This window comes from Callorhinchus milii, unplaced genomic scaffold, assembly GCF_018977255.1.
Source record: "Callorhinchus milii isolate IMCB2004 unplaced genomic scaffold, IMCB_Cmil_1.0 Scaffold1, whole genome shotgun sequence".
NCBI classification, from domain to species: Eukaryota; Metazoa; Chordata; class Chondrichthyes; order Chimaeriformes; family Callorhinchidae; genus Callorhinchus; species Callorhinchus milii.
The window spans coordinates 66,391,992-66,536,170 of NW_024704742.1; the positions used below are offsets into that span (position 1 = coordinate 66,391,992).

General features: G+C 42.3%; 1 protein-coding gene and 1 non-coding gene across 7 annotated transcripts; both read left to right on the forward strand.

Annotated features, from left to right (window-relative positions):
• The first annotated feature begins 12,330 nt into the window (after positions 1 to 12,330).
• fam53a (family with sequence similarity 53 member A) lies at positions 12,331 to 97,498 on the forward strand. 6 transcript variants are annotated; one of them, XM_007897948.2, is made up of 6 exons: positions 12,331 to 12,394; positions 19,361 to 19,401; positions 37,861 to 38,109; positions 50,532 to 50,586; positions 54,621 to 55,435; positions 96,608 to 97,498. In XM_007897948.2, the coding sequence occupies exons 3-6, from the start codon at positions 37,954 to 37,956 to the stop codon at positions 96,950 to 96,952; spliced, it is 1,371 nt and encodes a 456-aa protein (XP_007896139.2). In that variant the 5' UTR covers positions 12,331 to 12,394; positions 19,361 to 19,401; positions 37,861 to 37,953; the 3' UTR covers positions 96,953 to 97,498.
• A 10,975-nt stretch (positions 97,499 to 108,473) lies between these two features.
• trnae-cuc lies at positions 108,474 to 108,545 on the forward strand. Its single transcript has one exon. It is a non-coding gene; the product is annotated as a tRNA-Glu (tRNA).
• Positions 108,546 to 144,179: the final 35,634 nt, after the last annotated feature.

Here is a 144,179-nt window from a genome sequence, read left to right on the forward strand (position 1 = left end):
CTATGCCACTTAACATGTTGGGGGAGTTCCTGTGCCTCCTCATATCTACAGCTCGCTGTACTGTTCTCTCAACACGTACCTTCAAACAATACCTTTCTGTCTGGTCCCACGCATTTGTGGGAGACAGAGAAAAGATCACTGCCCTTTCACATCAGGTCCAAGATCAGAATTTATCTGAGCCAGGGGGAAGGAAGGATTTCCCATGGGGAATGGGATGCCTTGTCCTGGGGTTGAAAAATGGATTGAATTGTGGGGGTGGGATGGGGTGGAGAAGAAAGTGAAAACATAACATTAATGGCTCAGGCGCCAGAAAGAATAATATAATCATCATTCTTGCATTTGATATATCACGGCTTTGAGACGTCTCAAAGTGCTTTGCGGAGATTTTTACTGTGATTTGTAGTGATTGTGTATCTTGTCGGTTCATAGTGCCGACATGGGGGATTGAACCCACAACGGGTCTGACTTACAGGTGAGCGTGTGATCGACTGAGCCAGGCTGAAAAAGAATGTGACGTGCGTCTTGCGTGGGTGTACGACATCGACTCGCGAGTCATTTGCAGCATCCTCATGGGTCGCGGTGATGTCATGGTGTTCCCAGCATGAGATGCACTTTACGGATGCTCTGCCATTTGTGCTGTGGATTTCCTGTCCCAGTACACTTCCAACCCCACTGTCTGGCTTCCACCTTTGGGTGCATCTCAAGCAGAGATTTTCTTCCTCTGCTGGAGAGTGAGCGCTGTGCAACGTATCAGAGAACCCTCCTTTCACCTCTGGAAACTGACAGAGACGGACAAAGGCCGAAGGGGGAAGGGAAGGAGCTGTGCGGAACTGACCTTTCACCTCCTGGAGTCTAAGTTCCAATCCAGTCTAGACAACGTACAAATCCCCTTGTGAAGTCAGGGAGGAGAATCTAAATCAAAGAGGTTTGCACTGTCTGAACCCAGTTGCCGGGGGGACACTTTAGTTAGTTTGCTGACTGCTTTCTTCCTGAGGGCAATAGCTAACCTGAATGATATCATTGTGCTGAAACCATAAATTGAAGTGCAATACAATACAAATTTACAGTTATATGGCGCCTATCACCTCAGGAGGACAAAATAAATGGTAGCAATTGCCAAATGATGTCCGTGCTGTTGTTTTCTACCCTGGTCCCTTAAGCCGTCCCTGCTGCCGCTGTCAATTCACTGCTTAGAAACTGGCAAAGTTATATCCCTCTCGCTGGCTCAGTGAGCAAATGCATGGGACATCCAGACCAGGCCATGTCTCATTGCTCAGTGTGTGGTCTGGGCTGAGTTAGCTGAGATGGTAGTTGGGATCTGCTTGGTGTTCTTTGGGCAGAGAGCAGGAACTCTTTGGCCACCCTTCCCCCCCCACCCCCGAGGCCCCAAATTCTTCCTTAACTTTAAGACTAAGTTTCTATAGCTCAGTGGTTAGAGCATTTGCCTCGCAAATAAGAGGACCTGGGTTTGACTCCGAGCAGGGTGAAACGTTAGGTAAGTTTCTTTACTCCACACGCCTCTGTTTATCTAGCAGTAAGTATGAATCCAGTTGTTAATCGATTGGTGGATTGTTTTTCTGGGGAAAATAATCCCTTAAAAAAATTATTTGGTCACTTAATACATGACTGTTTGTGGGACACTGTTTTGTGCAATTGGCTACTGCGTTTTGCCCCCAACATACCCAGTCAATTCACTTTACTGTATTTTCTGTGAAGTACTTTGAGACATGCTAAGGCGTGATATCAAATGCAAGGATTATTATTATTGTCTTCATTTTATTTCTTCTGACACCTGAAGCAACCATTACCATGCTTAAGAGTATCCAAAATGAAGCTACTGAGAGATCCATCGTTGCATGGAAATTTCCCTATGTCTGGAAAGTACTGTCCCCCTGCAGAGATGCATCTTACTTTACCTAAATCCGGATGAGATTACATACAGGCTGGAGAGAACCAAGGATTGGAGATGTGCTTTGGGTTAACTCTTGGAGTCTAACCAGCAAAAAACGCATAGCCAAAAAGCTCAAAAGCCATTGAGAACATTGCCTGGCAAGCTTCCTGCTGCTTGACCAGCTAAGACCACCCTACTACATGTGAGGGCTTTGACTCCCTGAGTTAACATGAGTGGGAAGGAATCTTAAGATTGCAGATCGCTCAGAATTGTGGAAAATTCTTACATTCAGTGTTAATTCAGAAGCGTTAATTAGTTTTCCGCAGTTTTAAAAAAGGAACTGGCTTCCAAATTAAGACAAAATTTAAGAATGACAACAGGATTTAAGATGGCAATTCTGTGCCATCTTAAATTTGAACAACTTTATAGGCTAATACGAGGTGGAATTTCAGGCCTCAGATCGTCAATGTCCTGGCCAACAATCCCTCAAATAAAGTTGGTCACATGCTCCATAGCTGTTTGTGGGGCATTGCAAATTGGCTGCCACTTCCGCCTACACAAACAGGATACATTGTAAAATGATGTGATTGCATGTATTTTATGGGTGAATGTGGCAGCGAATTTGTGCACAGCAATGTCCCACAAACAGCCATGCAGAGAGTGACCAATTTTAATAACTTATTAAGAGAGACAACTTTAAAAGTCTTTGCCTAGTGGAGCAGCCTATTTTCATTAGAGTGTTCATAGTGTGCATGCCACTCATTAACACTAACTATTACCCTGCAATAATACAGAATGTTTTTTGGGGGGCTGGGTGACGTGGATTTTAATATCCCTTGAATGAAAGGGGATATTAGAATCCACATCACAGGATTGAGCCAGGCCCCAGGGATCTGTCTATTACTCATCCAGCTTCAAAAGAACTGCACTGCTTATTGACTGCATTGATTTCAGGACTGAGCAACCGGTCTTGAAAACAAATTTGTTACAGCTTTTGTGAATCTCTCTCTCTCTCACACACTCTTTCTCTCTCCCTCTCTCTCTTTCTGTCTCTTTCCTTCAATTTTGGATTTGTAGCAACATGTTAAATGTGACCATACTTGAGTGTTTCAGGGTTTTTTGGGGGCAGGTGTCTGACACGTGGAAACCAATTACCATGCTTAAGAGTATCCAAACCAAACTGAGAATTACATGCAGGCCACCTAGTCATAGAATGGCATACGCACACTCTCACCAGAGGGCATATCCAGCCAATCTATTTCCAAAGTGTTTTAGATGCAGGTCACCCCCATTGTATTGAGTTGGGGCTGTGCTTACTAGGTACTCGCAGGAAAAGGGTGCCACACATGAATGGTAGAAATGTGTTTCTTCAAGCTTTAATTAACGAGCAGTATCAACTATGATCAATGTGCTAACTAGGCATTTCTGAAAATCTCCAACTGAACTGGCAAGAAAAAAAATTCTTCCAGTGAGGAGTTTCTGCTGCTTTAGGAAATAAAAAACAACAAACCCACTTTCACTTTGCTTAAGAATGTACAGACAGTGTGGAGACTGCAAGAAAATGCCTACACAAAATTCCTGACTGTCCTCCCGATGTGAAACGTGATATTCAAATGTAATTTGTTGATGTTGTTCACTATAAAGGGTGCAGTGATGAGTTTGCTGCTGTTACAGATCAATACGATGTAATGATCACCACATTATATAGAGTTGAATGGAATGATGCCGCATGGAAACTGTCTGTTCAACCCAACCAGTCTTTAACAAAAATATCAATAATCCTCATATTTATCATAATAACCCTTGTATTTAGTATCGTGCTTTATCACGTTATTATCAAATATATCAATTGCAAGTCTCAAAGGGCTTCCCAGAATATATTGTGAAATGGAGTGACATTATAATATTGTGTATTTTGTGGGAGAAACACAGCATCCAATTGCACACAATGGTGTCCCTCAAACAGTCATGGATTGAGTGAACAATTGTTTTTAGGGATTATTACTCCCAGCAAGCGATTTGTCAATTGACTAACAACCGGAGGTGTGTGGAGTAAGTAAACTTGCCTAAGGTTTTGCTCTGGCTTGCGAGGCGAATGCACTAACCAACAACTACAACAATTTGGATTTATATAGTGCCCTCCACTCTGGACGGCATCTCAGAGCGCATCTCAGAACCACTACTCTATGAGACTGATATAGAGCCTGTCAAGAGTACATCTCAAAGCGCTTCCCAGGGTACACTGTAAAGTGGAGTGACTGTATTTTGTGGGCAAATGTGACAGCCAGTTTGCACACCGCAATGTCCCACAACAGCAAATGCCCAATTTTACTGGGGGTTGGGGGGGGAGGGCTTATAGGCCAGGACCCTGGAATAAACCCCCTGCTCTTTTCAAATTGCACTATGAGATCTTTAACGTCCACCTGAACAGGCAGAAGGACGCTCAGTTTAATGTCTCATCTGAAGGACGGCACCTTTGACAATACAGTGCGCCATCAGCACTGCACTGGATTGTTAGCCGAGACAGTGTGATTCTAAGTCCTGACACAGGCCTTCAATTGACAACCTTTTGAATCAGTGGCAAAAGCCAGGCTGCCTCCGTACCCCGATCACACCAGTCTTTGCCAGGCTCCATTGGCTCCAAATTACCGAACGGATCGATTTCAAGATCCTCTCACTCATTTTCAAATCCATTCACGCCCTTGCACCTCCCTAACTATCTGATTTGCTTACTCCACCACCTGCTGCCTCTGCTCGGCTGGCTACTGCCTCCTGTTTGACCCTTGTCCCCTCCGCTCCACCGTCAGTGGCTGTGTCTTCAACCACTACACCCTGAAACTCTAGAACTCTCTCCATCAGTCTCTCCACCTTGTCCCTCCCCTCCCTCTCCACTTTCAAATCCCATCTAAAGACCTTCCTTTTTGATGGTGCTTATGCTTACCTCCCCACTCCCTTTCCCTCTGGCTTGGGGTCAGACTCCACCACTGTCAAGTGCTCCGAGATGCTATCCCACGTGAAGGGCGCAATATAAATGCAAGCAGATACCAGGGATTGCATTTGTGCTGATGTTTGGTGGTCTTGCACCAGTTACTGTACACAGTGTAAACGTGGCCACCACCAAAGCCTGGAACACGATAGAATCCTGTTGTGAATCATTTTGGCTGCAGCCACAGATCTGTCTATGATCAATGCAGATTTTACAGCTTGATTCCATCCCACACTAACACCCACCAGGTGCCTCAGTTTCCGTCCCTACCTCCAGGGATTTGGTAACACGGTTCTTGTCTGTAACCTTTGCAATCTCTCGCTTTAACACCATGCTTGACTGCTGCGCTCTTTAGATTAAAGAAACGACTACCTCCGCACCCCGGGGAGCAGAGACCTCCAAACATCCTCATGGTCTCAGCCTTAAATCAATTGTCTTAAAAGCTAAGGTCGTGCAGGATTGTGGAAAATTCTTCCATTTCAGCTTTAATTTGGAAGCATATTTTCTGCAGTGCTCAAAGAGTACAGATGTCCGAATTGAGGCTTAATTTAGGAAATCCTATATGATTTGAAGGCAGTGGTCTTTAAGGCTGAGAACATGAGATGATTTCATGTCTCTGTTGGGGAATGGTTGAGCTCAAGCCTCCTCTTTGAAAGGGTTTGAAATCAACTGCTCGTGAAAAAGGCTGAAGACTTACTGCAGTGGAGTGTTTGTGCTGTAAACCCCTCTCCCCCAGTGAAGAATCAGACAGTGTACAATTAATATAATGATGATCTTTGTATTTGATATAGTGCCTTATCACATCATCACAATGTCTCAAAGTGCTTCACAAGATACACTGTAAAATGTATTTTTAGGTGAACCTAGCAGCCAATTTCCACACAGCAGTGTCCCACAAAGAGCTTGAAATGAATGAGCGATTTTATTTATCATAATAATCCTTGCATTCGATATAGCGCCTTATCACGTCTTCAAGATGTCTCAAAGTGCTTCACAGGATATACTATAAAGTGAAATGACTGTATATTTTGTGGACGAAATGCGCACAGCAGTGTCCCACAAACAGTTGTGGATTGGGTGACCAATTTATTATTTTTATTTATTTTTTAATTTAGGTGATAGTTGGCCAGGACACTGGGACATACGCCCTTTTTGAAATAGCGACAAAGAATCTTTAAAGTCCATCTGAACAGGCAGACAGGACCTCAGTTTAATGTCAGTTGGACCACCCTGATTTATTCCATAAATCAGGAAATATTTAAAGAAAAAACTGGAAACCCACCATTGATTGAACACGGACTTACCTCGACTATTGCAAACGTTCGGGTGACCACATCTTAACGACCCTGGTGCCCAACAATTCCTGAAATAAAATGAGTCATTCACTCCATGACTGTTTGTAGGACATTGCGATGCACAAAATGGCTTCCACATTTGCCTATGAAACACAGTCACAGGACTTTACGGTAAATCCTGTGAAGTGCTTTGAGACAACTGCAACAACAACTTGCATTTATATAGCGAATTTCACGAGGGACAATGTCTCAGAGACATTTCAACCACACGTTAAGGCACTCATTGTGTTAAGGGTCCGGGACGGGATTATAACCCAATGAATCTAATCCTTTTTTTAAAACTTTGTAAAATTGAAAATCTTCTGTTGCTCTTTCTTCTTCCGTTCCGCTGCTCAGCGGCCATTTTTGGAGGCAAAGATTGCCATTTTGTTTGCAAATGTTTATTCAACAACAACTTGCATTTATATTATCTCTTTCAATTAGAATAGGGTCTCGGAACGCTACACAGTCGCAGGTTAGATGCCAAGTGTGGGAGAAGTGGGAGCGACATTGGTGCAGTCGATGGGGTTCACTTGGTTGAATGCAGTCTTCAGCAGGTGGTTTGGCAGCCAATGGAAACCCCTTGGCTCTCAGGGTTAACATGGATACATCGCAAGATGTCAAGCTTTGGTGTAACAATTGTGTCAAAAATTAGCTGGTGGCTGCACTGGATAACTGAGAGGACTTGGGTGAGCAAGTTCACCCTTGGTGTTCAAGGTGATGTATATCAAACGGCTATTTGACTTAGACTGTGATAGCGGAACTAGAGGGCACTGGTTTAAAATAACTCTTAAAGAAACAAGAGGGACTAGAAATTAAAGTAGAATGGTGGTTAAAGGGATACAGGTTACCCGCAGTACAGTTTGTGAAGATGGGGTGTGATTAAATGGCAGCGCACCTGAAGTTACCCAGTTATGTTGGTTGTGCCTGAGGTTATCAGGTACATGATCTTTACTCAGCCGAAGTTTGAGGAGAAGAAATCTGATCTCAGTACAAGTACAACAATAACAACAACTTGCATTTATATAACAGCCCTCACACGGGGTAGTGTCCCAGAGCGCTTCACAGTGGCAAAGCACGACGCCGAGCCGGGGGGAGGGGGAGGACTGTAGGCACAGTCGAAGAGGAAGTTCTTCAGGTGTGACCTGAAGACGGGGAAGGAAAGGGCAAAGCAGAGGGATAGAGGAAGAATGTTTCAGAGTTTCAGGGCATAGTAGCTGAAAGCGCAGCCACCAATGGTGAAACGGAGGGCAAGAGGGACATGTAGGAAGCCAGAGCCAGTCAAGCAGAGGCAGCGGATTATGGTTTGGGAGTAAGCAGGGTTAGGGTTAGGGAGAGATAGGGAGGTGCCAGGGAGTGAAGGGATTTGAAAACGAGTGTGAGGATCTTGAAATCGATCTGTTCGGCGACAGTGAGCCAGTAGAGTCTGGCTAGAACTGGTATGATGGGGGTTCGGAGTTTAGTATGGGGGAGTATGTAGGTGGCCAAGTTTTGAATTAGTTGGATCTTGTGGATCTTGTGGATGGTGGAGCTGGGAAGACCGGCGAGGAAGGCATTTGAAAAGCCGAGTCGTGAGGTAACGAATGCATAACGAACATTTCGGCTGCATTTGGGTTAAGGTACAGTCGGAGGTGGACAATGTGGTGGAAGTGGAAGAAGGCGGTCCTGGTCAGGGTCCCAGTTGTAGGGAAGGAAGAACAGCTGTGGGTCGAACCTGTCACCTAGGATGCACACCGGTTTGGTGAGATTGAGGGATAGGCCTGGGAGGTTGAGGAGGCCAGAGGATAGAAGATGTTGATGGGAGCCAATGAGTATGGCTTCCATCTTGTCAACATTTAATTGTAGGTTTCTCTCAATCAGGTCCTTATGTCCGCCAGACAACCAGAGAGAACATTGGTGGACCTGAAATCGCAGCTGGAGGAGGAGAAATAGATTTGTGTGTCATTCACATACATGTGGAAGTTTACCACATGGTAAACATGTGGTTTACATGTGGAAGTGTATGGATGACATCGCCAAGAGGGAGCATATAGATGAGGAAGAAGAGAGGGCCGAGGTGGAGCCCTGGGGCACATTCTTGAATTTGCCTATAAAATACACAGTCTGTACACTTTAGAATATATCCTGTGTAGCTCTTTGAGATGTCCTCCTGACACTCTATGCTGATGATTTATTTCATAATTTTTTTTCCAATAATTTATCACAACAAAATTACAAGTTCTCATTTAAAGTAAGGGGGTGTGATAACCAGAAGAGGAAGAACATTTGGTTACTAATTTTAGTGTTATCTTAATATTATCACATTTCCTGTTTCCAGTGGATGTCATAATAGTCCAAATGTTGAAAATAAATTGCAAGAATACAGTGTAAATGAAAGTGAAATGGCAGCAATGGCAGACGTTTAAAATTCCCAGCGAGCACGTATTCCTTTGAGGGATAAGAATGCCACGGGAAAGGTGGCCCAACCGTGGCTAACTAGAGCAGTTAGGGAAAGTATGAAGTTAAAGGAAGAAGCCTATAAAACAGCTAAGATGAGTAGTAAATCCGAGGATTGGGAGAACTTTAGGGATCAACAAAGGAGAACCAAAAAAGTAATTAAGAGGGAGAAAATGGAATATGAGGGCAAACTAGCAAGGAACATAAGGACAGACTGCAAGAGTTTTTATAAATATGTAAAGAGGAAGAGATTGTCAAAGGTAAATGTGGGTCCATTACAGGCAGAGACGGGGGGGAATTACAGTAGGGGACAAAGACATGGCAGAGTCATTAAACAAATACTTTGCTACTGTCTTCACCTTAGAAGACACTGAAAACCTACCAAGAATAGAGGGGAACCAAGAAGACAATGTTAGCGAGCAACTTGGGGAAATTAACATTAGTAAAGAAATGGTTTTAGGTAAATTGTTAAAACTGATAAATCCCCTGGACCTGATGGCCTACATCCTAGGGTTTTAAAAGAGATGGCTACTGAGATAGTGGATGGCTTGTCTTTGATCTTCCAAAATTCTCTGGATTCTGGAACGGTTCCCATTGATTGGAAGATTGCAAACGTAACACCACTATTTAAGAAGGGTGGGAGAGAAAAGATGGGGAACTATAGACCAGTTAGTCTGACATCAGTGGTAGGGAAAATTCTTGAGTCCTTAATTAAAGATGTCGTTATGGGATTCCTGGAAGACCATAACAAGATTAGGCAGAGTCAACATGGCTTTACAAAAGGGAAGTCATGCTTAACTAATCTTTTAGAGTTTTTTGAAGATGTATCTAGCAGGTTAGATAGGGGGGAACCAGTAGATGTAGTATATTTAGATTTTAAGAAGGCATTTGACAAAGTGCCACACAAAAGGCTATTGCACAAGGTTAAGGCCCACGGGATTAATGGGAACATATTAGCATGGATTGAAGAGTGGCTAACGGGTAGAAAACAGAGAGTAGGGATAAACGGGTCATTCTCGAATTGGCAGGATGTGACTAGTGGAGTGCCACAAGGATCAGTGCTTGGGCCTCAGCTATTTACAATTTACATCAATGATCTAGACGAGGACATTGAATGTAACGTATCTAAATTCGCGGATGACACTAAACTAGGTGGGAGAGTAAGCTCTGAGGATGATGCAAAAAGATTGCAACAGGATATAGATAGGCTCGGGGAGTGGGCAAGTAGGTGGCAGATGGAATTTAATGTGGGGAAGTGTGAAGTTATTCACCTAGGTAGCAAAAATTGAAAAGCAGATTATTTTCTAGAGGGGGAGAGATTAGATAGTGTTAGTGTTCAGAGGGATTTGGGTGTCCTTGTACACCAGTCTCAAAAAGTTAGTTTGCAGGTGCAGCAAGCAACTAAGAAGGCGAACGGCATGTTAGCGTTCATTGCAAAAGGTTTAGAGGACAAGAGTAGGGAAATCTTGCTGCTTCTGCATAGGGCCTTGGTGAAACCGCACCTAGAGTACTGTGTGCAGTTTTGGTCTCCTTATTTAAAAAAGGATATACTTGCCCTAGAGGGGGTGCAGCGTAGATTCACTCGGTTAGTTCCTGGAATGAGGGGACTGACCTATAAGGAGAGGCTGAATAAACTAGGGCTGTATTCTCTAGAGTACAGAAGAATTAGGGGAGATCTTATTGAAACATATATGATTCTTAAAGGGCTGATAAAGTAGACACTGAGGGTCTGTTTCCCCTGGTAGGAGAATCTATAACCAGGGGTCACAGTCTTAAAGTTAAGGGTCAGCCTTTTAGAACAGAGTTGAGGAAACAATTCTTCACTCAGAGGGTAGTGAATATATGGAATTCACTACCCCAGAAGGCTGTAGATGCTCAGTCCTTGAACATCTTCAAGGCTGAGACTGATAGATGTTTTAAAAATAGAGGGATTAGGGGATATGGGGATAGGGCAGGTATTTAGAGTTAGGTCAGAAGATCAGCCATGATCTTATTGAATGGCAGGGCAGGCTCGAGGGGCCGAATGGCCTACTCCTGCTCCTAATTCTTATGTTCTTATGAAATCTGATTTGAAACCAGTCAGCTCAGGTGCATAACCATGACTGTTCAGCACCCTGGGATGTCATCCCGACGTGATAGGCCCTATATAAATGTTGTTGAAATCTGAAGCAAAGGTAATATGTAGCTTTCACAATGCCTACAATATACACAGTCACTACATTTCACAGTAAAATTCTTTGAAGCACTTTGAGATGTCTTCCTGACATAATAGGTGCTATGTCAAATGCAAGGAATGTTATTATATTAAGTATTGTATTATTAGATCACAACCTGAGATATAACCAGAAATATCAGTTTCCAGCTCCAGCAGATGGCACCATTGGCCCGGCCCAGCGTTGTAAATGTACCAATTGTATGCTGAAAATTGCTGTATTTTCTAAGAGAAATTATACAATTACACAAAGGAGGTTTGCAATTCTTATAATAATTTTATAGGTCTCTTCACACTTTGCCAACATTTTGAATGCAATCACAAAGAAGAATCATTAAATATTTACAAGGTAATAAAGTACTTCTTACTGTATGGTGAACTCTGATACAATCCACATTAATGTTTTAAAAATAACAAACTTTTCCATTATTTTCTACCACAGAGTTGCACTGGGGTGTGTTTCTTCCTTTAAAAATCACGCATTCTTAATCCTGTAAATAGATGTTTTGAGGAAACATACAAATTAAGTCCAAATGCAAAGTTACAGAAATATCTTGAGGGTTAAACAGTTAAAGAAATATCTTGCAGGTGTTATTCATTAACCTGGCCATGATCATGTTTTTATTGTCAAATACAAATAGAAAAATAATCCTTGCATTTGATAAAGCGCCTTGTCATATCGTCAAGACACCTCAAAAGCACTTCACCAGAATTACTGCAAAGTGAAGTGACTGTGTATTTTGTAGGTGAACGCAGAAGCCAATTTGTGCACAGCAGTGTCCCACAAACAGCCAATTTGTTATTGCTGTATGACGTGAATACCCAACTTGATGGCGAAGCTCCCTGTTCAAAATTGGCTTTTGCTGAGTTCACCCCACAACAACAGTCACTGCACCAGACGATTAAATCCAGTGAAGCGCTTTGAGACATGAAAGCTGTTGTATCAAATGCAAAGGATTATTGTTGATATTAATATTCCATGTTCCACTTAATAAAAGGGGAATAGGGGGGAGGGGGGGGGGTGCAAAAGTTTAAATTTGCTGGCGTTTTTGATCCACGTTGCTCGATTGCATTGCTTTTGTTTGTTGTCTGTGTTTCAGTGGGAGCTGATGAAGAGCCCAACAGTGCGCACAGGTGGGGATCCGCACAGACTCACTTGGCGGCGGCTCCCACGAGGTTCCATTGTTTATAATGTGGGGGGAGGGGGCGGGGCTGGGGCCCGGACTGCTCCACCCGGGGGCAGAGGCAGAGGGGTGTCAGCCTGGCCGCAAGGCAAACCGGCCCCGCTCAAAAACACACTCTACCCTTTTTTTAAAGTAAAAAAAGGTAAACAAAGTGCACGAATCCGAGTGTTGTTCGGTGTTTCGTTTTTCGCTGTGGTTTCTCGGCGCGTGAACTCGCGGTCTCCTTACGCCGTTGCACCCCTCGGCTCTGGCTGAATGGTAGTGGCTGAGGTTATAAAAGCGGCTGCGCGGCGCCGCCGGACTCAGTTCTCCTGGAGGTCGGGAGACGGACGGAGGGGATTAGTGTTTGTGGTGGGTGCTGCCGCCTTGACCTGTGCGTGTGTTAATGTAGTTATCCTAAAAGAGAAGGGCTGAAAGGAAGACGAGAAAGAAAGAGAGAGAGAGAGTCAAATTAATATGGGAGAGAAGTGGGAAGAAGAGAAAAACAAAATAACATGAGAGAGAGAGAAAAAGGGGAAGAAACGAGATGGGGAGAGAAAATAACGTGTGGTGTGCGAGAGAGAAAGGTGGGAGAAGAGAAACAAAATATAACGAGATAAAAGAGAGAGGGAAACAAGTGGAACAGAGAAACAAAATAATGTGAGAGAGAGAGAGAAAAAAATGGGTGAAGAGAAAAACGAAATGATATGAGAGAGATAGAGAGAGAAGGGGACAAAAACAATAATCTGAGAAGAGGGGGAGAGAAACGAGAGGAAGAAAATAATATGAGAGGGGGAAGAGAAAGAATGATAAGAGAAAAACAAAAATAATACGAGAGAAAGAAATGTTGTTATCTTTGTCGACTGACTCACTTTGTGGAGTTTAATGGTATCGTTTTGTGTGTCTTTGGCTGTGTGTGTGTGTGTGTGGGGGGGGGGGTGTGAATGAGAGCTGGTGTGAGGCGGGCTGTGCGGTTGGCTGGTGCTGATGGTCGGGGAGATGGGGGCTGCTGGAGAGAGAGGGAGAGCGGTGTGTGCGGACGGGGCTCATCTCGTACGGCCTGTGGAGGAGCGGAGACGGGCGGAGAGCCGGAGCGCACGGCCTTGTGGGCGTTGTAGTTCCTTCGCTCCGCGCCTGCGTGGGGTAGAGGAGACGGAGACTACAACTCCCGGCCTGCCCCGCGGGGCTGGAGCCGGTGCCGGCCGGTGGCCCGGCTCGCTGCACCTGCGCACTGGCTCTTCACGTTTACCTCACTGTGTTGCCGCGACGCAGCCTAACGTGATTATTTCAGCCGGGAGGACGAGAACGGATAGGGGCGTGATTGACTGCTCCTTCGGCCAATAGGGAGCCCGGGTGCTGCCAGCTGTTGGGCGGAGTGGCCAATGAGGGGCGCGGAGTGGGGCGGGGTTAGCGGGCCAGTCAGGTTATTTGCAGTGTTGCTAGTTACAGTCTGTTAGTTGGGGACTGGAGGCATTGAGGCGCACACACGGGCCGTCTCCTTGTCAGTCCAGCGGCTCTGAGACGGATGGGAATTCAGCTGGAAAAGACGGTGGGAAGTAAGCGGTGTGAGCTGTTGTGTTTATTTTCCCCCTTTACAAAAGGATGTGGGGATGGCTGGACAGAGAGAGAAAGGAGGTTGATTGTTATTAAATGTTTCTCCCTCTTTTTCCCTTTCTACCTCTTTTTTTGTAAATAAATAGTTTCATTGCAAAAATCGATGCAGCAGGAATTGAAATGCAGTTTTAACTTTGCACTTGTCGTTAATGGGCTCATTGAATGGTAGAGTTCAGCAGTGTGCGCATGCGTGTGTGGGTCGGTGGGGGGGGGTTCAGCTATTTATAAATGACATTTGTTTACGGTGGATTGTATACCCACCGCCGCCTTTTTTTCCCTTTTAAAAAAAGTTAAATGGAAAAAATATGAATTTTTAACGATGAGTCTGTACTTTGTTATCACAAAGCCTTTTCCTCCTTCCCATAAGCATTAAAATGATATGTTTATCAATGAAAGCAGAGCTCTTTATCTCCCCCACCCCACTCCATTTTCTCTATTTGATATCCTTTGTGTATTAATGCTTTATTTCATTCTGCAGGCGAGTGGATCATCCCTTTCCTTTTTTAAAAAAATATATCAAAATTGGGATACTGCAGTATTTCTTGTGATTTCTGACAAAAACATCCAGTGCATCCATTCTCTCTGCAGGATCTTGGCTTTTTTGTAGATGATTGTGCAGGGAGAGCTGGGTTGAATTCTCGTTTGTTGAATTCTAGTATTCCCTGATCACCAAATGTTAAGATAGCAGGTAGATACCTTGCAGTTTTTTATATATGATATGTGGTGGGCAATGAAACCCATATGGGATTCATAGTGTAGAGTGAATGCATTCACATGCAGCCACGAAGAGCATGAAACTGAAACCTTAACACTGAGTGCATTTTTCCTGGGGGTTGGGATTGAAAGAGGAGTTTTACTGTAGTAATACCAACAGGTGTTCACCAGTATGTAAAGCAGCTGCCAATTCTGATAGAGAGCTATTCAATTATATCTGAACTGATTTGCATTCCAGGATATGTGATTTCTTGGGGCTGAGGAAAAATTCAAAACTATACATTGTTAAAATAAGCAAAATTCAACTCAGAAAATCTGTATAAATATATTATTTTTGGAAGTGTTGAGTATGAAGTCAAATTTGAGAAGGTGGGGGTTTCTGTAATTCATATCTTCTAAATACCTAAGGGTTTCAGTTTAGATCAGCCCACACAAAGCTGGTAACCCTTAACTGAACTTGTATTGCAAAACTGATCTGGATTGGTTACTGAGTAGGCAATACTTCTGTAGATTTTTCTTTCTAGGGAGATTCCATAGATGCACAAGGTTAGAGTATTACAGAGTGGTTTTGTGTGTGTAACAGAAATAGGTTTACAGGAAAATTAACAATTTCCTGCCTGAAATAAATAATATTTTGCAGCCAGTTGATTTCATCTTTAATATAATTTTTTAGTTATAACAACTACTGTAAGTCTGTTTTTAGTGTTAAGGTAATCTGAATGAGTAGAATCCACCTCATGTGTTCCAGGCCCTTTGCAATCTTTAATGTAAAAGTAGTACCCATGGGAAATAACACTGGTGACCGACTGGTCTCTTGACCTAAAAGAATAATAGAATCTTCAGTTGAGTTTATTTATGGTATGTCTGTGTACTAAAATATAGCAAGAGAGAGGGGAGAAGTAAAAACATCTGGCATGTTGGATTTAATAGTTGGATACATAAATTCTGTTCTTTAACCACATCCAATTATAGCTTCTTCTGTGGGTTTTACGGTGGATTTTCTGTTCGCAAGCCTTTGAATTTCTAAATGTCTTACACATTAGGGAAAGAGAAAAATCCACAGAATCTTTTCTATGTTTGATATTTAGACTTATCCAAAAAGGAACTATCTTGTTTGGGTGTTTATTATGCTGATGGGAGTAGGTTTTTTTTGCCTGTGGATCAGAGAAAGGTTTACATTTTTTGGGGACATGTGTAATGATTTTTCAGTTTGAGATCAGCTTTTCTATAATCAATAAAAAAAAGTCTGGCAGTTCTGGAATCTTCTGACTTCTTACATTGAGAACCGCACAGTGCAAGTATTATGCATTAAAAGGCTACTGTACTCTTATCATAACTTTCACATTAAGTAATTGTACAGTCTTGTTATGAATAATGCATAAAATGCCTTCAGTTGTTTTGGTATTTACTGCAACTGTACAATTAAGGTTGACTTGGGCATTGTCCAGTTTACTTACATTACACTTGGTAATCTGAGTATTTGCTCTAAATTGGGACTGCTCCATTCTTTCTTTTAGTAATAATAATAATCCAATACTTGCGGTATAGTGCCTTATCATGTCTTCTAGACGTCTCAAAGTGCTTCATTGATTATACTGTAAATTCACTATATTTGTGGGCGAAACACGGCAACTAATTGTACACAGCAGTGTCCCACAAACAGTTGTGGATTGAGTGACCAAATTATTTTTTTTGATGGATTATTATCGGAAAAGCGATCCGCCAATCGTCTAACAACCAGGTTTCTACTTACTGCTTGGTAAACAGGTGTGTGGAGTAAGAAAATTAGTAAGAGGAACCTGGCAGTACTTGATGATTTTTAATGTTTTTTGGGGGGTGTGTGTATGCACACATACTCTGCTCATTTTCACTCTTTTGCAATTAAAGTAGACTGTTCAGTCCTAGTAGCTTGAACTTACTGTTGGTCATGCTCAAAATAGCTTTAAGCTTCAGTCGTCCATTCACAAATGGAGTAATGATTATAGTAACCTCTCGGACATTGCCGAGTGCAAAGATTCCTGTAAATGATGGTTCTATTGGAATAGCAAACCTGAATGGTCACCAGTACTGTAGATTTAACTTGGTGGTGTTGATCCTTCATAGGTGAAACCACTGAACTATTAGTACTGTAGCTCAGCAAATGCTATTCAATAATGTTGGATTAGGAGAATGGATTGCTCAGTAAATTTAAATGAAATTAATGTTACACCATTAGAATTTTGCAGGTTTTTGCTGGGTTTAATCTATTGTGAACAGCGTGGTATGTTTTTCATTTGTCTATGATTACTGCTATTTACCACAGGTACTGTAGTTATAATAATAATCCTTGCATTTGATATAGTGCCTTATGTTGAGACTTCTCAAAGTGCCTCACAGAATATACTGTAAAGTGAATTGACTATTTTGTGGGTGAAAAGTTGGTGAAACTAAATGGATTAAAACTAGAAAAACAATGAATACTTTGCTGCGGGGTATTTGTAATGGTGTTGGGTGAGCTAAACTGTCAAAACAATTTTGTATGATAAGCTTGATTAGAGATATGACCTAGTTCAGTCATTTTGGGGAAATCTCCTACTCTGCTGTGTAGCAGGAAATTTGTTTTGTGGGGTAGGCAATATACTAAAATAGTTATCAGGTAATCTCCAGTCCCCTGCATCTTGTGTGCACAGGTGTTTAGGTTGACACGCCAATATGGTGCTTGGGGAGTGCTGTTGGAGGTGCTGTTCTACGGATGAAATGCTTATGTCCCTAATGTTCAGGTGGACGATAAAGATTCATGGCATGAGGGAGACTAGGGAGATTCTTCAGGTGCTATAGGCATAGGTTTCCAGATAAATTTGGTCATTCACTTCATTACAGCTTGTGCGACGTGGCTGCTGTCCTATAATAGTCATTGCACTTTACTTGGGACATCCTCCTGGCATGAAAGGCGCTATACAAATGTAATTTATTGTTTGCAGTAAGCTTTCGTGAAGTGCTTTGAGACAATTTGTTGATGTGGTAGTACACTAGATCTAGGGAGTACTGTAGCTCAGTGGTTAGAGCACTTGACTCACAAACGAGAGACCTGGGTTCGATTCCCCGCAGGGCAAACCTTGGGCAAGTTTCCTCACTCCACGCGCCTGATAATAATCCCTCAAGAAAAAAGACAATAATAATTTGGTCACTCAATCCATGACTGTTTGTGGGACACAGCTGTGTGCAATTGGCTGCTTCGTTTCACCCACAGAAATAGTCAATTCACTTTATAGTATATATTTTAAACTTCTGGTCTTCAAGAAAGATGACAGAACCAAACATGAAAATTACAGACCCATTAGCCTGATTTGAATAATTGGAAAATTATGAAATCAATCATCAGAAAGGAACTAGAAGAAAGCTTTTATAAAAATCTAATAAATAAAAGCCAACTTGGGTTCAGAAAGGGTAACTCTTGCCTGATGAAACTGACTTTTTTGAGGAAGTGACAGCTCAAATTGACTGTGGGAAGCCATATGATGTAGTATATATAGACTTCCAAAAGGCATTTATCAAAGTACCACATGAAAGACTCCATCGCAAACTGTGGTCACTGATATCAAGGGCAAGACATGGATGTGGATACAGATTTGACTGGAAGGAAGAAAGCAGTTTTTTTTAGGGGAACTAGGTCAAAATCGGTGTAGGTATTAAATGGAGTTCTAGAGGGATCTGTCGTTATTTGCATATTTTGATGATCTGGATTTACAGACCCAGTGTAAGGTAGTTACATTTTCAGGTTGTTGGGGACTAGAATTAGAGAAGGCAACAAAATACTACAAAGAGCTTGATTGGATATACACATGGTCTAATGACTGTTAAGTGACATTTAATACAGATACATGTGAGGTACCACAGGAAGTAAGAATAGGAAACGCACATTACTCACGTGGATGGGACAGAACTTACCACGGGACAAGCTGAAAGAGATCTAGGGGTGTTAGTTGACTTGTCATTCACTATGTCAAAACAGTGTGAGACAGTAATAAACCAAGCAAACTGGATGTTGGGCTATATTGTTAAATCTTTTGAGTTCATATCCCCAGACATCATGAAGCTTTATAGTGCTCTGGTCAGACTGCACCTAGAGCACTGCTTACAGGTCTAGTTACCACAACATAGAAGGTCCGCCCAAGGCCTCGAGGCAGAATAGAGAAGAGCGATGCGAATGGTCGGCAGTGTTGGAGGAATGAGCTATGAGCAACAGTTGGACGTGTTCGCCTCTTCAGTCTTGAGAAATATCTCAGAGGCAACTTTATAGGGGTGCATAACATTTTAAATGGAATTGGAAAAGTAACCCCAGAACAATACTCTGGGATGCATCAAGATAGTACAGCTACATGCTGTATTATATGGTGCTCTTTATGCAGGGTAACATCTCGGAGCGCTTAACATTGGCGGAACTTGACATAAAGCCAGGGTGGGAGGTGAGTAGGCATGCTTGGAGAGGTGTGATTTGAAGATGGGCAAGGCAGAGGGATTGAAGCAGAGAATATATATTACAAGCTCATGTGAGATTAGGGTTGCAAAGGGCAATTTTAGGACAGACACCTGGAAATTTTTCTTTACCCAGAGGATAATCAGCAATGAACAGGATGTTGGGAAGGGTGTTGAGGCTCGGACACTGGACTTGTTTTTTTTAAAAAACAGCTTGGTGCTGCGATGAGAGGAAGGAGGGGGAATGTTCTAGAAGAATGGAATCAGAGGGGTGAAAGAGGCTTCTTCATCTGAACTAATCTTGTGATTTGCACCTAGTAGTAATTAATATTAATAATCCTTGTTTTTGGTATACCGCCTTTCACATGAGGCAGATGTCTCAAAGTGCTTCACAGGGTTTACTGTAAAATGGAGTGCCTGTTTTGTGATTAAACACTAATTTGAGCATAGCAATGTCCCAGTAGAACAGCACTGATCAGATTATATGCAGTGAAGAAACACAAACTACTTTGAGAAAATCGATGTTAACATGCGTTTTATTTCCTTTTTTTGCAGTTGTGCAATTAATAAGACGTTTCGGGCTTGCTGATGCAACAGTGAGTAAAGTGTCCCTGACATACAGTTAGCGTTCCCTATAGTTTGGTTGGAAAGCCTAAGGTGTAATGTTTGCTCTATTTAAAATGCATTCTAAATGGATGTCCATGTTGCCTTTTATGCCCCCTTCTCTTCTCTCCTCACACACATGCACCCAATTTATGTTTCCTTCCGCCCACACCAGATTCCTGTATTTGTGAGGCTTCCTTTAGACTAGCTTTGAATGTTTTGCTTAAGGTGTCTGAGGACAATTCCTTCAAATCCCAGAATCCTTTGGAAATGAGTGTATGTCTTGAAAGTGAACGCTTATGTCAGATTTTAAAAATAACAATCCACAGATTACTTGACCATTTTGTGGCTCTTTGTAGGACCTTGATGCTTCAACATGGCTGTGGCAGTACACACAGGCACTACACTTGACATTAATTACTTGTGTTGCACTTTGAGATGTTTTGATGTGATCAGGCAATCGTTTGTATAAAAAAAGAACAAGTTGTCTACTTAGAATAACATGGTGTATCAAATTGGCTTTTGCATTATGTTAAACTTCTCCAGGGTCAGATGGAAAAGGTTAACTTTTAATGCCCGTGTCACAGGTTTTTAGTGTCACCTGCCTAACCTTTGTTGCTCACTGTGCATGATAGGTTGAACATAGTGACTGGCCGTTTTTTAGGCACACACCAAATAAAAAGTGGATTGATGGCCTACATCTCAGCAACTCATAGAGTGCTGAAGGCAGCAGCTTCACTCTATGTGCAGATGGCAGTGGGCCACTGATGTCACTGTGACTAGCAACCGCTTTTTGTTTACCACCAGTTTTGAGCTGGTGTCAGATTGCCAGTGGCTGTTTATTTTTGCTCATCTCTCACACAGTGCTTGCTGCAAATGGGGGCTCTTTTCTTGTATGTGAATTTTAACAAGTAGCTTTGAAATGTGTTGCTTTGCATTGCCCAATCTAGTGTGCAATTTCCGTTTCCATTTAGTTTGAGGTTTGTCTTCTCTCCAGCCATAAGTCCCCGAGCAGCATTTCTTGGTCAAGAAGGTGGCAGATGACTTGTCAAGAGGCTGGTGTTGCTCTCAATTCCCCTCCCTTCTGGGTAATGCTTGGCCTCCACTTACTGCCAAGATTGGGATTTCACCGAGTGTGGACTAACTGGTGCTTTTCTCTATTGGGGTTTGTTTGTTGTTCCTTACACTCGCCCTAAAGTTTGAATGTCGACGACTAACACCACTCATCTGTTAAATGAGAAGTGTGCTTTTTTATGTAAAAAGAACCCCTGCCATTTGGTATAAATGCAATTCTCTTATATTAGGCTTCAATTTGGCTCGGTTGATGGAGCTCTCATTGCTGGGTCAGAGGTGGTGGGTTAAACCCCCTTTTTTGAACTTGAACTTGCAAGCTAGACTGACATTCCCATGCAGGAGTGGAGGAACACTGTATTGTGGAGGTGCTGTGCTTCTAAGTGAGATGTTAAACTGAGGTCCAGTCAGGCTGTTCAGGCAGATGCTGAAGTTCCCATGCCACCATTCAAAAAGAGAAGGGAGTTTCTCCTGGTATTCTGGTCAACATCCTCAAGACAATTGACTCTTCGTGGCTGTTCATGAGACATTTGCTGTGTACAAAATGGCTGCTACAATTGTCTACAAATACACAGTCTTTAAGCTTCGCAGCAATTATCCGTGAAGGACTTTGAGATGTTGAAGGTGCTTTGTCAATTGTAAGGATTTTTTTTTACATAAAATGTTCCAACACATGAGGCTGTCTGTTGATTTTTGTTTGATCTCAGAAACTGTAGGTATTAATGGAATGATGCACATGTTATTTAAGGAAATCGATGTGAAGCCATTTTAAAAATTATTAGGATAATTAGCTGATCTTAGATTTCAGTTTTTTAAAGAAAGTTTTACTGCTTTTGATTTGTTTCTGTTGCCCCTGGCCTTTATTCCCCTGATCAAGGGGATTGTTAGCCTGGAGAAACTCGCTACTCTTCTTGCGGTGGGATCTTTAATATTCACCTGAGCAGACAGAAGTTTTAATTGTCTTATCTGAAGTTTTGCACATCTAACAATACAGCATTCTGCCAGCACTGCACTGGAGGGTCAGCCCAAACTCTGATGCCAAATGGTGTAGAGGGAAAGGATCCTTGAGTTTGGATTGATTTGTAGTGTAATTCAGCCTGTTGTATAATATTTGGGCCTTTCTGGTCTGGTTCCTGTCATAGTTTGATGCTATTTCAGCAGAAATGCTGTAAAATATTGACTAGCTTCATAACCATTTTCAGTGAGTTACTGAATCCTTCTAAGTGCGCAATTGGCTGCCGCGTTCGCCCACAAATGTACAGTCAATTCACTTTACAGTGTGTTCTGTGAAGCGCTTTGGGACGTCCTCCCGACGTGAAAAGCGCGATATCAAATGCAAGGATTATTATTATTAAGTGATGGGGAATGCTGTAAAATAAGCCTGTTATGCCAACTTCTATTTTAGTTGGTGGCCTGTAATTTGCTTCAAACCATCAGCAGTTAGTTTTCCATTAGCAAATGGGCTCTGGGCTAGCCCTTTAAGAACAAATTCTTATTTGAAGTTTCCAAAATGCTCATGTTACCTGTTAAATATGTAACTGAAACAACACTAGAGTATAAGTTTCTGCTGCGTTTTCTAATCTAGAAATTGAGATGTACGTGGAGCTGGAAAACCTTGAAGTTAGAATCGTAGAATATTACAGCACAGAAGGAGGCCATTCAGCCCATCGTACCTGTGCCGGATTTGAAAGAGCTATCCAACTAGTCCCTCTCCCCCGCTCTTATCCCATAAACCTGCAAATTTTTCCTTTTCAAGTACTTATCCAATTTCCTTTTGAAAGCTACTATCGAATCTGCTTTCACCACAGTTTCAGAAGTGCACTCCAGATCATAATAACTTGTTGGCTAAAAATTTTTTCCTCATCTCCCCTCTGGTTCTTTAGCCACTTATCTGAAATCTGTGTCCACTGGTTACCTTCCCACCTGCCAGAGGAAATCGTTTCTCCTTATTTACTTATCAAAACCCTTCGTAATTCCTGATAGTTCATGGTAATCCGTGGTCATATTAGGAATAACATAAGCGACGAATAGGATCTGCTGATATCAAAACGTCTCTGTAGATTGACATGGCTGAAAGAATGCTTAGTATATTTGAAGACAGCTGACATGAGCGTTGGGAGTTGTGATCAATCTGAAGGTTGTCAGTGGTTTAACATTAAGGGTCTTTTCCTTAAATATCCTTTGGTGGACCTTTTAAATCCAAGGCATGAAGGTATGTGTGCTGGGTGGAAAGAAAAGGGATTTGGACGTGAAGACCATGAATTTTATAGCTCCTATAACTGAAAGTTCTCAAAAGTATTTCACAATAATTTGTGATCTTCCCCCCCTTGCCTCTGTGAAGGAACTATATCAAATGCAAGTATGATTATTACTTTATCTTCAGAGTGATGCTGCTTTGTTTTGTTTTTTGAATTGGTATGCATGATTTTGAAGTTGTAAATACTGTAGAGATTCACTGACCTGAACATCTCATTCGAAGCACTGTTGGAGGCAATAGGGGACGATGATCTAAGTTTTTAATACGATGAGTTATAGACAGACTTTAGCAGGCTGTTTGACTTGGGAGCAGAGAGAGCAGAACCAGAGAGCCAGGGATTAAAATTAAATGGCCTCAACAATAGGTGCAGGCTGAGAGATTGTCATTTATCTTTGAGCCGTAGACAGTATTAGCAAATCCAGTACGAGCAAATACTGTACTCTGCTCAGCATGTTAAAAACACTGTGCAAATGAGTTCCCCACCTTAGATTCTACCCAACCTAAATAGAATTATGTTGCCATGGCTGATCAATGCAGCAAGAGTTTTGTTCAGTACAATAAGACTTGTTTTTACACTCTTTGTTCTTCCACCACCACCACCATTGACATTTTTGGTGTGGTGCCACAGGTCCCCTTGCACCTGTTACTGTGAACTCATTCTATAAAATGCTTTTGGGAATGGATTAAAGCAACTGCTTCTGGGAAGTGAATGGCTAGGCCTTTAGCTCCCTCTGTGCCATAAGACTTTACTCCAGAGTTAACATGGGAAACCTGAGCCACTGACCTAGAAAGGTAAACTGAAAGGCTGATTGTGTTTAGGAGTTTGAATTTAGTTAGGCTTTTGAGCTCATACTTACAGTGCTTTCCTATCAGAGAAAGTAAATTTGCTCCAAAGTTTATTTATGTTTCGAACTGTCTGAAATTCCATTAAGCTATTTGGGTACTCAATTAAAAGCAAAGGTCTGATAGAACTGTTTTCAGTTGGGTTTCAATAGTGTCATTTTTGGGGGGAATCGTTTATGTGAATATTTCTGCTTCAGAAAGTACCATAGGTTTTTTTTAAGATGTTGTATACCCGGATGGCTAAGTGGCTGAATTGATACTGAGCTATATGGGAAGGAAGGTTTATTGAGGCCTGATGTTTCTCACAGCTTTAGCCTTAAGACCATTACTTTAAAGCTTTGGATCATGCTTATAGAAACACATCAACACACAAAAAGGCTAGTCAACCTATTGTGGCAATGCTGGCTCTTAAAGGGCCACTGCACTTGCAATCTAAGAATAGCTATTTGTTTCATCCACCATCTGAAAAGGAGCTAGAAAAATTGCAAGGGGGAAAAAAGGGTCTGTCTTTGATAACTGGCCTCTCAATCCTTGACTGTCCAGTGCCTTGGGACATTCCCCGACGTGAAGGGCACTGTACAAATATAATTTGTTGTTTACTGTCAAGTGTAGTGACTGTATTTTGCTGGTGAACATAGAATCATAGAATTGTACAGCACAAAAAGAGGCCATTCGGCCCATCGAGTTTGTGCCCACTCTTTGAATAGAGCAATTAATGTCAATCACACTCCCCAGCCCTTTCCCCATAACCCTGCAAACCCGTCCTCCTCAAATACCCGGCTACCACGTTTTTAAAAGTAGTTATCGAATCGGCCTCGACCACACTTTCAGGCATAGTAGCCAATTTGTGCACATCAATGTCCCGCAAACAGTTATGAGGTGAATGAACGATTGTAACTGGGGATTGTTGACCAGGACACAGGGAGAAACTGCCCTTTTGGGTGCCATGAGATCTTTAATAATAATAATAATCCTTACATTTGGTATGGCACATTTTGCATCAGGAGGACATCCCAAAGCACTTCACAGGATACACTATAAAGTACAGTAACTGTGCTATGTGGGCCAATGCAGCAGCCAATTTATTATTATTATAATTAATTTCCACATAAAAGATAGTGATGGTTTGTTTTTCCAATACAAGAGTATTGTTTATTTTTGATTAGTATTGAATATTATTCTTGATAATATTGATTNAAATATGATTAAGATGCACTTTTATGAAGCTCATATTCATTAATTTTGTTTGAAAAAGACTTTACATTTTCAATTTTGTTTAGAATTAAAGGAATGTTCATTATATAATAATAATCCTTGCATTTGATATAGCGCTTTTCACATCTTCTCGACGTCTCAAAGCACTTCGCAGAATAGACTGTAAAGTGAATTGACCGTATATTTGTGGGTGAAATGCGGCAGCCAATTGCGCACAGCAATGTCCCACAAACAGTTGTGAATTGAAATGACCAATTTATTATTGTTTTTGGAGAGATTATTATTAGGCGTGTGGAGTAAGAACACTTGCCCAAGGTTTCGCCCTCTGCCTGGAATTGAATTCAGGTGTCTCGCTTGCAGGGCAAGTACTCTAACCACTGAGCTACAGGGCTCCACCAATTATTTTATATGATTATGAGTACAGCGTGTTTGAAAGACTTTGGCATCCACCAGAAGTGAATGGGTGATATTCCTGTTCACGCAGTCGTTGCATTTTTCATTTAGGAATTTGTGCTTGCCAGATGGTTTAAATTTTGCCCAACAGCCTTTGCATTGTCTCCATTGCCATGCTCCACGATGCTTTATCTATTGGTACTGTATTGCAAAGAGAGGTCAGCACACTGGGTAATGATGGCTGGCAGCCCACAGTCGGCTGCTTAGACGATGGAAATCTGTGCAGTAATCCTGCCAGATTTGCAATCCAGCTAAATCTTCCTTTTACACTTGCAAAAAGTTTGTATTTTGTTGTTGCAAATAGCCACCTACATAAAATCTATTTTGAGCAGTTTCACAGCAGAGAAGGCGATCGTGATCGGGAATACCTATTCACTACTGTTTTCCTATCAATTAGTTGACATTGCTTGTCGCTTGTTTTTCTTGGCTGCCTAAAAGTTTGATTTTAGAGTTGGAGTGTTTCCATGCATTTTTGTGCATGTATGTATTGTGGTGGGAATTTCTTACAAGAAGCATTTGTACTCTTTTGCAAAATTAATTCCTTCTGGTAGCGAGACTAAGTCTTAGTAACCTTGATATGTACCTTTATTAGAATGAATCATCTTGCTGTTTTGTATAGCTTACTCTTGTTCAATGGTCATTATTGCTTTTGTTATCCATAACCTGCAAAAAGGGGCATTTGTGCGGTTGATGTAGAATAGGAATGTCATTCTGATTTGGCAATGTTCTTTTATTATTCGGTAGAAGGTTGTGGATTTGATGCACGGACAGGAATTGAGTTGCTAATCTTGGCTGCTAATCTTACAGATATTTAACGTATGTTTTACAGTCTTACTGGCCTTTCCCAGCACAACTGGAGTAGCAGTGCAACTGTCTCCCATTAAATACGTCCACGTCGCACAATTATTTAAACTTAAACTAGTTCCTCTTCCCCATCCAAAGAAGAAGTAATGCTGGATAAATGCTAGCACTATTGCTGCTGCAGTGTCCTGAATGTCACACCATTGCCTGCCGACGTCTGCTGTATTTCAGATTTTTTGAAAATGCTTTAGTGGTGCATTGAGTAGTGTTGTGCTTCGGGATGTAATACAGCGAATCATGATTACCTGCGATAGTGGTAAAGTGGATTTTATACATTCAAGGCCTAAATATTGTAACAATTATATTGACTCACTATATAGAATGACTCACAGTGTTGCAGCATATAGACTTCAAAACCCTCATCCTGGAGTCCTGTAACTCAGTGGTTAGGGGCCTCGCAAGCGACAGGACCTGGGTTTGATTCCCGGGCAGGGTGAAACCTTAGGTAAGTTTCCTTACTCCATACGCCTCTATTTACCTAGCAGTAAGTAGGTACCTGGTTGTTAGTCGATTGGCAGATCGGTTTTCTCGGGGTAATAATCCCTCCAAAAAAAATGTAGTCTCTCAATCCACGGCCGTTCGTATGACACTGCTGTGCACAATTAGCTGCTGTGTTTCACCCACAAAATATATAGTTAATTTACTTGACAGTATATTCTGTGAAACACTTTGAAACATCTCTAAGATGTGATAAGGCGCTAGATCGAATGCAAGGATTATTTTTATTTATTATAATTTCACAGTTTTACCCCTCCATATAATTGCAAGCTATAGCTTAATTTGCATGGAATTTCGCAACGGTTCATGCTTTTGTTTATACCTGACATGAGCCCCGTCCCTTCTTCTCTCCTATACCATTCTCCCTCACGCGTGCATCAGGTTTTCTCTTTTATAAATTGATGTTTCAACTGCAGCTTCCGGCAGTGCGATCCACATTCTCATCATCCTTTGTGTGCTGCTCCTCCTAAACCTTCTGTTAGATCTACTGCTAATATCGGATATTTATACCCCCTCAATTTGGAAATTTATTGCTTCTGACTTTAATAATGTAGCACATTTGAGAGAATTTCCTTCAATTATTTTGGTCCAATAGATCAAAGCTAGAAGGTTCTCAAACCATAGTTCCACCATTCTAAGTCCAGTCCTCTGACCTGACTTGTAAAATACATGTGTGAATTGTTGTGAGCTTTGAAAGGTGTCATTAATTCATTTTGCTTTCAAAACCCTCTTAAAAATGTATCTTTGCTCAACACCTGAAAATATTACTAAGTGATCCCCTACTGTCAATGTGATGTTCAAGATGTTTATCGTACATGAAATGTGTTACTTAGCGTAAGTTATTCTTATATGCAACCATTCACAATGTTCAGGATTAGACCTTGCAATAAAACTTGTGCTTAAAAAGTCTACGTTTTTGAGGGGAACAGCGCGATTACACTTAGTAGAGGTGTTTTGAGATGAGTCCTGATAAGAATGAAATGTAAATCTTCATAGTGAAGCACTTTGGAAAGTGAGATTGCAGAATGTTAATGCACAACAACAGGTCATTCAGCCCATTGAGTCTGTTCTGGTGGTTTTGTCCACATGAACCACCTAATAGGATCCCACTTTCCTGATCGCCTCTTACCCTATTTTTCATGCATCCTATTAAGAATGGGCCATAAATGTTTCAGAATTTTTCTTCCCTGTTAGGTTGCACAAAGTTTTTTTTCCTTTTCTCTATCTCTCTCCCATTGCCATTAATTGCCCGCACAGTGCCAGCTTTATGGAGGGTTCAAAGTCTAGCAAATATTTTGTAGAATGAAACTATGAGAAGGAAATTGCCTCCCTGTTCCATCAGTTCTATGTCTAGGTCACTCAAAGCCATCTGTTGCTGATTAGAATAGAAGCTCCTGTGCTATATTAAACTTACCAGACTTGTTCGGAAAGGTGTTTTAGAGACAAAAAATGATGTCTTTAATTATCCTGGAAATGCAATTGAATTGGTGCCATGCCTAACCGAGTTTACAAATTCTTAAATTTTGTGAGCAACATCCTATCATTGTAGTATAGAGGGCAACAATCTGCCAGAGGTTAATTTCCTGCCATAGATCTGGGGAAATTCTACCCAGGGCGGTGATCAAGGAGGTGAAAGCTTGGTTAAAAAGCTACAAAAAAGTACCTTGTTGGACCGAAGATTATATTAAATGAGAAAGTGAGATGAAAATCAGCGCAATGCTTGCTATTTTGTGCAGGTCATTAAGACTTGACCTAAAACCAAGTTTTTATATAACAGTGGTAATTTGATATTGTGTGTGTGTGAGAGAGAGAGAAAACTTCTCCACTATTTTCAGTGACTAGTTTTATATTGAGGGCATGTCCACGGGGTGGCACCTTTCTTACAAGTTAGGTAAAATACCACAATTGGATGCTGTGTTCATCCTAACAGTAAAGTTTTTAAATAAAAAATACTGTTCATTGTCACTTGGCTCCTTTTTCAATGTACATTTCTTTCAAAAAAAAATGTTTGGAGAGAATTACCAAAATACATTACGAACGGAAGTTGTAATTAATCTCTATATACCACACTATATCCGGATTCAAGTATCTAGTACATGTACTAAGTTTTTCTAATTTGCACCAGAGTATGAATTCCTGTTGCTCGGTCTTCAGTTCAGATGCCCAAGCTGCTGGGGTTGCTTTAGAAATGTTTGGGATCTGCAATGGGTAGATGTTAGAGTGGGTGGGTATTTTGGAAGAATGAGGTGAAATGGGCCAAATGACCTTTATCCGAATCTCTCATGATCTTTTAATACAATCAATGAGCTGATGCATTGCTTCAAATTCAAACCTACCTCTCTCTGAGCAGCAGTCTGGAGAGATGTTATGATTAAAATACAATTGTCTTGTGCCCTGCCATCTAAGGCATGACCTTGTGTTTTTGAAGGACCATGTATTTTGCTTAGCTGCAGATCTCTTCTTGGCGCCTGGAGAGATTTCAAGTGCATGATAGTGCATTGTCCCATGGCTAAAGCAATCCACAACCTCCATTTAAATGTTTTTTTATTTCACTGTGCTTATGCTGGTGGTTGAGCTGGTGGTTGGGATCAGGAAGGCAGGGAGGGTTGGGGTAGAATGGTGACCAAAGGCACGGTCGAAGAGGAGGGTCTTGAAGGAGGCAAGGGAGGGAGTGAGGCGAAGGGACTATGGGATGGAGTTCCAAAGGGTGGGGGAAGAGACCGAAGGCCTGTCCGTCGATGGTGTGGCGGGCCAAGTGTTAAGGATTGAGTTGCTTTCAATGGACAGTGATACAATTAAATAATCCGTGTATTTTTTGAACAGTTATCCCTAGAGCATTTCGTTCAAACCTTTTCTTCCACTCTTTCCTCTCCCTTACTTTCCAGTACTTCTTGGTACAATGTCACTTATTTCACCTCTAGTTCATCCACTCTATTCAGGAATTATGAAAGAAAGGCCTTGCTGTTACAATTTTAATCTGCTGGCCAGCCACCTGACAGTAGGGCATTAATATTTCTAAGGCAAACCCTTGCTTGTGAAAGCTTTTAAACATTTTAGTGCAGCTCTTCTCTGCAGCCTTATTCACATAAAAGAAGTCTTTTATCTCTGCTGACGAGCCCTGGCATTAATTAGTAACAGTTAATTCCTGAATATGTTTTTTCATGCCAAATGCAACCTCATTCTTAACAGGAAATTGACTGTAAAATTATTTGCAGCATTTTGATGTCTGTTTTTCCTCCCCTCTTTCCCCATTCCATTCACCAGTGGCGTAAGTTACATAATAGTGTTTGTCGATTTGAAATGTTAATGCTCTTCAGGCAATTCATTCTTGCTGCCCTTTCTTCCTCGCATTGAAGAAAACTGACGAAGTGTAGAATATCTCATTATTGATGTGCCTGAGTTCTGGTTGCTGTTTGCTGAAGTGCAGCAGCAGATTATGCCAACATTTCTGTGTGTTCAAAGTGCCCACACTCCCAAGACTTACTGCTTGCCACGCACTTGTGTGCACGCTATTCACATCATATTTGGATTGTTTTCAAAACCCCTTTGCCTATAGGATTTCTCAACGACTTTGCCTTGTTGCCCATTCGCACCATGAGATACTCTGGAGTTGGGCGTGAAGCAAGACAGATGTAATGCTGGAAGACTTGACTCCCTCTTGTCAAATTCTTTCCCTGATGCCTCAGTCCTTCCTATTTCCTGACTTATGGTTATTTTCCAGTCTGTCTGCTGACGTCAGCATTAGATGAAAACCGCCAAAGCTTTCCACTTTAGAAGTTGGGCTTGAGCTCCCATATATGAAGTGTTGTAACTCACTGAGCTGTAGAGCCCATCTCAGGAAGTGTTCAAATGGTATGAGTGTAGTGTTGGTTTCATCAATCGCCTTTAAACAGTAAAGGTTGTCGTCTTGTTCCATTTCAGAAATGACTCCCTCACATCAGATATTTCTTCGGCAGCAGAAATGAGTGATTGGTTGATATTGTGCAGAGACACTTGCCCATAAACCTCAATTTGTTACCGGAGTGTTACCAGTTCCTGGGGCTCTGCCAATAGTATCCTGGCTAGTTAGACTCCAGCAGTACTCCAACACACACTCTGGCGTCCCCAAGCCTTGGCTCTTCCACCCTGTGCCGAATACTTTCCAGAATTAGGTAATCAGGATGTGTCCCTCCAGGGAGAGAGAGCAGATTCCATCCCAACAATCTGTCTCTGGGATTTCCATGTGTGGGTGGGATACATGGAATTCTTAGTTTGGTTTGGATACTCTTAAGCATATTCTTGAATATTGCTTACTTTTCTTGTTTGGCATTTGGTTTCAAGGCCTACTCCCCGGTACTTGAAGAGAGAAGGCTAGTCTGTGGCTAGCAATAGTCGAATGTTCAGGATGGCTTTTTGTTACTTATTCTAAATTTGGTAAATTGTCCAAAATGGAAGGCGGGCATTTTTAAGATTTGATGCTGTTGCAATGCGTCTTCTTACCATCACAAATGGCTAATTTTTCTGTTTGGTTGACTTCAGCGGTGACTCAGTACGTATCGTATGGGCTTGTGGTTTTGTGGCCATGACATTGCACAAGTGTATTTGCAACTTGTGCCGGACGAGCTATTTGAGTAAATTCTGATGCAGCATTGATCATGGTTCATGCTGTATTTGAATGCTAACCTTCGTTTGATTGGCATCTGATTAAAATTTGCTTTACAAAGCAGGATATTGATCCCCTATCGTGTCGCATTTGATGCACAGCATGCCATTTTCAAACAGTGCCCCTTTCATTGCCTCAACCTAGTTGCGATCAATGGTGATCTTAACCGGGGTGTATATCCTCATTTACCCAGGCTTGCACTAAAGGGTTGGACTTGCATTGTCCTATTTTGAGAGCTAAGACTTTTTCAAATTTGCAAAGGTGCCTCTGCTCTAACATAGATTGCAAGAAATGTCATTTATCTAAAGGGAAATGACGAATTCAGAATTGTTGAATTGTGCTAAAAATCTGCTTGTTATATTTGGGCACAGAAGTGCCTACAGCTAACCAAGGGTTAAATATGCTAACATTAATTTAACAATCCTTCACTCTCATATCCTCTGTACAATGTAGGAATATATCCACCTAGATCAGAACTGTTGGGAATATCATGAGGTTCTCTAATCAAAGTAAATGGATTTTATTAAAAACTTGTATGTGACTGGAATTTTAGTTGTGTATGTTTTGCTCACTGGGGGCAGGGACTCTACCCACTCTGTTCCTGTTAATCCAGGGAGATGTGCATTCCATTACACATCTGGAATTTTCACGTATAGGTGGGATGCATGAAACTCTGAAATAAAAACAGAAGTCGCTGGGAACACGCAGCAGGTCAGGCAGCATCTACGAAGAGAGGAACATGAGTTAATGTTTCAGGTCTATGACCTTTCGTTGAAAGTTCTGACGTAAGGTCATAAACCTGAAACGTTAACTCATTTTCCTCTCCACAGATGCTACCTGACCTGCTGCGTGTCCCCAGCAACTTCTGTTTTTATTTCAGAGTTCCAGCATCTGCGGTATTTTGCCTTTTGCATGGAATTCTGTTTGGTTTGGATATTCTTAAGCATGGTGTTTCCGCATGTGTCAGACACCCGGCTGACCAAAAAAAAAGCTTTTGCAATGTGAGAACCTGAGCGGTTATAGTTCACCAGTGGGCCAGTTCCATCACTTGTTGGTTCACTTCCTCTGGAGAGTTAGTGTCATCTGAAAGCCTTGTATCATTTATAATACAAGGCTCTTAGGATAATAAGCAGGTCTGTGGAGATTTCCAGCTCCACGGGATACCTGGTTCTGAACGTTTCCAGCTGCACACTATTGAAAACCATGTTAATTACAGCAATTTCCATTGATATAGCGCCTTTCATGGCGGGAGGAAAGTTTTGCAGCACAGCTGATTGGGAGGCTGGCCGGCCGGGCGGGTGGGGATCTGGACAGTATGGTTGACATTGCAGTAATAAAGCTCTCAAGCAGGATGGGTTTAATGTGATTAATTGGAGCACTAACACATGCACAAAACAGAATTCCTACTAAAAATGAAACCTTTTATAATCTTAACTCATACTCGTTCTGATGCTTTTTTCTTTGTCGCCTCCCCAGTCTGGTTATTTCTTATCTTGCATTTCCCACATTCTTCCCACCATTTCATTTTGCTTTTCTTTGTTCAATATGGGCATCACAGGCAGGTTTTGCAACTGATGAAAAGCTAACTGATGGACAAATCAAGATGAGGATAATAATTTGATATGGCAAGCCGCTTTGCATGATTTACTATAACGTGTTGTGATTGCATTTTGTAGGAAAATACAGCAGCCAATTTACACACAGCAAGCAGAACTGAAGTAAAAGCCCAATTTTATTGCTGGCCAGGATACCTGGAGAAACTCGGAACAGGCAGGTTAACGTCTCATCTGAAAGATGGCACCTCCGACAATGTTGTATTCTCCCAGCATTGCAATGGAATATCAGCCTAGACTGAATTAAAAGTCTAAAAAGTGGGGTTTGGCCAATCGACCTTCCAACTGAGGCAGGCTTTATAAATAGGGGCATAGAGTACAAGAGTCAGGAGGTTATGATTAACCTATATAAAACACTGGTTAGGCCTCAGTTAGAATACTGCGCCCAGTTCATTGGAAAGGGTGCAGACGAGATTTTCGAGGATAGTACCAGGAATGAGGGACCTTGATTATGAGGAAAGGCACGAGAGGTTAGGATTATTCTCATTGGAGCAGAGAAGGTTACGAGGTCTTCAAAATCATGAGGGGATTTGATAGGTTAGAAAGGGAAAAACTGTTTCCACTGGTGGGTGTGTCAGTGACTTGAGGTCACAGATTCAAAATAGTCTCCAAAAGAAGCAGAGGGGAGGTGAGAAGAAATGTTTTCACGCAGCGACTTGTTCGAATCTGGAATGCATTGCCTGAAAGGGTGGTCGAGGCCGATTCGATAACTACTTTTAAAAACGCGGTGGATGGATGTTTGAGGAGGACGGGTTTGCAGAGTTATGGGGAAAGGGCTGGGGAGTGGGACTGACATTAATTGCTCTCTTTTGTGCTGTATGATTCTATGAATGCCTCTGTCTGAGCCAGGCTGACTCCAGAGGCACTTTGCTGATGGCTTAGTGGTAGGCGATCAGGCTCGGTTGGTATACCTTCTACCATTAAGTCGAGCGTACCGCAGTAGAAGGAAAGAAATACAATAATAATTTGCATTTATATAGCGCCCTTCATGCAGGACAGTGTCTCGGAGCACTTAACAATGGCGGACCTTGACACCGTGCTGGGGGGAAGTGACTGTAGGCATGGTTGAAGAGGAAGGTCTTTAGGTGTGATCTGAATACAGGCAAGGAGGAGGTGATGCAGAAAGTTGCATAGTTTCAGGGCAGAGCATGGCTGCCGATGGTGAGGTGGAGGGGACGAGGGACGTGCAGGAGGCTGGAGCCAGTTGAGCGGAGGAGGTTGGTTGTGGATGTGGGAGTAAGCAGTTCGGAGAGGTAGGGAAGTGCCAGGGCATGAAGTGATTTATATGCGAGTGAGGATCTTGAAATCTACTTGTTTTGCAAGAGGGAGCTAGTGGAGCCTAGCAAGGACTGGGGTGATGGGGATACAGAGTTTAGTGTGGGTGAGGATTGGGTGGCAGAGTTTTAATCAATTGTGTTTTATGAACAGTGGAGCTGGGGAGACCAGTAAAGAGGGCAGTGGTATACTTGAAGTGGGAGGTGACAAATGCGTGGGTAAGGGTTACGACTGAGTGTATGTGGTCATAGCCTAGCAGAGGTGGAGGAAAAGTTCCTGGTCAGGGACTGGATGTGGGCTCGGAAGGACAACTGGGAATTGAACCTGATACTTAGGTTGCGCACCCGTTCAATGAGTTTGAGGCATAGGTTTGGGAGGTTAAGGAGTTTGGAGCCGCAGTTAGAAGACCTTGACAGGAATTGCGGAGTATAACAGTAAAATTCATTCAGGAAGGGAGGCCAGAAAATTGGTAGCAAATAAGAATGAAAGTGACCAGGCCAATCACTGACTCTTATTTTTGCATCTAAGAGGATCATCGGAACTCTGTCCCTGAAATACTGCAAGGTACAAATGTGTGATCTCATCCTCGATGCTTGCAAGGGTTAAAGGATGCAGCTCAACTAACATTAAACAAACTAAACAACAACTTGCATTCATATAGCACTCTTTATAATAATAATAATAATTATGCGGGGAGCGCTTAACAGTGGTGGAGCCTGATACCGAGCTGGGGGAGGGAGAAGGAGGTGACCCTAAGCATGGTTGAAAAGGAAACTTCAGTCGTGATTGGAAGGAGGGGGCAAGGCAGAGGGAATGGGGAAAAGAAACCAAAGGTATCTTTGCATTCACGGCAATGGGATCTGATTTTGCACCCCCGTTGCTGCAACCAACCATTGTACTCAACGTTTACTATAAGGTTTGCTGTTTGGAGACCTCTTATTCCAAAAGGGCAGCCATGTAATGGTAAACCAGGAAATTAAAATAAATATTTAAAATAAATAAAAGTTTTAAGTACCCATATTTAAACATTGTGTACAGAGTGGACTAAATGACTACATTTCAGTTTGTCATGTAGCATCTTAATAGCTGCACTTTTTCTAAGTGTTTGCACTCAGCTAACTTTCGAGTCCTTACACAGCTGGAAGTACAGTACTAATGTGTTCCTGTGCAGTATTTCTTTTTGGGGGATAAACATCTTCTTCAGAAGTTAAAAGAAATGGAAGTAAATGCGTTATAAACCTATAAACTTAGCTAAATAACTTGTCTGTTCAAGCAAGGTGAAAGTTGTTACTCTAGTTTTCTGAATGCCTTTTGAGTGGCTTCAAATAGCTGTGGGTGACGAGACGCAGAGGACTAAGGCACTGTAATGTACACCCAATGAAAGGGAGTCAACTGCAGAATGATTGCTCCAGCAGATAAGTTGTATTAAGGATTTTGTTCAATGTTCCACCCAAACTAATTGCAAGAGAGTCTGGCCCTTGGGCACTTGGTTGCTGAGATGGATGAACTTTACCACCTGTAGAAACTTAAAACGGGAATGTTTTGCAGGAGCCCGATAAAGTACGAACATATTGTAACAACAAATTGAAGGGTGTGTGAATATGCAAGTTTTGTTTAGTTGAATTCCAGGGTGGGGGATGCACTTTTGCCTGTGGGTCAAAAAGTTGTGAGTTGAAGCTGTAGGATTTGTGTTTGCATTGAACAACCAAATTGTTTTTTTTAAATCTGAGGACTTGTTGGCTAATACACCAGAGTAAAAACTCCCTTTTGCATAGTATCATGAGATCTTTAACTGCACTCCGTTGCAGTACTGAGTGCTGTATCGTTGGAGTTGCTGTCGTTCAGAATCAACATTAAAACAAAAGGTCTACCTTCCTGTTTAGCTCATGGTTAAAGATCCCATGACATTATTTTGAAGAGAAGCAGAACATTTCTCTCGTGTCCAAACCAATATTCCTCTTAATTCTGCGGCTATATTGGCTCAATTGGCAGCACACACCTCCGAATCAGATTATGGCTTCAAAACCTATGTTGACTTTGAGCTGAAGGTCTATGTTGACAATGAAATGAAAAGGAAATTTTATTGGAGATTCCAAGGGTTCAGACTTTAAACCGTGGTCCTTTCCAAGTGTTCAGGTGAATATTAAAGATCCCATGACATTTGAAAATGAAAAGTTATTCCCGGTGCAATGGCTGACAATCCTCCAGATATAAATAAATTGTTTTTTTAGCTTCTGGCAGTTTGTGGGACATTGCTGTGTGCAAGTTGGCCGCTGCAGACACTACACTTTACAGAAAACTACAGAAATTGTATTCAGTGAGCTGTGAAGCTCTTTGAGACGTCCTCCTGGAGTGAAAGGTGCTATATAAATGTAAATTGTTGTTATTGGACACCATCCAATGCATTGATCATTGTTAGTATCAAGGTTCATAAAAGATTAATTGTTTCTTCCTCTCACTGATGTTTATAGGACATTGCTGTTTTCCTAATATTTAAGCTTTATGTAGCAGCAAGCGATTTACCTGGATCAGTATTGTCTCCCTTGATAATCTCAAAACCTTCAGTTAGGTCACTCTGACCCAACATTATTTCTTTTTCCTCTCAAATGAAATTCCTGATATATGGGATTGTTCTCGCTAATCATCTCTACACCTTCTTAAGGACAAGATTAAAACCTTTGGTTATTGCAAAATCAAGCAGCACACTGTTTTATTGAGTGATGCAAATATGAACCTTCGTCAGCCAGAGATTCACCTTCACTTAGAAGGTCCCATGTCTCCAGTTTGGAAAAAGATTTTTTTTTATGCAGTGAGTTATTATAATAATGATAATAATAATAATCTTTGTATTTGATAGAGCGCTTTTCACGTTTTCTAGACCACAATAAAAAAATTACATTTATATCGGGCTTTTAACGTTGGAAGGACGTCCCAAGGCACTGGATGTCTCAAAGCTCTTGACAGAATATAAAGTATATACTTATGTATATTTATGGATGAAACGCAGCCGCCAATTGTACACAGCCGTATCCCACAAACAGTCATGGATTGAAGTGACAAATTTATTATTGTTTTTTTCTTGAGGGATCATTATGAGGTGAGTGGAGTAAGGAAACTTGCCCAAGGTTTTGCCCTTCTGGGAATCGAACCCAGGTCTCTTGCCTGGGCCTGAGTTATTACAATCTGGAATGCACTGCCTGAAAGGGTGGTGGAAGTAGATTCAATAATAACTTTCAAAACGGAATTAGATATTTACTTGAAAAGAAAAAAATTGCAAGGCTATGGGGACAGAGCGGGGAAGTGGAACTGATTGCAGAGCTCTTTCAAAGAGTCAGAACAGGCACGGTGAGCTGAATGGCCTCCTTCTGTACTGTAGGATTCCAGCACCCACAATGTTTTCTGGTTGGGTGAAGACTAGGCAAATGCACGTTCGTGCTGCAGCAAAGATTTAAAATAGCTGTCTGGATTCACTAAAATATTAGAAATGTACAGCATAGAAGCAGGTCTTTCGGCACATCAAGTCTGGACTCTTCCTTCCCCAGAAAGCAGTTTGTTCCCCTGTATGTTGCAGAGAATATTTAAATTGGCTCTTTCTCTCCCCCCCCCCCCCCCCCCCCACACACACACACAGCAGAGTCTTTCAATAAGATATTTATAAATTTGATTTGGAATGTGAAATTGGCCACTAAAATGCTTCTTGTCTCTTGCGCTTGTCTCCTGACAGATAGTTCAAGGTGCTACTTGTGAGGGGTACGATACATCAGCCACAGAGACCGACGAGTAAGACCCGGGATGCAGCACGGAAGCCAGGAAATGCATGGGGAATATTGAGCCGGGGGCACAGGAGTCCTTCAGTGCTTGTTGGTGTGAGCAGTGGAAAAAAGGGACGATTACCATGGTAACACTAATCACAGAAAAGCTGCAGAATCAGAGTTTGGAGGATATTGCTTGCAAAGCCTACAGCATTAATCTGGTAAGAGTCTCACAACGCCTTTGGTCAATTTATGATTGTTGACTTAATCTTTCATTTTCCAGATTTTTCCCTTTGACATAACTGGTGTGTTTGTTTTAAAACAAACTATTCACTGGAAACCTGCCCTTTCCAGTTGCTAGCATCCTTCCCGCATTTTTAAACCAGAACTTTGCCAAGCCAAAGAATGGTGTCGTTTGTTCCCCCTCATGGTGAGGAATCGAAGACCCTGGTTTATTCTACTTTAGCTCATTCCTACCTGGGTAACAGGATTTTACCCTTCACAGCACTTTTATTCCGCTACGGTGAGTGAGCGAATGAAATCAGGATGCATTTTTTCACCCAAAGGGTAATGAAAATCTGGAATGCTCTCTTCCAAAAGGGTGTGGATCCTGGATCCATTCAAATTTTCAAGACTGAGGTGGACAGATTTTTGTTAAGTAAGCGTATCGAGATATGGGACGAGGGCGGGTAATTGGAGTTAAGGTACGGATCAGCCCGTGATCTAATAGAATGGCGGAACAGGTTGGAGGGGCTGAATGGCCTACTCCTGTTCCTATGAGCTTCAGTAATGGCAGGCCTGGCGCGGCTGGTTCTAAATTTGCCCTGAGAGGAACACTCTATTTCTGCAGCATTGTATTTAGCCCTCAATGGGCTGGCAGTTTCAAAGCCATTCATGCATCCCTTGGGAATTGTATTCTTGGGAATGGGTTTTTGGAGGCAGAAGTGTTTTCTCTGGCTGTTTAAACTATTCTTGTATTGGTCAGTATCGCAATCAGACTGGCAACAACTGTCAGGAAAGACCTTGCTAGTGTATTAAACCACCCCTTCCCCCATTCTTCTGATTGCCTTCCATGCCAGACTTCTCATGGTTCCACCATCTAAGCATTACCTTTCCTTAGTTGTAGAACACTGATTCTCACACAGTCCTTCCCTGTTGTAAGATTCCTTTCTTTCTGTTTCTCACATTCCCGCCGAATGTCATTTCTTGAGGAGGCAAGCAACCTGTTGCCTGGCCTCTGCCAGTTGTTGTTTATAATGCACAGAAAATTCACCTACAAAATATACAATGTATACTATAAATTAAAATTGGCAAAGCGCTTTGAGAACTCGTCCTGATGTGAAGGGTGCCATGTCAAATGCAAGTTTTATTTAACTTGGGCATAGGAGAAGGGTTCTGGGCTGATTTACCTTTTGATATATCCACCTTTGCAGAGGAGTTCTTGCTTGACCTCAACTCAATGACCATCTCTCCCGCTTTTCAGGGATAATAATCCCTTCCCAAAAAATATTTGGACACTCAATCCCGAATGTTTATGGAACACTGACTCTGTGCACAATTGGCTGCAGTATTTTGCCTGTAAAATACCCGGTCAATTTACTTATATATTCTGTGAAGTGCTTTGAGACATCTCAACACCACTATATCAAATCATAGAATTGTGCAGCACAAAAAGAGGCCATTCGGCCCATCGAGTTTGTGCCGGCTCTTTGAATAGAGCAATTAATGTCAATCCCACTCCCCAACCCTTTCCCCATAACCCTGCAAACCCGTCCTCCTCAAACATCCATCCACCGCGTTTTTAAAAGCCGTTATCGAATCGGCCTCGACCACCCTTTCAGGCAACGCATTCCAGATTCGAACAAGTCGCTGCGTGAAAACATTTCTTCTCACCTTCCCTCTGCTTCTTTTGGAGACTATTTTGAATCTGTGACCTCAAGTCACTGACACACCCACCAGTGGAAACAGTTTTTCCCTTTCTAACCTATCAAATCCCCTCATGATTTTGAAGACCTCTATTAGGTCTCCTCGTAACCTTCTCTGCTCCAATGAGAATAATCCCAGCCTCTCTAGCCTTTCCTCATAATCAAGGTCCCTCATTCCTGGTACCATCCTCGTAAATCTCCTCTGCACCCTTTCCAATGCCTTAACACCTTCCTATAGTGTGGTGCCCAGAACTGGGCCCAGTATTCTAACTGAGGCCTAACCAGTGTTTTATATAGGTTAATCATAACCTCCTGACTCTTGTACTCTATGCCCCTATTTATAAAGCCTAGTATCCCATATGCCCTTTTTACAGCTTTATCTACCTGTCCTGCCACCTTCAAGGATTCATTTACCTGAACCCCCAGGTCTCTCTGTTCTTCACCCCCCTTAAGATTGTATTACCAGCCTGTATTGCCTCCCCTCATTCTTTCTACCAAAATGCATTATCGCGCATTTCTCCACATTGAAATTCATCTGCCATGTGTCTGCCCATTTTACCATTCTGTCTATGTCTTCCTGCAGTTGGCTGCTATCCTTCTCACTGTTTACCACCCTACCTAACTTTGTGTCGTCCGCAACCTTGGAAATGGTACTTGCTATACCCAAGTCCACATCATTTATATAAAGAAGAGCAGTGGTCCTAATACCGATCCCTGGGGGACGCCACTGTACACTTCCCTCCAGTCAGAAAAGCAGCCGTTCACCACAACTCTCTGCTTTCTGTCTCCCAGTCAGTTCTGGGTCCATGCTGCCACTGTCCCTTTTATACCATGGGCTTCTATTTTTCTTACAAGTCTTTCATGTGGCACTTTGTCAAATGCCTTTTGAAAGTCCATATAAACTACATCTACTGCTCTACCTTTATCCACCCTCTTCATTACCTCCTCGAAAAATTCTATTAGATTAGACAAGATTAGCCTTTAACCAATCTGACCTGGCTGTCCCTAATTAACCCACATTCTTCTAAGTGAAGATTTATTCTGTCCCGGATTATAGTCTCCAGGAGTTTCCCCACTAGTGATGTTAGGCTGACTGGCCTGTCGTTCCCAGGTTTGTCCTTCTGCCCCTTTTTTTACAGGGAAGTAACATTGGCCACTCTCCAGTCCTCTGGCTACCACCCCTGTGTCCAATGAAGATTGAAAAATTGTAGCCAAAGCCTCCGTTATCTGTACCCGTGCATCCCATAGTACCCTTGGCTGCATCCCGTCCGGACCGGATGACTTATCTACCTTGAGCCCAGTCAACCTTTTCAGTACTTCCTCTTTGTTTATACTTATTCTATCCATTTCCACTACCCTCTCCTCCGATACTGCGGCATTTGGTGCATCCACTTCTTTTGTGAAGTCAGATGCAAAGTACTCATTCAGCACATCAGCCATGCCCTCTGCCTCCACAATAAGATTTCCCCCTTGGTCCTTAATTGGCCCCACCCAACCTTTGACTTGTCTTTTTGTTTGTAAAATATTTTAGAATTCCCTTTAATGTTACCCGCTAACCTTTTTTCGTATAATCTTTTTGCCCCTCTTATTTCCTTTTTCAAACCTCTTCTGCACTTCCTATATTCTATTTGGTTGTCTTCTGTATCTTGGGTTTGACATTTGTCATACGCCTCCTTTTTCTGCTTCATTTTAGATACAATTACCTTTGTCATCCAGGGAGGTTTGGAAGCCCTACTTTTCCTTTTTGTGGGAATGTATTTATTTTGTCCCCGAGCTATCTCATCCTTGAAGACTTCCCACTACTCTTTAGTTGTTTTACCTGCCAATCTTTCTTTCCAGTCCACCTTGGCTAGGTCCCTTTTTAACTCACTGAAATTTGCCTTCTTCCAAGTTGAATCAGAGATTATTATTTGCAATCTAACCTCCCCTGCGCAAAACTCCCCCCACTCCTGCCCCCAGAGTTTCCCTTCAGAGGCAGTACACATCCTAATACACTAGTCTTTGCAAGTTAAATTTACTAATAACCTGTAAATCTGATTGAAAAGATAGCTTTCTTGTACCGCGCAACCTTTTGAGGTCTAGACTCAGTTTCCACTCAGTCTGCATGTTAGACATCGGTTAGTCATCTTTATGAAGATTTCAAAAGCTAACCACTTAATTGGAATTTTAAGGAAGTGGAAGGAATGTGGATTCCAAACTATGAAGTCAAACGTTTAGTTTAAGGAAAATAATTAGCCCTTCACGAGTAAGCGGGTGTTTACATATTTTCATTTCTACTCGCACTTGCAAGGGTAAAACTGGCCACCCTTTGTTTTGCTGGGAGTTGACAATGTATTGCTCACGGACGTGTCTGTAGATAGTGTTGGTGCTGAAGTTAGCCACATATTCAGAGGCCGATGTTCCTCCCAGACACCACTGAAACGCTTAGGTTTTCCACTATACGAGTGCAGTATTGATTAAAGTTTGTAATGAGGCTTTGAAAATGAGCTAAAGTGCCACATTAAAAGCATCATGTAGTATCACAGTGATTTTTATGGCACCAGTGTTATGGCAAGTATTACTATCCCATTTGGTCTGTTAGGAATGCTAAAGACATCTAGACTGAGATCACCATTCTGTAAATGTTTCTTTTGTTTCAAGCTTTTTAATTCTATAATTGTAGAATACGGCACAGAAACAGGCCATTTGACCTGGTACAGGGTATACCGACCGGAAAGGAGGAGTGTACAGGACTGGAAACAAACTCTCACCCACCTTGACCCGCTTGTTTTATACACACCATGTTTCAAGTAACCTGCCATATAACGCACATAACACCCATCATCAAGACCTAAAGCTTTCCCCACAACTTTTGAACACAAGATGGTAATGAAGTGTAGGACCAGTAAGTTTCAACCACAAATGCAAGGAGCCTGTAAACAGCCAGCACTATACAGACACCATGTAAATATATTTGCATTACAAATTGCATTACAATGGTCCTTTTTTACACAAGAGAAGAGACTAAGAGAAAATGTAATTGAGATGTTCAAAATTATGAAAGGGTTTGATAAATAGACTGTTCTTCCGTGTAATATACCTCACACTGTCCCTAGTTACACTCCCAGTTTGCGCACAGCAATGTCTCAAAGAGCCATGGAATGAGGGACCAATTTTAGTTGGGGGTTTGTTGGCCAGGACACTGGGAGAAGCTCTCTTCTCTTTTCGAGTAGTGCCAAGAGTTGCAGTTGACATGGAAACTGGTGGGCTCGGTGGGCTGAATGGCCTACTCCTGTTCTTCTGTTGATATGGATGCCTTACCTTGTTGCAACGTCTCGATGCTTTGCACAATGTGTAATTTACACACTTTACCTTTGCATGTAGTGACTGTTTTGCAGAGAAGTGTGGCAGCTAATTTGCATCCCTCCAAACTGAACACCAGTAAGATGAATGACATTATTTTGTCTGTTTGGGTGTTGGTGGGGAGGGGAAAGAAATATTGGTTAGGAGCTGATAGAGAAAATGGATTTTTCATTTCGTTAAATCTAGTGATGCAAAGCTGCAGATAATCACTCATGATGTGGAGGTGGAAACGAGTTGTATTTACTCCAAAAATATTTTCTTCCTACAAGGTTGGACATTGGCCAAAATGCATTTGACAGGGGCTCATTGATTTGACGTCATGGAAGCAGGCCCAGCCAAAGTAGTTATGAATCTTAAGGTGTTGATTTTGGGCAAAGTAAATGGTGGCTTGCTTGTTCAGTGGGACAGGCTGCGAGGTGAAGGGTTGAGTCTCCACGATCAAGTCTCCAACAAGCTATTGCCCTGTAATTTCAAATTGCCTGACAAGTTTACGCAGGCTGCTCCTTTGTATCCAAGGAAGCAAACAGGATGGTGAGCCTACAATGTGATTGAATGTGTGTACACCCGCACACAAAGTTACAATACTTTGTATTCACCCACAAAGTACACAGTCGATGCATTTTACAATATGTTCTGTGAAGCGCTTTGAGTTATCTAAATGACGTGATAAGGCACTATATGAAATGCAAGGATTATTATTGTTAATACAAGGGTGTGTTTGCTTGAGGTTTTCTAGCCTTACATTTTAAAGCTTTGTGACATGAAACTGAATTTTACTTCATTTCTTTTAAAAAAATGAATTAACTGATTTGTAACAGGAAGTCTTCATATTCACAGTTTAATAACTTGTCTTCTCTAAACTTGACCTGTTTTTAGACCTATGGTTGGTATTTCCCTTTTGGCATAGTTACAAGGAGGAGGACACCATTCAGCTCATTGATCTTTTTTTTAATTGGATCATGTTTTATTTTCTTGGATAGGTGTCTGATGCATGCAAATACCCATCACTGTGCTTGTGTGTCTGACAGAGTTCACATATATGTCATCCACATATGGAAATTTCCATTCTGGAATGGAATGTGCACTCTCTCCGTAGGGACACACGCTGCTTGTCTAATTCTGGAGATTTTGCCCACAAAATGTACAGTCAGTTCACTTCACAATATAATCTGAAATGCTTTGAGACGTCTCAACGATGTAATAATGCCCTATATCACTTTAGTCTATTCTGTGAAGCGCTTTGAGACATCGAGAAGATGTGAAAAGCGCTATATCAAATGCAAGGATTATTATTATTATATCAAATGCAAGGATTATTAATTCTGGAGATTGTTGGGTGCAAAATGTCAAGAACCAAGGCTTGGTGTGCGTTGGTGCACTGTTGGAGTTTAAGTAGCAAAACTGTATAGCTTAGTATGTTCTATGCATACATCATATTTATATCTACATAGATCAAGTATCTGTGCATAGCATAGATCATGGTGGATATTTCAATCTGATTTTCCCTATCTTTTATCTACACGCAGAATTACTTAGAATGATGTGGCATGGAAACGGGCCATTTGGCCAAATTATTCTGTGCTGGTGATTGTACTCCACATACGCCTTCACCTATGCAAATCTACTTTCCCATTTGCCTCCATACCCTCTACCTCATGTAGATTTGTGGAGTCCTGTAGTGTAGTGGTTAGAGCACTCGCCTCTCAACCTTAGGCAGGTTTCCTTACTCCCCACACCTCTGTTTACCTTGGAGTAAGTAAGAATCTGGTTGTTAGTCGATTGGCGGATCAATTTCCTGGGTAATAATCCCTTAATAAAATTGTATAATATATGTGTTACTTTTCACCCACAAAATACAATTAGTTCACTTTAAATATATTCCGTGAAGCGCTTTGAGACGTCTCAATGACATGATAAGGCCCTATATCAAATTATTATTATTATCATGTATGTATGGAAGACTATCTCACACAGTAGATTCCACATAACACAATGTTTGGGTCCATAAAACTAGATGGTTTTATAACCAAGGTGATTGTATCTTCAAATGCAGACCTCAAAACCCTACAAGAAATACAGGAGAAATGTTTTCAGTAAAAGAATGATGGGCAGGTGGAGCAAGCCTACAGTACAGAAAGTGGACCTAGAAACGTGAAAAGGGTTTATAAATGAAACATGTTCGTGTCACCTTAAAAAAACAAAAAGTAGGGTTAGTTTGATTTGGAGATCCAGAACTATAGAAATAAACACAGAAGAAGTTTGGCCCATTGTCTGTGTTGGCTCTTTGAAGAGTCTTGTAGCTTAGTGGTTACAGCACTCGCCTCGCAGGCGAGAGTACCTGGGTTTGATTCCCCGGCAGGGCGAAACATTGGACAAGTTTCCTGACTCCACACACCTCTGTTTACCTATCAATAAGTAGGAACCTAGTTGTTAGTTGATTGGCAGATTGCTTTTCCTGGGGTAATAATCTCTTTTAAAAAAAATAATAGTTTGGTCATTCAATCCACACCTGCTGTGTGCAATTGGCTGCCACGTTTCACCCACAAAATATACAATCAATTCACTTTACAGTATATTCTGTGAAGCGCTTTGAGACGTCTCAAAGACGTGCTAAGGCTCTATATGAAATTCAAGGATTATTATTATCAAAGGAATCTTATGGGAGATCAGATAGGTGAGGAAGCTGCACAGATGCTCCCCACCTGCCTGAAATTGCTACAGTTTATTTACACTTTTTCAAACTGGCCCAGGTTTCAAACTTACTTTCAAGATAACCATGAAATGGGGTGCCTCCTTTTTCAAGGGTTGACACCCAAGCTGACATCTTTGCTGCACGTTCATGCTCAAATGTGCTGATTAGATAAAGTAACTGGTGGTGTTGCTGCTTTATCCGTATGTGCACAAAGTCCCTCACCCCTGAACTTTGCAAAGTAACTGAGCTTCAACATTTTTACCAAAAACACCTTCTTTGAGCCTGGTCAGGGTCACGCAGGAGTGTGTTGCACGTCCTGCCTATGTGCAAATTCCTTCAATATCATCGGCCAGATTGTTGGTGCTTTATAATCAAATGGATACCATGTGGGAGGTGCCATTCAGCGCAGTCGGCAGTTTCTAGACTTGTAGGAGATTTAGTTTCCAGTTAGCATTACTGTAAGGTGCTGCTTTGAGATATTGTTGATTTTTTTTGGAGGTTACCAGCGGGCCTGAAATGTCTTAATAATCCTTGCATTTGAAGCACCTTTCACGTCAGGAAAATGTCTCAAAAGCGCTTCACAGGATTTTACTCTTAAGGTGTAGTGACTGTGTATTTGTAGGACAATGAGGCAGCGAATTTGCACACATTCTGCCACGAACATTCATGAAATAAGGAACAGTTGTATTTGGGAGATTGTTGGCAGGGATACCAGGAGAAATTCCCTTCTCTTTTTGTATCATGTCATGGGTTCTTTAAAGTCCTCCTGAACAGGCAGACAGGACCTCAAACTTAATGTCTCTTCCGAAAGACAGCACCTCCAACACTGCAACATACTCCAGCATTACGTTGGGAGTGTAAGTCAGAATTATGTGGGTTCATAAACCCAACGCGACTTGAATCCACCACTTTCTGACGCGGAGGTGGGAGTGCCAGCAGGTTATCTAAGCAACAATTGCTTTCATAGAATAGAATTTTACAGCACAGAAGGAGGCCATTCGGCCTATCGTGCCTGTGCTGACTCTTTGAAAGCTACAAACTGGTCTTACTCCCTTACTCTTATCCCATAGCCCTGCAAATTCTTCCTTTTTAGGTACTTATTCAATTCCCTTATGAAAGCTATTATCGAATCTACATTCACTACCCTTTCAGGCAGTGCATTCCAGACCGTAACTACTCTCTGAGTAAAAAAATTTCTCCTCGTCTCCCTTCTGGTTCTTTGGCTAATTATTTTAAATCTATGTGCCGTGGTTACCGACCCACCTACCAGTGGAAACAGTGTCTCTCTATCGATTCTATCAAAATCTCTCATAATTTTGAACACCTCTATTTAATCTCCCCTCAATCTTTTTTGCTCTAAGGAGAATAAGCCTCTCTAGTCTCTCCACATAATTGTTGTCCCTCATCTCTTTAGTATAATTCTTGTAAATCTTCGCTGCGCCCTCTCCAAAGCCCTGACATCCTTCCTAAAGTGTAAAGCCCAGAATTGGACACAATAGCTGAGGTCTAGGTTCAACATAACTTCCTTGCTCTTATACTGTATGTCTCTATCAATAAAGCCAAGAATGCTTTGTTGAAACTCTAAATTAAGTGTTTTGGTAGGGAGCTGAAGGCTCGGTCAAAGAGAAAGGTCTTGAGACCGGCCTTGAAGGAGGAAAGGGAGGAAACGGCGAAGGCACTGGGGGATGGAGTTCCCCCAGTGAGAAGCTTCTCAAACGTTTTAAATATTTACTTTGAAGTGAAGTGACTGCTGCTGTTTGGACCATCAAGTCCCTAGACTATGACATATATATGGTTTTCTTGGCTAATTTTAGATGAGAGCGGAATACTAGCCTGGGACATTGGAAGAAAGAAATTCCTGCTCTCATTTGAAATGGTGCCATGGGATATCCATCTGGTTACCTGAGCACTATATTGGAGTCCCGTCGTAGTTTCTGAGCTCCAGTCCTGGTGTGGGGCCTTGGCTTTATAGCTTTTATCTGTCAGGAAATGGGATGGTAAGTGTTTGTCTGAACTACTTGAGCCTGGTCATCGTTCTGAAACCCAGTGCTTTGTGTAGTTTGTACCCCCTCATAAAGCAGCCTGTTGTGAAGGCAGACAAAGGAGAACAGGTAGTGAAAAGGAACCAGACGTTATGCAAATACTCCACTGCTGAATCCTGCTTTGTGAAATCCATTTGCGTCAAATTTGGTTTTAACAGTTAGGGTTTAGCGACAGTTGGTTCTGTAAGCAAGAACATACGGGCAGGAAATCAAACACCTTGCCTTCTGAACATGAATTTTCAGCACTGAAGGAGCGATTTCTTCACCTTAAGAATAAATGCAAGCCACAAGCAAAACTTCTGTTCAGATTGAAGTTTCCCAGTTTTTATTTCAGCCTTGTTGCTGTGCCAAATGTTAAGTGGCTGATGAACCTGAAATTTAGTTTCTCTGAAAAATGAGCTGAGTTTGGGTTGAGATAGAGGAATACCCCTGTCTATATTGCAGGTCAAGGGATAATAATAATAATAATAATAATAATAATCCTTGCATTTGATATAGCGCTTGTCACGTCGGGAGGACGTCCCAAAGCGCTTCACAGAATATACTGTAAAGTGAATTGACTGTATATTTGTGGGCGAACGCGGCAGCCAATTGCGCACAGCGGTGTCCCTCCAACAGCCGTAGATTGAAAATGACCAATTTATTATTGTTTTTGGTTTTGGAGTGATTATTATTAGGTGTGTGGAGTAAGGAAACTTGCCCAAGGTTTCGCCCTCTGCCTGGAATTGAACTCAGGTCTCTCATCTGCAAAGCGAGTGCTCTAACCACTGAGCTACAGGACTCCACAACGAAGCAGAACATGAATGCATAAAATCCTGTTGTTTCAATGCAGAGTGAAATAGTGTGCGGGTGGGAGGCGAAGCAACATTCTGGAGAGATTATTACTAGAATTTTCTTCACAGTGATGGGACCGAAGGTTTTCAACAATGCCCGACCCCCAACCAAAAAAACTACATTGCGCAAAGCTATCGGGATCTTTTGGGAGCTGTGCAATAGAGATTTCTGGTTCTTTAACAAGTCCAACCTTGAATTGTCTACACATCCCTTCATACCCTGACACCTCCCTACCTTTCTGACCTCTTTCTTCACTCCACTGATTGCCGCCTCCATTTGGCCGGCTCTGGCCTCCCACATGTCCCTCGTGCCCTACGCTCCACCATCACCATCAACAAAGCTTTCAGCTTCTATGCCCCGAAGCTTTGGAACTCTCTCCCTTAATCCCGCCATCTTGCCCCCACTTTCCGCTTCTTCCGTGCTTATGGTCACCTCCCCCCAGCTTGGAGTTAGGCCCTGCCACCGTTAAGTGCTCCAAGACGCTACCCCACGTGACGAACGATATATAAAAGCGAGTTGTTGTTGTTGAATTGACCGTGAAATCTGTAACCAAATAGCTGCTTCAAAACTGGCTAGCTTATTTCCCAGATAACTTGATTTGTTCCTCTTTGAAAGTCTTATCTTGCTGCTGTTAAATTTAATTTTCTTTCATATACCCCCTGCCCCACGTTCAGCTGTACAGCTATGTGGGTAGGTGCATTTTAATTTTCTACAAATTACAGTGTTTAATCCACTACATGACTCCTCACAGAACTCTACCCTATTGGGTGCACTAAGCACACTGTCTTGGAAATCCTATTAACCCTCAATAAGCCATCTGACTAGCACGAGGGCCGAGTTCATAATGTTGCCAATTAAAGAGGTTCTTGTGATCGCGGCTCCAGAACTAGTGTGTGTACTGGGATTGGCAGCACTACAAATCTCCCAGGACAAAATAACCCTTAGCAGCATTGCACAAGGACATTTATTTCTAACAGCACAAATGTGCATGCAATGAAAGTCTCTGAACAATGTTATCTGTTCTGGCATCTTTCACTATTTACAAGGTTCCTTATTAAGAATCCTTTGGATTCTGGCTGATTTGTATATTTTAAACCTGTAGCTGAAGTAAAAAGCTGGAACATTGTAATACAATGGATGGGATGGACGAGGGTCCTTATGGATGTTGTGTTTTTGACTTTTACAAAATGTTTTTTGGTAAATCTAGTGCTTGGGTTGGGTAGACGAACCTGTTAAATGCAATTTTGGTGTAGGTGCAAATGCAGTATCGGGTAGGTATCTTGAGTGAGAGCTTTGAGGGAAACCTTTTTGAGCTTTCATTGCTGTTCATTTTAAATGCTGAGTAAACTGGCACTTAATGCTGAGTAAACTAGTATTGTTGTTTTGCCCACAAAATACAGTCGATCCACTTTACAATATATTCTGTGAAGCGTTTGAGACATCTCAACGATGTGATAAGGCGCTATATCAAATGTAAGGATAACCTAGGGTGTTGCAAACTGGGCAAATAAATCTTTGCAAATTGCTTCTTGCTTGATCATTTGGAGCATGCCATTTTGAATGTTTTGCGTGTGCTCTACATGTGTCATACTGTGTTCTTTTCTGTGAATGTTGCACGGTATCTTAACGCAATAGGCAAGTCCTCAAGAGGTTGCCTAGGAGTTAGTACTGTGGAAAAAACAAACCTTTAATTTCTGAGGATAATTCCTGGTCCATTTCAGGATTTTTGTACACCTTTGCCTGGACGTTGTCACACCATCCCTATTTCCGTGGTGTTGAAATGTTTTTTTTTCTCTGGTTGATTTCAGCACTCATCTGAGAAACTGAATAAAAGTGGCAGCTTGTTTCCATACGAAATCAATGGTAAGTATTGTTTTTAAATTCATTTCCTTTCTCCATGATTTGAGGATTCTGCTGCTTTTTACATTGCAGACTGAGAGCCTCACCCCCACAGTGTAAAATGAGCTGTACATCAGGAGCTGTTTTCTGTCAGAACAAAGTATCTGACGTGCTTGTTTGTTTTACTGTTTCTTTGTTCAATTTACTGCGTTCCGGTGCATTACGTCAAATTGGACAGACTTCCAAGAGCAATTACATCTTCTAATGATAAATAATGCACGCTTTAGGGCTGACATTCAGGCTTCAGTGTAAGGAAACTTATTCAGAAGAGATTTTCACTAAATGTCATTTCTCCCAGCTTCATGCCCTTGTTCTTTTACTGTTTCTCAATTAGGAGTCACAATGAAGTTGCCATTTTGTTGGAGTTAAGTATGCCGGATGTTTAACATTACAACTCAGAACTCATTCTCCGATGACCTTAGTGCACATCCCATTGTTTGTGAAGTGCTAATTTTATGTTTTTTTTGGTGAGCCTGGAAGTCTGATGCATTCGGAAACCCATCACCATACTTAAGAGTATTCCAACCAAACCCGTTCCATGCATCCCACCTGTACATGGAAATTTCAGAGATATTTATTGAAATGGAATCCCCATTCTCTCCTTGGAGGGCCGCATCCTGCTTACATAATCCAGAAAGTATTAGGCACAGGTTAGCAAGAGCCAAGGCTTGGGGACCCCAGAGTGTTGCTTTGGGGTACTACTGGACTCTAATGAACTAAAACTGCATAGCTTTCTGTTGAAACAGCCTGACAAATATTCCTGCTGCTTGTCCAGCTAGGACCTCCCTACCTGTTAGGGCTTTGGCTTACAGTGTTAACAGGAGCTGAGTGGGAAGAGTCCCTGCCCCCAGTGACTGATATGTCCTTCCAAGTCCTACCAATGATCCAGCCTGGCAGTGCTGTCACCAGCAGTGCCCTGGAATACTGTGGACCCGCCTGGCTCAGGAACAGGACTACCGAAACCACCACAAAAGATGGACTTGATTCTGACATTCCATTGACAAACATGTCACTTTGAAGCCAGTTCAGGTGCAAGAAGACCCGCTTAGCTCCCATTCTGTGCAGTATTGCAGACCCACCTGGGTTAAGAACCGGACTATGGAGATATCCATGGAAGATAAAAATAGAAGTCGCTGGGAACACTCAGCAGGTGAGGCAGCATCTATGGAGAAAGGAAAGTGAGTCAACGTTTCGTGTCCACGACCCTTCATCAGAACCGAGTTGTGGCCCCGAAACGTTAACTCACTTTCCTTTCTCCATAGATGCTGCCTGACCTGCTGAGTGTTCCCAGCAACTCCTGTTTTTGTTTCAGATTTCCAGCATCTGCAATATTTTGCGTTTTGTCCATAGAAAATAAACCTGATTGTTGCATTCTGCTGTGAAGCATGTCGTCTTGGAGCGAGCTCAGCCAACAAGATGAGGTTAAAGTGCTGCATGCAAATGTTTAAATTTTCAGCAGATTGATGTCATTCAACAACTTACACATGTATAGCTGGCCCTTCACGTGGGGCAGTATCTTGAATTGCTGAAATTCAGCCCATTATGCCTGGATACATTTTATCACTCCCTGTTTCCCCATATCCTTTAAATATTTTTATTTCTCTGGTGCTCACCTAGCTCCCTCTTGAATGGTGCTATTGATTCAGCCTTAGTATAACCACTGGTGAGGAATTACATACCCTAGTAACCTTTTGAGGCAAGAGCATCAAAGTCAATCAAGGGAAAAACTCCTCATTATTCCACTGCCAGATCTCCACAAATTAAGCCTGGCTTTCTTTCAGCCACAGGCGTCACATACATCAAATGCATTCTGTATAGTCCTCTAGCTGGTTGGTTAGAGCACTGGCCTCGCAAGTGAGAGGACCTGGGTTTGATCTCCGGGCAGGATGAAACATTAGGCAAGTTTCCTTACTCCACACACCTCTGTTCACCTAGCAATAAGTAGGAACCCAGTTGTTAGTTGATTGGTGGGTTACTTTTCCGGGGTAAAATTCCTTCAAAAATAAATTAAAATTATTTGGTCACTCAATCCACGACTATTTGTGGGACACGGCTGGGCACAATTGACTGCCGCGTTGTGCGTTTGAGATGTCTCGAAGATGTGATAAGGAGCTTTATCATACGCAAGGATTATTATTCTCTAGTTGTACACACAATACTGAATGTTTCTGACACAGTTGGAAATCGTTAAACTTGCTGACCCTTTTTTCATGCAAACCTGTATTCTGAAAGGTGGCTGCTGCAGGCATTCAGTGGCCAAGATTGTGCTGAAACCATGAATACAATGTCACTTTGCTCGAATTTGACTACAGAAAATTTGCCTGATATTTTCAGTCTGAGCAGTCATCAAATGTCATAAGACTAGCTCTAAACCTGAACTAACCTTGTGTTGAGAATGTTCCTTAGAAAAAAAACATCCAGCAGAGATGGGAATAATTTGACCCAGTTGCAATAGACAAATTGTGGTTCTTGATAGCCCTGCAGTTACCTCCTGACTGTTTTGTATGATCTTTGCATGGTAATAAAATAGCCCCTTGTTCCAGCAGGACATTCTCTGAAGCTGGGGATGGTTTCTCTCTGCATTTGCATGAACTAAAAATGAGGTCATTTCAATGCCATGTCTAGCAGAAGACAAAATGCTAACAAAACGAGCTCCTCACCCCCTCTCCGAATGAGTATTTTCTTACCCCCCTCAAACTACCACACACAAAGCATTCATTTGTCCATCCATTTGCAGAGTGTTAGAACATCTGTAAAAAAAAAAGCAGCAGATGCTGGAAATCAGAAATGTAACTTGAGGGCTGGAAAATCGCAGCAGGTCGCACAACATCTGGCAGAGAGCTAGGTAGTGCTTCCTGAATGATCCTTCATGAGCACTCCAGTTATGTGCTGGGGCCGGAACCCACCCCCAGTTATTTATGACATTCCATAGAACATACAGCGTGGAAACGGCCCATTCGGCCCAATTAGTCCGGGCTGAAATGATGTAGGGGGGCAAATCTTTTCTGCAAAACGTGCTTTATTGCTGGTGCGCTGATTGAATTTAAAGTTAACATTTTAAGGGTGGTTCCAATAGTAACCCACCAGCCATTTCTGGCTGGAGGAGACCTTTAGTCCAGCAAGCCACCCAATTTCCCCAAAGTTTCCTTCTGCACATCCCATTATCTAATAAGCCTGAACTCTTTCAACTTCTACAAACTGCTGTGGTTTGTTCTATGTGCCTGTCACCTTGGCACTTCTGTTTTTCTTCCATATAACACAGAATTAGGTCTATTTAAACCTGAGCTGTTGGGAAATCAATGGGAGTTAGGGGACCCTTCCATTTAAGAAATTCCTGTGCTCGTACATCATATGGTTGACCACCCCCCCAGATTCGGTTTAGCAGCTAAGGACTTTGTTGAATTATGTGCACTACATCTCAATCAGGTTTTGGCCTGGTTTAGGTGATTGCACTCACTTTTGAGACTGGACATTGTGAGTTTAAGCCCCAGGTTGGGAGTTTTGAACTCGTACTGTAGGAGGGCACTCCAATGTAAGAATGAGGTGTCCTGGATTGTTGGCTATGTCTTCCTTATAAACTGAGTTCCCGTCTCCCTGTTCAGGTGGATATTAATGGTACTATTCAAAGATGGGAGTTTCTCTGGGTGTTCTGTCCAACAATCTTCCAGATAAAATTAATTGGTCATTCACTTCATGGCTGTTTATGGGACATTTCTATTCTCAAATTGGATGCCACAGTCACCTACAAATACAAAATAGGCAGTTTTGCATTGTATTGACATGAAAGATGCAAGTATCAAACTAAACCCCACCTGCCTATTCAGGTGAACATTAAAGATCCCACAGCACCATTTGAGAACAGAAAGGGAGTTTCTCCTGGTGTCCTGGCCAGCAACCCCCAGATAAAATTGCTCATTCACTCCATGGCTCAGTCACTCTTAATGGAAATGGGATAATGCTGAGCAGTTTGGTGATTGTGTGTTTGCTTCTATTCACAGAGGAAAGTCCGTGGGGAGTTATAAACAGGACTTGTCCGAAAAAAGCAGAGGCAAACCGCAATGTGGCTTTTCCCTTCTCGTCGTGTGCATTTACCCACGGTCTGGCAGACCATGTTGGCTTGCAGTGGCAGAATGAGCCAACCAGGAGCTCAGTGGTGTCTGGTTGGATCAGCGAGGTGAGTCTGAACGAGAACGCCAACACACCCCTGGCACCGCCCACCAAACGACACTGTCGTTCCCTCTCGGAGCCTGACGAACTGTCGCGTTGCCGGTCTCCGTGGAAACCCAGTGGCTCCAAGGTCTGGACTCCCGTTTCCAAGCGTCGGTGCAACAGCGGGGGCAGTGCCACCCTGCAGCGCTGCAACAGCCACGGAAGTGCCACCCTGCAAAGAAGCACCAGCATCAACCTGCTCCAGTTCACCAGCAAACACACCCTGTCTTTAAACAGCAGCATCTTCAGCATCACCAGCTTCAACACATCTCCGGTACCCAGACCCTCGTCTGCCAGCAGCGGCTTCGTGGACAGTAGCGAGGGGAGCACATCGAGCGTCCGCTGGAACTCTGCTGGTCCCTTTGGTTTTCACCCCAGGCGCCGCCTCTCCCTCTCGCAGGAGCACATTGCAGAGACAACAAACCTGTTGCCGTCAGCAAACAGCACTCCTACATCCACGCCAGAGCTGAGTCGCCGGCAAGGACTGCTGCGGTGTCGCTCGCAGCCTTGCGTGCTGAACGAGCGCAAATGTGGGCTGAAGCGCAGACGGGAGGAGGACGTCAGGTGGACTCGGCCGTCCTTGGACTTTCTTAAGATGACTCGGGTAAGACATGCGTCTCGGGAAAGCCCTTCCACTTTTTTAGAGCCCTTTCTATTACATCTGCTCAATGCTAATATTTTGCTTTGGTGTTAAAAGTGGGTCTCCAAAGGTTCTCTCTACAAGAGAGCTGGCTCGGAGACTGGACTTCAGTTGATATACACAATCATCTTCACTGAACATTTTCTTTCATGAGTTTTAGAGGCAGTCTTCCCATTCGCAGAACGCGTGTTTTTTTTAAAAAAAACTAACTTTACTGAGATTTCTACTAATATTCTCTTTTCTCTCTCTCCCCCTTCTGGCTGAATATTCACGTGGAAGTGAGGTGTGCGGGTGGGCCATCATAGAAATGCTGGCTAGGCCGTGCCAGAGAGATTATTAATGTGTTGTGTTAGCTTGAAAGATGCAGCGGTGAATACGTCCTGGATTCATTACTACTACTGATCATCATCTTTGCAAAGTCCAACTCAGGGCATCATCATGCCAATTCAATCTCATATCCGCAGCACTCGTGGTTTCATTACAATTGTATGAAACAAAAAGATCTTTTTTTCTGGGCAGTGGGGGGTCTCCTTGGAACTGAAATGGTTCCAACGTACCATGCCTGGCAATGGGATGTCGGAATGAAGCCAGCCCTCTGTGGCTGTCTCAGTTGTCTGGTTCCTGAACCAGGCGGGTCCGCAGTATTCCAGGATACTGTTGATGACAGCACAACTAGCCTGGGTCATTGGCAGGACTTGGAAGGCCAGATCTTATGAAGACTTGAGTCCTGCATCTGTGAAGGTCACACAGGGTACATGACTATTCTCTTAGCTGTTGAATTGTATTTCCCCATTGGATGATTCGATACACTCCCAATTTCAGTTTGGAAATCGCAGTAGCTATTTTAGACCAAGGATCAGAGAACAGAGACCTGGAAATCCTCATGGTGTTGGCTTTGAGGTTGTGCAGATCCTAAATTCAGTTTTAATTTGGAAGCAGGTTTTCCACTTTTTTAGATTTTGTGGAAAATTGGCTTTTCAACTTTAGATTGTGACGCTTTAAGAATCCTGCCCTGATCTTTCCACTGCAGGATTCCATGTGGGAAGTTAAGATGGCCCATTAAATGTGTGTTCATTCAATGAGTGCAGAAAGTCAAACTGCAGTGCCTGAACCATGAACTGGGTTCAGGTCCAGTGATTGATTGTCCATAATGTAGATCTCCCCAATGATCTATAATTTACAGAGTATCTGGAGCATTTCAAAACTTAGTGGCAACCTAACTGTGTCCGGGAGACAAAATATACTTTGCCTAGTATGAAGGGTCAAGGAGGGAAGCATCTTACAATACAGGTCTCAATTGCTTCTGCATTTTACTTCCCCGCCTCACTAATTCCTATCCATGAATAGAGGACTTGAGATGTGACTTCAACCATCTTCTTCAGATCAGTTGTTGACATACTCCTGCTGCGGCCCCTGCAAAAAACCTAGAGATTCTCTCCAATAAGTTGACCAGATTGCTGCTTTACCTTCAGTTTGTTTTGTCTGTGAGCCGAGAATGGCAGCTACATTTGTGCCAGGTTGTTGCTGCAATGATGAGGAGTTGTCAGAAGAGATAGAAAGGGTTGCTGCTGCCACCAGAGGCCTGGGCCATCTTTGGTTCTGTGGGCACCACCAACAAAGAGCGGGGCTTAAATGGTTCCTCTGGCTAACTGATAACTTCAACGCCAATGATGGCTTGTGATGTCGTTTCCCGTTGGCTGACCTTACCTTCACCACTTTGCGTGGAAGATTTGTGGCGATGGTTGTATTCCGAGTTAGGAACTACTATGCAGCCTAATTGTATTGACTCTTGTTATAATAATAATAATAATGTATGATTGTTTGTGGGGTACTGCTTTGCGCAATTGGCTGCTGCGTTTCACCCACAAAATAACAGTCAATCTGCTTTACAGTATATTCTGTGAAGCCTTCGGGACATCTCAACAATGTGATAAGGCACTATATCAAATGCAAGGATTATTATTATTGGGGCCATATAAAAAAAATTAAAAAGGAGCGCATGCAGCCAAAGGGTATTAAAGTTCTTTGCAGGAATACTTAGAAAAGCAGTAACAGTTGTACAATATTTGACTAATGGTATTGCTGAGCTTTTACCTTTATTTTTATATGGCTATCAAATGGTTGTGAGGGAGCGATAACTAAATAATTTGTCCTTTTCTCCCCACAGTTAGAAATGATATTACCAAACGTGAATGTCCCTTCCACCCCCAGTGAACTTTGAGTTAGCCATGGTTCTCTTGTGCAACACCATTATACTGTGTTGTATAAACAGCTATTCTCTTGTTTATGTGAACCATTTTAAGGCTATGTTCGGCTACAAAATATACAGTCACTACCCTTCAAAGACTTTCTACCAATGTGAAAGGTGCTTTGTCAAATGCAAGCATTATTAGGTACTTTCCATTAAAATATTTGCAGCAAAAAGGTTGCGTGGGCATGTTATATTTTAGCAAACGTCAGTTCATTAACCGCAGACAAGAAAGAGTATGAGAATTCTTGCTCTGTAGCAGATACTGCTGCACGGCGCTCTTTAAATCTCTGACTGGAAACCTTACTCCTTTATTTGGCTTCAAACGTAAGAGTTGCTTCAAACCACAAAGATTGAATTGCATTGAGGTGGCTAATAGACTTGCCCCAGTTTGTACCGACAGATGGAGAGAAATGTCACTCGAGCCACAATAGTGAAAGAAGAGGCGTTGGAATAGCAGCAGCGGGCTCATCTGACTTAAAAGTGTGATGATTGAAGTAAAAAGTGCGATTATTGAAGTAGAACAAAAACAAGAACTTGATGCTATTTTTAAACTGATCTGAGTGGCTGACTCTTGAAAAATATTGTTGTTGTGCAACCTCTTCAGGATTGTGGGTTTGTTTTTGAGGACACAGTGCAAATGTGGGTGTTGGCTTGTCCCAGTTTGTGGTTGAGTTGACAGTCTAGATTGATACCAGTGCGGTGCTGAGCGGGGTGGGAAGAGAAGGAGAAAGAACTGCAGTATCAGAGGTTACACTGTTCCTCAGGTGGGCACTATACAAAAGGGAAAGGCATTTCTTCTGTTTTTAGTTGACAATTGTCCAAATAAAATTTGTTTTTCAACTCATGGCTGTTATGAGACCTTGCTTTGCGCCAAAATGGCAGCCGCTTGCTTGCCTACAAAGATACTCATTGGACATCACAGTAATGTAAAGTACTTTGATGCATTTCAACGTGACAAGCACCTGTGAAAAAAGTTTTCTTCTTTCTAGCTGATGAAGCAACCAACATTAAAGAGCAAAATGTGAAGTTCTAGACTGCAACGCTATGTATTGTTTAATGTATTGTCTTCAAGTGGTGATTTTTTGCTGAGTTCCATAATACGTTTTAGCTACAAGCTCCGTGCAGGAGTGTCAACAGAGAGTGGTGCTGATATACAGAGCTGTAGTTCCCCGATGCTGCTATTAGGATAAAAGGGTTTTCACATGTCCAGAAGTTGAACAAAATGGTTGCTGCAGATAACCGATAACCGTGCATTTGATGATAAATCTTTGGTGTCCTCCCCTTTGATGTGTTGCAATTTTGTGGGTTTGGTCTGTAATTCTCTATTTCACAGGAGTGTAAAGTGTGCTTTTATGGAATAAATAATTCTTCATGTATAGAACTATTTATGTTAGATTGGGTGGCATTTTATTGAAAGAGGAGGTGAAAGCAGTATTTGCACATCTGTAAATGGCATCTTCCAAATGTGCCTTTCATTTCTTTCTGTCAAATTTTGGTGGACCTTCTATAAAAGGCTTTCATTTAAAGAAACTTTGATATTAGGAGGGGAATTTTACAGCACAGAAAGAGACAATTTGGCCAACCTTGCCTGTGCCAGCTGTCTGTAAGAGCTATCCATTTTGCGTCACTCCCTTGCCCTTTTTCCCCCACCATACTCTTCTATTTTTCTTTTTTCATAATTTCCGTAAAGCTATTATGGATTCTTCTTCCACACAGGTTTGGGCTAGAGCATTCCATATTATAATAGCCTTCTGCATGAATATACAGTATTTCTCCTAATATCTCCCTTAGTATATTTGATAATCTTCAACGTATGGCTTCTGGTTACTAACTCGCTGATATCACATCTCCTGTCAACCTACTCTGTTCTAGTGAAAACATCTCTGGTGTCTCTCATCTCAGTTTATGAAAGTGAACTGCACTGGTTGTCATATGTGGACAAAAATAATTTCTGGGGTTTTACAAATAATAAATAATCCTTGCATCTGAAATGGCGCCTTTCCCGTCATAATGATGTCTCAAAGTGCTTCATAGGACATACCATAGTGTGACTATTTTGTAGATAAAATACATGAATCAAATTGAGGGATCTGTCAGGAAGATAAACTATTTCTAACACAACTGCTAGGAGACAAAGTTTCTCTAGACTATTGTGTACATTTACTTGCCTTAACTGACTAAAATTGCTGCTTAACTGGGAAGATTAGGATCAAATTTTAATGGGTATCTTCTGGATACGGATATTTGGGGGGAAGTGAGATAGGGAGGGGAGACGGGATCTACATTCCGAAAGGTGTTTTCTGGAGGACGTTAACACATTTTGAAAGGGTGGATGTTCTTTGTTTTCAGTGTCTGATGTATGTGATGTGGCTTCACACTTGAGTGCCTAAAGCCCCGTTCAGATGAAGCCAGAAAGGTCTACTAGCAAAGCACTTGCCTTTGGTGTTGTGGTTTAATGACATTAACACCCATGTCCCTGTGAAATATGTAACATTTTTGTTAATAGCTATTATGGACTGCCTATTGGACATTAGCCCAAAAAATAAGAATAAAGATTGGTTTCCTTTCTTTACTTTTTTGTCTATGTAAGAATATGGCCAATGAATTTATTCCAACAACAACAACCTGTATTTATATAGCGTCTTGGAGCGCTTAACAGTGGTGGAGCCTGATGCTGGGTGGGGAGCAGAGAGATCTTTCACTGTACTTTAAAATTTGAAAGTTATGTTTTTCAAGGGGAATTTAAGTAACATTGGGAGGAAATGTCTGCGACTAATGGGTTCTACTCTTCCACTGAAATGCCCTCTTTTGTGAAAAAATGTATTAATCTTCTTTTGAGTCTGTGCAATCCTTGGTTATATGGAATGGTATATTTTACCAGCCGTACACAATGCATAATAATAATAATCCTTGCATTTGAAATAGAGCCTAATCAAGTCGTTGAGTCGTCTAGAAGCACTTCACAAAATATACCGTAAAGTGAGTTGACTTATTTTTGATCAGCTTTGCCCAGTTTTTAAACTTGAGTAAATTCCTGATTAGACTTTGTTGCCCTCTTTTAAATGTAATCATGATTCTGATCTCGGTTTTGGGTGGGAGGCTTCACTCCTAGACGCTTGTCGATGTGAAGAGCCAATTTACACTGGGTAGTTTAGGCAACTTCCCCTCCATTGTGAAATGGTACCAGTGTCCTGTATATTACAATAAGTTCACTGACTTTTGGAAAGTCTTGCCTCATTTGAAGCGTTAAAGATGACGTGCACAGCTGATGAAATGGAGAAGTGTCACTCCAAGGAACTGGCCCAATTTTGCAGTGCTATAACAAGTTGCTTTCATATGGCTCCTTCACGTAGGCAAATATGGCAGCCAAACGCACACAACAATGTCCGTCAAACAAACCTGAAGTGAATAACCAATTTTATCGGAGGAATTGTTGGCCAGGACACCAGGAGAACCTCCTTCTGAATAAATTTTTCTGAAGTGTTTAGTAGAAGGTTAACCAGTCCAAGGTTTTTTGTTTTCTTAAAAAAAACTTGACTGAATGTTAAAGATGCCTTTATTTGGTTGATTTCCTGACCCACAAATGGCAGAAGTATTAGTTTGATGAATGATAATTGATTCTCGAGATTTCTTGGCTTTCCTGGCAACAAGATATCCTTACACACCACAATAAGCACTTGTGTGGTGGTTTTGTTCAGGAAGACAGTCTAAGGTTGCTGAAATAATACAAACCAATGAAGGACTTCAGCTACACCACAGCTACATTTAAGCACGCCCGAGACCCTATCCATGTGAAAGGCACTGTATAAATGCAAGTTGTTGTTGAAGTACAATGCTATAACTCTAGTCTGACAGTCCTGCAGTTATGTTGCACAGCTTTTTGTGAGTTGGGTAGTTAATGAAATAAGCTTGGGAACTTGCACTCCGCTTCAGGAACAAGACCATTAAACTGAGGAACACCTTTTTTAAAATAATTATACAAAATGAGCTTCCAGGAGATCAATCTCTAATGAACTTTAATCCCTTCGTTGTTCTCAACAAAGTTGGGGAGAGGGTGTGTTTTAAGACTCCACGCTGTTGGTTGCCTTGGAGGAGACTGATATTCTTGGCTGCAATACCTAGCAAACAGATAATCCTCCCAAACTAGAAATCTCAAAATAAGCCCATCTCAGTGGGAAAGCTTTAATGACTTAGCCAGCATGGGGCATACAGAAGACTGTATGTAAGTTCTGATTCAGAGCAGATGTGGGGGTGTACTCCAAAACTCCACAGATTGAAGCTGTATCCTAAGTCTGTTACCTTTGGGATTTAAGTCCTTTTGATTAGCTTCTAAGTCAGATCTGGAAGTGAACGATTTAACATGTTGGAAGTTATATTTTCACCATGTTAAAATATTCATATATAAACTTATCATAGTCTTTATTTTTAAATCAATTATACTTGCCGATTCCTGATATCTTAATCAGCATCCTTTCATTTAATAGAGCACCTTGTCACATCATCAAAACTTCTCAAGGATTTTTTGCAAGATTTACTGTGAATTGTCGTCACTATTTGCAGGTGAATTCAGTAGCCAACATTGCACCCAACAGTGGGGATAGTTCATTCCTTCTGGCTTGTTGGGAGGCTATTTTGCACTTTCTTCAACAAGTTCTTGAAGTGCCTAATTCCAAATATTAAATATTATTAATTCCAAATATCAAATTAGCTCTGTCTGGTGTTAGGACATCCATTTTTATCTGCTTTTATCACCCCGTGTTTTTAAATTCCAGATTGACTTTAATTCCCCATCTCTTTCCTACGATGGAGTTCCCATTGTCTTTGTGAAACCCTTTGAGGCGTTCACACGTGCAAAGTTATTGGTCTGGTTCCTTTGTCGATGTGCCTTCCCAGATACTTTAGGCTCTCGTCCATTTTTTCCCCTCCACCACTTGCACTTACCAAATGTACTGGAATCAGCGATTTAAGCCTGCAAACTCCCCAAATAGCAAAGCAATTAGCAGCTAATATTTTTGGTCCCTATTTAAAATTACAAGCCAGAACCAGCCTGGCTGGGGTACCAATGCTGAAAGTCTACTTTACACTAATCAATTTCTGATTTTTTTTATCTTAAATTTGTCGGACGCTGCTATGCGTAATTGGCTGCCGCGTTTCGCCCACAAAATATACAGTCAATTTACTTTATAGTGCAGCGCTTTGAGACGTCTCAGGTGCTATATGGAATGCAAGGATAATTAAATTATTAGGCAAATGTAGATTTTGTAAAAATCAGTGTGGGCTGATCTGATGTTTGATACTGTGACAGGTTGACACCAAATGATTTTCCTATTTTTTTTCCGTCAGTGCAATGTGGGCTTTGGTATTAATCGGTCGAAGCTAACTGCACGGACAGACAGTGCTACAAGAGAGTAGCTGCATTTTGTTTCTGTAGCTGTATTCCATACCACCTATGTCATTGCCAACTGGTGAGCTTGTAACTCAAGCTCTTCAAATGTGCGCGCTTTAATGTTACCTATGTAGGTCTGTGAAAGGGGACTGGGATCACTTCATCGTATTTTGACTACACAGGAGATATGTATAATGTAGCCTGCAATGTTTAATGTCTTCCGTTCAGGTCTCTGAATACTCAATGTATCAGTATGGCTAATAAAAACAGAAGCTGCTGGGAACACTCAGCAGGTCAGGCATCTATGGAGTGAGTTAACCTTTCAGGTCGATGAGCTTTCGTCAGAACTGGGGGATGTTGGAAGGAAGCAGTTTATAAGAACAAATGGGAAAGAAAGACAAAGGAAAAAAAATAGGTAGAGGATAGGAGATGATGAGATCAGAGGTGTTGATGGTGCAAGACAAAAGAAGGTAATAGTGGGAGATTATAGAAAGAAAAGATGTGTCTGAGACCCAGAGGATGTGTGAATGGTTATTGAAGAGGGGAAAGGGAGAGGCAAGGCTGAGAGAAGATAGAAGCTGTATTTCACGTGCCTTCACCTCCCCTCTCGACTCTTTACCCCCTCCTCGCTCCTTCCCTCACCCTGACCAGTTCCCCCCTGAGCGGGTCCCGACCCAACTGTCCAGCGCCTTGGGACGTCCTTCCGACGTGAAAGGCGCTCTATAAATGCAATCTTCTTGTTGTTGTTAAGATCTGAAAGGTGTTTAAGACCAAGATCCATCCAGTTTGCCTTCCACCATCCTGGCAGTCGCATGAATATCAATACTTAATATGCATGTTACAAATTAATAAATATTAAGATTTTTTAAATTTAGTCTCCTTTGTTGTTACTTTCTCCCCACTGTTACATGCCTTTTAGATCATGGTCTGGCCACCTCTTACCACGGATACTGGTTGCCACTTGGTACCCCCTTTCGAGTGACTATTATTCAAATATGAGCATTGGCAGTGAGTGTCAACAGGCCCCTCAACTTTGAAGGGAGCAACATCCAAGCCTGACTTCTCCTCACCCAGCTGCCACGCGCACACAACCAGCAGAGGTACCAGGAGCTGTTTTTCTGTCTCCTTGCCCTGGGATGGCATCTGCTAATTTAGCCCCCTCAGGCAGTCCCAGCTCCCCTTACAGCTCCATCCACTACATCATCAGGTTGCGTACCTTTTTTAAAAAAAGTGAGCCTTTCAAATTTCAGTGCCCTGGAAACTGTTCATAGTCCAGATAATATGTTACAGTACTATGTGGAGTCCTGTAGCGTGTGGTTAGAGCACTTGCCTCACAAGTAAGAGGACCCGTCCCGTGTTTGACTCCTGGCAGAGTGAAACCATGGGCAAGTTTCCTTACTCCACACGCCTCTGTTACCTAGCAGTAAGTAGGAACCCGGTTTTTAGTCGACTGGTGGATTACTTTCTGTGGGTAATAATCATTTCAACAAATAAATAATAATAATTTGTTCACTCAATCCACAACTGTTTGTGGGACACTGCTGTGTGCAATTGGCTGCCTTGTTTTGCCATCAAAAATAGTCATTTCACTTTAAAGTATTTTCTGTGAAACCCTTTGAGACGTTTCATTGATGTAATAAGGTGCCATATCAAATGCAAGGTTTATTATTATAATAGAATTCAAAACAGTCTTGGATTCTATCTGTGACCCTCTTGAAATTACACCCAGTTTGTGATGTATGCTTATAAGCTAGCTGCCTTTATACACCAGGGCAACTTTTGGCGTTTTGTTCTAATATATAGTATCCAGACACTGAATTTTGAGCAGGATAGCTGATTCCGTGGGCAAACAAACTCACAGTTGGCACTGTCTTCTCTAATCAAATGCAAGGATTATTATTATTATTATTATAATGTCAGTTCTCCAACCCCCATTATAATTTTTTGCACAAGTGAGACATTAATAATCACCATTGGAAACCTTCTGCAGGAGGTGAGAGCAGCGGCTGTTAGAACATGGAATGTTCTGCTGCAAGTGCCTATTAAAGTTAAGACCATAACATTTCAAAGAGGATTGGTTAAGTATTTGAAGAGAAGTGATATAAAAGTACACAGGGATTTAGGATTTGAGTACTTGGTGGCAATGGAGTAGCTAACACCAGCATAGATTGCATTGGCTGAACGACCTCCTGCGGTTTAATTTCTATGAACTATGCATAAGGCTTCTTATCTCTGCATCTGTTATCGGCCTCCTCCTGACAGCCCTTTGGTCCAACCCCCAACTTATGGTTGTTAATGCCTTGTGTCTTGAGGTTAATTTTTGATATTTGCAAACTAGGCCCCATCATATCTAGCAGGGGAGCTTTCTGATTTCGGAGAGGGAAGGTACGAGGTGACAAGTGCTGAGACCAGGTGCTTCCCCGAGGAAGTGAAGGAGAATCTGACTAACTCCTTCTCCCCTTTCGGTTAGTGGCCAGAGCAGGTTATTTGTTGGCCCTTTCAGCCCAGGTGAGTTGTAAGGAAGTGATCCAGAAACCCAAAGTTTCTTAGGAATTTAGCCTTAAGGGCCATTCATTGACTTAATGTTTTTAGATTGTGCGGTATTTTGGTAGTTATAGAAAACAGCTTTAAATAATACTAATTTGGAAAACAATTTCTGAATTTAAGATCAAGTCCAGTCTGATACTCCAATGTAATGTTGGGTTTGGATAAGACATTAGAATCATATAATTATACAGCACAGAAGGAGGCCATTTGGCCCATCGTGTCTGTACCGGCTCTTTGAAAAGAGCTTCCAAATCAATCCCGCTCCCCAAAGCCCTGAAAACTTGTCCTCCCCAAATAATTATCTGCTTCTCTCTTAAAAGTTATTGAATCGGCTTCCACCACCCTTTCAGGCAATGCATTTCAGATCTGAACAACTCGCTGTGTGAAAACATTTCTCCTCACCTCTTCTGTTTCTTTTAACAACTATTTTAAATTGGTATCCTTGGGTACCGACCCACCCGCCAGTGGAAATAGTTTCTCCTTTTTCACCCTATCAAATCCCCTCATAATTTTAAAAGCTTCTATTAAGTCTCCTCTTAACCTTCTCTGCTCCAAGGAGACTAATCCTAGCTTCTCTAACCTCTTCTCATAACTGAAGTCCCTCATTCTTGGTACCATTCTGGTAAATCTCCTTTGCACCCTCTCCAATGCCTTGGCATCCTTCCTAAAGTGCGGTGCCCAGAACTGAACACAGTATTCTAGCTGAGGCCTAACCAGTGTTTTATAAAGGTTCATCATAACTTCCTGACTTTTGTATTCTATGCCTCTATTTATAAAGCCCAGTATCCTGTATGCTTTTTTTTAAAAAACAGCTTTATCTACCTGTCCTGTCACCTTCAAAGACTTACTTATATGAACCCCCAGCAACTTCCTCTTGTCTTTCTCTTCCGATGGATGTTAACGATCCCGTGGCACTATTCAAAATAAGAGGCCCGGCCAACAATCTCTTAGATTAAACTTGGTAATTTTCTTCATGACTGTTTGTGTGCACGAATTGGCTGCTGGCTTCACGTATAAATAGTCGCTGCATTTCACAGTGGAAACCTGTGAAGTCCTGAAGTTAAAAACTGCTGTATCAAACTCAAGGATTATTATATAATTATTACTTAAACCAGTAGAATTCACTTCAGACAGCTGGTCTGATTTTGTGATGTCAAGCTAACGTCAAGTGCAGAATGTTGAAAGTGAAATGAGCAATCTGTTGCTTTCTGTTCATTTACATGAATTGCTAAACGTATTATTGAAAAGAGAATTTATTTTTATGTTTGTACAGACTAGGTCTGCACTTGAGCGTGAAGCGACCTTGTGGTTTTGCTAAGCATTACATATGTTTTAGCTAATACTTGCGCTAACTCACCAGTAAAGCCAGGTTTCCGAGCTAGTTTGTGATCTGATGGCTCTGCATAACTGGAGAAATTGGCTTTGGGGCCAGCATTCTTAGGCTTTAGAAAGAAATAGGCCTTTTTATAGCTGCTATAACACCCCAGTGTCTCAAAGTGCTTCACGGTTATGTGCACAAACAATTTCCTGTGCACAAACATGCAGCCATTTTATAGCACCACAAAGTCCCATAAACCATCATGGGGTGAATGACCAATTAATTTGAGGTTATTTACCAGGGCACCAGGAGTGAAAAGACCTTTTTAAATTGTATCTGTCTAAGGCCATTAGTTGACCAACAAAATAAACATTTCTTGATTGAATATCTTGATTTATTTCTATGATTTTTTTTGGCCAACCAGGAAGTACCTCCAAGAATTCTGTGCTCTCCCATCACCAGGTTTCCGATTAGCTCAGTTGGTAGCTCCTTATCTCAAGTCAGAAGGTTGTGGGTTCCAGCCCCATGTTGGTACTTTGAGCTCATAGTCTACGCTGACACTCCAATTCTTGCATTTGATATAGTGCTTTATCAACTTGTTGAGATGTGGCACAGTGCTTCACAGAATATACTGTAACACAGTATATTATAGTATTCGGCACTGGGGTGTTATCTAGGTTAATGAGCTCAAATCTGGATGTGGGATGTTAACCCACAACCTTCTGAGAGAGCTACCTATAAAAGCCAAAATAATGCTTATAAAACTTTATAAAAGCAGGAAAATGGGATCGGAGTTGACTTTAGCGAGGGGAATTAGCTGGGACTGACACGGTGGGCCAAATGGTCTGCTGTTGTGCTAACATTACTAATTATATCTGATGCAACGCATTTGCTGTGTCAATATTGCACAAACCAGTGCACAGTGAAAAACTGGTGCAAAGTCTCATTGTGTACGATTTTGTGATCTGTGGTTATAGGTGAGGCCACAGCATAATCTTTTATTGTCCTTCTGACAAAAGTCATAGATGCAAGTTTTACAATGCTGTGACTAACATACACCAGATTGTCATCATTTCCTTTAAGTGTGGAAGCTCGTTTTGCAAATAGCTGATAATGAAGCTGCAGGAAGGCCACAAAGCGATTTGAGGAATGGAGCCTGGGGACACGAGCCAAAAGTTAGGAGTAAGAAGTCTGACCTGCCTTTCTTTACAGAGTTATGCAATTGTGAGCTGAGTTACCAAGAAATGCCAATGAATTAAATTTTAATCCATCACCCTAAACCCTTTTAAACCTGTTTAATGTCTTTGATTATGTAGTGATTCACCAGCTCCCTGTGCCAGCAATCTCCAACAAATCACAATGAGATTTTTTGGTTGATTTTGGATCAGGGAAGAATATTAGCAAGGACACCTGGAGAAATTCTCTGTTGAGCGCACTCGTCTTGCAAGTAAGAGGACCAGGTTTGATCCTTGGGCAGGGCGAAATCTTAGGCAAGTTTCTTTACTCCACAGATCTCAGTTCACCTAGATGTAAGTAGAAACAAAGTTGTTGATTGGTGGATCACTTTCTGGGCGCAATTATCCCTGAAAAAAAAACATTTGGTCTTCATCCTGGAGTCCATCCACCTTACTCCCACCTTTCCCTGTTTTCAAAGCCTGACTTACCTTATCTTTTTGACTGTGCTCTTGGGATTCCAGTCAGCTGCTTGAGCCCTTTGCGACATCCTCCCAAAGTAAAAGGCTGTATATAAATCTAAAACATTGAATGTATTTCAGGAAGAAAAAGGGTGATATAAGAGTGATATAACAAGAAGGTAAGTCGAGAATGATCAAAAATGGCTGTTCTTAATGGTCATTTTCCTGAGCTAAAAGATGTTGGCATCAAGATGAGTTCTTTAGCCAGTCTGGATGTTCCCACCAGTTGCTGGTTTCCAACTGATGGGCCAGTGCCTTAATTCTAAACCCTTGGGGCTTGGATATGGCATTAAAACAGTTGTATTAAGCACCAGAAAGTTAGCTCTGTATTTAATCCTGTGAATCTAATCATCTGCTTACATCTGACATTTGTAGCATTGCTCCTAACAATTTAGTGTTTCAATTTCTGAACATTGATGAACTTATTCCGTGACATGAACCACGTGGTGCTGTTTTGAACTATGGAACTATCAGAATCTATTGCATTTGATCTAGAGTGTAACATCAGTGTCTCAAAGCACTTCACAGGCAATTGCTATCAAGTATATTTGTACTCGACGGGCATTTGTGCAGACCACAATCCTACAAAGTGCCTTGAGCTCAGTGATTTATTTCTCTGGAGGATTGTTGGGTACGACATTGGGAGAAACTCCCTTCTTCTAATATCTAACATGGAAGATTATATCCTGTTTCTGGAAGAAAAAAATTATTCTGAGAAAAGTGCAGGAAATGGTCAAGGGTATTTATTTGTGGACCAGACAGCTTCTGTTACATCCACAATGATTCAGTCAAGTAAAGAATAATAATACTAATGCTTATTTGTTATAGCACCTTTCATGTCAGGATGTCCCAGAGCTCGTGATGGGATATACTGTAAAGTGCAGTGACTGTGTGCTTTGCGCAAACACAGCAGGCAGGCGATTTGTGCGTAGTAAGGTCTCACAAACAACTATGAAGTGTGTGATCAATTTTATTTGGGAGATTGTTGGCCAGAACCTCAGGAGAAACTCCTCAGACTACAGAATGATAGGTGTTTTACATTGCAAGTTCCTTCTATTCAGGATATTCCTGAAACATGGCACTTGTAGCATGTTTGCAAACAGTATACATTTTCAGGTTTTGAGATGCAATGTTTTTAAACAAAAATTCTTGTGCTTGAAATATAAATTGGGAAAGCTGTAACTCTTTAAAATTATATAATAGTTGTTTCATTTCTTATAGCATCTACAATATGGAAACATCTCAAAGTGCATCAATATATGCTAAATATAGTTATGCAGGATTTTGGAAAACTATCCCAATTGTCGGAATTTGAAGTTGAAAAAAGGAAAATCTGCTTCCAAATTGAGACTGAATATGAGAATTATCTAACTATCTAATTGCCTAAGATTTATTAAACCTTAAAGTTTAAATTATTTTTGGACTTCTGGTGATAAATATGTAACAACCATGTTTTAAACAGTTTTCACCGCCAAATACCTTTTTCTTGGATGGAAGTTGATCTATATACAATTATTCACCCACATTTAATTTATAAGATTAAAAACTGAGTATTATTCAGGGTCTGTGATGGTTCAAGTATATCCCAAAACCTGCCTCATGCACACAATCTGATATGCACACATTCCGTGTACTGTCAGTTCAGCGAGTTGGGTATTCAGATCTGTACATTGCATTACACGTTGTATCGCGTATCTGATTTATCCCTGGGTGAGAAAATCAATCAAATTTGTTTTCCTGATTTGTGAGGGTATTTTTTTTTAAATGTCACTTTATTACTGTCTGGCTTGTTTTCTTGATGTTCCAAAATAAATTTTGATTTTTTTTGTTAATGTTTGTTCCCTGATTTCTCTCCTATTTTTTGATGCAAAAAAATTTACTTTGAAAATTGCAAGTATAGCCACACAAACCAGGAGTTTATCGACTGAAGCAACTGAAGTATTAACTTCATTCAATACGCTTGCAGAGATTGAAAGCATTGAATGCAAATACTGAAAGTACATCAATGCCACAAAAAGAGTGGGTGAATATCATAATCATTGGATTTGATTTAGCACCCATAACTCAGAGCTTCACAATTATTGCTGTTAAGTATAGTGACTGTATCATGCCCAAAAGCAGCAGACAATCTGCCCAGCAATGTTCCACAATCAGCTCACAACTGGTGAATAACCAGTTCATCTGGAGGATTCACAGCCAGTTACTGGGCAAAATGTCCTTTTTGATTAGTTATGGATATTATTCTTTAATATCCACTTGCGATTGTAGATGGGGTCTTGGCTTAATGTTTCATCAGAAGTTACCACAGCTCTGCCAATGCAGTGATCTTGCAAGACGGCAATGTAGGGTTAGTTTATAGACTCTGAGCTCAAAGCGGAGCTGAAACCCACATCCTTCTGACCCAGAATTAGTTAAGACTGTTAAATTGGCCAAACCTTGTGTATAGATTTCATCGAAATTCTGTCTGGACAAGAGGTGTTAACCTCACTATAAAATGCTTATACTGCTTGCAGTTCTTATATGGAGACTTGTGCCTTGTTGGGCAGATGTGAAGGGACCGTATTTGGCATTAAAACAGCAGCAGTGTTTTGCCTGCAGAGGGTAGGGTGGAAACTCGTCCCTATTTCTGTTTCTTTTTCAATTAAATCCATGGTTCAAATGCTGCCTTCTGCTGCTGTGCCATACATGTGCTGCTGTGGATGTAACTAGGTGATGCAGTAACAGCAGGCAACAATCAAACGCTGGGATTTAATTAAGAAAAATAGGTAATGGCAGAGCTGTTTCCCTCCTGCTTACACTATGCCACTAATCCTCGTTCCTTTGCCTCTGCCTGTGATCTGCTGCTTGGTTTCTCCCACCCAGCTGTTCTGTATGCCTCTTGAACAAAATCACAGCGAGAGATTTGAATAAAGAAAGCCATTGATCTTGTCCTTTCAGTCGCACTACCAAACCCCCTTGTCTTCCCATTACAGGATTAAGCAGTTTCTTAAATGACTGTGGTGTCCTGGCCTTGACCAGATTCCTGGTAACTCATTCTAATGATTGATTAACCTCTGCGTGAAGAAATGCTGCCTTCCCAAAGCTTGTCCTTCCCAAATCCCCTTACTATGAAATCTGCTCCAGTAAACTTGAACTTTGTAGTTTGAAGATGGGTTCAGGGCACCTTGTGCGAATTGAAACCATTCCCATACAGCAATTATCCTCTGGCCCTTTTTGTGTAACTGGTTTGTGTAACTAACATAGCCCGGTTCCGTTGGCAGCATTTGCCTCTGGGTCATAAGGTTGTGGGTTGAAGCCCCACTTCAGAACTTAAACTCACAGTTTAGGCTGAAGTATCATACTGATGTGGGTCAATTTCATGAATGTGGAAATACTTAATGGGCAATACTCAAGACCCTATTGCCCTGATTTTGAAATCTGTAGCCTTTTCCCATACTACAAGTCATTACCAAACGCTCTTTTCTGTGAAAATGCATTATTTGTTGCATTTTAATGCAGTTGCACAATTAGCTGGATATTTTGAGAACCTATTCCAGGCTAAACAGCTGTCTGCATCAGTATACTTACAGCTATTTCCAAGGAGCCAGAGAAGGTTGGACAGTGTGATAGAATTGTAGAGATCGTGGGTGACTCACAGAAAAATTGTAGTCGGTAATACTCTTGAACGTCAGAACATTTTTTAAGAATGTTTGATCCTCTGTTGTTTAGACAACCTTTCCTACCAGGACAAAGCGAAGATTAGCTTTAGCTTTCTTGAGCAATGGAGAAGAAACCTTAGACAGAGTTTCTATCCAGTAATCTCTCTTGCAGGGAAGTGTATGTCGGAACAAGTTTGACCATAGTTAAAACGGCCTATTGAGATTGACCGTCAAGACTTGCAAATTAAAGCAAGCTAGGTACCATGGGGCAGAAGGAGCGGAGCCAGTGGATGTATTTATATCAAGGTAGTACTGCCATCCAAGACAAAATGGATGCGGATGGGGGAGAAACAAGGCGAGACTAGTACTGTCAAATTAGGATTATTGCTTGGCTTATATAAATGGAGTTTTAGAAATCACTTCTTAATATTTGAAGATAAGTAGAATACTTAAGTGCCTTTTGAGTTCCTGCAGTTACTGTTGCGTGCTGTCAATGAAAGTGCAGTCATTGCTTTGCATGCTTAACGCATTGACTTTCATAGATGAACACCTTCATTAAGGTGGGTTTAAAAAAAAGTGTATGTCGTATGCAAATTGTCTGCAATTTTTGCTTTCCTGCTCGTCTGCTATACTGGAGCTTTTAATTGTTGAGAAGTTTCAATATTCTGTCATCCAATTTTAAATTTTAGATCTGATGTTGTGCATAACCTCACTGGAATCACCTTTGCAAGATTGACAGGAAAAAAATGGTATTTCAGTTAGTATCCCAGCTAAGACCGAGGATAACTAAAGAGAAAGGTCTTGAGACTGGCCTAATGGAGGCAAGGGAGGGGGCGGGCAGAGGGGCTCTGGGATAGAGTTCCAGAAGGAGAGGGCAGAAAGGCTGAAGACCTGACCACTGATGGTGGAGCGGGCAGGGCGGGGCACGTGAGCAAGTGGTGCTCACCGAGCGGACAATTTGTAACACTAGTCGGTTGCAGAGATGAAGAGGAGCAAGATCCTGAAGGGCTTTAAAGTGAGGATGAGGATCTTGAACTAGAACCTCTGAGGGACTGGGACCCAGTGAAGCCGGGAGGTTAGTGGAAAAAAATCATGTTCGACTGAGGGATAAGGTTGTGGGTTGAAGCCCCACTTCAGAACTTGGTGAACAACACAGCTGAATTAAGCACATTTTATAAATGCAGAAACAGCAAAACCTCTTCACGTTGTCATTTGCAAAAGGTGCTCATTCCTGAAGTTCCTGTTTGGAAATTGAAAGTAGAAAGTGGCCAATTCTGGTTGTGTTCCGGATTAATGCGCACTGCAGAGTTCTCGTACGTTCGATGAGCCACACAGTTACTTAAATTAGCAATTGCCGCCTACAAAGGAAAATGAGTGGGTGCTTATTGAGCAGTTCTGAAGCAGCCTTGTTCTTCTCTTGGTACAAAGTCCTTGCATGTCCTTTTAAGAAATGACAGCTAACAGCTGGTGGAGTATATTAAACCAGCTTCTTGCCTGCCTGCATCATTTCAGAGCTGAGTAAATAAATGTACAGTAAAAACGTATTTTGCAAAGCACTGTGCTTTGTGTGTGTGTGCCAAGTCAGTTCAATTGCTTATTTATCTCCCTTTACACATACACCTGTTGACTTAAAGCCTTCTTTCTGATACCAGATCAGGTGTCACAGACAGTGCATTCAGATGAATTGAATCATTGAGAGGGGCCACATGGGGACATGTATTGATCAGACCAGCTGCTGAGGGATCTTTACCACAGACATATAGATCAGCTCCCCATAAAGGCAACAAGGACAAAAGGCTCTATATGGGAAGCTTGAACAGGCATTTCTGGCCATCCTTTATATGCAGTTATGGCAAGAGGNTTTTTTGAAAATGTACAGTGACTGTAAGCTGCAGATGTTTTAAATATCTCCCATGAACAAAATGAACAGTATTCCGGCACACACATGGTGATACTTAAAACTCTCCCTTATCACTCTGCCATTTTTTTAAACATGCCTAAAAATTAGTCATGACAAGAATCCTGCTTAAACCTTCCAGACGATGCATGCATGAGAGAAAATGGAACAGAGTAGGAGAAGGAAGAGGAGTGATGGAGGCTTGTATGGAGTATAAACACTGGCGCGGATTAGATGGGCTGAATGGCCTGTTTCCATACCCTATCACTCTTAAGTAATTCTGTGCAACTCTGTGAGCACTATAATTTTCATGGCTGATAATGATCCGTTACCATGTTCGGTGTGACATTTTTCTGAACATAGTGAGTGAGGAGGAAGTTACTGGTGTCAGACATTGTTACACTCGACTCAATCGAAAATAAAAATTAATTGTAAGAAGAAAATCGGGGCGGTAACGGGACTTTGTGAACACCCTGTGGGTCATAATAATCCTTACACTTGATATGGGGGGAAGTTTGGGGTTAAGTTGGCTGCAAGGTGACGGGACTGATGATGGAAGATTGGAATGTGTCCTCTGTGGCAGTCTCCATAGTCCAATACATGAGCCAGGCCCCCCTCAGGACTCCAGGCCACTACTGATGGTGGACCAGCCAGGCTGGCTCATTGGCAGGAGTTGTGCCTTCCTTGCAACAGCTCATCTGAAATTCCATTTGTGTGTGTAATGGGGATGTGGAACGTGTAAATGCTTCATTTTAATCTAACCCACATTGCTCAAGAACCACCACTAATAATCAAGCCTTGAATTCTATGTGGAAAGTGCTCTTTGTGAAGCCTGTTTTTCTTATATTAAAAGGGTGCCAGAGGCACTACTCCTAGTGTAGTGGCTGCTGCACACCTTAATCATTGTGTGTTTGGAAGTAATCTACAGGGTCTCGGCTGCTTTGTTTTTTCAGCTCACAGCCCATGCCCTTCAGGTGAAACTTTTAATTGGATCCATGGAAGGTGCTCCCCAAGGTATAAAAAGCTGAGTTCAGTCTAATCTGATGAAATATGCATTAATTATATATATTAATTATATTGATTATATACAATCATTAATTGTAGAACTTATTCATTTGTTGAAGTTGATCGATAAGACACTGAATAACCAAGGCTGCCAAGGATAGCAGACTTAATCGGGTGTCAAAATGATCTGTTTAATCTAATGCAGCTACATCAAGATCAGTTGTGGCGCACATTCATGCCCTGCAATTGATCAAGAGCAGACCCGCCACTAAAGAGCTGACATAATGAGCTATGAAATGCTCTGTGTGCTCCCTTTTAACTACACACCCGTATGTGCAAAACAATTTTTTTTGTTATTTGCTGATTGTTTTGGCGGTAAAACACCTGGCAGTGACACTGTCATTTTGAACTGTGTTCGAGCAAGTGAGTGCTGCATGGGTAATGGGAAGTTCCACCAAATTTGGAACCTGTGAACTGTAGTCGTTCACATCGCAGTGTCTGGCTGTTCATCCAAACACTCCCCATAGGGCCAATATAGAAATAGAAATTTTCAGCACAGGAATAGGCCTTTTGGGATAGTAAGGGGTGCTATATAAATGCAAGTTGTTGTTGTTTCGGTCCTTTGTTGGTTTTATTTGGTGTCTCTGATGCATGCGGATACCCATCGCTGTGCTTAAGAGCATCTAAACCAGATGACAAACATTTAACAATTTATATTTATAATTTATACAACTTCTTTAACCTCATTATCTGTTTCGATCCTCAGTTGTCCTTCCTAAATCCTTGTATTTAATATTGTGCCTTTTTTTGAGGGCTCATTACTCAGGAATGCGATCTACCAATCGAGTAACAACCGGTTTCCTACTTACTGCTGGGTAAACAGAGCTGTGGAGTAAGGAAACTTGCCTAAGGTTTTGCTCTGCCTAGGAATCGTAACCGTATCCTCTCGCTTGCCAGGTGAGCACGCTAACCACTATGCTACGGGACTCCACATATAACACACACATTCGTAAGGAGGAAGGTGACCTAAATCACAGTCAAAAAGAGAAGTTTTCAGACTGGCTTTAAAGATAGGGAGGGAACAAACAAGATGGATTAAGTTGGCTCAGATGGTAAGATGATCATCTCTGAATCTGAAGGTTCACGATCAATGGAATTTGAGCTTATGGTCTAGCCTGATAGTCCAGTCATGGGACAGCACAGTATTGTTGAAAGATGCCGTCTTTGCAACTGAGAAGTTAACCTGAGGTCCCATCTGCCTTTTCTTTAGGCATACATCCTATGTGAAGAGTTTCTCAATTTGTCCAGATCAATTAGCATGCCTGCTGCCATGTTTCCCTACATCAAGTTGTATTGCTTCACAGAAATTACCTGTGCAATGTTTTGATAGAAGGTGCAATAAAAATACAAAAACCCTTTTTATGCAAACCTAATGAACGACCAGTTTTACCTGGAGCATTGTTGACTAGGAGAAACTCCCTTCTCCTTTCGAAAAGTGTCACGGGTTCTTTAACGTTTACTTGAACAGGCAGACGGGGCTAACGTCTGATCCAAAGGAAGCCATCGCTCTCCCAGCATTGCACTGGCGTGTCAGCCGGGGCCATGTGAGGTCTAAATCATGACGCGGTGCTTGAACCCATTCCAACTCTGAGGCGAGACTCCGACCAACTAGACAGGTTGACACTATTCCTAAAATCAGTCACCAATCAGCTATGAACTGAAGCTTGGTCCTTGATATAGATGTTGAGCACTGACGTCTGATGATTGAGCACTGATTTGCCATCAGACATTGCTTTGTTCTAGCCATGGCTTGGTTTGAGAGCACAGAATGAATTTGTTCCCAACAACCTCCTACTTAGTAGGGCTGCAAAAACTACAAAACACAAATGGAAAAGGCAACCTGTGCACTGCTCGTATTTGGTTGGAAACTGTTCATAGGGAAAAATAACAGTTAGGCCCTTAGGAAGCCATATGGGTTAACAGTTTGACTTTGACCACATCAGTTTGCATTGTATGTGGACTGGAGTAAACTCGTGGGAATAATAAACCTTGGGAAAGCCAGTGTAGAATGCTGAATATTTAAAATAAATCCAGTGAGGCAAAAATTATGCTGCTCTAGGGAGGCAGCAAGTGAAATTAGACAAAGTTTCTGAAAAAAGATTACAAGCCCCAAGTGAGCTGAGAAATAAAGACCGGCTTTGATCCCCAATTGCCTTTTAGAATGCAATAAATGCATTAGCAGCAGTTACCTGCCACGTTGTTTCCATGCTAATCCAGAGAGTTACAAGTCCATGTTTAAACAATAGGCAACTTCAAACCCGTCTGGAACCACTGCATCCTTCTCTCTTCTGGATACACCTCTGCGGCTCTGAAAGGCACTTTCTTAAAACCCCTGTCCAAGGGTCCTCGCTTCGTCTCCTCACTGGCTTCTTCTCCTGCCCCCTCATGTCACATAAATTGTTCTTCAGTGCTTTGTCCTTTCTTTTTCCTAATCTACATACACATAATAATAATCCTTGCATTTGATATCGTGCCTTATGTTGTTGTGACTTCTCAAAGTGCTTTACAGAATATATTGTAAAGTGAATTGACTATTCTGTGGGTGAAATTGCGCACAGCAGTGTTCCACAAACAGTCATGGATCGAGTTACTATTATTATTATTTATTTTTTGAAGGGATTATTACAGCAACAACAACTTGCATTTATATAGCGCCCTTCATGTGGGTTAGCATCCTGGAGCGCTTACCCCCCGCAATGCGATCAGCCAATCGACTTAACAACTGGGTTCCTATTTACTGCAAGGTAAACAGAGGCATCTGGAGTGAGGAAACTTGCCTCACGTTTTGCCCTGCCTGGGAAACAAACCCGGGTCCTCTCACTTGCAAGGCGAGTGCCCTAATCAGTACACTGCAGGTACTTCATCTGCAAATTAGGGTTGGGTAATAATGCTGACACTTCAACATGTATATAGGTGGCACTTCCTCTCACTTTCTACATATATGCAAGAAAGGAGCAAGAATTATTTTTACAAAAATTATAATAAACAAGCTTTAACGTCTTGAAAATGTTGAAACCTTAGGCAAGTCTCCTTACTCCACACACCTCTGTCTACCTAGCAGTAAGTAGGAACCCAGTTGTTAGTTGATTGGTGGATTGCTTTCCGGGTGTAATTTCTCAAAAAAATCCACGGCTGTTTGTGGGACACTGCTGTCCGCAATTGGCTACCACGTTTCACCCACAAAATACAATCAATCCACTTTACACGCATTCTGTGAAGCACTTTGAGACGTCTCAACGACGTGATAAGGCTCTATATCAAATGCAAGGATTGTTATCTTTCTCTTTTTAAAAAAAAACATTTGCGCTTTCATTGTGGCTTTGACCAAATCTATCGCTTAAAATGCTTTCCCTTTGCACTTTCCAGCTGAATCCTCTTTCAAAAACTTTGTAAATCCTGTTTCTTAAAGGCTTGGGTTTCTGTGGTGCTACATTCAATACATAGCCTTGCACGCCAACATCCTGATTCTATACTATTCCAGCTGTTTTAATGGATGAAAGTGATTCATGGCAAAACATTTTTGGAAAAGTGTCAAGTGTCTGAACACCAAATTGCTGAACTTTCCATGATTATGTGGAGTCCTGCAGCATATTGGTTAGAGCACTCGCCTCGCAAATGAGCAGACCCAGGTTCGATTTCCGGAGAGGGTGAAACCTTAGGCAAGGTTCCTTGCACCACACTCCTCTGTTTACCTCTCTTTCTGGTTGTTAATCAATTGGTGGATTGTTTCTGGGGGTGTTAATAATCCTATCCATAAAAAAAATTATTTGGTCACTCAATCCACAGCTGTTTGTGGGATACTGCTGTGCATAATTTGCTGATCCCACAAAATATACAATCATTTCACTTCCCAGCAAATATTCAATGACATGATAAGGTGTTATGTCAAATGCAAGGATTATTATTATTTTACTTACAGCCTCTTATTGGAGATTGTTCTGTCCACCTTTCACATCAAATGGACGTCTGGTCAAGCTTTGCAAAATTGATTAGAAATGAAAATGAATGCTGTAGGGAGACAAGCGCGGCAGCTCATCTGCACTGAAAGTTCCACAGACAACAAATGAAATTAGATCTGAAGAAGAAAGAAAGCAAAACTAGGACAAAAGATGTACTATTTATTTATGATTAATAAAGTCACCAAAGCATATGTAGCCTCTGATCCCAGCCCAGGGTGGACAGTGCTCCCGCATTCCATGTTTCTTCACATTACCAGATTCTACACGTGGGTGCTGGGGACTGATTTAGGAGTGCTTCCCCATTCCCTTCCCTGCGGACGTTCATATGCACCTGCAATATATTCACATGTACTTAAACACACATCTATGCACATGCTCAGTAAGTATTGACATGAATTGTACTGGCACTAATTGTACTGATACTTTTAGTGTTCATGTCTATTATAATAATCAATCCTTGCATTTTATATTGCACCAAATCACATTGTGGAAATGTCTCAGAAGTTCTTCAAAGGATTTATTATACAGTGTGACTATGTATTTGTAGTTGAGCATGGCAGGCAATTCACACACAAAGTGAATGACTGATTTTATCTGTGGGCTTCTTGGCCAGGACACCAAGAGAAACTTGCTTTTTTTGAAGAGTACTGTGGGATCTTTAACTTTGTGAACAACTTGTACAAAGACAGACTAAATTCTATGAAGACCTGAGCTGTGGTGGAATTAACAGTTGTCATAACTAATATCTATTGAGCCTTTTGAGATCATTGTCTGAGAGTTTACATTTTTTTAACTTGATGTTTAATGGTGTGGCACCAAAAGTGGTTTCCAATATTCAACCACTTTTTTTTAAAACACGATATGAGCTATAAAGTGAGCAGTGGAAAGATTTTTTTTATTAATGCCTTTTTGGGTTTGGTTCAGGCACGACACCTACACCTGTCCTTTCATCAAAGTTGCCTCTCCGCAGCACTCAGGTTTGCGTTTCAGAGTCTTGTTTCATCACAGTTTCAGCTGGATGTTGGCTCAGCAAAACCTTCATTGAGCAAGCAGCGCTAAAGGGCTTTGCCACAGTTGTAAATAAGCAAAGGTCTTGACCGCTTTTCCGCATTCTAAGCTTTGTGGTGGGGAGGGAGGAAGCGGGAGTTGCTGAAGGAACTTCCCATCCACCTGCACCTGTCCTGCTCTCCTACAATCCAAAGGAACTTCACCACACACTTAGCATTTTGAAGCCTCGATACAAAGAGGGGCTAATATTTTCCCTAGCTCGATGAACCAAGCACTCTTGTTGTGTTTTATTGAATTCTGAAGCTCTACAAATCTCCCCACAATATTAGTGCTTTGTAAATTATATAAAACTGCAGTAGTGCAGCGTTTGATTTGAGACAAAATTGGAAGACATTTTTAATTTCATTTTGTAAATGATGGTAATTTGTTGTTTTTTTTCCCTTCACTCATAAATACCCTGTTCCTCCTTAATTTCTGGAAAAGTTCACTGTTTTTTCTCTTTCCCTTGAGGTCTGATTTTCACAATGAGCCAGAGCCAGGCATGGCCTGGGGCTGGGAGGAGGGGTGCGTAGCTCTACGAGGGTTCCATAGACATTCCCTTCAATTTTAAATTAATTTTCTCCCTGAACTAGTTTTCACCAGTCAAGATTGGCAGCTTGCAATGTATTGTGACAATGGACATTACACCCAGTCTCCCTGCCTACCGCACCCCATATTACTCTGCGGAGCCAGTCTCCCTGCCCTGGTTCCTGCACCATTTTCTCTGGGACTTTGGCATTATATTCCATCTCTCTGAGCCATCCCTTGGGACTACAAGGCCTACTCCCTCCACGGGTGCCCAGAGTTCTGAACCATGCCCTGGGCCTCATCAATTCACTGCCACCCTCCCTCCTCAGCTGAATTTATTACTTGGCATTCCATCCCACCTGCCCGCTTGGCACAGCTCAGCTGGTAACTCGCCACATGGGAATTCCAGGCAAAACCGTGTCCTACTGTTTTAAAGTCCCCTTTTTCATATGTAAAAGTGAGCAGTTTTTCCTTGGCTGCACACAGGAGCTTCCCAGGTTGAGAATCTGGCAATGGGCATTCTTCAGCTCAGTGCCAGCAAGTTACATTAGGGATGTTATCAAATGCAGTTTGTCCCACTGTGCAGGTTTAATTCTTGTGTTGAGTGGTGTTTGCTGCTACCACAAGCAATGGCTATTCCTGTGGTTTGTTTAGCCAAACTGAGTGCTTAATACCCCATTGTGTCAGCCTGGCTCACATGGTGTCACTTGTATCTCTGGGTCAGAAGCTTTTGGGTTCAAGCTCCACATACATCATCACAAATATAGCCTAGGCCAGGGTGATCCAACCTTTTGGCTACTGTGGCTGGATGCCCTATTTGAGAAACGTCTGTGGGCCACATAAGCAATGTTTATGTTATACCTTCCAGAAACATAACATTTACTGGTTATGGAGAGAGTGGATGAACCAGATGAAATGGGGGGTCAGGGGGTGGGGGGTGCAGATTTGGCCCTTGGGCCGCCAGGTGGATCACACTGGTCTAGGCTGAAGAAAACACCAGCCAGTGTCATGTCCCCACCCCACCATCAATGACTGAGCTTTCCTCCATTCTGCCCCCTGCTCTGCTCTCTGGAACTCCATCCTTGCCCCCTACTTTTGACACCACCTTAACATATCTTAACTATGCTTTTGCCCCCTCCTCCAAAACCACCGTGTGAGCTTCCAATCAGCTGTGCTAAATGCTTTGAGTGTACCTCCTGACATGGAAAGGTTCTACATGTACAAAGGGTCCAAAACGACATGTTACTCCTTTTTTTCTACAGTGCACTGACCAACAAATGTGGAAAAATTATGATAATGTATTTAGAAGCAAGTAATTGTATTCAGTACAAGCTTTTTAACTGTATTTAGATGTTCAGAGGGTCAGTGTGAGCGCCATCATTTTCAGTGTGACATCTTCTGTAACATGATGGAGTGATGAGGAGAAATCTATCTCTGACAGCTTGTTTCAGCTTGTCTGTAGTCTCATACTGCTGTTTTGTAACGGCGTAACAGGACTTTGTGGACACCCTGTAAATAAGCATAAATTGTTGACGCTCCACTTGGGAAGGCACTATGAAGTGCTATCTTCAGATGAGCCTTAAAATCGGGGCCCTATCTGACTGTTCAGTTTAAATATCCCACGTCACTGTATGAAAAGAGGAAGGAAGTCCAGGTCTGTAATCCTCCAGATAAATCGGTCATTCACTGGCTGTGTGTGAGATATTGTTATGTGCAAAACGACTGCTGCATTAGTCTAAAAATAGTTGTCACACTTGGACATGATTACTGTGAAGTGCTTTTGAGGCTTTTCAACATTATAAATATAAAAAATAAGTATGAAAGTTTTGAGTTCCAAAGAGAGACCACCTTTCGGGAGCTGCTCAGCAGAAATGATTTACACGACAACTTTAGTTATTAGTCATCTGCCTTTTAAAATAGTTTGATGATGCTCTTGATCTGCGCAGAGTGAGTTATGAAGCAAAGCGAGTGTTAATGTGTTCTAGGGTTTCAAATTAAACTATAAAAAGCCTGGATGGCCTGTGCAAGTTTGTATGGAAGAAGAGGGATAAATTGTACCATGCGAAAGCCATCACCTCAGATGAACTGTTGACTGGCTCCTATCTAGTGCTGTCATTTAATGTTTATTTGAGAGGGGATCCATCACGGCTTAATGAATAGTTGGTAAACTGCATAATTTAGAAATTTTTTGAAAAGGTAAAAAATGTGATTTGCCTTTTGTGTATACTAATAATCCTTACATTTGATATAGTGCCTCATCACATCGGTGACGAGGCACTATATCAAATGTATTCTCAAAGCGCTTCACTGTAAAGTCAATTGACTGTATATTTTGTGGGCAAAACGCTGCAGCCAATTGCGCACAGTGGTGTCCCACAAACAGTCGTGGATTGAGTGACCAATTTTATTTATTTATTTTTGGGGGGACTATTACCTCCGGAAAGTGATCCATTAACAATCAGGTTCCTACTCACTGAAAAAAATTAAATTGATCCTTTCAGAACTCACTGGACGTTTTCTGTGCCCTTTTTCTCGCAAAGAGCTGAATCGTTTTAAATGTGTGAGTTTTGAGTTTTCTTTCTTACCTTCCCTCTCTCTGCCCGATCGTCCAGCACAGGATATCTGGTGTCAAAATACAGAGGTGTGATCATGTTTGCGTGGCAGATCATATCTGGAGAAACTGAGGGGTTGTAAACCTGACCTTGTGGCTTTATTGTAAATGCAGGATCTTGAACTGTCTTGCCCAACATTTTTAAATATGTTGCTCAGATTATATTGCCATCCCCCTCCCCACACACGCGCATGTTTAAGATGTTCACTTGACGTTGTGGCAGAGTAGATGGAAAACTGAGCTCAGCTTCTGCACAAACAAGCTGCAGTTGGATATTGTGTATATTTCCCTTCGCTCGACTGCCCTTTTAATAGAGCAGAGAAATGGATGTTAGAGAGTAGCTGCAGTGGAGCTAGAACTGGCCACAATGATACCGGTGGCCACGTTTTATGTGACTCTTAGAATCTTATAATTAATAATCCTTGCATTTGATACATCGTCTTTCAGGTTATATGATAATTAATAATAATAATCCTAGCATTTGATATAGAGCCTTATCACATTATTGAGACGGCTCAAAGCACTTCACAGAATATATTTTAAAGTGGATTGAATGTATTTTGTGGGCAAAACACGGTAGCCAATTTCAACAGCAGTGTCCCACAAACAATCGTGAGCCGCCAAATCTTATCACACTCCATGTAATTTAATATTCTTCTTTCAAGCATCTTAAATAAAATAATTCTTATATTTAAGTAACAACAATATATTGGGAGAACAGAGGACACGAGAGGCAAGCAGGACTGCAAAAAGTGACTGACAGAATATATTTTAAAGACAGCAATTACCTGTGAGGCAGTTTTTAGACATTGCCATGTGATAAAGTGTTATTTCAAACACAACATTTGTAATTTTATTATTAACTGCATCAACAAACTTGTATTTGGAACCACTGCAGATCTGAGAGTGAAGACTGCATGAAGAAGAGCTGGTCTCTGTTTATTGCTGTCTCTAAGCCGTGGCACTGCATTTCTGTGGCTAACTTTGTTTGTGGTTTTTAAGGATTACTAACATGAGACCATCACCAGCAGCTAAATGCAGAGCAAATCAAAATAGCTGACCTCGAAGTTCAATCGAGTCTGAGGGGCAGTCAAGTCTCTAATGCTGTCGTCTTTGGTCGAGGGGATCCTATATTCAGGGAACAAATTGCAAGAAATCCTTTCCCCAGAACTTTTAACTGAAACCTTTCATTGCGGTTTCTCCTCACGACACAGTAAATGCAAAACGTCTTTTGAGTCACTTAACTTCCTTTTACGTTTTTTTTTAAAAACTTGCATTTGATACAGGGACTTCCTGGGTTGCAAGATTTCAAAGGCTTAACACAATTAGTGCGATACTTTGCAGTTTTTTCTTGGGAGTAGCTGTAGTCTAGAGTCTAGAGTTCACGTTTGGAAAAAAAACTATACCCCAATCTGTGGAGTGAACGGGCATCAGGGACTTCTCTATATAGAATGGTCTTGTTTTGACTCTGTGCTTTAGGTCTATAAAATTAGACCCCACATTATAATGTGTCTGTGGAAATAAATGGCTGCCGGTTCTGCTCCTCGGGTGATTAGGCTGCTGCTGAAGTCATTTCTGGCACAGAATGGCCAGCTCCTGCACATCTGTGCAAGAAACCGAACACTCAGCCAGCTTGGAAAAGCTAGAAATATCTACAAGAGCAGTCACAGCTGAGCCAAGTCCGGGCAAATGTACCACCTTTCCATAGTCGCAGTCCACAGGATAAATTGTTATAACACACAAGGCACTTTATGAATGGATCACCCTGTATGATGTTAGATTAGCTTTTTAACTGTCTGCCACCTGAGCTGATGGGGCTCGAGTTACCTGACTTGTTGGCTACACTTAGGGTTATGTAAACTGCTTTACCTCAACTGGTGGGGTTTCATGCTGTTGAGAAATGCCCCGTTTCTCGACCCTTGAGATCCGTTAAGAAACATTTGGGAAATTGACTTAATGCAGGGAATTTCATATTACATCAACCTGCCAATTGGTAGCTTGTATTTCAAGCACTGGATTAAATGCTGACAATAGCTGTTCTAACTACAGTATCATGGCATTCTTTATCACCTTACTAAATCATATCCATACTATAGTTCTATAATTTTGATGATTCAAACACTACAGGAATCTGCTCTCAACTTTTGATGTAGTTGTTGGCTCTTTCCCAAGACCTACAGTGAAAAATCATGTCCTTTTACTTTGGGCCGATTGAGTTGAGGGTGGTAATATGAGACATATTGCATAGGCCTTTCCCTTAATGATTCAAGTCATATTGACGTAATGCTGCTTAGATGGAATTCTTGTTGTTGAACCAATTTTTAATTTGATTCATGTAGTTGGTTTAATCTGTTTTGAGTTATATAATGAGAATTTAGTTGATGACAAATAATAAATACAGCCCGTTGCAAGATTTTGATCAGCCGTGTGTCTGACATCTGGTGAGACCCATCACCATGCTTAAGAGTATCCAAACCAACTGAGTTCCACGAATCCCAACCGTTCATGAAAATTTCAGATATTTTTATTGGAATGGAATACGCACTCTCCCTGGAGGGACGCATCCCGTTCATCTAGTTCCAGAAAATATTAGGTGCAGGTTGACAAGAGCTAGACTTGGGGACCCCTGAGTGTGCGTTGGAGTCTTAACCAGCTAAAACCGCATAACTTGCCATCACTGGTATTGGCGATGATGAGAAAAACTAAAATATTGTGTGCCTACTACACATTGAAATTAAATACAGAGTAAGAAAGGAATTTGCAATTCTGAAAGACCTGTTTGACTGAACATACTTGTAAAACATCTTACGTGTAGGATGAAGGTCTTAATGCCACTCTGATAGATCTAATTGAAAGCAGATTGCCTTCACCCTCTATGGCTCAGTTGTGAAATGCTCTATAAAGAAAAATCATCACAATATGGGTTTGATATCTTATTTGTGCTGATTTAATCAGCATTAACAGGATTGCAATTCATCCTGTTGGTTACTCATTGTTTGTAGGATGTCAGTAGAGCACGTTAGCTGCCATGCTTGCCTCCAACCAATTCATTCAATTTCTAAGTGATCTCTTTCTGTAAAACTCTTTGAGATGTTTGTTTCACTTAAAGTGCTGTTTCAATGTGATTTGTTACAAATGCTTGGATACAGGGTTTCCTAGAGCAGTTATCTGGAGGTTTGGGATCTTAACAATAAAGCAATTCCAAGCTACAACTGCTTGTGAGGATACTGACCAGTGAGTTTGGTTTGCCGTCACTGACATTCATCACGGTAACAGAAGTGACAATGATCTTGGGCCTACTACACATTTTGTGATCAAACGTGAGGAAGAAAGGAATGCACAAGACTATAAAAGACCTCCGTAGTCTGTTTAGCTGAACACTTTCAGTGAGTTGCTTTTGAAATGGAATATTAAAGGAGTCGGAGTATGTAACTGATGTTTGTTTCAGCCCCTGAGTTACGATGACTTGAAATGTTCTCCATAATGTTCTCCATAATGCATTGCTTCCAATGTAACAATGTCTTTCCATGCCACTCGAGTAACTGAAGCATCAGCTTACTGGTAACCTACTAGAGCTGACGCTTTGACTGTAATATGAGAGACTGGCTCCTGTTTATTTTAAGTGCAGAAACTTGCACAGTGTCTGCCCAAAAGAATGTGCGAGTGTGTAGACCCTCATAGCGCCATGGCACGCAAAAGGAATGTTGCTGGGTGCCCTGTAGTGTCCGTGGTTTATGTAATCTGGTTTTGAGCGTTTAATCACAGTGTAAATTGTTTCGGTGCACGAACAAGGAAGTGGGTCAAATTCATTTTTGAATTAGCCTGTGTTTTGGTTTGGGGTGGTTGCAAAGCACATATTTTGCATGGGTTCCAAGGCATTGCTTTGCACATTATATTGTACTGACTTAGAGTACATTTTTAGATGCATTTTGTCTTAAAGTGGCTCAGATCAAACTGGTTTCTTCTCAGTGCAATTTATCATTTTCCCATCAGATTAGGAATATTAGCTGAAAAGATTTGAAATGCTCCCCCCAACACACACGCCTTGCACAGGAAACTACCCTGGATAGGTTACACCCTAGTTTGTGGCTTATACTGTTGAGCTGATAAAAGGCAGCCAGAAAGCTTGCTGTTTGTAACTAGATGATTTGCTGGTCCATTGGACTACTGTTCTGGCAGTCTAAAACACTGTGTTTGTGGTGGTCACTAGGGTGTGAGCTAGACACAGCAGTGCATTCCTGCTTTGCACTGAGTCTCCTCTAGACTTTGCAAGGTGTACCTCTTTTCCGAGGGAGAGAGCTCTCTATACAAGGCCATTTTGCCACGCCATCATACAGTCTCAAATTCTGTTTCTTTTAGTCTTCTGCAACACCAGAGATGGACCCATTTACCGTTTAATTAATCTCTTCACCTTCAGTTGTTGCACGTTTGAATTACCCTGCTTTGCACTAGGGGTTCAGGTAGTAAGGAATATTACAGGGTTAATCTGCCTCGCGATGTAGGAATGTGCCAAAGTCATTGATAACCCTGCTTGTTCAGCGGTTCGTAGGCACCCAAAGGTGGAGTGAGTTACAGCCATTACTACGTTAGTCATGTAACAATTGCCATATGTTCAAGGTGTATTCAGTGGCCTCAGAGCTTTTCATATACAAGCCGAGGATCTTAAGGCACAGATGGCTCTGTTTGCCCCTGATGGTTCCTATGATGCTGAATTACATTGTGCATGAGGGGATGTCAATGGCAACGTGATCAGTAAACCAGTGCTCAAAGTGCAGATAGATCTACTCGAGGTTTACGGGCGTTGCACCACTGGAGATCATCTGGATGTGAAGCTTCATTAAACACTGCAGGCCCTGGGATGTAATTTGTAGTAAAATTTTAACATACGATAGGGAATTGCTTAGACAGACCAGGCTTGTAACCTTTTTTGTTCTGCATTAGGTGAGGTATAAACAGAATAATCCCACTTTGCTGTAAAGGTCTCTAATGATTGTGCAACATCTGTCCTTAACTACACACCACAACCTTCATCACACCTTGCTCAATGAAGAAGCTACGTAAAGTGGGCTCAGTACAGGCTCTCACTAAAATATTCATTTTTGTATGGCTCCCAAAGACTGTCCCACTGAGGTGGTCTGGTGTAATTATCTTCATGTGCAATACTGGCACATTTAACCATAATTGGTCCTTATGTGTGTACGTACATCCCTGTCTCTGCTTCTATGTGTCTCATCAACCTATATGTATGTGTCTCTCTCTCTAGCTTGCTCTCCAACTGCTAGTGTCCCTCTCTCGTCATCTGTATTTTTTGTGTGTATATCCCTTCTCTATTGTCATGTGCATTTGTGTCTTTTTTTTCCTGTGTGTGAATGTGTGTAGTTGTGTGCATTTCTCTCACGCACACACAGTGATTACACGCTCCTGTACGGCAGCTGCAGCTCTCAGCAGTGTTGTTTCCGGTGAGAGCAGCTGCCTCCACTCTTCATCTCCCTTCACTCTAACTTTGTTTGCTCTAACAGAGTCAACTTGTTACTAAATATCATTAGGTTTAATGAGCTTGAAGCTTGGCTGTATTGTAGCAGTCGCTGGAAATGCTGCCCGGAATGAGTCTTTTCAGCTGGTTTATTGCAGTTAATGAGAATTTATTTCTCAAACAGGATTTTATCTTTTTATCAGTCTCTGGATTTCAGAAGCAGACCATCCACCTGGAAAGTGGTCATTGATTTAAGCAGAGAGCGTTCAAATATACATTGGCAGATAAATTGTAAAGAGCTTGCCTTTCGTAGTCAAGATTGTCCTAACCTCTGGTACGCTCTGTCTCCAACCATCTGTCTCGCCCCTCCTGAATCTGTCTTTAAATCCCATCTTAAAACTTACCCCTTTGCCCAAGGCTATGGTAACCTCCTCCCTTGCTCGGCATTCAACCCTGCTCAGATGTTCTCCTACGTGACAAAGGCTGTATAAATGCAAGGTGTTGTTTTCATACACTGTGTTAAAAAATAATCCTTGGTTTCAGTTGGGTTTTGCATAGTTGCCCAGAAAAGGATTCACTTAAAATAACCTGGGATGTGTAAGCATTGTAAGTCCACTTGTGAAACTCATTTCAGTACAAAGTAGAGTGGAGGATCATACGAGTGAAACCGTGGCACATCAGATCTGTAGCTTTGCACTGAAAAATTGCACTAATGTTGTGCTTCCTTTTACGTAGAATAACCTCTCAAAGCACTTCACAAAAAGACAGTAGGTCACCAAGCAGAGACGAGAAGCAAGGCAAAGGGATTTTGAGAGAGGTCCAGAGAAATGGGGCCATCGTGGCTGAAGCGTTCAGCCACTGATGGTTGGAATGGACGGGGTATGAGACATGCAGTGGGCCAAAAGGAGTGGAGGCTGCAGGCAGAAGAATGGTGAACCTTGTAATGATGGGCTGGAGCAAGAGCACAAACAAATTTGAGGGTTGGGATGAGGATCCTTTGCTGGGGGACAGTGAGCTAGTGAGAGAAGGCAGGCTCCATCTTTTTGAGTGAAATTACAATGCAGATCTCGGGTGCTCTAAAGAATGAAAGACATTTTCTCAGAATACTTTGGGAGCAAGAGCAGCTCAATGAGATCCCACTAGGCATTGTGATCAGTATAGGTTCCTGGGGGAAATCAATACGTGAGAAACGTTGAATTTTCTTTTTAATTCCATCCATCTTTGAGACGTCTGGAAGAAGTGAAAAGCGCTATATCAAATACAAGGATTATCATATGATAATACATCTCGTGTCTGAACACGCTGTTTTTCCACTGCTTAACCCAAAACCAAGTCTGGCTTCCAGTAAACAGACGCTTCGAACACAAACTTAAGCTATTAAATTGCTTTGACAGTCATGTCTTGTGTTGATTTGTATCACACTGATGTATTCGGTATCGTCAAATGCCCCGGCTTGTGCCAAAGCTCCAGATTTGCTGTGACCTTGAGGTTCTCTATGGTTGCATGACACACAAAGCGTTTGGAGTGGCTTTGGTCATGTATTAGCTTCTAAGCTTCAGACTTTACTTCAAAACGTCTCATCTCTATGCACGTATCAGAGCTTGGTGCACTTGTCATCTGATTCTGGTCAGACTTATGTTTAGCAGGTTGGAGGTGACAATCCTAGTTGTGTGTGGTTGTTGCAGTGTCAATGGGTTGTTACTCAAGCCCAAAAAGTCTTGAGTCTATTCCAAACATCTCGTGGTAAGCAATCAAGATAGTTTATTAAATAACAATTCATGTCGATCTATTTGAAATTGAGCTTTGAATAAATATCTGAGTGGGCAGAGGAGGGGAGAGAGAGAAACGGGGGTACTTCCACGAATTTAGAAAATGTTATCTCTTATTTGTCGATGGCTACATTGTGTTTGAAAGCCTTTCCTTGGGATGAAGGAGGTGTGTTGAAGTGGTAGTAGGGTGCAATTGCTTAGTGTTTAGTTCCTGCAATGGGCAAGGGAGGTAGTCTCTCTCTCCAAGTACTAGACCATACTGACAAGAAAATTACTACTAATAAAAAGTCCAATCACTCACAATCACACAAATACACAGACAATCACAACAGTGGGGCCTCTCAAGTGAAATCCATTTACCGCTTCTGGAGCCACCCTCCCCACAGTGATGTCAGGTAACCAGTGAGCGGTCCGCGGGCCAGAAACTACATTTACAAAGTGTTTGTTGCGGAGGAGGGTGTTTATAGTGGATTCTGCAGCCGCACTTCTCTGTTGGCCCAGCCGATCCCTTTCCAGAGACCGCTGCAGTTGACATGCTTGCTGTATCATAATGCCGGTTTGCTTACTGGGGGAGTAGACCAAAATGCCAGCGAGTGCGCAGCAAGCCCAGAATGGCTGACTTCCGCAACAGAAGGTCACAGTTGATGCCACTTCCTGCATGCTGCACGTGGATTTTGAAATCCAGATAGTGCAGGTCATCCTTGCACGTGCCCAGTGAATGTGTAGTGCTGACTGGTAATCCTGCCCCATTATACTGTTCGCTCTGATTTTATGGACCCCAACTAACGTATTATAATGGGGCTCTGCTGTGTGTGTGTGTGTGTCCGTGTATGTGCGTGCATGCGCGCGCACATTCGTGCCCAGCTGTCACAGCTGGCTGCATGCCAAAGGAACACTTGCTGTTCATTCAGAGGAAATGCATTAGTTTCTTAACTGGAAACCTGAGGATATTTTTTTGAATGGAGCTGAATACCCGACGAGTATTGTGGCTTTAGGCAAAAAAGCTTCCCATTGGAATGGGAGCTGGTAGATGAGATCCAGCCAGGCTGAAGCCAAGACAGATCTCAGCCTTTTCTTTTGAGCAACGCATGAACAATCAAAGGGTCTTTTTTATCTATTGTTCCTGGGAAGGACATCTATTTAAAATTCAAATTCCAGCAGGCTTGGGAAGAAGGAAAACCGATAGCGGTAGACTGAGGCACGAGATGATAATCAACCATCAAGACTGAGCTGTGAACAAACCAGGGCTTTGTTCTCTGACAGCAGATAACAGGCTGGGGTACTTAGCTCTGAATAGAGGCTAGAGACATTCAGTGCAGTGAAAGAGCGCTACGAAGGTGGTAGACACTGAGAGCATCTGGCGTTTCGCTTCCTTCAGATTCACTGTGGGGATCACAACATGAAATTAGGCCAGAAATGATCTTTAATGAAGTGAGCTCCTGTGTTTGCACTCCGCCTGTACTAAAGGACAACACTCGAGGCCTTGGGAAACGAAAACACATTAAACACAAAGGTACCCTGTAACAAATGTTACCAAGTGGGTTCAATCTGCCCTGAATTTCATGTTCTCGAGTTTCTCTTTCTTATGTGCTCCCCCCTCCAACCACACACACAGGCACACACTCACCAGATCTAATATATTGCACTTATATAGTTCCTTTCATACAGGATGGTTGTCTCAAAGTGATTTACACAAACAGATATGGAAGAAGTGAGAGTTTGAAGATGGAGTTCAGGATTTTGAAGGCAGGTGGAGGATAGATACTCCTAGATAGGGAGAGGACACACTACAAAGGTGTTTGGGGGATTGATCAGCAAGCGAGGCCATAATAGCTGAAAGTTTGGCTATCAACGATGGGATAGAGCAAATTTAGTCATTATATGGATTAAGTTTTTGAACCTTGTTTGTTTGCGTGTGTGTCTATGTATGTGTGTATTTATGTAGGTATGTGTGTGTGTCTCTTGTGGATTATCAGACCATGGGAAGAAATAAACCTGAGGCTGATTTTTGTCCATCTACACACGTGTGCCATCCTTTGTGACTCTTGAAGCAGTCAGAAGCCATAAATCTGCTCAATGTGATCCACATCCTTTCCCATCCCAAATGCAGTGGGTTCAGTAGCTAATTGTAGCAACTTCAACTGTTGATCAGCTAACATACAGACAGGAATTCCAACCTGTAAATTAGCGTTTGCCCGAACAGTGTATCTAAGCAGTGGGTCATGGAGTGGGGAACGGGACGAAAGTAGAAGTAGACGTCTTGGGACCATGTTGTCTAGTGTTTATTACAAAACTTCCAAGATTTCAATATCCCAATGAGACTTAACACCTCTGTTTTATGTCTCTGTTTATCATGGCGTATGCTGTTGCATTTGTTTCAGTCCCTTGGATCTTTGGGCTGTGCTCAAGCTACAGGATAACATCACGTCATTGTGCCCTGAAAGCTACCAATGGCAACTCATTCGTGCTGCAGTAATCTGATCTGGATGCCCTGTTAGTCACCCCACCACATGAAGGTGGTGTGAGGACACTGCCCTTCATTGTTGCTCCTTCTGTTTGGGCATGAATTCGACAGCCAGTGTAATAATAATTCTTGCATTTGACATAGTGCCTTTCACTTCAGGAGACATCTGTGTTTCACAGGATTTTACTATCAAGTATATTTTTGCAGTCAATTTGTCCTACAGCCTTGAAGTGAATGACCAATTTTAGAGTTCAATAGCGTCTTTGGCAATACAGCGCTCCCCCAACATTATATTGGAGCATCAGTCTAAACTGGATTCATGGTGTTCAAGAGTCAGAAAGTTGTGAACCCACAACAACTGAAGCTAGATTAATAGCTGTTCATTTGTATAATGTAGAAAAATGGCTCTAGGGGTGAGACTACCATTGGATCATGGGTAACTGAGGAGGTGGTATTTTACTGCTGTAACCCCACTGGGCTGTGTACACCCACAGAACCTGGGCTGTGTCCACCCCAGCCCCCCCCACCCCCGGGCTGTACACTCACTCACAGTGGAGTTGTGCACGCACTCACAGCCCAGACTGTACGAGAGAGAAATTTGCTTCAGTTGCCAACAATCTGTGAGATATTAGGAATTGAGTTCTTCAAATTTTCCTAGCTTTACATTTCTTATATAATTATAAATTTAAGTGTGTGTGAACATCAGTATGCAGTGAGTGTCCTGTCTTACACATGATCCTTTCTAGATCAAGCTCTGCTATTTTTATTTCTGCCATGTTGCAGAAGCAATGAGGTGTTGAGTCCTGTCCCATAGGGCGCAGTTTCCTTGAGAGCAGCCATCGTCACTGCAGCAGTATTGGGGTATGATTGTGATGTTTTTCTGGCAACAAGTGGAACCAATGGCTCCTTCAATGGTGTCATGGGATGTACTGCAGACCAATTAACACATGCTGCTCCATCAAAGGGTTAATATTTACTGCATTCTCCTGTCTTAGGATTGTTTGCTGGTATTGACCTTTCAAAGTCCCTTTTTTCTCTCTCTCTTCCCTTGCAGTTATGTCATTCAGAAGTTGCAGTGATCAGCTATTTTCTGGTGTTTACTCTGCGCAACCAGAGTAAATCCTGATTAGAAGCCACTCCCCTGTGTTACAGCTCCAGATTGTACAAGTCATTTCCTGTACTTAAAGGCAACGCGTTTTACTGTCTATCATTACACAATTGCATCTTTAAAGAATATGAAACACGTGGGAAAGGAGCGGAGGAATGCTTTACTTGTCACTCCTGCACCTGAGTTTGTGTATGTGTCTGAAGATTGCAGGCGCACACTTAATGTGAAGAGACTGGAGTGGCTCAGTTAACTGACTTACCACAGAAGGTCCACCTGAAATAATAGGCAAATGATCCTGAAAAACTCAAACCTCCACTACCGATCCATTCCACTAAAGCAGCCTCAATGCAACTGTTGCAGTGACTTATGGTCATCCTGTCCAGATAGATTGTTGTATTTACTTGGTGAGGTTATTACTTATAATCCATTGCTCTGCGCTGTACCCTATGGTTAAGACCCTACACTCGGGGCAGTATCTTAGAGCGCTTAATAGTGGCACAGCTGGAGGGAGGGAGGAGGTTACTATAACCATGATCAAAGAGGAGTGTCTTCCAGCGGGGAAGGTGGGGGCAAGGCGAAGGGATTGAGGAAGAGATTCCTAAATTTCCGGAAATAGTGTCTGAAAGTACGGCTGCCGATGGTGGAGCGGAGGGGACGAGTGAAGGTAGTTGGTGGTGGTGTGGGGAGTACGCAGGTCAGAGAGGTTGGGAGGTTCCAAGGCATGAAGGGATTTGTAGATGAGTGTGAAGATCTTGAAGTGGATCCATTCTGTGATAGGGAGCCAATGGAGCCTGGCAGTGGGGTTATGGAGTTTAGAGTGGGCGAATCTCATCCACCTCTATCAGGTCCCAACCTGAGAGAAAAGCTTTAGTGGCTATTTCATTTTCGTGGCTACTCATCCAATTCCTCAAAGATTCCTCAATATGTCCCATCGCCCAGTAAACCTGAATCCTTCTAATGTCCAGAAACCTAGCAGTTTCTTAATTGAAACCATTTAGTTCTTTGTTCCACCACCTGTTTTGCTACTTCGTTCCATGTGCCTCACTTGGGAACAGGATGAGGCTGTTCAGCCCAACTCGCCAGTTGTAATCCCATTACATAGCCTTTTGCCATACAATTTAGCATCTTATTTCCCAAGTACCAACATCTTAGAACCATAGAAATTTACAGCACAGAAGGCTATTGTGAGTCTCCTTCGTGCAATCCTCTGTCCCATTAAATGCAAGGATTATTGTTAACCTGCCCCTGTAACTGACTAATTAAGATATTTGTCTAGTTCCGATTCTTTTCGTCTCCTAATTCTTTTTGCCTCTTGGCCTCTCTCTCCCATTCCTCTCACCTAGACCACATTCTCACAACACTCTGTGTGAAGAGTTTTCTAATCCCACTTCTAACTCTTAATTCTTGACTAGCTGTAATTCTAAGACTGTATCCTCTTGGTTTGGATCCCTCGCCAGAAATGAGTCGTCCACTGTGTAGCTGTCAATTCCCATCATTACTTTAAACCCCTCTTCAGCTCTAAGGAATACAGACTGTCTAACCAGCTTCTCATTATACCTTAAATCCTTGCATTTGATATCCTTGCATTTGATATAGCGCTTTTCACGTCAGGAGGACGTCCCAAAGCGCTTCACAGAACACACTATAAAGTGTAGTGACTGTATATTTGTGGGCGAACGCGGCAGCCAATTGCGCACAGCAATGTCCCACAAACAGTCGTGGGTTGAAAATGACCAATTTATTATTGTTGTTTGTTTTGGAGGATTATTGTCAGGCGGTGGAATGAGGAAACTTCCCGAGGTTTCCCGGCCGGGGATTGAACCCAAGTGTCTCGCTTGCAAAGCGAGTGCTGTAACCACTGAGCTACAGGACTCCACACATAGACTCACAGACACACACAGACACTCACACACACAGACACTCACACACACTCTCACACAGACACACACACACCCTTTCTCCCCCTCTCCTTCCCACCCCCACCCCTCCAAACACACACCTTCTCCCCACCCCAACTCACTCTCACACACTCAGCTCCCACCCCTCTGTGGGATGGAAGCGGGTGAGACGGGGGTATTGTTTGGGTGGGGGCTGGTTAGGGGGAATGGTGGTTGGGGTGGGGGGGCTGTTGGGCGAATGGTGGTTGTGTTGGGGGGGACCGGACCGGCAAGTCCCTGGGCTGGCTGGTTGTGGGGGGGGGGGGGGGGCAGCGTTGTGTGTGTGTGTTGGGGCCGGTGTTGGGGCGGGGGGGCTGGTGTGTGAGCGGGGGTGGGGGCTGTTGTCGGGGGGGCTGGCGTGTGTGGGGGCCTTAGCCCCTTCATCCCAGATGTTTCCCCTTTATGCTTTCTTTAAATAGTTTCCCCTTTATGCTTTCTTTTCAGACGTTAAAAAACTCAAAGAGCCTTTGCTCTCTGGACTATGAGGAAGATGATGATGAAGATGATGATGACGACGACCACCATATGAAGACAATTGTATCGTCTCCGTGTGACTCGAGCGACCTTTTAATGAGCATCATCACCCCAGGCTCTAGCCCCATCAAAGAGCATGACCCTGCCAGGTACCACATCCCTGGTGGGCGAGACGGCTGCTGCTCAAGGAGTTGCGGGAAGGAAGTGGGCGCGAGTGAGAGCGAGGAAGACACAAGCGATTGCGAGAGCACCGAAGAAGGAATATTCCCCCTGGACTGTGGTGATCTGGATCTAGAACAAATCGAGAACAACTAACGGGGCCGACTTGTCGTTCCTCAATCGGACTGGTTGTTTTTTATACTTTTTGTTGTGGTAGAGGATTACCTTTGCATAACCCCGTGTCCATTATATAAAAAAAAATTCTATTGGTTAATCCGGGCTGCTTGAAGGTTTCTTGTGCAAAGCGTCAGTAGCCCACGTCATTGTGTGTGCACGAAAGAAAGTTAAAGGGGGTTCGGTGACTTTTTAACAGCGGACGCACTGCTTTTCGCCAGTGCTTGATGTTTGAGCAGCCTGCGGGGCAATTAAAAGAGTGATTTCAATTGAATTTCATCCTGCAGGATATTTTTGGACTCTGTAGCTTTCGAGATGGAAGAGAAACGCTGACCTCCTGCAAAGTGGATGTTTTTTTAAAAAGAAAAACGGGGGCAGTCTCTTAATAAACCGCCCAGGTTTAAGTACAGTGGTGTCTGTATGGGTATCTTGCTGCTCTTTTTTTGTGGAGAGAGAGAAAAAAGTCAGTGTTGACTCTTAACATTTTACACTGAGAGAAAAGTAAATGGCTTAGTTTTTTTATATATTNAAAAAAACTCCCAAGGAATCCCAAGGCCAGCTATAGACAATGGACATCTCTCACTGCGGTCACCAGAATGTAATAAGCACTTGAGCTTCGGAAAGGAACTATGATTACCTGTTGTGATCAATTTCCCAGGAGTCCAAACCCTCAGCAATACTAGAAGGAAAGACTCATCGTCTTTAAATGAAATAAAATGGATTTTTTTTTGCTTTGCATTTTCCTTTTGCAGTGCACATCCTTTATTTCCTGAATGATTTTGGTATTTTCTATTCTAATAAGTTGATCCTATACAGTTTAAAGTAGAATTTTACAGTGTGCAGATACACATTAAATCGCTCTGCGGGCAGAGGTATCCCAAGGTCAGTCTTTGTAAACCTTTTATTTTGCCATTGACTTACCACTGCAAGCATGCAGTAAAATGATTTGAAAAATGATTATTTGCCACTACAGTGAACTGACAATTGTCGCTTTACAATAATATATTATACATAATATATTACACAATCTTTACAGATAATAATAATAATAATCCTTGCATTTGATATAGCGCTTTTCACGTCGGGAGGATGTCCCAAAGCGCTTCACAGAACACCCTGTAAAGTGAATTGACTGTATATTTGTGGGCGAACGCGGCAGCCAATTGCGCACAGCAATGTCCCACAAACAGTCGTAGATTGAAAATGACCAATTTATTATTGTTTTTGGTTTTGGAGGGATTATTATTAGGCTCTGTGTGGAGTAAGGAAACTAGCCCAAGGTTTCGCGCTGCCTGGAATTGAACTCAGGTCTCTCACTTGCAAAGCGAGTGCTCTAACCACTGAGCTACAGGACTCCGAGATATAAGTAACTCAGATATGAGTAACAGCACAGTTCATCTAAAAAAATCTCAGCTCTCGGAGGGTTGGCCCTATAATTTTATTCTGTGCTTAATAAGAAGGTGAAAATAAAATCAGTCAGGGTCCCAGTTCCTCATCATATTCCAGTGGACCTCTTCATCCCCCCCACCCCCTCTTCCCAATAATAATAATAATAATCCTTGCATTTGATATAGTGCCTTATCAGGTCGTCAAGACGTCTCAAAGCGCATCACAGGATTTACCATAAAGTAGAGTGACTGCATTTTGTGAGCGAAGCGCGGCAACCAGCTGCCTGCTCGCCTGACTTCCCAACTCTTCCCTCCACAAGCTGCAGATTATTCAAAACTGTGCAGCTCCTGTCCTCTTCCGCACTAGGCTCCGGGAACCTATCACCCCTGTTCTTGCTCGGGTTCATCGGCTCCCCATCCCTCAGAGAATCGAGTACAAAACCCTCGTTCTCACCTTCAAAGCCCTCTTATGGTCTTGCACCCCCCTACCTCTCTGACCTCCTAACCCTATATCAGCTTGTCCACTCCCTACACTCGGTGGACACGGCCTGCTTCAGGTCCCCTGCACTTCCCGTCCCACCATTGGTGGTCGGTTATTCAGCATCTCTGTCTCCACACTCACCATCTCTAATGCCTCCTTCAAGTCCCGTCTAAAGACTTTTCTCTTCGACCATGCCTTCGGCCACCCTCCCTCCCCCAACCCCCTGCCCTCCACTAATCCTGACCTCAACTAGTAGCTTGGGTCCAAAAACCCCTGACTGTCCACCACCCTTGGATGTTTTTCCAATGTGAAGGGCACTATACAAGTGTAATTTGTTGCATGGAGCAATGTCCCACCAACAGCCAAAGAGTAAATGACCACTTTTTTTATTGAAGGGAATGTTGGATCCAGGAACTCCCTTCTCTTTTCAAATAGTGCCATGAGATCTTTAACGTCTACCAGAACAGGCAGACAGAACCTAGGTTTTACGCCTCTTCCGAAGAACAAAATAACACTAATCCTTGCACAGCTCCCTTACAGCGGGGGGGGGTCGCAAAGCACTCAGAAGGATTTTACTGCAAAGTGTAAATACTGAGTATTTTGTAGGCGAATATGATACACAACAATCTACAAACAGACATGAAGTGAACAACCAATTCTTAAATCCACATTATTGGTCAGGACGCCAGGAGAAGCTTCCTTCTCTGTGTTTGAACAAGGAAAGGCTATTTGGCCTGTCAAACCTGTAGCTTTCATAGACTGTGTTTGCTGAAGGTAGCTAAATTGTTTCATTGGTCTGGCTATCAGCCCTCGGTGCTTTCTCACAGTTAAGTTTCCTCCCCTACCACCTCTCTAGTCCCAATTTTCCATGCTCTCCCAGGACACAGTGTTCCACAGAGTTTATAAGCAATACAATCTGTTATCCTTGGAGCCTGTACTAACCACATATGCATGCAACTCTTTCTTGTCCTACCCAGCTCCTTTACAGTCTTCCACACAAGCACTGCTTTACAGAAGCAAATATCTGATCTCACAGTCTTCCGTTCAGGCTGATACATTTAGAATTTGTGTCCCAGTTCTACTGGGTGTCCACAAAGTCCTCTTACCCCCTTGTTACAGATCAGGGAGGAGTAAAAACAAGCTGTCAGAGATGCAATTCACCGGCTCACTCGATCCATGTTATGAAAGATGTCACACAGAATATGGCGACTGATCATTATCTGCCATGAAAATTATGGCACTCACACACACATCCTGTGGACGTCTAAATACAGTTAAACATTTCTACTGATTACAATTAAGTTCTGAATACAATTATCATCATTCTTCCACATGTTTTAGTTATTGGTCAGTGCACTGCAGAAAAAATAACGCGAGGGTAACAGGACTGAACCTGATGGGTGGATTTCAAGATCCTTAGCTGAACGGGTCAATTTCCAGATCCTGTCACTTGTTTTCAAATCCCTTCATGCCCTGGCACCTCCCTATCTCTCTGACCTGCTTACCCCCCAACCCACTACCTGCTGCCTCCGCTGGACTGGCTCTGGCCTCCTGCATGTCCCTCGTGCCCTCCGTTCCTCCATCAGTGGTTGCACTTTCAGCCACTACACCCCGAACCTCTGGAACACTTCCTCTATCCCCATTTTGGAATAGGGGGCATCTATACAGACCGGATGGGCTCCACGTAAACAAAAGTGGGGGTGGAGGTGTTGGCGTGCAGGATGGATAGTTTAGTTAGGGAGTGTTTAAACTAGGCATAGGGTTAGTTGCGGTAGATGTAAGAGAGCACCCAAACCGATTAGGGAAAACCTTAAGGCGTACCAGTATAACCGGTCTAACTCCAAAGGTTGGTGTAAAAGAAACAAAAATGCTTATAAAGTAAATGGGAAAGACAAAAAACAATGGAGCTATACTTGCGTTAATGCAAGAAGTCTGACAAATGATGTGTGATCTGGAAGGTCTTGTGGGGGGTGACAGGTTGGACATCATTAGCATCACAGAGACATGGTGTAATGAATCCAATCCATGGGATACTCACCTGGAAGGTTATAAACTGTTTAGGAGGGACCATATTGTGAGAAGAGGAGGTGGTGTGGCACTATATATAAGCTCCATTATTGAGACAGGAAATAAAAAAGGAAAGGGCAGACACAGAATCAATTTGGGTAGACTTAAAAGATGGTAACAGAGAGAACCTATTACTGGGGGTCTGCTATAGAACCCCAAGCCAGGGTGAAAGCCTTGATCTGGAACTGTGTGATGAGATAAGGAAGGCGACTAGGAAGGCATTGACCATAGTAGTTGGAGATTTTAACTTACCCAAAATTGATTGGGATAATAATGTGCCTATTGGTAAAATAGGGAAAGATTTCTAGAGTTAAAGGAAGACTGTTTTATTACTCGGTTTGTAAAAGAGCCATCAAGGAGAGATAACATCTTGGATTTGATAATGAGCAACAAGGGCAACCCAATCTCCAACAAAAAAGTGGGAGAAACATTAAGCAACAGCGATCACAATGTAGTCATATTAGGCATTTCAAGAGTTATTGAGTATATAAAAACCCAAATAAAACTGCCAAATTTCAAGAGGACTGACTGTGCGCTTGAGAAGTCTAGTCGGAGTGGGCCTGGCAGGTTTAACTATGGCAATGGGAGTGGAGGACCTATGGAGTTCCTTCAAGGAGGTGATTATGAAGGCAATGGAACAATGTGTAACCATGCGAAGCAAAGGTACCAAGCTTAAAGACACTCCTGCCAGGTTGGACGGGGTTAAAAAGCAAATCATAAAGTGGAAAAAAAAAGCATTTAAGGCCATGAAGGAAAATGCCATGGAAATAAGTCGGACTAAATAACAGAAGGCATGCCAGGACTGCAAAAAAGGTATCAGAATGTCAAAGAAAAGCTTTGACTTGAATATGGCAAAAGATGTGAAGAATAATAACAAAAAGTTTTTTTTAGTTACATTAAGAATAGAAGAAAAATAAGCAATGGAATAGGTCCATTGAATGTGGGTTCGGGAGACAACATGACAAATAATGCTGCACAGGCTGCAATAGTGCTAAATAAGTTTTTCGCATCAGTCTTTACCAAGGAGGAGACAGGTAACCTCTCTGATCTGGAAAGAGAACTCAAGGATGTCACAGAGAAAAATTGCAACACTATTCATATCACTATCAGCATGGTTGCCAAACAGCTGTATAAACTTAAGGTACATAAATCTCAGGAGCCGGATAAATTGCATCCGAGGATCCTGAAGGAACTAAGGGAGGAAGTCGCAGAAACGCTGGCACAAATCTTTCAAAAATTACTGAATACTGGAGAGGTGCCGTGGGACTGGAGAAAGGCAGATGCTCCCCCTATTTTTAAGAACGGTAACAAAAGTGACCCAGGAAACTACAGACCAGTAATAATAATTATTATTATCATTAAAAGTGACCCAGGAACTACAGACCAGTAAGTTTGACATCCAATGTGGGTAAAATGATGGAGACTTATTAAGGATAAAATCATGGAGCATCCGGACCGAAATAAAATCATAAATGAAAGCCAATATGGGTTCATGAAAGGAAGGTCTTACCAATCTAATTTACTGGTTTTCTTTGAAGGTGTGACAAGGGAGCTTTATAAGGGTAAGGCTGTGGATGTTGTATATCTGCATTTCAGTAAGGATTTGATACAGTTCCTCTTGAGAGGTTGGTACTGAAAGTAAAAAGAGCGAGAATCAGTGGAGGTATATTACAATGGATACACAATTGGTTGACCAGAAGAACCCAGAGGGTGGTGGTACAGGGAATGTCATCAGACTGGGAAAATGTTACCAGTGGAGTTCCACAAGGGTCTGTTTTGGGACCTCTTTTGTTTAATATTTTTATAAATGATCTGAAGCTAGGGGTCACAAGCACTGGCTAAGTTTTCAGATGGCACCAAGCTAATGAAGGTGGTAGATTGCGAAGCCGAATAAGATAGGTTACAGGAGGATTTTGAACATACTTGGGAATTGGGCAGCTCAGGGGCAGATGAAATTCAATGGGAAGAAATGTAAAGTATCTCACATGGGGACAAAAAATCCTGGAAGAGACTATTATTTGAATGGAAGGAAAGTAATGGTATGGAAAATAAAAAGGACCTGGTGCTCCTGATTGACAATAAATTGAAGCTCTCCCAACAATGCTCTGTGTCAGTGAATAAAGCAAACCAGATCTTGGGATGTATCAAAAGATCAATAACAAGCCGAAATAGTGGGGTAATCCTGCCACTGTATAAATCACTGGGGAGACTATACTTAGAGTATTGTGTACAGTTCTGGTTGCTGCAGTACAAAAAGGATATTAGAGAAATTGAGAAGATACAGAGGAGGGCAACCAAAATAATTGAGGGAATGGAAGGACTGGATTATGAGGGGCGACTGAGTAAATTGGGCATGTTCATGCTGGAAAAGAAGATTGAGAAGTAACACGGTTGCTGTCTTTAAGATTCTAAAGGGATGACCATATAAATCATGACAAGCTGTTTCAGCTTGTCCAGAATAGTAGAACCAGAGGACACGGCCTGTGATTGAAGAGGGGTAAATTCAGAACAAATCTACGCAAACACTACTTCAGTGAGGAACAGGCTCCCTAGATTAACAGTTGAAGCAGGAAGTATTGATTCCTTCAAACACAGATTTTCTTTTAGGAAATAACATTATGGTAGTTTGGGACATATATGCATGCGACCACCAGGAAGCGGGAAGGCGAACTAGATGGACCTTGGTCTTTCTTTGTCTTATGTGCTAATGTTTTTACCCCTCCACCTTGCCCCTTCCTTCCCCAATTTTAGTTTGTGCCTGAAGATCTTCCTATTCGACCATGCCTACGGTCATCTCCCCCTGGCTCAAGAGTTGTGCTCCACCACTGTCAAGCGCTCTGGGACGCTACCCTGTGTGAGGGGTGCTATATCAATGTAGTTGTTGTGAATACCCTGTACGAGCCTGGTCACTGAGTTGAATCTGCTGGTGCCAAATCACCTATTGCTCTCAAATGTTGGGGACCAGGTTTATGCCTTCCACACAACTCCAGATATATTGACAAAATCCCCAGCTGAGCAGGAACATTCTGGTCAGTAAGGCAGCATTCTTTGGATGCTGCTGTTCTGGACTGATTGGCAGCTACATTTTTGGATGTCTGAAAAGAAACACAACTCTACAAGTGGAGGCCAATGCACTGGAACTTTACTCAGGCATACACCAGGAACCTCCTTTGGCCATAATCCAACTTCACTGAGATCAGAGTCCTAATGGAGACATCTGGTTACCTACAGAATTCATTAGTTGCACATCCATCCGTGATTTCCCACAAGCTGCACACTATCCCGCCCCTCCCCCCATCGAGCCTCTGATTCATTTAATAAAAAATAATAATCCTGACATTTAATGTAGTGCCTTGAAAGAATATTTTAAAGTGTTTCACAGCACATACTATAAAGTTTTACTATTTTGACGTGAACACAGCACCGAATTTGCGCACAGCAATGTCCCACAAACAGCCATGAAGTAAATCTTTATTGCTTTTTTGAAAAGGCAGATGGGACCTCGGTTTAACATGTCATCCAAAGAACGAGAGTATTGCTTTAAAAATATTGAGACATACACAATTTTCTTTCTCTTGCTGCCCCCCTTTCCTTCACAGCCCCCACACTCAATTCATGCTGGAGTCTGGTTTCTGGAGTACTTGTCCAAAGGAGTCATTGTTGAAGTTTGAATCTTCACACACTATTCAGCGGGAGGCATAGTTGATCACAGCCAAGCTTTGTCCTCTCCTCATTTGATTCACTTTCCAGCAAGGATCACTAGATGATGCTAATCCTTCCATTTGATACAGACTTTCAGGAGAAGGTAATGTAGTGACTGTATTTTGTAGGTTAACGCTGCAGCTAATTTGCGTCCAACAACAATAATAATGTCCACAAACAACCATAAAATGAATGACCAATTATTCCAGATAATGATTGTTAAGGAAACCAAGGACTCTCTAATCCTGGGTGAGATCAGTTAACTGCCAATTCCACACATCAACAATCCATGTGAGGAATTTTTTTCTTGCCTTCTCTTTAGTTCTGTTTGGGATTATCATAAGTTTATGATCTGCAATCAAAGGATCTGCTGATCAGTGAAAATAATATTTTGTAAAATAACACTTCAGAGTTTTAGTCTTGGACCCTCTTTTGCATCTCCACTTAACCTCCTCGGCTCTAATAAAAAAACTATTACATTATAGTATTGGTGAAATTTTGCCAGAAAGGGTGGTTGAGGGATATACCTTGCTTACATAATTCTGGAGAGTATTGGGTGCAGGTTGGTGAGAGTTGAGGTTTGGGGACACAAGAGTGTTTGTTGGGATACTGCTGGAGTTTATTTAGCTTGCCATTGAGAGCACTGTCAACTGCTTGTCCAGCTGGGACCACCAATTGAAGCTTTGAATTGAAGAGTTAACAGGAGCTGAGTGGGAGGAATCTCTGTGCCAGTGTATCCAAGAACTGGCTGACCCTCCGAGTCCTGCCAATGAGCAGATCGGTCAGTCAGTCATCAGCTGTGCCCTTTTATACAGCTTCATGGGAAAATGAATTGCTTCACAGAATGAAATTAATTAGAAATAAAGTGGATGTTATGGAGGCAAATGCAGCAGAAATTAATCTGCAACAAGCAACATCCCACTGATGACAATAAGTGAGCAGTGCATTTATTAGAATTAGCAGAAACTTTTCTTGTTGCACTGATAAAAACGTAATGAGGAGTTTGTACTATGTTGTGTACTTACTGTCTGTTTCGGGTTAGCCAAGTATGAAGATTTGAATCATGTCATTTTTAATGACTACATGAAAACCATAAGCTGCTAATGGCATGTGCTGAGGGCCCCGGCTCCCTCTGGGGCACTTGAAGGAGATTTGCATCAGAAAACACAGCAGCTTACCTGCTTCTCCCTTCTAGTGGTGCATTGTGAACACGAGTTAACAGAAAAGCAGTGTTACTGAAATTAAAAGTCAATCTAATAACCCCATAAACTTCCAACAGTCTGGTTGTTAGTCGATTAGAACATCACTTTCTGGGGGTAAAAATCTTTTCAAAAAATAAAAATTGATGTCCAGAACATCGGGAGCAAATCCCTCCTTTTGGATAGAATCATGGAATCATACAAATTTACAGCACAGAGGAGGCCATTCAGCCCATCGTGTCTGCACTGGCTCTCAGAGCGAGCTGTTTATTCAACCCACTGCTCTATGGGATTCAACCCATAAGCCCGTGGATATTTAACATCCAACTGGACCTCAGTTTAACAGCTCAGTGGAGAAGCTAGCAACAATTCAGATATGATGGTTGAGCAACCTCAACAACAACAACAACAACAACAACAAGATTCCATTTATTGAGCGTCTTTCACATCGGGAGGACGTCCCAAGGCGCTGAACACCTCTTAACATCTGTCAATACTGTATACTGTGTGGAGTCCTGTATGACCGGAGTTCAATTCCAGGCAGAGGGCGAAACCTTGGGCAAGTTTCCTTACTCCACACGCCTAATAATAATCCCTCCAAAAAAACCCAAAACAATAATAAATTGGTCATTTACAATCTACGACTGTTTGTGGGACATTGCTGTGCGCAATTGGCTGCCGCGTTCGCCCACAAATATACACAGTCAATTCACTTTACAGTATGTTCTGTGAAGCACTTTGGGACGTCCTCCCGACGTGAGTAAAACGATTCGAAACTCCTGTTAAGTGGCTTTTTTGTGCACGGCTGGATTTCATATTGTATTTTATATGCACGTGATACATCTTAATAATAATAATAATACTTGAGACATCTTAAAGTGCTTCACAGAATATGCTATAAAGTGAATTGTATATTTTGGGGGTGAAACATAGCAGCCAATTGTGGACAGTGGTGTCCAACAAACAGTCGTGCATTTAAAGTACTATTTTTAAAAAATTCAAGTGACTAACAACCAGGTTCCTACTTACTGCTAGGTAAACAGAAGCATGTGGAGTAAGGAAACTTGCCTAAGGTTTCGAATCAAACCCAGGACTTCTGCTTGTGAGGCGAGGACTCTAACCAATATGCTACAGGACTCCACTTAATCTCAGGGCTTCTGTGGACAAACTCACTTATTGGGTGGCTCTTCAAAAAGATTGAGTCAGAAAACAATCATCAGACTTTGAGCTAGTCGATCAGAGAGATTCTCCCCAACCAGGCTTGAGTGACACACTGACTGACTCAGTTGGTAGCACTCTTGTCTCTTGAGTCGAAAGGTTGTAAGGTTTAAGCCCCATCTCGGCACATGGAATTCATATAGTCCTAGCTAACACTTAAACTACTAAGTGCTGGGTATGTTGCATTGTTGGAGGTGCTGTCCTTCATATGAGATATTGAACCAAAACTGTTAAAAATCTGATGGCATCACTCGAAACGAGAATGAGGTTTCCTCCGGGTGCCCTAGCCAAGAATCCTCCAAATAAAATCGGTCATTTACTTTATAGCTGTTTGTGGGACGTTGGTGTGTGCATCACCTACAGAGAGTCACTTTGCTTTGCAATATATCTTGTGGATTATAAGGATTATATTTCAGCAGTGCAAACCCAAATCTCCGAAAAAAGGAACCACGTGCTTCCCCCGGACTGGCCTTCAGCTTCATTAAAAGTAACAGTCACATAAAATACTTTTGCTGACTTTTTGTTACGGTTGAAAGCTTGGAAAACACAATTCTTGCAGCTGTTTGTGAGTGAGCAATCCTGACTCTACAGACCTTTGTTTGCGTGCGTTATGTAAAAGTGCTATTTTGGGAGGCAAATTAAATCACTCAATTGTAGATAAGCCCGAGTGTCCTATTTTTGGTGTGGTGCGTAATGCCAATGCGGGTGCACATTGTGTTTGTGTGTATGTAGCACGCTCCAGGCTCTACTTTATAATAATATTCCTTGCAATTGATCTAGCACTTTATGACATCATTGAGACGTCTCAAAGCGCTTCACAGAATATACTCTAAAGTGAATTGATAGCATATTTTGTGGGGCAAAACTGGGCAGCAAATTGAGGACAGCAGTGTCCCAAAAACAGTCGTGCATTGAGTATCCAAATTATTAGTATTCCTTTAATCCTCCTTTACCCAGGATTGACTCTTTTCCTTATCTGAATGATAACAAGAAGTGCACACATATACAGTGGGTAATTTTTTTGTCATGTATTAGAAATGTGGGCGTAAGCATATTGTGATCTGAAACTAGTCGTGCGCCTTGTTGAGTCATTTCTGGAAGCTGAATAATTAAAACCACTTGTTTTGAACACTTGCTGAAGAAAAGCTGCAAACGTTCTGAAAAGCCTTTTTGGTGACATTTGCCATTTGATTTGAGAGATTTCATCATTTTGACATCTTCGTATTTCAGCTGAGATGTTTCGGAGCATGTTAAAGATCCGTGGTGCAGTTCAAAAAGAGAATGGAGTTTCTCCCAAGTGCCCTGGCCAACAATCCTCCAAATATTGTCATTCACTCTATGGTTCTTTTATCGAAAATTGCTAGGTGAAAAAAGATCCATCTAGTTCACCTTCTACCATCCTGATAATCGCATGCGACAATAATAGAGATGTTGATAGCAATTTTTTGAGTCCTGTAGCTCAGTGGTTAGAGCACTCGCCTCTCAAGCGAGAGACCTGGGTTTGATTCCCAGCAGGGCGAAATGTTGGGCAAGTTTCCTTACTCCACACGCCTAATAATAATCCCTCAAGAAAAAAAACAATAATAAATTGATCATTTCAATCCACGACTGTTTGTGGGACACTGCTGTGCGCAATTGGCTGCCAGATTTCGCCCACACATATACGGTCAATTCACTTTACAGTCTATTCTGTGAAGTGCTTTGAGACGTCTAGAAGACATGAAAAGTGCTATATCAAATGCAAGGATTATTATTATTATAAACCAAGCAATTTAACCATTTTGCCTCATCCAAAGGATGGCATCATCTAACAATGCAGCACCTTCTCAGCACTGTACTGCAGTGTCAGCTTAGACTGTAAGCTCAAAGCCTCAAGGTGGGGATGGAGAAGTCCTGAGTCTGCAGTGTTGAATTGGACTCAACCATTTTCACGTAGAGGTCACAGTGTGGTAGACAAGTATAATGTGGTGGATCATATGAGGTCCTCATTTCAGATTAACTCAAAATCTTTCCCCTTTGCACTCCGTCTGTCAACAAGGCAGCCATTTTAGTGCACAGAAATGTCCCACAAACAGCCAAGAAGTGATTGACTGCACCAGAGTCTCACCTTAGTCTATATTAGTTCCAAGGCCTGATGTGCGGCATGAACCCACAACCTTCTGATTCAGAGGTGAGAGTGCTACCAGCCGAGACAGGCTGACATACATGTGTCCTCCCTAAGCGAGAGCTCACAAGGGCAAGCGGTAGGAATGTTTAGCCCTGGTGAGATAAACACTGTTGTCTTGTATGCTGGCCTCATCCTGTCTGTGGCCCCAGGCAAGCGCTGACACATAGAAGAGGTTTAACAGGGTGAAGTGCAGTGAGAAAGGTTAAGCTGCTTTATAACAACGGATATATTGTGACATAGTGAATGGGGTTGTTTTCCCTTCAGAAGGTATAGTTTATTACACGGTTATGATTTCCAACCGGCTCCTTCAGATGAAATTCTGTGGCAAGTGCGAGACAGGTGATTGAATTTTTGAATTGGATTTTTTACACACAAGAGGTTTCTCAGAAGGGCAGACTCCAGGATATCACTGAGCTCAGAATGGCGCATCCACATTCCCCCATTGTCCAGACCTGAACCAGTATAAGCAAAATGTCGGATTTCTTCAGACCAGCTGCAAGGCCAATCCCTGCGGTTCGAGGGATGAGTTGTGAGATAAGCCAGGGCTCTTCACCCTCAAAGTGTGACGTTTTACCATGGATCTTTGGAGAGGCATGAAGGCTGCTAAATGGGACTCAGAAAGTAATCCCAGAACAATATACTCAGATACACCAAGACAAACAGCAACACCAGAAAGCATAGGTTCAGGGATGTGAAGGGTAGTTCAGGACAGACAACAGGAAGTGTTTTTGAGGGCAGACACCAGCAAGTATTTCACAGAGACTTAAACAAAAGTCAGAACCAGTTAACACGGAGGGTTTTGAGGCCAGGACACTGGACTCAATAATGATATTTTTAACATCTTCTAATCTCCCGGGCAATATGAAACCTTAGGTAAGTTTCCTTATTCCACACGCCTCTGTTTACATAGCAGTAAGTAGGAACCCAGTTATTAGCTGATTGGCAAATTTTTTTGGGGGTAATAATCCCTCAAAAAAGTTTGGGTTACCAATCCACGACTGTTTGTTGGACACTTCTGTGTTCAATTGGCTGCCGCGTTTCGCTCACAAAATACAGTCAATTCACTTCACAATATATACTGTGAAGCACTTTGAGACATCTCAACGATGTGACAAGGTGCTATATCAAATGCAAGAATTATTAATATTGCGTGTGGGAAAACATCACAAGACGCTTCACAGAGATGGATTGGGAATCATTGAAGAAACAGCTTGTTGCTGTAATGGGAAGACGGTAGTTGGTGATAATAATCCTTGCATTGGATACAGCTGACTGGAGAATGTGCTTCACAGAATTTACACAGAAGTGTTGTGACTCGTAGGCACACAGCAGCTGAGTTGCTATATCAGTAAGCAGATTGCGTCCCTTCGGGGAGAGAGAGCGCATTCCAATCCAACAATCTATCTTTGGAATTTCCATGTGTAGGTGGGAAGCCTGGAAATCTCGGTTTGGTTTGGATATTCTTAATCATGGTGACAGGTTTCCGCATGTGTCAGACACCCAGCTGACCAAACGAAAATTGATTAAAGGATGGAAGTGTACATTTTTTTAAGGATAAGTAAAACATTCCCTTACATTAACAGTGGTATTACTTATTCTGAAGCTTATCATAGTGATATGCCCTCCCCAGGGATAGTCCACCGTTGGACAGGGAGGGAGGGGGGAGGTGTAATGGATTCATCTCAGGTAAGATAGCAGGAGCCTTTTCTTTGCTGGAAATAAAGCTCAGTCGAGCGGTTTACGAATGAAGTGATGCGGAGAAAAGAGCAGGAGAATAAGATAGAACAGAGAGCTGATGTAGGATGGGCTGCAAAATTGTACCATCAATGGTGCTATAATAATAATAATTATTGCGTTTGATATAGTGCCTTATCACGTCATCAAAACATCTGAAAGCTCCTTGCAAGATATACTGTAAAGTGGACTGTCTGTGTATTTTGTGGTCTGAAACACGGCAGCTAGTTGCACACAGCGATGTCCCACAAACAGTCATTGGACTGAGTGACTGATTTTATTTGGGGGATTGTTGGCCAGGACACCGGGGGACACAGCAGACAATTGGCACACAGCAACGTCCCACAAACAGCCACAAAATGAATGACTAATTTTATTCGGGGAATGTTGGCCAGGACACTTTGCTTTCAAATAGTGTCATGAGATCTTTAACATTCACCTCAACAGACAGATAGGGCCTCGGTTTATCGTCTCAGCCAAAGGATCAAGATGGCAATCGCTGCAGTTTAGAACACGCTGCTCCAATATTGAAGTGGAGCTCAGTCTCATCTGCTCTCTTATTTGCTGGAACTTGTATTAAATGGTTTGTGGATGTAGGTCACCCGGGGATGAACAGGGTCTTGAAATGTGAAATGGAAAATGCAGACGACGATGTTAAAGCAATGTTCCAACCTTAGCAACCGTGGCCGTGGTTGACACGTGAGAAAATACGAGGTGCAGTGCATACTGCTGCTGAGGTGCTTTTCAACCACATGACGCAAACATAACATGTTATAGAAAGTTCACAGAACACAGGCGACATCATTCAGCTCATTGTCTCTGCATCAGTACTTGTTTCCTTTTTTTTTGCTTTAACAACAACTGAATAACTCTTACCTTTGATATAACGCCTTTTACATCGGGAGGACGTCACAAGGTGCTTCACAGGATTTACTGTAAATGCAATGACTGTGTCTTTTGTAGGTGAATGCAGCAGCCAATTTCCATCAACAGCCATGAAACTAGTGACTAATTTTATTTGGGGGATTGTTCACCAGAACATAGGGAAAAACTCCCTTTTGTTTTTGAGTAAAGCCTTGGGATCTTTAACTTCCACCTGGTCAGGCAGACGGGACCTCACCTTAACATTTCTTCCAAAGGACATTGCAGTACACCCCCAACACTGCGGTGTCAATTCAAAGACTGTGAGCTCAAAATCCTAACAGGGGTCTTGAACCCAAAACCTTGTGACTTAGAGATGAGAGTACTGCCAACTGAGCCAGGCTGACGCACTCCATTCATATGAGCCCTTAACAGGTTCACAGGCATGAACTACGTCCCCTCCCCCAACCACCGCCACATAGATACTCCCACCCTGATTTCTCCCAGACTTGGTCACCATGTTTGTTCCCAAAGACACCCTCATTACCCACCTACCATGTGGTTTGCTGACCACAGCACTCGAGTATCAGTAACAGGCATCAGTCTTTGCTTTCCAGTTTCTCTTGTTGGCTTCTTGGGCCGGCAAGTACAGACCAGACCAGCCCCAGGTCCCAATCCCCACCCCCACCGTGGCAGGGAAGGGGTTACAATCTGAATGCTCTCTTAGCAATGACAACCAGCTTTCAAGTCAATTGGAATACGTCAGTTGTCATTCCTCAAAACTCCAATTGTGTGAAAAGAGAAGGGAGTTCCGCCATGTGTCCTGGCCAACAATCCCCCATATACAATTGTTCACTCACTTCATGGCTGTTTGTGCAACATTGCCTGCCTACAAAACACACATTCACTGCACTTCACAGTTACGTCCTGTGAGGCGCTTTGAGATGTCTCATGACGTGATGAGGGGTGAGATGTGGGAGTTGTTATCGGCTGCCTCTGTGAGCTTGCACGTCTTCAACAATAGTGGTTAAAATCTCACTTGCTTCTCGCACTTATGGGAGGAGGGCACAGGCCTGAAAGGAACTCAAAGTTAAATACTCCATTTACTCTTTGAACATATTGAGTATTTACATCCTGTTTGCTAACTCACTGCTAGTGAAATTCTGGCAGGGTGGAGGGAGCGGTTGGCGGGATGTGTGTGTGTGTGTGTGTGTGGGATGGGGCGAGGGTGGAGGGCAAGGCTGGGAAGATGGTGGGTTGTGAGAGAACGTCAACCCTAAAACAGGGTACTGACCTCCATATCCCAAACTCCTTTTAACCGATATTATAGCAAGATCCCAGGAAACAAACTCTGGTCCTTTGCTACTGAAGCTGACTTTATGCCCAGTTTATTTTTTCAGAAACCGTGGCTTGCTGCAGGGCAGAAATCCTGATACTCCACAGCTGCTTATTTAGGTATCAGTGTCCAAGATTTCCACTCCCACCTCCCAATTTATACTACACGTCTGGTCCAAGATAAAGATCCCTCTCACCACATTGCTCCACACCACATGCCTAACGGCTAAAGTTAAAAGGCGTCTAACCACGCTGGCCAGTTCCTCAGGTATTTACTGCTTTTCCACAGCCGCTGAACCCTATACCATTCAGTCTGGGGATCACAAGTCGTGGCTTTATAGCTTTCTGTTAACTATTTTGTGGGAGAGACCATGCTGGGCAATCCAAATTAATGAGTTTTTGGGTTGCTCAGGCATTTTCACATTTTTCCATCTATCTCGGTCTATCCCTGAACAAGACACTTCAGAGAGGTTTGTTGTTTTCAGACCTACTTTTTGAAAGGCGGTTGCAAAAGCATAATAATAATAATGAATGATAATAATAATCCTTGCATTTGGTACAGCGTATTTCACGTCATGATGACATCTCAAGGCGCCTGGAATGACTGTATTTTTTAAGTAAAACGCAGTGGCCAATTTGCGCACAGCAATTTCCCACAAACAGCCATGAAATTAATGATTTTATTTATTTATAATAGTATAACAATAATAATCCTTGCATTTGATATAGTGCCTTATCATGTCTTTGAGACGTCTCAAAACGCTTCACAGAAAATATAGCAAAGTGAGTTGACTGTATATCTTCTGGGCGAAACGTGGCAGCCAATTGCGCACAGCGATGTCCCACCAACAGTGTTGACTTGAGTGAACAATGTTTTAAAATATATTTTTTGAAGGAATTATTCCCCCCGGAAAAGCGATCTGCCTATTGACTAACAATCGGATTCCTATTTATTGCTAGGTAAACAGAGGTGTGAGGAGCAAGGAAACTTGCCTAACGTTTTGCCCAGCCCGGAGATTAATAGCCAGGACACTGGGAGAAACTCTTCTTTTCGAATAATACCGGGGGATCCACTTGAACAGGCAGCCAGGCCTTGATTTAATATCTTGGTTTAAGGACAGCACTTCCAAGAATTCAACACATCCCCAGCACTGCATTGGAGTATCATCTTACACTGTGTGAGTTCAAAGTCCTGATGTGGGGCTTGAACCCACAACCTTCTGACTCAGAGGTGAGAGCGCTACCAGTTGAGTCAGACTGATATCGCAGTGAACATCACTCCAAAAGCCACTCTCTATTGCAAAGCCAGTGAAATTCTCTGTGATGTTATAATTGTCTCTGTCATTTTTTTGGTGGTGATAAACCCAAAGGGTCATTATCGCTCTTCGTCTTATTTCTTTCCACCAAAATGCATGGTAAAGAGTTAAAAAAATTGCACAGTTGGAATGGCAGTTGGTAACTCCTTTGTATTAGTCATTCCATTCATTGCATAATTTTAAGATTACTCCTACACAAATAATGTCAGGGATATGTATATTGTGACGTTAGCTCCCAATGACATGGACACCATGGCTGCCTGCTGATGTGCACAATGACGTAAATTGGGTGTATTTCACAAGAGAGCCAGGGTTTGATTTTACACCAAATTTTTGTCTTCCAACTTTCTCCTCTCTTTTCCTGAAAATCGTTCGACTTCTTTTATAAAAAAATTTTTTAGAGCACTTTTCACATTAGGAGGACATCCCACAGTGCTTCACAGGATGCAAAGTGTAGTGACTGTGTATTTTGCAAGCGTAACGCAGAAGCCGATTTGCACTCAGCAGTGAGTGTCCCACGAGCAGCCATGAAGTGAATGACCTATTTTATCTGGGGATTGGGGAGAAACCTCTCTCTTTGAGTTGTGCCATGGAATCTTTAATGTCCACCTGAACAGGCAAATGAGACCTCGGTTTATCGTCTCATCCGAAGGATGGCACCTCCAATAAAGCAACGTTCCTCTCGTACTGCCCTGCAAGTGTCAGCCTAGACTGTGACCTCAAAGTCTCAGTGTGGGTCTTGAAACCAAAAGTATCTGAGGGGAGAATACTACCAACTGAAACAAGCTGACACTTGAAGAATTACCTTGAAAAAAAAAGGAGAAAAATTCGGAGCAGGGAGTGAGGGAAAAGAAATAAAAGGATAAGTTACATTAATGATTATACGCCTTTTACTAGGTGACATTTTTTTCCTCACTGTGGGACTGAGCAATGGATATCTCCACAGGTGCAGTCTGGATATAGAAACGAGAGATCATATTGTGATGAAAGAAGGGTCAATGTGTTTACATCACAAGCTGATTTGGTGTCAGTCTGGCAGTGTTGGCAGCGCTGTTGATGCTGGCTCAGTTGATTGTGGGTTCAAGTCCGGCTTTGAGACCTTATCTCACAGTGTAGGCTGACCCTCCAGTTCAGTATTGGTGGGAGGTGCTGTCCTTCTGGGATGGCAAGATGTTAAAAATCCCTTGATACTAATCAAGAAGAGAAGGGAGTTTCTCCCAATGTCCTGGCCAACAATCCACCGGAAAATAATAATAATAATAATGATAATAATAATAATAATGATGATAGTAATCATACTAATGATTACATGAGTTACACAAGAACACAAAAATTTATACTACTAATAATAAACCTTGGATTTGAAATAGCGCCTCATCACGTCGTTAATACGTCTCGAAGAGCTTCACAGAATGTATTGTAAAGTGAAATTATTTATTTTGTGGGCAAAACCATTTATATAGCACCCTTCATGAGGGATAGCACCTCAGAGTATTTAGCAATTCCAGTTCCAATTCCCAATGTCGGGCTTGAACCCACAAGCTTCAGATAAATTGATCAGTGACTTCAAGGCTGTTTGTGGGATATCACAGTGCAGTGTGCAAATTGGCTGCTGGGTTTGCCTACAAAGCCTCACTCACTGCACTTCACAGTAGTTCATTGTGAAAAACTTTGAGACGTTTTGATATTATAGATGCCATAGCAAATGATAATTATTGTGAATTCATCTCACAAGGGGGCAACCACAAACCGGGGGTCCCTGGGTGCAACTGAAGATTCTCTATTCACTACCTCCCACCATCCCCACCCCCCGCCCAGTAATAATAATACTAATAATCCTTGCATTTGATATAGCACCTTATCATGTCTTCGAGACATCTCGAAGCGCTTCACAGAATATATTGTAAAGTGAACTGATTGTATATTTTGTCAACAAAATGCGGCAGCCAATTGTACACAGCAGTGTCCCATTTTTGAACAGATTATTACCCCTAGAAAAGCGATCCACCAATCAACTAACACCCAGGTTGCTAGTTACTGCTAGGTAAACAGAGACGTGTGGAGTGAGGAAACTTGCCAAACATTTCGCCCCAACTGGGAATCGAACCCGGGTCCTCTTGTTTGTGAGGTGAATGCTCTAACCACAACACTACAGGACTCCACACCCTGCTACCCCAGTAACGTGGTCAACACTGTCTGACATGGCTTGAGGGGATACTGAGGTGTGAATGCCAGTGAAGACTGAGACTTGCATCTCTGGGGGAAATTCTAATAGTGTAATACAGTAACTAAGACTGCCGTAAATACTGTACATTTTTATTGAGGTGAGATTTACAGTCTGATGCTGCTCTATCACATCCTGTGAAATTGGCAGCTGCACATAGAAAGCTAATAATGTTGCTTTCACTGGATGCCAAGTGATAATAAAATAATAAATACAGTGTCTGGAAAACAGCTAGTAACTTACATCAACCTCGGCTTCCTGACAACAACAACAATTTGTATTTATATAGCACCCTTCACATGAAATAGGATCTTGGAACATTTAACAGTGGCCGAGCTGCGGAGAGGGGGGGAAAGTCTTCAGATGCAATCTAAAGCTGGGCAAGGAGGGAACAAGATGGAGGGATTCAGGCAAGGAGTTCCATATTTTCTACTTTACCGGGGAGATCAAAACCTGACTTCGATGACCTGTACCTGCTCTCCAGTCAGCATCCGGTAATAAAATCCTAAAATGTTCATAGAACAATTCATTGAATTATAGAATGTTACAGCATAGAAACAGGCCAGTTAGCCCATCAAGTCTGCCCTTGTGTTTTTCCCCATACTGGTATCATAATATTAATAATAATAATAATCCTTGCATTTGATATAGCGCTTTTCACGTCTTCTAGATGTCTCAAAGTGCTTCACAGAATAGACTGTAAAGTGAATTGAATGTATATTTGTGGGCGAAACGCGACAGCCAATTGCACACAGCAGTGTCCCACAAACAGTCATGGATTGAAAATGATCAATTTATTATTGTTTTGTTTTGGAGGGATTATTATTAGGCGTGTGGAGTAAGGAAACTTGCCCAAGGTTTTGCCCGCTGCCTGGAATTGAACTCAGGTCTCTCACTTGCAAAGCGAGTGCTCTAACCACTGAGCTACAGGACTCTACAAATATACAATAAATGATACAGTATTAAAGGGGTACAGGAGCAGAGAGATCTGGGGTTCACATACACAGGTCTTTGAAGGTTAATAATCATCATATTTAATATTTTTCTTTGGTGAATTGAGTGTCCAACACATGTGGAAACCCATCACCATGCTTAAAAAGTATCCAAACCAAACTGAGAATTCCATGCATCCCACTCACACATGGAGATCCCAGAGATGTTTATTGGAATTGAGTATGTTCTCTGTCCTGGAGGGACACATATGACATTTGATATAACACATTATCATGCTGTTGAGACGTCCCAAAGCGCTTCATAGGATTTACTGTAAATCAAAGTGACTGTGTATTTGTAGGCAGACACAGCAGCCAATTTGTGCATTGTAATGTCCCACAAACAACCATCAGATCAATGACAATGTTACCTGGGGTATTGTTGGCCAGGACATCGGGAGAAACTCCTTTCTCTTTTCAAGTAGTGCCATGGGATCTTTAATATCTACCTAAAGACAGGATTTTGGTTGAATCTCTCATCTGAAGGACAGCACCTCTGACAATGCAGCACTCCCACCAGCACTGCATTGGAGTGTCAGCTTAGACTGTGAGATCCAACTCCCAACATGGGGCTTGAACCCACAACCTTCTGACTGAACGTTAAAGATCCCATGGCACTATTCGAAAAGAGAAGGGAGTTTCTCTCCATGTCCTGGCCATAAATGCCCCAGGTAAAATTGGTCATTCACTTTATGGCTGTTTGTGGGGCATTGTCTGCGTGCAAATTGACTACTGCACTTGGACATAAAAATGCACAGTCACTACATTTTACAATATATTCTGTGAAGCACATTGAGAAGTCTTGCTGAAGTGATAAGGTGCTATATCAAATGCAAGGATTATTATTGTTATTATTGCATCTTTAGCTACTTCACCATATATTTGACATTGTTTTTCCTCATGGAAATTTACAGCACAGAAGATTATTCAGTTCCCTTTCAAACACTGTTGTATACTTAGTCTCAGATGCCCTTGAGGCAAGTTATTTCATGTTCTAACAATCTTCTGCACAAAATAAGTTTTTTGAAATAAATGTCCTCCCCTTTAACTCTTCCAGTGACAAATCAGTTTATGCCTCCTTAGCTACCACGTTAACAACTAGTGGGAGTGATCTTTCACTATATAGTATATTTGTCTTTGTCTCCACAAATGACTCCTCCTTCATGGAAGGAATATGTTTGATAGGTGAAAAGGGCTTTTTTTGTGCTCGTAAGCTGGTCTCATGTTGCATAACCAGTTATTAATACAGATATTCTAATTAACCACCTATTGATCGATCGATCAATTGATCAACAAGTGGTTAATGTAGAACGCCATTATATACACCAGTGAGTCAGCCATTCTTTGCCAGCAACGTCCCACAAACAATAGAGAGAAGATTCGTTACCATTCAATCCACACAACCCATGATAATAATAATCCTTATATTTGATATTACGCCTTATCATGTTGTCAAAGTGCTACAAAGGATAGACTGTAAAGTATAGTGACTGTGTATATTTTGTACCCTTTTTCCCGTTCAACAACAACTTCCATTTATATAACACCCTTCACGCGGGGCAGTGTTTCACAGCATTTAACCACAAGCACAGAGCAAACAGAAAAGAGCCCTTGGCCCTGTGTGTCAGAGTCTGGGAATATTTGGTGAGAATGTTGGATACGCTGTTGGGATAAATATTTAGGAGCACAGGAATGCACAGGACAGGAAAAGGCCAACGTGGTCCATCTGGCATTTCCAGAAAGTTTGGATAAATATTTGAAGAGGAGCAATATGAAAGGGTCTACTGACAGTGCAGAGAATTGGAATCTACATTGCTCTCGAGGAGGACAGAGCAACATTACTCAGTGGCCATTCTTTGCTGTAAATGTATTCTGATTTCAGGTGTCAGACTGGCTCAGACTGACCCCCGTGTCAAAATACTGTGGGTTCAAGCCCCACACTAACCTCACAGTCTAGGCTGATATTCCAAGTCTACTGCTGAGGGAATGCTGTGATGTAGTAGGTGATATGCTTCAGATTAGATGTTAAACCGAGGTCCCGTCTGCCTGTTTGGGTGGATGTTAAAAATCCCCATGACGTTATTCGAAAAAGAAAAAGGCTGTGTAGAGTCTCTCACATTGGGGAGAGATCACATGAGGGGAAGAGGTCTCGGGGCGGGTGGGGAAGAGGCAACAACTACAATATGTATTTATAAAACGCCCCTCACACAGGGTAGCGTCCCAGAGCACTTGACAGTAGCGAAGCCCGTCACCAAGCCGGGGGGAGTGGTGGGGGGTTAACCATAGACATGGTCAAATAGGAAGGTCTTCAGGCGCAAACTGAAGATGGGGAAGGAAGAGGCAAGATGGAGGCCTAGAGGAAGAGTGTTCCAGGGTTTTGGGCCATAGTCGCTGAAAGCACGGCCACTAATGTTGCAACAGATGGTACAAGGGATATGCAGAAGCCTGCAGCCAGTTGAGCGGAGTTAATGGGTTGTGGATTGGAGGTAAGCAGGTTGGAAAGGTGAGGAGGTGCCAGGGCATGATAGTGAGCCAGTGTAGCCTGGCAAGAACAGATGAGATGAGGTTACGGAGTTTAGTACAGGTGAGTATGTGGGCGGAGGAGTTTTGGATCAGCTGGATCCTGTATGTGGAGTTGGGGAGACCGGCAAAGAGGGCATTTGAAAAGAGACCATGAGGGGGAGAAACCTTGAAGGGGCTAGAGAGCAAAATTGGTATATTGGGCCTGCCGCATGGAAGGAATATGTCTGATTGGTGAAAAGGGCTTTTTTTGTGCTCGTAAGCTGCTCTCATGTTGCATAACCAATTATTAATACAGACCTTCTAATGTTCTGTGTCCGAATGTTTACTACACGATTTAACAGCAGTTAAATTGAGATCATGCAAGAGCCCAGATCTCCATCTCCAGTTGCTACTGAACCTAATTACATTTCTGCTGAGGACACAGGTTTCGGCAGATCATGAGGGTTCCTGGAGGCTAAACCACAAAACAGCCACAGTTACCATAAAGAAAACTTCCTTAAATCGGACTCGTGAGAGTGGGAACGTAAATGAAATAAAAATCCTTTTATCATTTAGTTTCTTTCCCACACAAGTGAAGGGAGTTTCTCCTGGTATCCTGTGTACGATTTCCTCACAAATAAAATGTGATCATCTACTACATGGCTGTTTGTGGGACATTGCTGTGCACAAATTGGTTGCTGTGTTCGCCCACTAAAGTACATAGTCGCCATACTTTACAGGATATCCTATGAAGTGCTTTGAGATGTTTTGATGTCGGGATAAGATGCTGTATCAAATGCAATTATTAGTATTAAGTAGAGTTGGTCTTGAAGCAAAAGCAGTCAACAACAACAACTTGCATTTCTATAGTGCTTCCACACAGGCTGATTTAATGTCTCAGGGCCCTTTGCAATCACAATGCTCTGGAGTGAATCCAGAAATAATCTCTTTACATTGAGAGAATCAGAGCGTGAGACCCTAGAAAGCTATAGACTGAGAGTCAGTTTGTGTGTTTAAGAGGAAGATTGTCAGACACTGAGGGAGTACAGTATACAATAATAACAACAAGGTTACATTTACATAGAGCCTTTCATGTCAGGCATACTTCTCAAAGGCAAGTTAGCTTACTCCACACGCCTCTATGTACCTTGCAGTAAGTAGGAACTTGGTTGTTAGTCGACTGGCGGATCACTTTCCAGGGGTAATAATCCCTTAACAAATATATAATAATAATAATAATTTGGTCACTCAATCTATGACTGTTTAACAGCAGTTAAATTGAGATCATGCAAGAGCCCAGATCTACATCTCCAGTTGCTACTGGGACACTACTGTACTCAATCGGCTGCTGAGTTTTGCCCAAAAAATATACAGTCAATTCGCTTTACAGTATATTCTGTGAAGCACTTTGAGACGTCTCAATGATGTGATAAGGCGCTATATCAAATACAAGGATTATCATAGAGAGATTTATTGAATTGGTTGGCAGCCTGAGCTGGGGGTGCAAAAGGGGGAGCTGAGGAAGGGTGGGGTGGTGACCAAAAGTACATTTGAAAAGAAAGTTTCTAAAATGATCTGAAGATTAAGGGGCAAAAGCAGGGCAATGGGATTAGAAATGAATTAATAAAAAAACTCCTTTCTCTTTTTGAATCATGCCATGAGGAAGTACATGAGGAAGTGCTGTCTTTCAAATGAGATGCTAAACTGAGGTCCTCACCCCGCCGATAATAAGCAGTAATTCACTTCATGGCTGTTTGTGGGACATTGATGTGTGCAAACTAGCTGCCACATTCGTCTGCAAAATACACAGCCACTACACAAAACAGTGTGGAGCGTTTTGAGATGTCTCACCGATATGATATGACTAATCCAAGTGAGAGGCACAAACATAACAACAGAAAGAGAATTAATCTTGGAGTCCCTAGTGGTGGTTATCGCGCTCGCCTCGCAAGCGAGAGGACCTCAGTTCAATTCCCGGGTGGAGCGAAGCATTAGGCAACTTTCCATACTCCACACGTCTCTGTTTACCTGGCAATAAATAGGAACCCGGTTGTAAATCAATTGCGGACCGCTTTCCAGGGGTAATAAAAATAATAATTTGGTTACTCAATCTATGACTGTTTATAAGACACTGCTGTGCGCAATCTGCTGTCACGTTCGCAATATATTCTGTGAAGCGCTTTCAGACATCGCAATGAGGTGATAAAGCGCTATACCAAATGCAAGGATTATTATTATTATTGTTATAGACCGTATATCCCAGTCTTACGTAAGCAAAAAGAGATACAATGCTAAAGCTGCTTGCAATCGGTGTGCTTTGTAGGACTGAAAGGAGTTAATGATTTGCTTTGTGAGATACAGTATATGCTTCAGTGACTAATGTATCAGTCTTGCTTAACTGACGGTTTAAACTCTTTCAATAGGCGCACAGTATGTGTCTCCGGCACACAGATGGGTCCGTGTGGTTAAATAGCGCTGTCGGTTAAAACATGTGGTCTGTTTGCAGGGAGGCACGGTGAAAAGATATGTAGTTCCAATATTATAATGCATGACCGACCTGTCTACACTGGACATATGTTCACTCAGACCCTCATTGTAGCTAGCCTGGCCGCACGCGCGGGAGAGAGAAAAAAACATGGATAAATAAGGTTTGTGTCTCAAGATAAAAAAAACAAAGAACCATTTTAATTGCTTACATTATAAAAATCGCTGTTGTTTATTGCGCCACATCATATGCGCCAAACGCTTCAGCGGTCAAAACCCAGGTCAAAATTTGTCCGTTGACATTTTGGATATATACCGGGGCAGATGGCCTTTGTGTGATGTTGGCAGCCATAACACAATACGAAATCTCTGCTGTCTGGAGGTGATGGTTGACTAAGCCCACTGATTTCATCACTTTATTACTTTGTTTTGAAACAGCTTCAGCAAAGTTATGTTTGATGTGAATCCCTGGACGCTCTGATTTAACAGCAGCAGTGGGGGGAGGGGGTATTGTTGGAGGTGCCGTCTTTCACATGTGACATTAAAACAGGTCTTGTCTGTCTGTACAAGTGGAAGTTAAAGATCCTATGGCACTATTCGAAAAGAGAAGGGAGTTTCTCCCAGTGTCCTGGACAACAATTCCTTAAATAAAAAAAATTGATCAATCTCTCCATGGCTGTTTATGGGACATTGTTATCGCAATTGGCTGCCGCCCACAAAATACACAGTCAATCCACTTTACAGTATATCCTGTGAAGCGCTTTGAATGCAAGGATTATTATACACTTTATTTCCTTCTCCCTCACAAGCGAAGAGGTGGGTGATGGTGGTTGGGGTTTGTAGGCTGTATAGAGCTTATTAACACATTATGAGAGTTTCTGATAAAATAAACAGAGAAAAAATCACTCCGTTGCGACGTCTCAAAGTGCTTCGCAGAGCACACTGTAAAGTGGATTGATTGTATATTTTGTGGGTGCAACATGGCAGTCAGTTGCGCACAACAATGTACGACATACAGTTGTGGAGTGAGTGACCCATTTTATTTGGGGGATTGTTGGCCAGGACATGGGAAGAAACTCCCGTCTCTTTTTGAATGATGTCCTGGGAACTTTAACGTCCACCTAAACAGACATGAGCTTGGTTTTAATGCATCATCTGAAGGATGGTTTTCAATGCAACACACCCCACCACTGCATTGGAATGTCAGCTTAGACCATGTGATTCCAAGTCCCAATGTGGGGCTTGATTTAGGAGAATATTATTTTAACACATGGAAAGGATGGTCCCAGGTGGAACCTTGAAACGCAGTTCTGAGGTAGATTTGAATGATACAGAAACTTGAGCTACGAGACAGAAACTTCTGTGCTGTAAAATCTATGGTTCTATGGGAGGGCAGGGAAAGCGCTCGATCAGTTCCTCTTCTCCTGCTGTAAACAACCAACAGAGGTTGTGGGTTTAAGCCCCACGTTGGGACTTTGATCTTATAGTCCAGAACTGTCTTCTCCATCGCTGGTGGGATCCCTGCAATGTCATAAATGCCACCCTTTGGATGAGATGGTAATCCTGAGGCCCTGTCTGCCTTTTCGGGTGACCGTCAGCCACTGTCAGTCAGCTCACCTGAAAATCTATCTGCTACACTTTCATATGCGAGGATTATTATTATTATTAATAATGTTAATGTCCTGTTACCACAATCTGTGCGTGATTGGGGTCCATGTGCTGTGTTGGAATGAGGAGAGAGGGAACTGGCATAATGTACTGAAGAGAGGGGAATAGGAGGGAGGAATGAGCCATGTCAGTAATGAATAAGTGCTGAGAGGTCTGAGGCTAGTGCAGTGTTACACAGGTAGGTGCGGGTGGGGCTGTATGAAAGGAAACGTTCCTCGAAAGCCTAAATAAAGCAACCTTGTCGCCCACCCCCTCTCCCCACTCACTCCTCACTCTTCTCACCCCCCAGTGCGGCTATGTGCTACACTGAGCCAGGCTGGCTAGACACTGCCTCCTCCCGGGGAACACAGGAGTCCCGCAGTGCAGTGGTTAGCATATTTGCCTGGCAGGCAAGAAAACCCAAGTTTGATTCCCAGGCAGTGCAAAACCTTAGGCAAGTTTCCTTGCTCCACACGCCTTTGTTTACCTAGCAGTAAGCAGGAACACAGTTGATTAGCAGATTACTTTTCCGGGGGTAATAATCCCTCCCACCCAAAAAAAATTGGTCACTAAATACCCACGACTGTTTTTGGGACGATACTGTGCACAATTGACTACCATGTTTGTCCACAAAATACACAGAATTAGAATTCATTCTTGAACCAAGTCAAGTTAATTTTCAGCTCAAAGGAATCCAAGACATGTTTAAGAGTTTGAATTTGATCCCTTCTTCTTGCCGAAGGTGCGGGTAACATTTACAAAGCAGGGATTGTACTGCATGCGTCACTTTGCACTGCCAGTACTCTTTATCTTCTTTTCTTCTTTTGCCACCTTTGGAATCTGACCCTTTACTTTTTCAGCTCGAGCAAGAGATCCGTGTACCTTCCCACCAAGCATCCGACTACTTTGAGAGTGCAGTGCTCACTGAGACCGCACTGGCCAATAACAGCATCATCTTCCAGGTGAGTGCCAGCCAACAGGAGGACCTGGTCACTTTGCAATATATTCTGTGAAGCGCTTTGAGATGTCTTAACAACGTGATAAGGCGCTATAATCATATGCTAGGATTATTATTATTGTTTTCTCATTATTGAGTCATTCCTGCCTGACTCAGTTCCTAGCTAAGACTCTGCACAACCATCACCCCAGTCCTTGTCTCCAGCAGAATGTACCCCACGTCAGCCCAATGCGGGGGACGGCTTGGCATCACTGTAGCAATTCATGTGATCACATTTAAATAAAGGATCCTAGCAGTTGTATTCGTCCCCTCCCCCCCCCACCCTTGTTTAGTTGTAAAACGAAGCAGAATAAATCATTCACACCCGCACCGTCTCTTAATCATGTAACCCCCTGACCTTTTAAATAACACCCATCAATACGAATGCCACAGCAAACAATGGACCCTGGTCTGAGCGCACAATGATGCCGGCATTCCCCTGTGTTCTCAGGCAGGCCAGAAGCAACAATAATGTTTTTCGCTTAATTGATTGTATCAAAGTGCAGGAATGTGCCAACCAGCTCAGCCCTCCCAGGGGCAGCTCACAGCAGGAACCTCTCCTGGTCCAGATCCATAACCCTTCTCTCTCTGCTTTCAAATGCCACTTGGAGAAGAGATTCTGAAAGTCCTTGGAGTAGATTATTGGTTAGAGCATTCGCTTCGCAAGCGAAAGTACCCGAGTTTGATTCCCAGATGGGGTGAAACCATAGGCAAGTTTCCTTACTCCACATGCATCTGTTTATCTAGTAAGTAGGAACCCGGTTTCTAGTCAATTGGCGGATTGCTTTCCGGGGGTAATAATCCCTTCGAATAAGTAAATAAATGATAAATTGTTCACTCAATCTATGACTGTTTGTGGGACACTGCTGTGTGCAAAATATGTTCCTGCTATCTCTGCTCGGCTGGTTCCAGCCTCCTGCTTGTCCCTTGTACTCCGCTCCACCATCGGTGGAGACACTATGCCCCAAAGCTTTAGAACTCTCTCCCTGAATTCCTCTGTCTTGCCACCTCCTTCCCCTCTTTTAGATCATGGCTCTTCGATCCTGCCTCCAGTCACCTCCTCACTCCCCCGGTTTGGTGCCACTGTTAAGTGCTCTGAGATGCTACTCCACTTGAAGGGCGCTATATAAATGCAAGTTGTTATTGTTGTTTGTCCAACTAGTACCATCGTACCCATTAAGGGCTTTGGCCGCAGGGTTAACAGCAGTTGAGTGTGAAGAATCCCTGTTGAAGAATGTCTTGTGTTGAGCTAGGCTGGCTGGTCTGTCATCAGCAGTGTCCTGGAGTACTGCAGCCTGCCTGGCACAGGAACCATTACAAGAAGGAATCTCTCATTGGCGTGACTTAGATTCCACATTAAGGAATCCTGTCTATCACCAACACTAATAACCTGGCTGCTCTGTAGGTGGCAACATCAATATATAATGTATTTCAGACTCTGACATGATGGATGGGAGGCATGGATGAGAGAGATGTAACCAGGTTATTTGACCTAGAATGTGACAGGAGAATTCAAATTAAAATCGCTTCAAGCGGGAAGAGAGATTATTAGAAAAATAATGATAATCATTGCATTTGATTCAGTGCCTTATCATGTCGTCAAAACATCTCAAAGCGCTTCACAGGATTTTTCTGTAGAAAGTAGTAACTGTTGTGTTTTATGGGCGAATGAACACAGCAGCCACTTTGTGCAGAACAATGTCCCACAAACAGCCATGAAGTGAATGACCAGGAATTGTTGCCCAGGACACTGGGAGATAGTCAACAGCAACTGGCATTTATATAGTGCCATTCAGATGGGGTTGGGTCCCAGAGTGCTATAGTCTCCTCCACGGTCAACACACCCACAGGCCAGTCGGTAACTTCCATCAACTGGCCATCCTCAACCATATCAGTCAATCAGCACCATTGGTGTTAATTAACACAGCACACTTTGCAATTTGCTCCCTGCTATTTCTTTAACAGAAATAAATCATTAATAATAACAATCCTTTCACTTGATATAGCAACATATCACGCCGTTGAGCGTCTCAAAGTGCTTCACTAAGAATACATTGTAAAGTGAATTAACTATATATTCTGTGGGCGAAACCCAGCAGCCGATTGCACAAAGCAGTATCCCATAAATAGTCATGGATTGATGTGACCAAATAATTAATCTTTGAAAGTCAATTAGCTCCATTGGTGTTAATTACCACAGCAAACTTTCAATTTGCTCCCTGCTATTTCTTTACGAGAAATAAATTGTTAATAAGAAGATGAATGGATCTTTTCCTGGTCACCGGAGGTGTGTCACACTGACGAATCCTATTCTGAGAATGACATCCAGAGCACAGCTCCAAGGAGAATTCTAACAGGATTCCTCAGGAGGGAAACCCATTTAAAAATGATTGTTAGAAGTACTCGCTCATGATTAGCCATCTTCCTGCGTTCTACTGGTCTTGATTCAGATGGAATTGAACCTGGTGCCCAGTGGCCATTTGATGACCCAGAAGTGAAATCAGCGGCAACCTGGTAACCCTGAAGCGCTGGCTAGCAGCCATTTTGTTTTAGAATGCGCCCTGTTACAACGTGAAGGTCTGATATTTATGGACGTAAAACACCGCCTTATAACGGCCTTGTCCGTACTTTGTAAACAAGCCTTTGCTTTTTTCTGAGTTGCAAGCCATAAATTCCTGGGAACTTTTTTAAAAAAAATCTCCAATACACGTTCATCTGGGAAGGTGTAGTGTGAGGCCTTGTTCCTTACTCTGTCTGAGGCAGCTCGTGGCTGGACAGAGCTACGCGTTAGTTCCTCAATGCTACCTTCGCATTGACATTTGAAGTTATGCGGCTCATGTGGCTTTCATTAAAAGTTGTGGTGTCCTGTCCAGTATTGGTTGGTGCTCTCGCCTCACAAACGAAAGAAACCAGGTTTGATTCCCAGGCAGGGCGAAACCTTTTGCAAGTTTCCTTACGCCACACACCTCTGTTAACATAGCAATAAGTAGGAACCCGGTTGTTAGTCAATTGGCGGATCGCTTTTCTGGGGGTAATAAGCCCTTCAAATTTTTTTAAAAAAGAGTAATGATTTGGTTACTCAATCCATGACACTACTGTTCGCAATTGGCTGCTGCACTTTGCCCAGAAAAGATGCAGTCAATTACTTTACAGTATATTCTGTGAAGCACTTTGAGACGTCTCAATGACATGATAAGGTGCTATATCAACTGCAAGGATTATTATTATCATTATTACGACCCAGGATCACAGTTAAAGTGGGGAAAGCATTGAGAAAGTTTGCGCTTTGCTGACCAAGCATCCTTGGCAGTCAAACCCCAACTTTACGCACAACGTGCAAAAGGCCTGAACATCTTTTAATTTGATTTGAATTATTGTTTTTTTTACACCCACACCTTGAACACAGACATGAAGATTTAACAATGTTGTTGCTCTGTAAAGTGGTGTGTTTAGTGATTGAAGGGTTGCCACCTGCTGGCAGTGAATTGATGTTGCACTAGGAATGATGTTTTTCCTCATATAAACAAGGGCAAATCCTGGAATGGCTGGAAGCATTACAGAAAACCCACTGTACGAGCCAGTTTGCAGTCGAGTGAGGTGCCTTACAACAAGGATATCTTGCAACACGCCATCTTGTAGAAAGATCACCCTACACCTAGGTCTCCTTATAACAGCGTCGCCCTATATATAACAAGGTTGCACTGTAATGAGGTTGCACTGTAACAGAATCGCACTATAACAGAGTCATCCTAAACAGATTCACACTATAACAAGGTTGCTCTGTAACAAGGTCACACTATAAAAGAGTTGTCCAATAACATGGTCGCCCTATAACAAGGTTGAATGATAACAGTCACACTGTGGTAGGGTTGCCTTATAAAGGTCACACTATGACAAGGCCACACTATAACAGGATGACTCTATAACAGGATCACCTTATAGCAGGCTCACACTGGAGATGGTTTTTATATTTGCGAACCGAGGATGCAATTTGCACCTTGAATCTCATTTATAAATATCCCAAATTGGGTCCTTTGAATGAGACATCAATTTGAAGTCCTATCTACCTGTTTCAGGGGGACATTAAAGATGTTAATGATCCCATGGCACTATTTGAGAAGAGGAGGTTTCTCCTGATGACCTGGCCAATCAACCCCACAAATAAAAATTGGTCATTCACTTCATGGCTGTTCGTGAAACATTGCTGTGTGCAAATTGTTTATCTACAAATGCACACTGTACAGTAAAATCTTATGAAGTGCCCTGAGACATCCACCTGACGTGAAAGGCAATGTCTACAATGTAAATTGTATTGAATTGTACTGTACATTACATGTCAATACCAAAAACCCTCAGCGTTGGAATTAACATCTCCTCCAGAGCTCATCATCAAGTGCTAAATTACAGCAATGACAGACCAGCTCCTGATTAATTTTTATTGCTGTATTTATTACTCATCCCACAATGTGGGCGATGCTGGCAGAGCTGGTAATTATTATCCAATACAAGCTGCCCTGAGAAGATGTTGGTGTGTTTGCCTTAACTGAGTGACTTGATCGACCATTTCAGAAGTTATTAAGGGTCAATCTTTTTTTCTGGTCAGACATATGTCTGAACCTTGCCGAAATAAACCCACAAAAAATTATATAATTCGGTCACTCAATCCACGACTGTTGTGAGACACTGCTGAGAGCAATAGTCTGCAGTGTTTCGCCCACAAAAAAAACATACAGTCAATTCACTTTTACAGTATATTCTATGAACCTCTTTGAGCTGTCTCAACAACATGATAAGGTGCTATATCAAATGCAAGGATTATAGGATTATTATAAAACCATTGTTGTGCTTAAAAAGTATCAAAACCACACATTGAGAGTTCCACATATGTATTCCACCTACACATGGAAACTTCCTTGGGTCTGGAATGGAATGGGCACTCTCTCCCTGGAGGGATGCACCCCACCTCCCTAATTCTGTAGGGTATAAGGACAGTTTGTTGAGAGCCATGTCTTGGGGATCCCAGAGTGTGCATTGGCTGTTTACATTGAATTTAACCAGTGAAACAACAACAACTTACATAAAGCACCTCTCTCACAGGGTCGCCTCAAGTTAATTGACTGTATATTTTGTGGATGAAATGTGGCAGGGATTGATTTTTGAGGAATTATTACCCATGGAAAGCACCTTATCAGGGTCCTATTTAGTGCTAGGTAAACGGGGACATGTAGAGTAAGGAAACTTGCCTGAGGTTTCGCCCAGCCCAGGAATCAAACCTGGGTCCTCTCGCTTATTAGAAAGGGAACTGGTTCATTCTTCTGTGGGACTGTTCTTGAAGTGGGAGAGCATTTTAGGAGCAGTGAGGTCATTCACGTGGAGAGCAAGCAAGCAAGAAAGGTCACCCCAATCTCCCAAGAGCTAAGCTATAAGTTTCATCAGGCTAGAGACTGGAAATATTCCTGGAAATTCCTCGGGCAGGTTGTTACATGTGAAGGAATTTCCTTCCATTGTTGAGGATCACACCTCTGTTTATATAGACCCTGGGAATGTTCATTAATTTCCATGTCCGCACCTTTTGAGCCATTTGGGTCGAGCCCTTGGCTTACTTGGAAAGCGAATCAGTCAATGAGGTAATCTAGGCAAAATGTGGGCGTTGGTTGCAATGAAGAAAGTTGTTTGCAAAGAATTGTACCTTTGACATATTTATATCTTCATATCTTTGATGTAAATCGCACTTGACGGTCTGCCTCCTTTGCTCAGCGGACACAGCTACACTGTGTATGTGTAGCAATGTTCCACAAGCAGACAGGAAGTGAGTGGCCAATTTTAGCTGGGAGAGTGTTGGCCAGGACACTGGAAGCAACTCATTTTTTGAGTAGTGTCTTGGGATCTTTAACATCCACATAATCAGGCAGACGGGACCTTGGTTTAACGCCCCTTCCGAAGATTGGCTCCTCCAACACTGTGGAGCTCCCCCAGCAATTACCCTCTGATTGTGAGCTTAAATTCCCAAACCTTTGGACTCAGGTGAGAGTGTTAACCAATTTGTCCAGGCTGACATACAATACAATTAGATGTCATGATGGGAGATGAAATGGCCCAGTCCAATGCTACAATAGGAATGCGACAGTAATAGTAATAAAAATAATAATGAAAATTTGTGAGGTTCAGCCTTTATCTGGAAACCATGACTTCAGCAAGAGCAACAGAGCAGCTGCTTCCAGATTAAGACCAAATTCAAGAATTATTCCGAACTCCTAAAGTGCAGGTGAATGGTTTCAAGCCTAGGAATGTGAGAAATTTTGCGGCTCTGATTTCAGCGTTGTGATGTCCTTCCAACGTGAAAGACGCTTTACAAATGTAATCTTATTGTTGTTGTTGTTGTAGGAGACAAACTCACACTGAATGCTTGCCGGGGCTGTTAGAGAACAGTTTATTGTGCAGCGAGCCAGAGGCGGGGGGTGTGAAGAGTGAGCTTACTTCCAGCCTATTGAGTTCATTAGTATAATTCTTATAATTGTCCCCTCAGTCTTTGTTTAAATTTACTTCACATGATAAACCATTGTGTGGGAATGAGGGTTTTCTCACTGTGCAAGACATGGATTCTGCATGTGTGTCGTTTAGCCCCAAATATTCCGATCTCTTTTGGGGGAGACAGTTTCCAATTTCCACTCTCTGTCCCCAAATAAAATCGGCTACTCACTCAATGCCTGCTCATAGGGTATTGATGTGCATAAATTGGCTGAGAGTTTGCCTACAAAATACACAGTTTACTATACATCCTGTGAAGGATTGTCATTATATTTTATGATTCAGACTGAACTAAGGATTAATTGAGAGAGCGCTGCACGTCCCTCATAAAATCATGGGTAACTTCTACCAATGCCACAATGTGAAGTTAACCACACACAAGGCAATTGCTCACAGCCCTGAGGTTGTGTGGACAAGGTTGGTGACTCAGAAAAAAGAGACAGGTTTCACACGGATAATTACAGTGAGCTTTGCAGAGACACAGGTGCAGGTTGAACAGGGGAAGCCCTGTAGGATTAGATGGGATTCCGATTGGTTATTTAAGGAACATTTGCATGGCAATATTCAAAGCAGAAAGGCTGCATTAATAAAAAAAAGGGCCAATTTTTTTGTTTGAGGTTGTGTGCACCTTGAAGAAACCTTCCCTTGACCCATCACAGCTATCCAGCTACTGACCCATCTCCAACCTCCCTTTCTTACCCAAGGTCCTTGAGAGAGCCGTTGCCTCCCAGCTTCACTCTTTCCTTTTCTCCCACTCCCTCCATGAACCCCTCCAATCGGGTTTCTGTGCTGCCCACAGCACGGATACCGCTCTGGTCAAAGTCACAAATGACATCCTGACTCAGATCATCCAAAACTCTGCAGCTCATGTACTCTCACACACCAGGCTCCGTGACCCCATCACTCTCACTCTCACCCGACTCCACTGGCTCCCCATCCCCCAGAGGATTGAGTTCAAGATCCTCATCCTAAAGGCCATCCATGGCCTTGACCCTCCTACCTCTCTGACCTGCTGACTGCCTACCAACCTGCCCACTCCCTCCATTCAGTGGGCTCCGGTCTGCTCCATGTCTCCTGCCCGACCCGCCCTACCATCCGTGGCCGGACTTTCAGCCTCTCTGCCCCCACACTCTGGAACTCCATCCCACAGTCCCTTTGCCTCGCTTCCTCCCTTGCCTCCTTCAAGGCTGGTCTCAAGACTCTTCTCTTGATCATGCCTTTGGTCGCCCTCCCACCTCACTGCCTTCCCTCACCCCTACACCACTCCTCCCCCATGTTCAGCCCCTGACACCTGTCTGTTCAGCGCTTTGGGATGTCCTCCCGATGTGAAAGGTGCTCTATAAATGTAATTTTGTTGTTGTTGTTGTTGTTGTTGTATGTTAACGTCTTCCTTTAGACCATGCAAGGACAGTCAGGCCTAGTTCTCTTGGTAGCACTCCACTCTTGCTTCTGAGTCAGAAGGCTGTGGGCTCAAACGTCATGTTGGGACTTTGAACTCAGAGTCTAGGCTGATACTTCAATGCAATAGTGGGAGGAATGGGTGCTACATTGTTTGAGATCCCATGCTTTGGATGAGACATTAAACTGAGGGACCAACAGAAGTTAATGTTAAAGATCCCATGGCACTAATTTAAAGAGAAGGGAGTTTTTCCCAATGTCCTGGCCAACAATCCCTTCAAATAAATTTGATCATTCATTTCATGCCTGTTTTGTGGGACATTGTTGTGTGCAAATTGGATGACATGTTTGCCTACAGACACACAATCACTCCACTTGATAGTGAAATCCTGTGAAGCACTTTGAGGCATGTCAATGGTGTGATAAGACGCTATATCAAATCTCTGGGGTCCCTTAGCCTTGGCTCTTACCATCCTACGTCTCTCCGGGTTGAGGTAAACAGGATGCATTCCTCCAGGGCAAGAGTACACATTCTATTCAAACACAGTGACATTTCCATGGTCGATGACATACATATGTAAATCTCTCAGTCTGGTTTGGATACTGTTTAGCCTGATGATGGGCTTCTGTATGTGTCAAACACACGGTAGGAATATTAAATCGTCATCACATCACAGACAATGAGTGTGAAGCGCTGTTGGTATGAGGTAACCAGTTACTGTTAATATAAAGTAACTGGTTATCATGGCGTGACATAACTGGGTACTGTTATATATTCAAGACTGAGATTGATAGGTTTCCAAAGGATCGAGGGATTAAGGGATTTGGGGATAAGGCGGGCAGATGGAGTTAGGTTAGAAGATCAGCCATGATCTTATTGAATGGCGGGGTAGGCTTGAGGGGCCGAATGGCCTACTCCTGCTCCTAATTCCTATGTTAGTGTAAAGCAACTGGCTACCATTAGCATAATGTAACTGGTTACTGTTAGTGTGTAAAGCAATCATTAATCACTAGCATGTCATAACCGGTCACTGTTAATGTAAAGTAACCGGTTACCATTGGCGTAATTACTTTAGGGTCTCTCAAGTAATTGCTGATTATGGAACAAAACATAGTGCAAAAGAATTTCATAGCAGATACCCGATTGGGCTTCATGATTTATAGTGATAGTATCAAATATATATTGTATTTGCGTGCAGCTCTGTGGGCATGAGTCACTCCTACTCATTTTATCCTATGTCTTTCTATGCTACCTGTCAATAATAACAATAATAATAATATCCTTGAATTTTGATATAACGCCTTATCACGTTGTCAAGACGTCTCAAAGTGCTTCACAGGATTTTACTGTAAAGTGTAGATACTGTGTATTTGTAAGCAAACATGACAACAATGACCCACAAACATTCAGGAAGTGAATGACCAATTTTATCTGAGATATTATTGGCCACGACAATGGGAGAATTTCCCTGTTGTCCTCCTGAACAGGCAGATGGGATCTTTAACATTTCAGCCTAAGGACGGCACCTCACCCAGCGCTGTGTTTGAGTATCAGCCTAGACTACGTGTGTTCAAAGTCGCAAAGTGGGGCTTGAACCCCAAAACGATTGACTCAGAGACCAGACTGTTGCAAACTGAGCCAGGCTGACAACTATGATAAAGGACACAACCTCAGGTTCTCTATCCACTTTTTGAAAATGCATCAATCCCACTTGGGTAATAAATGTATGAAATAGGGTGGTTAGTGTGTTTTGCCTGGCAAGCAAAGGTTTCAATTCCCGGGCGGGGCAAAACCTTACGCAAGTTTCCTTACTTCACACACCTCTGTCTATCTCGCAATAAGTAGGAACCCAGTTGTTAGTTGATTGGCAGATCCAAAAAAAATGTGGTCAGTCAATCCATGACTGTTTGTGGGTCACTGACATGTGCAATTGGCTGCTGTGTTACATCCACAAAATACACAGTCAATACACTTTAATATATGTTCTTACTCCAGACACCTCTATATACCTTGCAATAAATAGGAACCCAATTGTTAGTTTATTGGCGGATTGCTCTCCGGAGGTAATAAGCGCTTCCAAAAAGAAAATTTGGTCACTCAATCAATTGGCTGCCGCATTTGGCCCACAAAATATACAGTCAATTCACTTTGCAATATATTCTGCAAGGCGTTTTGAGATGTTTCAAAGATGTGATAAAGCGCTAAAACAAATGCAAGGATTATTATTATTATTAAAACTACCAGGCAGCCAAGATGCCCAAATGCACCCAAGGACATACAGTATGTCCCTACACTCTATAGCGACATTGTGCAACACTTCAAGTCTTTCAATGTTATAAACTCCATATCAAATGCAAGGATTATTATTACTGTAAGGAAGGCTGTCCTATGCACACATTTTAATCGACTTGTTTTGAAGTCAAGCGGGTTGTGTAATCTGGATTTAAAGACAACTTTAAATTTGTTTGAGGCCTGATGGCACAAATCTGCAAGACATCTTCACTGCTCGAGCAAAACCAGCTGCCTCCAGCCCATAATCACACACAGCCTTTACAAGTCTCAGGCTTTATCTTCATTGCTCTTCCAGCATCTGAGATCTGTGAACATGATTAGCAATTCTTGTACGCAAGTTCTTCGCCAACCCTTAGTCTGAGAAATGCTTGATCAAAGGGCAGTTCTGATCTCTGGCTGAGATCAGAATTGTTTTAGTTTAGGAGGGTGTTAGAGATCTTTTTGTGTTTAGTTCCCCAGACATCATAATCAGGCTCTGGACAGACCACACCCTGAATACTGCATACAGTCCTAATCACTGTGACATAAGGGGGCTGTTCAGGCCTAAGAGCAGAGCAACGAGGATAATCCTCAGTGTCAGAGGAATGAGCTGTGAGCAGTGATTGGACAAACAGGGCTGTTCAGTCTTGAGAAAAGATGATTCATAGGGGATTTCATTGAACCGTATAAAATTTAAAATGGGATTGAAAACGTAAACCCAGTTCAATACATTAGGATATTTCAAGAGGACATGGTTTACAACAACAACAACTTGCACTTATATAGTGCCTTCCATGCAGGGTAGTGTCTCAGAGCAGTTTAGAGTTGTAAAGGGCACTTTCAGACAGTCACCAGGAAGTTTCTCGTTTTACAGGGATTTCCTCTCTAAATCTGCTCCTTTTCTCCCTGCTGCCTTTAGCCATTGCCTTTGACCAACACCATGAAGTTTATCTTTCTCTCATGTCTCCTTAACGTCTCTGCTTCACTTTTCAAAGCATCAGTACTGTGGCAAAGGGGACATATGAGCAGAAGTCATTTTTCTTGCTCATATTGTATTTATATCAAGAATGTTATAATTTACAGCACTCAACCCGTTGAGACAATGCTGGTGCTAGCTCAGTATAAAGGCTCTTATGCCAATTCCTTGCTCTCTTCCCATTACTCAATATCCTCTCATCCATCCTTCGGATGAGACTTTAATCAAGGTCCCATCCACCTATTCAGGTGAATGTTAAAGATCCCACGCAATTGTTTGAAAAAGGAAGGGAGGTTCTCCTGTGTCTTGGCCAACAACCCCCAAATAAAATTGACCATTAACTCCATGTCTGTTTATGGGATTGGCTGCTGGGTTTTGCCCACAAAATACACACTTCATAATATATCCCGTAAAGCGCTTTGAGACATCTTAATGAATTGATAAAACTCTATGTCAAATACAAGAATTATTCTTATTCTTACGGAGGCTTCAATTATTAAATATTCTCAGTGTGATGGTGGGACTGTGGTGTTTTTTTTAACCAAGCTCTTTAGTTGTGGCCAGGATGCTGGTCTTGTTTAAGAAATAGCTTGGGATCACTCTAATGGACGGAGTGAGTATTCTGGTGGGATGAGATCAAGTTGGCCGGGCCAAAGGATCTTCTTGACCTGAACATCTCGTAACCTTCCCTTTAACCCTTCACCATTTAACTGTAGTTTTGGTGAGGTCAGAGAGTTCATTCTGGCAAGGTGGAGGGGTTGGTGGGAGGGGAGAGGGGCATAAATGGACCTGTTGTCAACGCACTAAATGTCTCTGGTTCAGGTTTGAGAACATGTTACAGGCAGTACACTAGTCCTGTTGTTTTCTTGCCAAGGTGAGAGATTGTGCAACAGGAATCCTGTCTGTCTAGTGGTGTGGGAATGTGCTGGGTGAAAAAAAGTGCTGCGTTGTTCTGTTTGCAACAGTGGGAATCATTGACTCGGGGGGAAGGGGAAAAAGAAAATACCTTTTTTTTATTGCACCTATTCATCTCAGTGAGGCAACTCACAGGTAAATTGTTGTCAAGTGTAGTGGCTTGTATATTTGTAGACAAACTCGTCAGCTGTTTTCATCAGCAAGACCCCAAAACAGCCATGATGGGAACAAATCATTAATCTGGAATCTGGCAGATTGTTAGTGGCTGTGTATTCTATAAGTACACAGCAATGCCTCACAGTCAAGGAGTGAATGATCAATTTTACTTTGGGGATTTGTTCGCCAGGATACCAGGAGAAGCTGCCTTTTTTTTCCAATAGTGCCGTCAGATCTTTGATATCCATAAGAACAGGCAGATGGGATATAGTATAACATCTCAACCAAAAGCTGGGATACCAACGTTCCCCCAGCAGCAATACATCAGAGTGTCAGCCCATACTGTGTGTCGACAAAGTCCCAAAGTGGGGCTTGAATCCCAACCTGCTGCCTTAAAGGTGAGAGTGCTGCCAACTGAGCCTCAACTAATTAAAACCAGTTCATGTTGTCGTGGATTCTTTTGTTTGTGGCATTTAATTTCACTGTTAAGAATGCCCACAGACTAATCAGGTCATAAATTTTCAGTTAAATTGATTTGAACCTGACACGACAGCTTAATAATAGGCTGTCTTTGTGATTAACGAGCCATGTTAGGGAGCACCTTACTCCACACCTTGACTTTCACCAGCTTCCACCCAAGGGACACAAGTACAAGATAGTGACTAGGGGATCTAAAAGGAATTAGGAGGAACTACTTTATGCAGAGGGTAGTGAGATTGTGGAGCTCGCTCCCCGAAGCAGTGGTTAAATCAGATAGTGTAAGATAGAGGTCAAGAAGAAGGGAGAGGGGAATAGAAGGGTATGGGAAGGAGTAAGGAATGGATGAAGACTCCTGTGGAGTATAAACATCAGCACAGACTGGTTGGGCCGAGTGACCTATTTCAGTTCAGTATGTATGCATGTATGTGGATGACACCCAACTCTACCTCTCTGCCTCCACCCTTGACTCCAGGACCACTGCTATCCTGACTGAATGTCTGTTGGGCAACAAGTCCTGGCTGAGAGCTAACGTTCTTCAGTTGAGTGTCAACAAGACCAAGGCTCTCCTGTATGGCTCCCGTTAGGGCCTCCTCACCTCAGGCGCTGACAGCATCACCATCCATGATTGCACACTCCACCTTACTAAGCCAGTCCGGAAACTTGGGGTCTTGTTGACACTCAACTATCCTTTCTACCTGAAGGGAATAATACCGCTCGGACACCGGAAACCACACTCGGACTGAGACTGATATAAAAAGGTTGTGGGTTCAAGCCGCACATCGAGACTGGGAACTTATATGGTCTAGGCTGACACTCCAATGCAGTGCTGGTGGTGTGCTGTATTATCAGCGGCGCGGTTCTTCAGATGAGACGTTAAATCGTGGTTCCTTCTGCTTATTCATGTGGATATGAAAGATCCAGGAGCACTAATTGAAAAGAGAAATGGATTTCAACTGGTATCCTGGCCAACAATTCCCCCAAATAAAATTGGTTATTCACTTCATGCCTGTTTTTTGAACATTGCTGTGTGCAAATTGGCTGCCATGTTTGCCTAAAAAGCAGTCACTTTATCATATATCCTGTGAAGCATTTTGCAACTCCTCCTGAATTAAAAAGTGCCATATTAAATGTAAGAACTATTATTATAATTATTATTAACAGTTTGATGCTCTGGTGGGAGGATAACAAGGGTATTCTGTAAGTGTGAGTTCAGATGGCCTGAAAGGTTTTCTTCTTCAAAACCAAACTTGTAATCTTGTGTTAAATATCGAGGAACAGCTGAATCAATGAAGGCAGAAACCATCATTACTGGGATTGGGCTCATGGCTATGGGCAGCAAACTAGGAAGTGATGTCAATGGCAATCTAATGACCTAGCAGTTGACCATTTTAGCAAGAAAAGTCACCTCCGAGATGATATCTTATGTAAAATTGTTGTTATTGTTGCTATAGGCAATGGGTCCACAGCGCAATTGCATTCTAAGTGAATTTTTTGCTGCAGTGAAACTTGTTATATCGGGACTGCACTGTGCACTGACAGCTGTTGGATGCCAAATAAACTAAATGTAGAGAACAATCTCCACGGTCTTTAAGAGCATAAGTGGAAACAAACAACAACAACAAATTACACTTGTACATAGCGGCTTTCATGTCAGGAGGACGTCAGAGGTTTGGACCCAAGCTGGAGGTTGGGATAAGGGGGGAGGGCAGGGATGGTGGGGGTAGGAGGTAGCCGAAGGCATGGTCGAAGAAGAGGGTCTTGAGATGGGCCTTGGAGGCAAGAGAGGGACAAAGCAAAGGGACTGTGAGATGGAGTTCCAAATGGTGGGGCCAGAGAGGCTGAAGGCCCGACCATCGATGGTGGGGCTAGCTGGGCGGGGGGAGTGGAACAGGCCGGAGCCTGCTGAGCAGAGGGAGCGGGCAGGTCTATATGGAGTTAGCAGGTCACAGAGATAGGGTGATAGGGAACGTACAGTTCAGATGAGGTGGTAAGGACCATCTGGGTTCAGCTGGTGAGACCTAACCACTTCCAACCACCCGTGCCCGCTCCCTCTCCCCACACACAGATCAATGGCTTTAAGTTAATAGCATTCTTTCCATATTAAGTTTTCTTTTAAAAAAATGAGATTCCATTTAATTTTATTTTCCTTCCAAAGCCATTTCACTTCCTTGTCTTCTATTGTCAACATTGACTGTTCTAATTAAGATTGATTTCCATGCTGGGGAGCAGGAGGCACTCTCCGAGCCTGTGCAATTATCTGTCATAATATTAATGGAGGCTTCAGCTTGTAACTGACTCACAACAGCTGGATGTTGCCTCCCTACATGGAGCTCGGTTGGCTGCCGTCCCAAAATTCCCTGACTAAAGGCTTTCGGGGTTAATTACTTCTTGGATTTGCCAATCTGCTACATATTTCATTGCTCTTGTATGTACTACCAGCTTATGATAGATGGAGGTTTCAAATTCCACCTAGTTGTAGTCTATTTGGAAAAGAGAAACAAGTTTCTCTGAATGTCCTGGCTAATAACCTCCAAATAAAACTGGTATTTCACTTCATGGCTGTTTGCAGCCAATTTTCCTTTAATTCCATGCACGTTAGCTTGTCAATAAAACCTTACTTATTGAAGACTGTTCAGAATATCGAGAAGAGAAGGAAGTTCTTCATGATGACCTGGCCAACAATCCCTCCAGATTAAATTGGTCATTCACCTCCTTGAACAATGCTGTATACTATGAAGTACACATTCACTAAACTCCAAATCCTGTAAAATCCTGTGAAATGTTTTGAGATGTCTCGTTACAACGTGATAAGGCACTATATCAAATGCAGGGATTATTATAAAATTTTTCAACCCTTTTTGTGGCTCTCTTGCGTGAGGAACTCCGTTTTGACCAGCTTGTTCCATGGTTTGAATCCAAATGTTCAGCAACGCAACAGCTGTTCAACAAGACTTCAAGGTTAGAATGTTTTGTACATCGGCTGCAGGAACTGCACAGCTCTCCTCTCTTGCTGTGTGCAAAAGGACTGTCGTGTTTGGCTACAAACACACAGTTACTACAATTTACAGTAAATCCTGTGAAGTGTTTTGAGACGTTTTGACAACGTGATAAGGTAAGATAAGATGTGATAATATCAAAGATATTATAAATTTAAGGCCCATATTTTTGCGTTGGAACATGCAACAAGGTACATAGTTGAAACAAAAACAGAAGTCATTGGGAACACTCAGCAGGTCAGGCAGCATCTATGGAGAAAGGAAAGTGAGTCAACGTTTCGGGTCCACAACACTTTGTCAGAACTGGTACATAGTTGTGTTGGAATGTCTCTGTGAAGTGCTCGGAGATGTTAAACAATGTGAATGGCACTATATAAGTGCAGGTTGTTGTCATTGCCTACCATCTGAGTGATTCAAAGTCCATCCATTGCATTTCCGAAACTGATGAGTGCATGGATGTGAAGGATGTTTCTTAGTACGACCAGTACGTCTCTCCCTCCCACCCCCACCCCATTCCCCACCCACCACCACCAGGCAAGCTTGCGGAAGTACAGCAGTACCTTATTAACATAGTTTAGCCTAGAGTCAGCTACCCATTACAAAGTGATATCATTTTTATTCTCCGCAGGTAACACAGGTCTTCAAATTCCGATTTGGTGGAACAAGGCACACTCTGTCCCTTTCGATACTGTGACTGAGTAACTGAATTTAGTTGTCTCGTTGCCTTTCAGTGGGACCAGTCTTCTTGTGGAGACAGATATTATTTCATTGCTTTGTAAAAAGACAACAGCTATTAACAAGTGAGCAGTAAGTACGCTTTGAAGTGCTCCAAAGTCCAACTTCTGATAACTTTTACACTTGGTGGCACTTTCCTTAATGTCTGCTCTTACCTTTGCGTAAATACATCATGAAATACCAATAATAGCAATACTTCCATTTGATATAGCGCCTCTCAAAATGCTTCACAGGATATTACTGCAAAGTAATTTCTCCCACAAAATATGCAGTCACTACACTTTACAGTACATTCTGTGAAGCGCTTTGAGACATCTCAGTGAAGTGATAAGGCACTATATCAAATGCAAGAATTATTATTACTATAATAAGTGTAGTCACTGTGTGTTTGTAGGCAAATCATGCAATAATAATGAAAAAAACCCTCTAAAATATATTGTAAAAACACCCACACTGATTCAATGAAGGTATGTTAATGGGTTGAAATTTCATCCTCGATAAACCTCTACTCATTATCAGCTGACAGTCATATTATCTCCAGTACAAGGCTCCACAAGCCACTAGTGCCACCAGACCTGCTGAATATAAAGTTATAGTGTTGGAATTAAGCAAATACCTGACAAACAAAACTACAAAATACTTTGGGTGATAGGGCAGGGGAGTGGATATATGTTCCTCGCTTCCTAAATTAATAAGTAATAAACCTTATATTGGTATTTTAAGTAAAGTGCTTTCAGGCGCTGACAGCATCACCATCCATGGATGCACATTCCACCTTACTAAGCCAGTCGGGAACCTTGGTGTCTTGTTTGACCCTCAACTATCATTTCTACCCCACATCTGTGCTATGACCCGCTCTGCCTTCCCCACCTCCGCAACATTGCCCGGCTCTGCTACTATCTCACACCGCAGGCCACCAAAACCCTCATACATACATTCATTACATCAAGGCTTGACTATGCAAACTCCTTGCTTGTTGGCCTCCCCAACTCCTCCCTCCACAGGCTGCAGATCATCTAGAACTCTGCAGCCCATATCCTCTCCCACATCCGACTCCGTGACCCTATCACCCCCATCCTTGCCCAACTCCACTGGCTTCCCATCACACAGAGGATATAGTTCAAGATCCTGGTCCTCACCTTGAAAGCCCTCCATGGTCTTGCTCCCCCCCTACCTCTGCAACCTCCTAACCCCCTACAATTCTGCCCACTCCCTCCACTCAGTGGGTACTGGCCTGCTTCACATCCCCCGCCTCGCCCACCCCACCATTGGCAGATGAGCCTTCTGCCACTTTGCCCCCACCCTCTGGAACTCCATCCTGCAGTCCCTCCACCTCGCCCCCTCCCTTGCCTCCTTCAAGATCCATCTCAAGACCTTCCTCTTCAACAACAACAAGATTTCATTTATAGAGCGCCTTTCATGTCGGGAGGACGTCCCAAGGCGCTGGACAGTTGGGTCTTCGACCATGCTTTCGATCACCCTGCATCCCTCCCTGCCCTCCCCCTACCCAATCCCGACCCGCAGCTTGGGTCCAAAATTCTGACTGTCCAGTGCCTTGTGACGTCCTCCTGAAGTGAAAGGCGCTATACAAATGTAATTTTGTTGTTGTTGGTTTAGCGCCTTTCTCGTCAGGAGGACAGCTCAAACTCTTTACAGGATTTACTGCAAAGTGGAGTGACTTTTTTTTTGCTTTGTTCTTGTCAGCTGGGTGTCTGACACGTGCGGAAACCTATCACCATGCTTAAGAGTAACCAAATCAAACTGAGAATTCAACGACTGTGTGTTTTGTGGGTAAACACGACAGCCAATTTACACATAGCAACATCCCACAAAAAGCCATGGAGTGGATGATCAACTTTATTTGGAGAAATATGGCTGATTTCCTGTGTTCTTACATATATAATAATCCTTGCACATGATATAGCACTTTAATAATAATAATCCTTGCATTTGATATAGCGCTTTTCATGTCTTCGAGACGTTCTCAAAGAGCTTCACAGAATATACTGTAAGTGAAATGACTGTATATTTGTGGGCAAAACGCGGCAGTGAATTGCGCACAGCAGTGTCCCATAATCAGTCTTGGATTGAGTGACCAAATTATTATTGTTTTTTTTGAAAGATTATTATGTCCGGAAAAGCGATCTGCCAATCAACTAACAACCGGTTTCCTACTTACTGCTAGGTAAACAGAGGCGTGTGGAGTAAGAAAACTTGCCCAACATTTCGCCCTGCTGGGAATAGAACCCAGCTCGTTCACTGGAGAGGCAAGTGCTCTAACCCCTGAGCTACTCCACATTGCTGTGTTCCCGCATTACTATGTTCCCGCGACAGTGCTTGTATTTTAAAAGTTCAGATCATTGTTTATTTGATCGTAGTGCCCTTTCATTTGCTTTATAATAAAAAGGAATCTGTTTTAAAGTATGAAGCCTCTGAATT

Bases quoted from the DNA above. Each gene is read 5' to 3' on its own strand.
- fam53a (XM_007897948.2), top strand. From the start codon at position 37,954: ATGGGGAATATTGAGCCGGGGGCACAGGAGTCCTTCAGTGCTTGTTGG. The intron at 38,110-50,531 runs GTAAGAGTCTCA...GGTTGATTTCAG, and splicing joins AAGCCTACAGCATTAATCTG to CACTCATCTGAGAAACTGAA. The intron at 50,587-54,620 runs GTAAGTATTGTT...TTCTATTCACAG, and splicing joins GTTTCCATACGAAATCAATG to AGGAAAGTCCGTGGGGAGTT.